The sequence below is a fragment of the Canis lupus genome, chromosome 15 (genome assembly GCF_003254725.2).
Source record: "Canis lupus dingo isolate Sandy chromosome 15, ASM325472v2, whole genome shotgun sequence".
NCBI classification, from domain to species: domain Eukaryota; kingdom Metazoa; phylum Chordata; class Mammalia; order Carnivora; family Canidae; genus Canis; species Canis lupus.
The window spans coordinates 17,949,996-18,082,810 of NC_064257.1; the positions used below are offsets into that span (position 1 = coordinate 17,949,996).

The 132,815-nt window shown below is 47.9% G+C and overlaps 3 protein-coding genes, 3 long non-coding RNA genes and 5 other non-coding genes across 31 annotated transcripts; 5 read left to right on the top strand and 6 right to left on the bottom strand.

Moving 5' to 3' along the window:
• Nucleotides 1-14,826: 14,826 nt before the first annotated feature.
• On the bottom strand, nucleotides 14,827-20,038 carry LOC125752569 (uncharacterized). The gene is made up of 3 exons (XR_007402434.1): nucleotides 19,957-20,038; nucleotides 19,583-19,738; nucleotides 14,827-15,063 (listed from the first exon to the last, which is right to left on the bottom strand). It is a non-coding gene; the product is annotated as an uncharacterized LOC125752569 (long non-coding RNA).
• Nucleotides 17,904-17,985, bottom strand: TRNAL-AAG (transfer RNA leucine (anticodon AAG)). The gene has a single exon. It is a non-coding gene; the product is annotated as a tRNA-Leu (tRNA).
• Nucleotides 20,039-22,862: 2,824 nt separating the features above from the next.
• TRNAL-UAG (transfer RNA leucine (anticodon UAG)) lies at nucleotides 22,863-22,944 on the bottom strand. The gene has a single exon. It is a non-coding gene; the product is annotated as a tRNA-Leu (tRNA).
• A 2,017-nt stretch (nucleotides 22,945-24,961) lies between these two features.
• On the bottom strand, nucleotides 24,962-29,742 carry LOC112654402 (uncharacterized). Its single transcript, XR_003132992.3, has 2 exons — nucleotides 28,790-29,742; nucleotides 24,962-25,851 (listed from the first exon to the last, which is right to left on the bottom strand). It is a non-coding gene; the product is annotated as an uncharacterized LOC112654402 (long non-coding RNA).
• A 1,908-nt stretch (nucleotides 29,743-31,650) lies between these two features.
• On the top strand, nucleotides 31,651-59,578 carry LOC112654400 (ribonuclease 4). Of its 10 annotated transcripts, XM_049094182.1 has the most exons (4): nucleotides 34,277-34,745; nucleotides 35,580-35,986; nucleotides 47,561-47,817; nucleotides 58,706-59,578. In XM_049094182.1, the coding sequence occupies exons 1-3, from the start codon at nucleotides 34,588-34,590 to the stop codon at nucleotides 47,791-47,793; spliced, it is 798 nt and encodes a 265-aa protein (XP_048950139.1). In that variant the 5' UTR covers nucleotides 34,277-34,587; the 3' UTR covers nucleotides 47,794-47,817; nucleotides 58,706-59,578. The 10 variants fall into 10 exon arrangements, with proteins under 10 accessions (XP_048950141.1, XP_048950139.1, XP_048950140.1 ...); XM_049094183.1 differs by lacking the exon at nucleotides 47,561-47,817 and having other exon boundaries at nucleotides 34,279-34,745; XM_049094181.1 differs by lacking the exons at nucleotides 47,561-47,817; nucleotides 58,706-59,578 and adding an exon at nucleotides 41,535-41,843 and having other exon boundaries at nucleotides 34,279-34,745.
• TRNAT-UGU (transfer RNA threonine (anticodon UGU)) lies at nucleotides 33,366-33,438 on the top strand. Its single transcript has one exon. It is a non-coding gene; the product is annotated as a tRNA-Thr (tRNA).
• Nucleotides 35,480-35,551, top strand: TRNAP-UGG (transfer RNA proline (anticodon UGG)). The gene has a single exon. It is a non-coding gene; the product is annotated as a tRNA-Pro (tRNA).
• Nucleotides 59,579-61,689: 2,111 nt separating the features above from the next.
• On the top strand, nucleotides 61,690-79,981 carry LOC112654735 (uncharacterized). 2 transcript variants are annotated; one of them, XR_007402334.1, is made up of 2 exons: nucleotides 61,690-61,966; nucleotides 79,188-79,981. It is a non-coding gene; the product is annotated as an uncharacterized LOC112654735 (transcript). The 2 variants fall into 2 exon arrangements; XR_004805452.2 differs by lacking the exon at nucleotides 61,690-61,966 and adding an exon at nucleotides 78,523-78,596.
• Nucleotides 67,324-69,897, top strand: LOC112654733 (uncharacterized). The gene is made up of 2 exons (XR_003133306.3): nucleotides 67,324-68,173; nucleotides 68,609-69,897. It is a non-coding gene; the product is annotated as an uncharacterized LOC112654733 (long non-coding RNA).
• Nucleotides 70,744-74,572, bottom strand: LOC112654732 (epididymal secretory protein E3-beta). 3 transcript variants are annotated; one of them, XM_025439336.3, is made up of 2 exons: nucleotides 74,422-74,572; nucleotides 70,744-72,210 (listed from the first exon to the last, which is right to left on the bottom strand). In XM_025439336.3, exon 2 carries the CDS (start codon nucleotides 72,183-72,185, stop codon nucleotides 71,748-71,750), a length of 438 nt encoding a protein of 145 aa, XP_025295121.1. In that variant the 5' UTR covers nucleotides 72,186-72,210; nucleotides 74,422-74,572; the 3' UTR covers nucleotides 70,744-71,747. The 3 variants fall into 3 exon arrangements, with proteins under 3 accessions (XP_025295121.1, XP_025295119.1, XP_025295120.1); XM_025439334.3 differs by having other exon boundaries at nucleotides 70,745-72,384; nucleotides 74,422-74,571; XM_025439335.3 differs by having other exon boundaries at nucleotides 70,747-72,203.
• An 11,440-nt stretch (nucleotides 79,982-91,421) lies between the features above and the next one.
• On the bottom strand, nucleotides 91,422-119,935 carry LOC112654654 (ribonuclease pancreatic). 9 transcript variants are annotated; one of them, XM_025439240.3, is made up of 3 exons: nucleotides 119,602-119,744; nucleotides 93,308-93,423; nucleotides 91,422-92,118 (listed from the first exon to the last, which is right to left on the bottom strand). In XM_025439240.3, exons 1-3 carry the CDS (start codon nucleotides 119,672-119,674, stop codon nucleotides 91,639-91,641), a joined length of 669 nt encoding a protein of 222 aa, XP_025295025.1. In that variant the 5' UTR covers nucleotides 119,675-119,744; the 3' UTR covers nucleotides 91,422-91,638. The 9 variants fall into 9 exon arrangements, 5 of the variants coding, with proteins under 5 accessions (XP_025295025.1, XP_035555319.1, XP_035555320.1 ...); XM_035699426.2 differs by lacking the exon at nucleotides 119,602-119,744 and adding an exon at nucleotides 109,641-109,773; XR_003133199.2 differs by lacking the exons at nucleotides 91,422-92,118; nucleotides 93,308-93,423; nucleotides 119,602-119,744 and adding exons at nucleotides 112,039-112,561; nucleotides 112,650-112,830; nucleotides 112,931-112,988.
• Between the last annotated feature and the right edge of the window lie 12,880 nt (nucleotides 119,936-132,815).

Genomic DNA, 132,815 nt, shown 5'->3' on the forward strand with positions numbered 1-132,815 from the left:
GCCTAATTAAAAGGATAGACATCCCATGTTCCTGGATTAAAAGGCTTAATACGGTTGATTCTTGAACAGTGTTGGGGTTAGGGGCATTGGCACTCCCACACAATCAAAAACTGAGTAAAACTTCTGACTCCATTTAAAGCTAACTACTAATAGCCTACTGTTAACCTGAAGCCTTAGCAATAACCTAGCCAATCAACACATATTTTGTATGTTATATATATAGTATACTGTATTCTTACAATAAAGTAAGCAAAAGAAAATGTTATTAAGAAAGTCATGGGCAGGAGGGTGCCTGGCTCGCTCAGTCAGTAGAGCACGTGACTATTGATCTCACAGTTGTGAGTTAGATCCCCAAGTTGAGTATAGAGATTACTTAAAAATAAAATCTTAAAATGTTTAAAAAGTCATAGGGAAGAAAAAATACACTTATACTACTGTACTGTATTTAAAAAAACAATCTGAATACAGGTGGACCTATATAATTCAAGGGCTGAAGGTAATCTTAAAATTGTATTACTAAATGAATACCATTGAATTACTGTAATCTACAGATTCAATTAAAAAAAAATCTGAGGAGGGGCAAGATGGCTGAAGAGTAGGGCCCCCAAATCACCTGTCCCCACCAAATTACCTAGATAACCTTCAAATCATCCTGAAAATCTACGAATTCGGCCTGAGATTTAAAGAGAGACCAGCTGGAACGCTACAGTGAGAAGAGTTCATGCTTCTATCAAGGTAGGAAGACGGGGAAAAAGGAATAAAGAAACAAAAGGCATCCAAGGGGGAGGGGCCCCGCGAGGAGCCGGGCTGAGGCCGGGGCGAGTGTCCCCAGGACAGGAAGTTAGAGCAGGACCCCAGGAGGGCGGGGATGCCCTCAGGATCCCTGGGACACTAACAGACACCTGTGCCCCGGGGAGAGTGCGCCCAGCTCCCTAAAGGGCTGCAGCGCACACAGCGGGACCTGGAGCAGCTCGGAGGGGCTTGGGCGGAGGAAGAGGCTCCGCGGAGGGGGCTGCGGGGCGGGAGCACGAATCCAACAGCGCAGACCGGGAGCACAGGGCGCCGGGACACAGCCCAGGATCCGGCCTCCCCCGGACAGGCAGAGGCCGGGAGGGCCCAGGACAGCAAGGACGCTCCTGCCCCGAGCTGAGCAGATCAGCGGCCCCACCCGGAGCCTCCAGGCCCTGCAGACGGAGAGCTCCGGAGTTACTGCGGGAGCTGAATCCAGGGCTCCAGAGCTGGCCCGGCCACTGGGGTTGTTCCTCCTGGGGCCTCACGGGGTAAACAATCCCCACTGAGCCCTGCACCAGGCAGAGGCCTGAGCAGCTCCCCAAAGTGCTAACACCTGAAAATCAGCACAACAGGCCCCTCCCCCAGAAGACCAGCTAGAGGGACAAGTTCCAGGGGAAGTCAAGGGACTTAAAGTATACAGAATAAGAAGATACTCCCCCGTGTTTTTTTTTTTTCTTTTTGATTTCTGATTGCTTCCCCCACCTTTTTTTCACCTTTCTTTCTTTTTCTTTCTCTTTTTCTTTTCTTTTTTCCTTTTTTTCTTCCTTCTTTTTATCTTTTCTTTCCTTCTCTCTCTCTTTCTCCTTTTCCCAATACAACTTGTTTTTGGCCACTCTGCACTGAGCAAAATGACTAGAAGGAAAACCTCACCTCAAAAGAAAGAATCAGAAACAGTCCTCGCTCCCACAGAGTTACAAAATCTGGATTACAACTCAATGTCAGAAAGCCAATTCAGAAGCACTATTATACAGCTACTGGTGGCTCTAGAAAAAAGCATAAAGGACTCAAGAGACTTCATGACTGCAGAATTTAGATCCAATCAGGCAGAAATTAAAAATCAATGGAATGAGATGCAATCCAAACTAGAAGTCCTAACGACAAGGGTTAAGGAGGTGGAAGAACAAGTGAGTGACATAGAAGACAAGTTGATGGCAAAGAGGGAAACTGAGGAAAAAAGAGACAGACAATTAAAAGACCATGAAGACAGATTAAGGGAAATAAACGACACCCTGAGGAAGAAAAACCTACGTTTAATTGGGGTTCCCAAGGGCGCCGAAAGGGACAGAGGGCTAGAATATGTATTTGAACAAAACCGAGCTGAAAACTTTCCTAATCTGGGAAGGGAAACAGGCATTCAGATCCAGGAAATAGAGAGACCCCCGCCCCTAAAATCAATAAAAACCGTTCAACACCTCAATATTTAATAGTTAAGCTCGCAAATTCCAAAGATAAAGAGAAGATCCTTAAAGCAGCAAGAGACAAGAAATCCCTGACTTTTATGGCGAGGAGTATTATGGTAACAGCAGACCTCTCCACAGAGACCTGGCAGTCCAGAAAGGGCTGGCAGGACATATTCAGGGTCCTAAATGAGAAGAACATGCAACCAAGAATACTTTATCCAGCAAGGCTCTTATTCAGAATGGAAGGAGAGATAAAGAGCTTCCAAGACAGGCAGGAACTGAAAGAATATGTGACCTCCAAACCAGCTCTGCAAGAAATTTTAAGGGGGACTCTTAAAATTCCCCTTTAAGAAGAAGTTCAGTGGAACAATCCACAAAAAACAAGGACTGAATAGATATCATGATGACACTAAACTCATATCTGTCAATAGTAACTCTGAACGTGAACGGACTTAATGACCCCATCAAAAGGCGCAGGGTTTCAGACTGGATAAAAAAGCAGGACCCATCTATTTGCTGTCTACAAGAGTCTCATTTTAGACAGAAGGACACCTACAACCTGAAAATAAAAGGCTGGAGAACCATTTACCATTCAAATGGTCCTCAAAAGAAAGCAGGGGTAGCCATCCTCATATCAGATAAACTAAAATTTACCCCGAAGACTGTAGTGAGAGATGAAGAGGGACACTATCTCATACTTAAAGGATCTATCCAACAAGAGGACTTAACAATCCTCAATATATATGCCCCGAATGTGGGAGCTCCCAAATAATTAAATCAATTAATACCAAAGTGAAGAAATAGTTAGATAATAATACACTTATACTTGGTGACTTCAATGTAGCTCTTTCTATACTCGATAGGTCTTCTAAGCACAACATCTCCAAAGAAACGAGAGCTTTAAATGATACCCTGGACCAGATGGATTTCACAGATATCTACAGAACTTTACATCCAAACTCAACTGAATACACATACTTCTCAAGTGCACATGGAACTTTCTCCAGAATAGACCACATACTGGGTCACAAATCGGGTCTGAACCGATACCAAAAATTGGGAACATCCCCTGCATATTCTCAGACCATAATGCCTTGAAATTAGAACTAAATCACAACAAGAAGTTTGGAAGGACCTCAAACACGTGGAGGTTAAGGACCATCCTGCTAAAAGATGAAAGGGTCAACCAGGAAATTCAGGAAGAATTAAAAAGATTCATGGAAACTAATGAGAATGAAGATACAACCGTTCAAAATCTTTGGGATGCAGCAAAAGCAGTCCTGAGGGGGAAATACATCGCAATACAAGCATCCATTCAAAAACTGGAAAGAACTCAAATACAAAAGCTAACCTTACACATAAAGGAGCTAGAGAAAAAACAGCAGATGGACCCTACGCCCAGCAGAAGAAGAGAGTTAATTAAAATTCGAACAGAAGTCAACGAAATCGAGACCAGAAGAACTGTGGAACAGATCAACAGAACCAGGAGTTGGTTCTTTGAAAGAATTAATAAGATAGATAAACCATTAGCCAACCTTATTAAAAAGAAGAGAGAGAAGACTCAAATTAATAAAATCATGAATGAGAAAGGAGAGATCACTACCAACACCAAGGAAATACAAACTATTTTAAAAACATATTATGAACAGCTATACGCCAATAAATTAGGCAATCTAGAAGAAATGGACACATTCCTGGAAAGCCACAAACTACCAAAACTGGAACAGGAAGAAATAGAAAACCTGAACAGGCCAATAACCAGGGAGGAAATTGAAGCAGTCATCAAAAACCTCCCAAGACACAAGAGTCCAGGGCCAGATGTCTTCCCAGGGGAATTCTATCAAACGTTTAAAGAAGAAATCATACCTATTCTGCTAACGCTGTTTGGAAAGATAGAAAGAGATGGAATACTTCCAAATTCGTTCTATGAGGCCAGCATCACCTTAATTCCAAAACCAGACAAAGACCCCACCAAAAAGGAGAATTACAGACCAATATCCCTGATGAACATGGATGCAAAAATTCTCAACAAGATACTAGCCAATAGGATCCAACAGTACATTAAGAAAATTATTCACCATGACCAAGTAGGATTTATCCCCGGGACACAAGGCTGGTTCAACACTCGTAAAACAATCAATGTGATTCATCATATCAGCAAGAGAAAAACCAAGAACCATATGATCCTCTCATTAGATGCAGAGAAAGCATTTGACATAATACAGCATCCATTCCTGATCAAAACTCTTCAGAGTGTAGGGATAGAGGGAACTTTCCTTGACATCTTAAAAGCCATCTACGAAAAGCCCACAGCAAATATCATTCTCAATGGGGAAGCACTGGGAGCCTTTCCCCTAAGATCAGGAACAAGACAGGGATGTCCACTCTCACCACTCCTATTCAACATGGTACTGGAAGTCCCAGCTTCAGCAATCAGACAAAAAAAGACATTAAAGGCATTCAAATTGGCAAAGAAGAAGTCAAACTCTCCCTCTTCGCTGATGACATGATACTCTACATAGAAAACCCGAAAGCCTCCACCCCAAGATTGCTAGAACTCATACAGCAATTTGGCAGTGTGGCAGGATACAAAATCAATGCCCAGAAATCAGTGGCATTTCTATACACTAACAATGAGACTGAAGAAAGAGAAATTAAGGAGTCAGTCCCATTTACAATTGCACCCAAAAGCATAAGATACCTAGGAATAACCCTAACCAAAGAGGTGAAGGACCAATACCCTAAAAACCATAGAACACTTCTGAAAGAAATTGAGGAAGACACAAAGAGATGGAAAAATATTCCATGCTCATGGATTGGAAGAATTAATATTGTGGGGGATCCCTGGGTGGCGCAGCGGTTAGCACCTGCCTTTGGCTCAGGGCACGATCCTGGAGACCCGGGATCGAATCCCACATCGGGCTCCCGGTGCATGGAGCCTGCTTCTCCCTCTGCCTGTGTCTCTGCCTCTCTTTCTCTCTCTGTGTGACTATCATAAATAAATAAATAAACACATATTTAAAAAAAAAAAAGAATTAATATTCTGAAAATGTCAATGTTACCCAGGGCAATTTACACATTTAATGCAATCCCTATCAAAATACCATGGACTTTCTTCATAGAGTTAGAACAAATTATTTTAAGATTTGTGTGGAATCAGAAAAGACCCCGAATAGCCAGGGGAATTTTAAAAAAGAAAACCATATCTGGGGGCATCACAATGCCAGATTTCAGGTTGTACTACAAAGCTGTGGTCATCAAGACAGTGTGGTACTGGCACAAAAACAGACACATAGATCAATGGAACAGAAAAGAGAACCCAGAAGTGGACCCTGAATTTATGGTCAACTAATATTCGATAAAGGAGGAAAGACTATCCATTGGAAGAAAGACAGTCTCTTCAATAAATGGTGCTGGGAAAATTGGACATGCACACGCAGAAGAAGGAAACTAGACCACTCTCTTGCACCATACACAAAGATAAATTCAAAATGGATGAAAGATCTAAGTGTGAGACAAGATTCCATCAAAATCCTAGAAGAGAACACAGGCAACACCCTTTTTGAACTCAGCCACAGTAACTTCTTGCAAGATACATCCACGAAGGCAAAAGAAACAAAAGCAAAAATGAACTATTGGGACTTCATCAAGATAAGAAGCTTTTGCACAGCAAAGGATACAGTCAACAAAACTCAAAGACAACCTACAGAATGGGAGAAGATATTTGCAAATGACGTATCAGATAAAGGGCTAGTTTCCAAGATCTATAAAGAACTTCTTAAACTCAACACCAAAGAAACAAACAATCCAATCATGAAATGGGCAAAAGACATGAACAGATGAAGACATAGACATGGCCAACATGCACATGAGAAAATGCTCTGCATCACTTGCCATCAGGGAAATAAAAATCAAAACCACAATGAGATCCCACCTCACACCAGTGAGAATGGTGGAAAATTAACAAGGCAGGAAACCACAAATGTTGGAGAGGATGCGCAGAAAAGGGAACCCTCTTACACTGTTGGTGGGACTGTGAACTGGTGCAGCCACTCTGGAAAACTGTGTGGAGGTTCCTCAAAGAGTTAAAAATAGACCTGCCCTACGACCCAGCAATTGCACTGTTGGGGATTTTCCCCAAAGATACAGATGCAATGAAACGCTGGGACACCTGCACCCCGATGTTTCTAGCAGCAATGTCCACAGTAGCCAAACTGTGGAAGGAGCCTTGGTGTCCATCGAAAGATGAATGGATAAAGAAGATGTAGTTTATGTATACAATGGAATATTCCTCAGCCATTAGAAACGACAAATATCCACCATTTGCTTCCATGTGGATGGAACTGGAGGGTATTATGCTGAGTGAGGTAAGTCAGTTGGAGAAGGACAAACATTATATGTTCTCATTCATTTGGGGAATATAAATAATAGTGAGAGGGAATATAAGGGAAGGGAGAAGAAATGTGTGGGAAATATCAGAAAGCGAGACAGAACATAAAGACTCCTAACTCTGGGAAACGAACTAGGGGTGGTGGAAGGGGAAGAGGGCGGGGGGTGGGGGTGAGTGGGTGACGGGCACTGAGGGGGACACTTGACGGGATGAGCACTGGGTGTTATTCTGTATGTTGGCAAATTGAACACCAATAAAAAATGAATTTATTATTTAAAAAAAGAAAAAACGTTATTTGCAAAAAAAAAAAAAAAAGAAAACACACACACAAAAAAAACCACAAAAAATCCCAACCAACCAAACAACAACAAAAAATAATGAAACATTATTTGCCCAGGTAGAAAAAATTAATATTGACCTGAAGAATATCCTTGAGTTATCTTTGCAGGACCTAAAACCCTTTGTGCACTCAAACACCAGACCAGCTGGAGCCTGAGAATTGATGATCCTGCCCGTGCCAGCCCTAGAGTTTTTGGCCTGGATCCAGTCACCTTGAGATGACTTTTTCCCCAATTCCATGTTGTGCTCCCCCATCGCACAAGCCCCTTCATGAATATGTATCTACCTTTAGCTTAAAGCTTCCCAATCTCATTGTCCAGGAGATGTTGCTTTGGGAAATATTCTTATTGTTCTTTTACTTGTTGCAAGCAAAACCCTTCCTTTTCTCATTTTTGGCTTGGTTCTGTCTTTCGGCTTGACCCTCACCAGAGGGGAGTCCTCTTTCAGGACACAGCACTCTTACCAATTTGAGCTCCATGATTCTTTAATTTAGGGAGCCGTGCTCCAGACTGTGGATTGTTCAGCAGCATCCCTGGCCTCTATCCACCAATTACCAGTAGCAACACCTCCTCCTCTGTCTCATCCCTTGCCGCACCCCCCACGTTGTCACAACCAAAAATGTCTCCAGACATTTCCAAACATCTCTGGAATGGGGTAGGAAGGCCACAAAATTGCCCCTGGTTGAGAACCACTGTAGGCAAAATTGACCTCCTTGGGTCTGGAATCAAACTGAAGGATGCCAGAGATTTGGAGATGGCACGCCAATTGACTGTCCGACTCATTTCTTCTCCTTCTTCTTTTGAAGATTTTACTTATTTATTCATTAGAAACAGAGAGAGAGAGGCAGAGATACAGGCAGAGGGAGAAGCAGGCTCCATGTGGGGAGCCCGACGTGGGACTCGATCCCAGGACCCCAGGATCATGCCCTGGGCCGAAGGCAGACGCTCAACCTCCTGAGCCACCCAGGTGTCCCAGGATCACTTTTTCTTAATGGAAATGTAAACACTAAGTAAGCCATTTTCTATTAGAAGAAGACTGAGTGGAGAAATCTGAGTTTGTGGAACTATCTGGGAAGGTGCTCCCCCCACATACACATACGCTTGCTGAAACACACGTTGCATATTGGAAATTTTGAAAAGCTTGAAGTCAGTGGAGTCCAACCTCAGCTTTAAAATCCCCTGGGAAATTAAATATAGAGAGATACACATAGAGACAGATAGGTATCTGTCCATACCACTCCGAGGTTCTGATTAAAAATGTCCCACTCATAGAAATAGAAATAAGTCAATCAGAGGACAATCATCATATGGTCTCACTCATACGGGGACTGTAAGAAATAGTGAAAGGGATTATAGGGAAAGGAGGGGAACTGAGTGGGAAAAATCAGAGAGGGAGACAAACCATGAGAGACTCCTAACTCTGGGTAGTGGAAGGGGATGCGGGCAGGGGGTATGGGTACTGAGGGAGGCACTGGATGGGATGAGCACTGGGTGTTATATGTTGAAAATTGAATTGAAGTAAGATTTTTTAGAAAGATATTCTCTTATGTTTTTTAAAATAAATTTTATTGTTTTACTTTTTGCAGTTAGGTTTATCATTCATCATTTTATATGTGGTATGTGCTTTAAATCAAGGTTCACTTCCTGCATTGTGTTAGCTAAATGTTCCATCACCACTTACTGAAAACAGTTCTCTCCCCCACTGCCCTAGTGTAAGCTTTGTCATAAATCAGTAGTCAACCATTCATCTGTTTTTTAATTTTTAAAAATTTTTTAGAGAGAGAAAGTGAGGCAAGTTTGGGAGGGACAGAGGGAAAGGGAGAGGAGGATCTCAAGCAGACTCCATGCCCAGGGTGGGGCCCAACAAAGGGCTGGACACGGGGCTCAATTTCAGGACCCTGAGATCATGACCTGAGCCACAATCACGAGCCTGACACTTAACCAACAGAGTCAGCCAGGTGCCCCAACCATCCATCTATTTCCAAGATTTTTTTTTATTATTCATTTGAGAGAGGGTGAGAGAGTACAAGCAAGAGGGGAGCAGACTCCCCACTGAGCAGGGAGCCTGACACGGGCTCCATCCCAGGACCCCAGGATCACCACCTGAGCTGAAGGCAGACGCTTAATCAATGGAGCCACCCAGGTGCCCCCATTCATCTATTTCTAAATTGTACTGTTCCATGGGGCTATTTGCCTATCCTGTGTCACTGCCATGCTGACTCCGTTATGTCTGCATAGTAATTCTGACTACTAGCCGACACAGCACGCTTCTCTATTTGTAGACTCTTGGAGAAGAATTAGTTCTGGCCCTAGCATAACCATACTTTAGAAGTGTCACCTTGCACTACCAACTGTGGGATTTTTATTGGATTTTAAGATCATAGGACACTTTGAGAGATTTGACATTTTTATACTATTGAGTTTTATAGTGTTGAGTTTTCCAGTCCATATACGTAGACTGTCTTTCCATGTATGTAGCTTTTCTTTCATTCTCCAATAATAGGTTTCTTTCTTTCTTTTTCTTTTTTTGTTTTTGTTTTTGTTTTTTTTTGTTTTTCCTTCTACAGTGAAGATTTCTTTCTCACTCATGTAGCCCACAAGTGCCTTGGAGATCCAGGCTCCTCAATGTGAGGCCTGCACAGTCAGCAGGGATGAGGAGGAGAGCACAGAGTTGGCACCGGGGACACTTGTATCACTTGTGCTCACACATCTCCGGCCAGCACTGGACACCCGGATCAGCTTAAAGCAAGCTGTGGGGTGGGGGAAGGTGTGCGTGAGCTCTCACACCTTACAATCTCACCAGAGAGATGAGAGGGGAGAAGACAAGGTGCTTGAGACTAACTATTGTCATCAAAAGCCACCCCACCTGCCAAGAGGGAGAAACACCTAGGCGTTCATTCATTATCAGTTGGTGGATCTTAAATCCTACAAACGGTGTCAACAGTATTGCTACTTTGTAGATTTCTCTAAATTTTCTTTTTGCACAATCATTCCTTCATTTTCATGTCTTCTAATGAAAACCTTCAGTATGATGTTGAATAGGAGATTGATTAGCGGGCATTCAAATCTTGTTTCAACTCAGACGGAAATCTAACACCATTTCACCATTAAATATGCTGTTAGATACAAGACACAAAGAGACTTTTTTTTTGTAGATACCCTTTATCAAACTAAGGAAATTATCTTTTTATTCCAAGTTATCATTTTTATCATGACAGATATTGAATTTTATCAAATGAATTTTCTGTATCTATTAAAATAGTCATTACTTTTCTTCCTTGATCTGTTAGTGTGGTGAAATAGATTTTTCTAATGTGAGATCAATCCTACTTTCATCCAATAGCTTAGTTCTGTCAGATATGTTATAATTTTTATATATAGCAGTATTTAGCTTGCTAATTTTTTGTTTAGAATTTTTGATGTGAATTTCGTAGAATTTTCATAGAATTCATAGAAATTTATAGAATTTCATAGAATTTTCCATGTCCATGAATGAAATTGGCTTATAGTAATTCTCTTATGTCCTCCTCTGCTTTTGATATACAATTTACACCAGCTTCATAATATGAATGATTTCCTTATATGTGGGGATTTTCTAGTTATTATCAGTCTGGATTTTTACATCTCCCATATTTTGGCTGTAACCCTTCTCATCCTTGTTACTACTCCAATGTCATCAAGCAGATATTTTCTTTTCTTTTTTTTCTAAGAGTTTATTCATTTATTTATTTGAGAGAGAGAGTGAGAGTGAGCAAGAGAGAGAGCATGAGCAGGGGAAGGGGCAGAGGGAGAAGCAGATGCCCACTGAGCAGGGCCCCCGACGCCGGGCTCCGTCCCAGGACCCTGATATCATGACCTGAGGTGAAGGCAGATGCTTAACCCGCTGAGCCACCCAGTGTCCCTCAAGCAGATTTTTTCATATACTTTTTCAACTTTCAGATCAGACTTCCTCAGCAGTGGAGTTAATTCCAATACATCACCGCATAACTCCCAGCACTTCCTCATTTGCTTCTCATCACGGAAAACCCCGGGCTCTTTACATGGGATCTGTGTCCTCTCTGGTTGTCATCTTAGAAGAAGTTGCGGGCTTTTTTCTTTTTTCCAATGCAGCAGGCCTCTTGCTGGACTCCCATCTTGCTTAAGCTGACGTTGAAATGCCCGAGGCCAGTTAAGGATTTCCTATTGTCAGCTGCAGAGGTGTCCTGTGCAGGGCACCCTGCAAGGTGTCGATGACACAGGGAAGAGCACAGCATCCCCCAGGTTTCCAGGAGCCCACTCCGCAAGAGGCTGCTAAAGTGTCTCGGTGTCACCCGCCAGGTGGAAGGGCAAAGGTAACCAGGAGCACCACAGGGCCCATGGGCAGGAGGGCCAAACCAAGACCCGGGCGGCTGGGAGAGGATTCAGGTAAAGGATGATCCTGGAAGGAGTCGGAGAGAATGGGAAGGAATTTGATAAAAGGAGGCAGAGGCATCAAGCGGAGTGAGAACCTCCTTGTCATCCTGTGGTCATAAACCAGGGACCAGGCCCACGGAGTCACAGAGGTGGGGCGCAGGGCCGCGAGGCAGGGGAACTGAAGCAGGCAGTTACTGGGGATGTGGCCCTCTGGGGCCTCCGGTATTGCCAGTAGGACATTGGGGTGAGAGGCAGGAAAGGCCATACAGCAAGGGCCATAGCTCTGATCTTCTGGGGCAGGGCCAGGGCAGGGCTGGGCCAGGCTCCAGGACACAGGCCCAAACTCACTTGCCCTTCCTGGGACTCCGAGTCCTGCCCTATTACGCGACATAATGGGGGCCGTGAAGCTGCAGGTTTGGGGAGGGCCTCGGGAAAACAAGCCCTGCTTGGGAAGAAGCCGCTCGTTTTCCAGGCTTTCAAGGCTTTCATTTCAGACACTGTCCCTTGGAAGAACGAGTGGGGGTGGGGGGGTGCCTCATGGTCTCGAGTCACAGCGACCAGCCCCCAAAACCTCATCCTCCCCTGTTTTAGAAAGTTTTATTTATTGGAAAGTGATGAGTGGTTTTAGGTGGAGCCACGGAACCTGGTTAGTCAGAGGCGATGATATGAAGAAAGACTCGGAGTCTCACTGAAGTTTAACTGGGGGACAAGGGGACTGGGAGCACTCCGACTTGGGCTCCGAGGCTTGGTCTCATTCAGCTTTTGTTAAGAGATCTAGCAGATTAGCTGTAGGAATGATTAACTTTGGGAAACAGAGGAAAACATGTTTACTTCAAAGGGTAAAGAGAATAGGCTATATCCCCAAGGAGGGGGCCTGAGGAGCTGTGCCTGGAGAATACGGGGTCAAGAGTCAGGACCTCACGTATCCCCAGCGTGCTGAGGACTATGACATCCAGTTCCTTGACAAACCCCACAGCTGTTTACCCACAAGGTGGAGCCGACTCTGACTTTATCAGATATCTGATTTTTTTTTTTTTTTTTTTTAAGTAGGCTCCTTGCCCAAGGTGGGGCTTGAACTCATGACCATGAGATCAAGAGTCTGACACTTCAGGGCATTTTACCAACTGAGCCAGCCAGGCACCCCAGGCTACATCCTTCCTGACTGCTATTAGCATTAGCTGGAGTCAAGAGAGGGAAGAGAGTAACAAAAGCTATGGCTTCTAATTAATCCCATTATCGATGGGTAAACCTTTTTAAAAATTATTTTATTTATTTATTCATGAGAATACACAGAGAAGAGAGAGAGAGGCAGAGGGAGAAGCAGGCTCCATGCGGGGAACCCAACGTAGGTCTTGATTCCGGGACTCCAGGATCACACCCTAAACCGCTGAGCCACCAGGGCTGCCGAAGGGTGAACCTTTTTATTTAGAACCTCTTTAGAACTATTGGGGATGGCCTGCATTAGATGAGTACATTGATCCAGGCATCTGAGACCCCGCTCAAGGCAGCACTCACTGAGAAATGCTCCCCACGTGGTAAAGAAATGCTGAAGTTTGAGAAAGAGAAGACAATTTCAAGAGATCTTGGTTTGGGGGGGCAGCGCCTGGGTGGCTCAGTTAGTTAAGCATCTGCCTTTGGCTCAGGTCATGATCCCGGGACCTTGGGATCCAGCCCTGCACTGGGCTCTGTGCTTAGCCAGGAGTCAGCTTCTCCCTCTTTGCCTCGTCCCTGGGCTCGGGGTTCGGCGGGGTGAGAACCGGGGGTGGGGGGAAGAACGGACTCCGGGGGGCGGGGCGGAGTCCGGGGGGCGGGGCGGGCGGCCACGCCCACAGCCACCCCCACAGTCGGGCCGCGGCGGGTGGGTGGGGGCGCCGGACTGGGCTCCCCTGCGCCCCCCGCGGTCCCCCTGGCACCGGCGGCTGCTTCTCGAAGCCGCTCCGGGTCCCGGGGCCTCCCGAGGCACCGAGGGTCAGGGTCGCCGGTGGGGTCCCGGGGACTCCTCTGCCCCCCCACGGGTTTCACGGATACTGCAGACTCGCCTGCTGGAGCTCGCCACCCCGACCCCCCCCTTCCCACCCCCGCGCGGAGGGTCCCCAGGGCGCGGGGTCGCTCCGGGCAGGTCGCCGGCTGCACCTGCAGGACGGTGTGGGGCGCGGGCGGGGCGCGGGCGGGGCGCGGGCTGGTTCCGGGCTCTGGTCCTCGGCTTCCCCGCAGCCCTCGCCTACTTACGTTTTGGGGAGCAAGCTTTTGTTTTGTGCACAGGCATTCTGACATAGTGAGAATGTGTCTCTGGGCTTTGATTATTGATAAACCGTCAAAACGGTCTCCTGGGTTGCAACAGAACAGGCACCAGTGCACGTTGTCCTTACGGGAGCACACAGTGGACCAGGACAGCTGGATTACATGGGAGCTATGTGCACTCTGCGCTTAATTTGACATAAGACTCCCCCAAATATAAAGAGTATTAGTTGAAAAAAATCAATAAATTCGTTTGGTGTGTGTGCATTTATTTATATCTCTATATACTGATTTACCAGTCTCTAAGAGAGCTATTCCCCCAAAACATTAAGAATACCAAGATACAGAATATAAAATGTAAATGTTAAAATAACGAGTGGTCAATCCTGAACATCTAACTGTAATCTCACAGGAGTTTTGGTAGGGCGTACAAAGACGACTTTGGTAAACGTAGTTAAAATAACAGTAATCTGAACTAATGGGAATTAATCCACAGAATGAAATAGTCCAATCATGGATAAACAAGATGAATATAAAAGAAATCATACCTACACATCCTGGATACATATCAGGACACTAAAATAAAATAATAAGTCTTAGTTGGTTCTAGAGAATGAGAAGGTTTTTAACCTACCTAAGTAGAAGTTCATGTTTCACATCAGGTTTTTGTAAATACTAAGTATAAAAATGTGACATTTTCAAAAGTCTAAGGACATTTCATTTTTATCTTCATTTTATCAATTTTCATATAAAGTGAATGGTGACACAATAATCATAATCATTATCCAAATTCAACAATCTTCAGGGTTTTACTAATTTCTTTATCCCTTTGTTTTCTATTTTATTTTTATTTATTTTATTTTTTATTTAAAAATTTTTTTTTTCTATTTTCTTTTTAAAAGTAGGCTCCATACCAGATGTTGGGCTTGAACCATGATCCTGAGATCAAGAGCAGCATGCTCTACCAACTGAGCCAGACAGGGTCCCTTCTGCTATTGTCTCTTAACTGAAGTATGATAAAGCAAATCCAGATGTTATGTGTCATCACTATTTATATTTCATCATAATTCTCTAATCATATGAACCTTTATTACATAACTACAAACTTATACCTAACAAAATTAACATTCATTTTTGGGTAACATTTAATTCATATTGCATAATGAAATTTCTCTGATTTTCTCAAAATGGCATTTAAACAAGTTTTAATCTAATCAAGAGTGAAACAAACTTTACACGTATATTTTTTTAAAGATTTTATTTATTTATTCATTAGAATACACAGAGAGGAGGAAGAGAGAGAGGCGGAGAGAGAAGCAGGCTCCATGCAGGGAGCCCGACGTGGGACTCAATCTCGGGTCTTCAGGATCACGCCCTGGGCTGAAGGCAGGCGCTGAACCGCTGAGCCACCCAGGCTGACCCTTTACACGTATATTTGATTGCTTTTTCTCCAAGTCTCCTCTGTTTCAGATCAATCTCTCTCTCCATGTCTTTCTCCTCTCTCTTCTCCTTGCTAGTGAGATAAAGGAAATTAATTTAAAGAAATTAAATGACGTGCTTTGGACAATGTTGTATCTTCTTTTTTAGTCTAATGTGTTCTTTTGTTGTAATTTATACTGCTCTTTTATTTCTTGAAAATATAACCTTAACTGTTAATGCTTGATTAAGCTCAGGTTAGAATTTTCACAAAAGTACTTCAGAAACAAGCCTATGTCCTTCATGCGCTGAATGTCACCTCAAGAGCACATAATCTTTCAATTTTGAATGTTGGTGTTAGCGGGTTCACGCATGGAGAGGCTGATCCCTCCATGGTAAATTCCTTCATCAACTTATGGTTCAATGTGAGCATCATCACAGCTACATCATGATTTCCAATGTTATATTTCGTCCATAATTACTGGTTGACTTTCCTCTTCGTAGAACTTTTATTCACCAACTAGGGCTACTTGGTTATCTTAAGCAGATTTTACATACAGTAGGCAGGGATAATGCTTGATTCTTATCCATTAATTGCCAAATTCTTATCCATTAATTGCCAGATTAAATTATTTTCTTCTGAGTTATCCCCACTGGTGATCAATGAGTCGTTTTTTTCTTTCTGTACTTAAGAGATCATTGTATGTTTTTATATTCAATATATTGCAGTAAGATTTCTTTTTGGTCATCAGTTTGTTCCGTCATTGGCCAGTGGAAACTTGATGGCTCCTGAGAACTTCTGATTTGGTCCAGTAGTTTGCTCAAATTCTTGCTTTTTTGCCAGCTCTTTGTGTATGTTTCCTGCCCCAAGTATGAAATCAGCCAGTCTTCTAAGAAGCCCTAGTTCTTCTTAATCAGAATGGTTTTTAGAGACCACACTATTGCAATTATTTCATGGAGCAGCGACACTCTTTTCTCTGTCGACTATAGAAAAGGCATATTTATGTGTCTTCTCAGTGGGGGGTCAGTGCCGCGTACACAGCAGGGTTCTGAGGCCCCACCAGTGAGGCGCCTGCTGTTGATCACATTTTTTGTACCAACTTTTTAGCATGTGAGAGAAATTTAAGCAGCTGGTTTTTTATTTAAAAAACATCAAAGCGTCGGCGGTGGTGGAATTCAGACTCTCAAATCCAAGAGACTGTAGCCCAAACCCTGCGGCGTGGACCTCTCCGCACGTTACTTCACACTTACCCTCTTTGCTTATTTTCACATTTTCTAGTCTAGATGGAGAGTGGTTGAGTTGAGCCTCACCTTTTTTGAGAAAACGGTTCTTGGCACTGTAGAAAGTGAAATCCCTGAAGACCAACCTGCCTCCTAGAGCCAAGCACAATCCCCGGCAAAAAGTAGGCGCCCACTAATTTGTGGAAGACACACATACCTTGATCTACGTCACCCCCTGGGAGCGTTGGAGGGGAGAAAGAGGGGGGAAGAGAAATGTCCCCTTCCACTCACCACCCTGCACCCAAATTTCAGCTCTTTACCCCACTTGTTAGCCTGATGCCAAGAGACCTAGAAAGAGCCGCGTGGAGGCTCCAAGTAGCGTTGAGTCGGGGCGCGCCTTGTGTGTGCCCCGTTGTTGCGGCCAGGACACGTTATTTTTATTTGATGAGGGGATCATAAGGGCTTGTGGAAACGGTAATGTTGTCATGCAGATGCGCCTGAGATCCCCGCAGGGAATTTAATCCCGGGCTCGGCCTCGCCGGTTCCCTGCCCTCCAGATAAGCTGGGGCAGCGCAGGCCCTGAACGCCCTCTTCAGACGGGACTTGTGGTTTTTGTGAAGTGAGAGTGCTTAAGCAGAAGAGGGAGCGCCGTACTCAAAGCCCTAGATCCACAAGTCCGCGGGGAAACGAGATTTCTCTTCATCACTCTTTTAAGGACACGGCACTTCTGCTTCTTGGGACGCCACCTTGAAATGAAGACTCCCCTCGGCCCAAAGGCGCTCTCTCCTTCACAAGGTCTCTGAAGAGACACTCTTAGGACAGGCAGCTCTTCGATGGAACTAGGGTTGCAGTAGACACCAAATTCCACCCACCCGCTCTCCGGAGCCCCCAGACCACACGCACAGGTCCAGAAGTTCTTATAGGTCAGGAGGTGAAAATGTCTAATAGGAGTTCAGATTCAGAACTGACACTTTCTCGGGCTCTTTGAGAGCACCCACGTAGGAGCAGTGAGCTCATGTCCAGATTGGTTGTCAAGGATCCCTGACTGCAGCCTCCAAGAATTGAAACACCGCCCTCCTGCCATAAGTACTGCCTCCTTGCTGACAGTCTCATTCAGGGCCTCTCCTCCCTTCTCCTTCCAGGTACAGAGGACCTGGGAGAAAGGAGAGATGCTGCATCCAGAGCAGAAATGGGGCTTGGGATTGTGGAGGCAGAAAGGGGAGCGGGGCGGCTAGAGCTATGGGGCCAATGGGGGCCGGAGGACCAAGGAGCCCCCTCGAAACTCTAATATTCACTGCAAAGGTACAGACCCAAGAGTCTGAGCCCTGTGCTCTTGCCAAAGGAGTTGTGTCTTGAAGTTCGCTCAGACTGGCTGCAAAGCTTCTGTGCTGTTCCATTTATGGGGGGGGGGGGGGGGGGGAGTAAAACCAAGGAAAAAGCACTTCCTGGCCCTTCCATCAATCCTCCTATCAATCTGCATGTGACAGATTCTTCTGGGAACACACATGCCACTGGCAAGTCTTTAAAATTTGTTTCTCCCTAACCTCCTGGTGAACCGTCTACCGGCCAGAAAACAGGTGCTCCCTGCACTTGAGCGTCTGATCTGAAAGCGTGTACTCCCCCACCCCAGACTCAGTCTAGTGCTGCCCTATCCAAGCACCGGAGTAATTTTCATCATCTTTTGACCTCAGTTTCTGAGCTGGCAAAACTCCCACTTGGCAGCGGTGGGATTCGAACCCACGCCCCCGAAGAGACTGGAGCCTTAATCCAGCGCCTTAGACCGCTCGGCCACGCTACCACATGCCTCGGCTGCTTCTGCTTATTTGCTCTGATGGTGACTTCTTTCCTTCGCGTCCCGGGTCTGCCGCACAGACTCCTGTTCTTAAGTCCTGACCCTAAAAGCAAGTGCAGGAAGCACTCGGAGGACAGCAGGGCCCATGGCCAAAGCAGGTGTTCTCCGTAGGCTCTGAATTGCTCATCTGGCACCCAGGCCCAGGCCTTAAAGGGGAGTGTTTCCCCAAGAGACTGAGGTTCGGAACGGGACTGGGCCTCTGTGAGGGTCGGCTCTGTTTTATCCCTGCTGGCCTTCCCTCGGTCTCACCACACATTGCTTAGGAAGCCACAGGAAGGTTCAAGCCGGCAAAGGCCACGACTCCCCAGGTTGGAGGTACCCTGACGTGTCGGATGGAGCTTGAGGACACCTGCAGGTGCTTGTCCCCTAGGGCAGGCTCTGACCCACTGACCCACCGCCCAAGGACGCCAGGGCACTCTGCAGTCCTTTTGCCAGCCGAGGCAGCGGGCAGCTCGCACGCCTGGCTCTGTGCAGTATTTCTCAAAGGAGGTGAAGCTCTTCTGTGGTTTCCCACCGCACCTGAATCACTGGAGGTGGCTTCCTGGTGCTGTCAGAGGGAGATGGACAGCGCTGGACTTTGGGCGTCTCCCAGGTGGCCCGGACCCCGACCCTGCCTCCCCCCAGCCGGCCCAGGGGACGGGGCCCAGCTCCTGGCGACAGACTCGGCCTGGCCAGCGAACCCCAAGGCCTTCCTCCAGGGCCCACAACACCTGTGCTCCTCGTCTGCAGGAAGACGTGTCAGCTGGAAGTGACAGGAGACCGTCCCGCGGTGCCCACTGGCTCCGGTCCCTGCAGCTGCCTCCCCGGGCAGGTCGCACAACTGCGGGACACTCTGCCCCCGTTTACGAGCCTCCCTCATTTGACAGCGGGCACCGTGTCTCAAGAGGCCCCCTGGTTCGGTCCGAGCTCTGGCTGGCGCATGGCGGGCCACAGAGGAGCCCTTGTTCCCCCAGAGCGGCCAGCGGTGCAAACGGGGCTGCTCTTGAGGTGAGCAGCTTGTCCGCCTGCCCGGGGTGTCTAAGCTCGGGCTTCTGTAGCTCCCCAAGTGCAGCCCGCCTAGAGGAGCAGCGCCGACGCTATTCCCACAGGCTGTTCCAGTCCTTGCGAGGACATCTCACTGTCCTGCGGGTCACATCCAGCCTGTTGTCCCCGGGCCCATGCTTCGAGGCCTCGGTGGCAGTCACCAAGTGCTGCTTGGTGGCCATCAGCAGACCACAACCACCACCCGTGATTGGAAGGGACCAGATCGCAGCGAGGAGCCGCGAACAGGAAGGGCTCTTCCCTCATCCCTGTAGGTTCCTCCGTTTGCCTTTCAGCCTCATGTTTCTCTGCGCCTCAAGGTGAACTAGGGCTCCCTGCTCCCTCCCCGCCTCCCGCACACCTGGGGCGAGCTCGGGATTGACCGTCTTAGTTTTAAGAGCAAATGCATCCCTAAAAGACAGCTGAAAATGGGCTTTCCAGGTCAAGATTGCACGGATCTTAAACGGTTCACTTACTCCCCGGAGGCTATCAATATATTTTAAAGTGTTGGTTTTTCCATGACCTTTTAGGCAGTTTATAGAAGAGCTGGGACAGAGAAGCCTCTCGCAACACCACAGCGCTCTTCCTAAAGCCTCGGCCCGGGAATCGGGAAGGCGGTCCCAGGCAGTCCTGGGGGGAGTCTGCAGCCACTCTCAAAGCCATCTGCACCGGCAATAACCTGCCGGGTTAGGAGAGACTAGAGGTCATAGAGGGTATCGGGAAGGATGAATCCGAGGCGGTGGGGAGGGGGCGAGGAGCGTTGTAGCCGGGCCTTCCGCCCAACTCAGACCCGCAGGTGCACTCTGGAAGATCTATGCGCGTCTGGGGTGGAGGGGTGGCAAAGCCGGGGGCTTCCTCTTCGAGTGTGAGGCCCTGGGGAGGGTGAGTCGCAGTTACCTGAGCCAAGGGGTAAGTATCTGTTCCTTCTTCCTCTTACCAGTTTTGTTGATTGTGGATCAACAAAATGAAGGTCTCTCCTACAAGAACCCAATAAGAAGCTGTAACTCGGGAGTTAGTGCACCAGGCAGGGTCTAAAACGTGAAATCCAGCCCCCCACCCCAGCTGAACAACTTTAGGGAGTTGAATCCACGATATAAAAAATGACAATGTATCTGAATCCAGGGGGATTTATCCCAGAAAAGCAAAGTTGGTTTAATATTCAAAATCAATGTGATTTATTATTTTAAAAGACTAAAAAGAAAAATCATACGATCTTACTGAAAAATGCAAAGCATTTGACAAAGTCCACATTCATTCCTGACACAAACTCTCAGCAACTTAGGAAAAGAAGGAAACTTCCACAGCTTGGTAAAGGGAAGCTACGAAAAACTTCACACTTAATAATACAAGACTGTTTTCCCTGCAAGATTAGGAGCAAACATGAACATCTGCTTTCATCAGTTTTGTTCAACATTGTACTGGGGATTCTTGCCCAGTCAATACATGAAAGGCTATGTAAAACTCCTACAGAATCTACTGAAAGCTATAATAAGTGAATCTAGCAAAGTTGTTGGACACAGATAAATATTAAAATTAATTGCATATATTACCGTTTATACTATATCTACATATGTATAATTGTACCTAGCAACGAACCATCAGAAATTAAAAATTTAAAAAGTAATTCAATTTACAACAGAATCATTAAATATGAAATACTTAGGGAAAAATATGTCCAAGATTTTTTATACACACACAAATGCTGAGATAGATGAAAGAAAACCAGAATATAAGTAAAATCATTTCACATTTGTGAATGAGAAGACTCAATAGTCTTAAGATAAAATTATCCCAAAATTGATTTATAAATTCAATATAATCTTATTCAAAATAACAAGGCTAGGTTTTTATTTCTTTTTTTAAGATGTGTTTTTTATTTTAAAGCTTATTTATTTTTAGTGATCTCTACAGCCAATGTGGGGCTTGAACTCACAATCTCAATGTCAAGAGTCACATGCCTTCCAACGGAGCCAGCCAGGCACCTCTGGCTTTGTTTTGTTTTTAGAAACAGACCAGCTGATTCCAAAATTCACATGAAAATTCAGACATAGCATGCTCAAAACAACTTTTAAAAGAATAATAAAGTTAGAGCAAACTCACTCTGCCTGACATCAAGATGTATAAAAGCTACTATAATCAAGACTGTAGTATCAAAAAAAAGGACTGCAGTATTGGCATTAAATATATAAAAAAACAGACCTATAGAACAGGAATACAGAGATAGAACCACACATATATTACCAATTGATGGTTGACAAAGTTTTAAAGGCAATTGAGTAGAGAAAGGTAGCCGTTTTAAATTTATTTTTATTAAGTTTTTAATTTTAATTCCAGTATAGTTAACATACAGCATTATATTAGTTTCAGGTGTACAATATAGTATTCAACAATTCTATACGTTACTGAGTGCTCATGATAAATGTACTTTAGAAATGTAGTCTTTTCAACAAAAAAAGTCAAAAAATAATTTTGATCCTTACTTCACGCCACATAAAAAAATTAACTCAAAATGGATCACAAACCAAAACTACAAAATATTTAGAATGAAATCTTTGTCACCTTGTATCAGGGAAAGATTTTTTTTTTAAGGTGCAACACCAAAAGCATGATCCATAAAAGAAAAACGTGATTAGTTGTACTTCATCAAAATTTGAAAACTTTGACCTTCAAAAGGCACTGTTGAGGAGACACACCACACAGTGGGACATATTAGTTGTACCCTGAGAACTTAAGGATGATTTTTGCCTCCTAGGGAACATTGAGAATGTCTGGAGATATTTTCAGTTGTCATAACTGGTACAGTATTACTGGTACCCAGTGGGTAAAGGCCAGTGATGCTAAAAACATCCCAAATACGCAGGGCCCTGGACTCCCACGGTTAAGAAGTATCCAGTTCAAAACTGTTGAGGTTGTTGTTGAGGTTGACTAGAGTAAGAAGCCACATTTAGGGCCCAGGCCAGTTAGGGCCCAACACCAGCCACTGACATGAGCCTGTAACTCCTTCCCGAAGCCTTGAGGAGCCCGGGTGCCTGGGTTCATATCTGTATGGAATATGCATAGGGATTTGGTGTCCATGTCTCCCAGTTACGCCCAGCGCACCCTCTGGGAACATTGCCTTAAAGCCAGAAGGCGCGAGCCCTCCTTAGGGAGTTGATCCTGGGATCCTGACCTCCAGCCCATCCAGAGACTCTGGGCGCCCGGTGGGTGGGAGTTGGGTGCTGTCCTTCGCTGGGCAGCCTGCTGCTGGAGGCCCGTCCCTGAGCTGCTGAGCAGCTACCTCCCTCAGTCTCCTGCTGGACACGTCTTGGCCGCCCCGGAGGACGGACTGACGACAGAGGGGGGAGGGTACCCCAAGAGTGCCCAGCCCAGGAGAAAGTGCAGGTACACCGTATGGGCAACCCCCTAGGGGCCGCGAGGCAGAGCCAGGGACTGCAGGGACACCTGGAGCTCAGCGTGCATCTGTCCAAGGTCGGTCCTGTGGCTCTGAGTGGGACCGCCAAGAACCGCGCCCAAGTCTCACTTCGAGGGGCCCCTCCAGGGCCTCACCTTGCCTTTTCCCTCTTCCAGGTCACGTCAAGCGTCCAAGACCCGCTCTTCTCTCCGGATTGCCCCGGGCTGCTCGCCTTCCCTTGGGAGCAGAGCAGGCATGGCGGAGCCGGAGGGAAACTGAGTCACTGGTTCAGAAGGCGCATCCCGTCAGTCTAGACGAGTGTTCGGAAAACTCAGATGCCGGGTTTTGAGATTTGGTCGAGTCCCTCCCTAGAGACGAAGGCTGTGACCACTTAGGATCAGAAGCAAAACCCTGGCAGCGGTGGGATTCGAACCCACGCCCCCGGAGGGACTGGAGCCTAAATCCAGCGCCTTAGACCGCTCGGCCACGCTACCGACGCGGCGTGGGTCCGCCTACACGAGTACATACCCGCCCTCGCCCCGGGGGGTCCCGCCCTGAACCCCTCCCCTCGCCCGCCCGCAGGCCGCAGGCAACAGTCTCGGCAGACCACCCGCTGCGGAGGCGGGGCCCTCAGGATCTGGAGGGACGAGCGCGGGGTCAGGGGTCGCCTCAGTTTCCCCGGGCGCCCAAGACGCGCTTAAAAACGGTTTACTGCGCGGAGGCAGGGGCCGCTTCGGACCCGGATGGCGCGGGGTGAAGAAGTCGTGGGGTCTTCAGCAAGCCTGGGACGGAGCCCACCCCCCGGCCCCCCTACCCCCCGCCCGCGCGGAGCCCCCTCCGCCCCCTCCCCCTCCCCCCGGAGCTCCAGCCCCGCCCCCTCCCCCTCTCCCGGAGTCCGCCCCTCCCCCCTCCCCCGGAGCTCCAGCCCCCCGCCCCCCTACCCCTACCCCCCAGCTCCAGCCCCCCCCACCCGCCCGCGCCGAGCCCCCTCTGCCTCCTCCCCCTCCCCCTCCCCGGAGTCCGCCCCCCTCCCCCTCCCGCGGAGCTCCAGCCCCCGCTCTCCTCCCCGGGAGTCCGCTCCTCCCCCGGAGCTCCAGCCCCGCCCCCCCCCGCCCCCGCCCCCGGAGTCCGCCCCTCCCCCTTCCCCCTCCCCCGGAGCTCCAGCCCCCCCTCCCCCGCCCGCGCCGTGCCCCTCTTGAGAGCCGCGCCCAGGGAAGCGGTGTGCTCAGCGTGGTAGCCGCGGGAATAGATGGGAAACCTTAATAATAAGTGAGGGAGCAAAGCCTGCCAAAATAGCGAAGCCTGATGTTAAGGACCTTCACCCCATACTGGAGAATGTAGTGGCCACTTTACTCCCCTTGGGACGCCCATAGCACTTCAACCTAAGGATGCCCACCTCTGGGGACCCTGGAAGTCTCAAATGAGCCACACAGAATGGATTCCGCTGGTGCTGTCTTCCGAGGTCTCTGGCCGTGTTTATCCGTCCTGCCAGACACGACAGAATGACCGGCAAAAATGCAGGAGAAACCAGGAGGTATGCCTGCCGCCTTGCCCTCTCCTGGATCATTCGGAAAGCTCTGTATGTGCCCCAAATAATCACCCGAGGCCCCCCAGGAACCTCGCTGCTAAGGATCTTTCCCATCTGTTCGGAGACTCGAAGCCTGGGAAGCCTGAGGTCCCAGAATAATGCACCTGCAAGATACCAGCCCAAGAATAGGGCATCCCATCCACCACTGTGTGGCTTCTTTCTTGTTCGACTTTCAAAAGTAGAATATTTTGTCTCCCAATTCAAAGACTTAACATAAATCTCTGTACGACTATGGGGGTAGAGATCGTGCAAGTGTGCTCAGTATTCAGGGAAAACAACCAACTTATAAATACGGTTTATATTTACTATCTATTTCACTTGATTTTCTAAGTCCAAGTGTTTTGTGTTTTTTGTTGTTGTTGTTGTTCTTTTTTTTTTTTTTTTTATCATGACTGCTGTATGGGCTTAGACACAGTGGAGACCACACCCTTGGCAGTAGTGTGCGGTACCTGTACTCTCCTTTGATCCTTCGTAAGAGACCCAAGGATGTCTACCAGGATGTACATCCTACTGTCCCCCACTCTGTCAACTGATCTACCCAAAGACGCACAGTAAAATTTATGCAAAATTTCTTTAGGAATCTATTCACTTACCTCACAACCAGGTATTGGTTACTTACTATGTTGATTAAATCTTTTATGTCCTTACTTATTTTTTTGTCTACTTGTTGAACACTACTGAGAGAAGATTGTTAAAATATCCAATGATGATTGTGGAAAAAAAAGAAAAAAGAAATATCCAATGAAAAAATGATGGTGTATTTTTCTATTTCTTCTCTTAGTTCTGCCAACTTTTGCCTCTTATGTATCTCTTCTTACAATACTTCTTCTATTTTGGTTTTTTTTTTATCTTCTAAAACATATCTTTTTATCCTTACATCTTATAACAAGCTGTGTTATTAGATACATAGAAGTTCAGGAATATTGTGGGATTTTTAAAAAATATCTTATTTATTTATTCATGAAAGACACAGAGAAGCAGAGACACAGGTGGAGGGAGAAGCAGGTTCCCTGCGGGGAGCCTGATGTGGGACTGGATCCCGGGTCTCCAGGATCGAACCTGAGCTGAAGGTAGACACTCAACCCCTGAGCCACCCAGGTGCCTCTATTGTGGGGGTTTTCAAGTAAAATTATTTGTTAGGGCAGTTTCAGGTTCATAGCAAAATTGAGTAGAAGGTACAAAGAGTTCCCGTATACCTCCTGCCCCTACACATGCACAGCTTCCTCCTCTATTAACATCCCACACCAGTATTTGTTATGAACCAACACTGACACATCATTCTCACCCCTAATTATGGTTTACATTAGGGACTCTTGTGGTTTCATGTGAATTTTAGGATTGTTTCTATCTGTGTAAAGAATGACATTGGGATTTTGATAGGGATTGCCTTGAGTCCGTAGATCACCTTGGGTAGTTTGGATATTTTAACAATTTGAATTCTTCTGATCCATGGACATCGAATGTCTATTTATCTGTGTCTTATTTAGTTTCCTTCATTAGTATAAGTCTTTCACTTCTTTATTTAGGTGTGTGCATATATAACATCTATAAATAACAATTTCCTGTAACTTGAAGAGTTGGTTCTCTTTTATCACAAAGAATACTTCTGTTTCCTCTTTCCTCGTGGCAGCACATCAAGTATTCGAGCATGGTGATGATGCCCCTCAAGTTTTCTCTTTTGCGTATCTAAGATCTTCAGTTTCATTAAACCCTCTCCCTCTAAGGAGCTAGCCAGCCCACGGGCCCATGGGTCTTCTGCATTCCTGGTGGTTCACCTCGGCATATGCCTGAGAGCAGAGCTTACAAAATGATCCTGATAGAAAAAAAAGGTGGACAGCCGTGAGCTGTGTAAGCAGGAAGAAATCAAAGTCAAGAGGACAATAGTGGAAGGTCTGAACAGAGGTAGCAGGAGACCAAAGTGATCTTTAGGTGACATTTAATGGGGCTATGGAAAGCAAAATAATTTAGCAATAATTCCTGGGCACTAGGCCCATGTTTGTAGGGTAGGGCTTGACTTTTCAATTCTTAAAAGATTTCCTTTAGGACACAAGCAGTCACCTTTCGCAGAAAGTCGGCTGAAACCCTTCCCCAGCCTGGTGATGGACCCAGTGGCTCAAGGATAAGCTATGCCATAAACACTGCTGTCCTCTTCTTCTGGCCGAGCTAAGGATATATGCCCCGTTTCCTTACTTTGTGTCTAGGATACTGCAAGGTTTGAATCTCCTAATAGATGGGACAGAGCAGTACTACAAAGATGTGGGATCCAAAATGGGGGTTGGGGAGCACTAATGAAATGCAGAAATGAGGTTTTCGGGAGTCACTATTGCTTTTAGTAAGTGTCACAAGGTTGGATCTTAAGGAGTTGAATCCTGGCCCTCTGGTTGCCCAAAGTGAGAATCATATGTGATGTGAATCATATCATGAGCCAAAGGCCTGATCCGATGGCTTAGCGGTTTAGCGCCGCCTTCAGCCCAGGGCCTGATCCTGGAGACCCGGAATCCAGTCCCATGTGGGGCTCCCTGCATGGAGCCTGCTTCTCCCTCTGCCTGGGTCTCTGCCTCTCTCTCTCTCTAGCTGTGTCTCTATGAATAAATACATAAAATCTTAAAAAACAAAAACAAAAACAAAAAAAACCCAACCAAACAAACAAAAAAAAACCAAAGGCCTGACCGGGCACATCCTTTAAAGGACATGCTTGCCACCCATCCCGGGCTGTTTCTGGGAAGTCTTGTGATGTTCTTTGCTACACTTTTATTACTCGGATCCTTTTATTACCCAGTTTTGGTTTCCTTGCCCTCTGTTGAAAACATGAAATCTCTTGCTCAAATCCCCCAATTAAGCTCAACCGGTTTGGGACTGAAGGTCATTCTGCCCAGGCCTTACAAAATCAGACTCTGTAGAAGCTGAATCCAAGAAATCTCCCCTTAGCATCCCCTTAGTCTACTACTTGCCAAGACCTGAAAGCACCCAGAGGCAGCTCCAGTCACATCCAGTGCTGCTCAGGTCTGCAAAAAAGCCCAAAGGTGGGCGGCACTGGCCACCCTTAGCAAGACTGAATGAGGCTTCTCTCAGCGGAAAGTCTGTTTCCTTGGGCATCTGAAACCCTGCACTGGCTCAAGAAAGGAGGTCTGACATTTTCCGGAAACCTGCCCCAGCAGGGCTGAATGCACGTGCCATGTCAAACTGATTCTCCCTGGGGTTTGGTGGAGAACATTGCCTTAGAGAGTCTCATGCTCAATAGGTAACCATATGTTTACGTTCCAGTAACTTCTTTCCTTTTCTGTAAGGATACTCTGTGGGCTGGTATCTGGTATACCATTTAGTGACCATATACCTATGAGAATTGGCACCAGTTGAATTCAGACTGGTTTCCTGGAATTTACACCTAAACTGGATGAGAGCTGGAGAGCTGTTGGAGATGTTTAGTGCTTCTTTTACCAAGAATTCCAGGAAGAGAAAATTAAAAGGTTCCATGGCATTCCAGACTTCTGTGGATTGTAATCTCCCTTTTCCCCCCTCTACACATACGTCTGTATTTGTTTGCTCTCCGTCTTGAGTACTTATTAATATCCTGATATGTCCTGATCACTTTGTTATATATTTGGAGACTCAGAAGTATGAATCATATAACCTTCCCCTCCGGGAGCTAAGAAATAAGCTGAGGACACTACACTAATGCATAGGATTTTTGAAACAAAATAAACTAGGTAGTCTATAGCTAAGTGCACTAGAATTTCCTTCCTTTTTTTCTTTGCCTTCTCATTTGTTCTTTGTGCCTTTTGTAGCATTTTAAAAAAGATGGATATAGATAGGGTACTAGGTTGGTGGGACATGTGACTCTTGATCTCAAGGCTGCAAGTTCAAGCCCCATATTTTTTTTTTAAAAGGTGGGCAAAATAAATAAATAAATAAAAATTAAAAAGGTAGGCATTTGAATAGATAGAAAACCACAATTCAGAAGAAATTCTAGAAGTTTAAAAAATAAAATTAAAATGTGCATTATCTTTTCACAATCTTTCATGTAAAATGGAGGGATATGGAAAGGAGAACAGAACAGTTTGACGTTTTCATAGACAATTGAATATATATTGAAGGGGTAGCGTCAGTTTGGATGCTTACTTCTTCTTTTTTTTTTTTAAGATTTATTTATTTATGATAGAGAGAGAGAGAGAGAGAGGCAGAGACACAGGAGGAGGGAGAAGCAGGCTCCATGCCGGGAGCCCGATGTGGGGCTCGATCCCGGGACTCGATCCCGGGACTCGATCCCGGGACTCCAGGATCTCACCCTGGGCCAAAGGCAGGTGCCAAACCGCTGAGCCACCCAGGGATCCCCCTGGATACTTACTTCTAGGTGCCACAGGTCACCTCCATTATATCTGTTCTGTTCGGTACCTTGAGAGTGGAAGTCAAGAGGAAGGATGGCAATGATAGAAATAAGTATCATGAATTTTGGAGGAGAGTAGCGGTGAAATCTACTTGGTAAGCAGCAAAGGCATTGTGAATGAGAAGAACATTGTGATGGTCTTTCCACGATAGATAGTGTTTGACAGGTATGGTGAAAAGGGAGATCATCCTAGGTGAAGAAATAATAAGCAAACGATCACAACTGGAAAAGGTGTGAGTTCTCTTTGGGGGGTTAAAAGTGGATCAAGTTGACTGGAAAAAGATCTGTTGGCAATATACAGCTGTCATTTGATAAATGTTAATCTAAATACTAGAAGATAAAAGCTGTAAGGTAGAGCGGCACATACCGAGAGTACTTCAGCATAGTTGAGAGTCTTTCCGTTGAAAACAATTGTTGCTAAAATAAAACAAGAGGATTTCTGTGGTAATCCAAGAAAACGTCATAGGTTCCAAGAGTAAAACACACTGAGGCCTCTGGAGTGAGCCGTAGCTAGGGACTTAGGTGTTCAGACTCCCTTTCTCGCTGTCACCTCTCCTTGTGTGTTGGCATGCTCTTTCTAGGGCAATGCTTTCTCCACTTTCGTGCAATGGAACATGATTGACGTTACAGCTCCTACAACTCCAACTTTCTTTCTAGTAATTGTGGGCTAATTGATTTGGACCAAACTCCTTGAAGAAAAATGATAAAAATGTTGGATAAGATCCTACCAAATCTCCTTAAAAGCATCAAAGTACTACAATGGCAGTAAGCCACTACTAGGCCAGAATCCAAGCAAAAGATGGAATCTGATAGAATCTGGTAAGGGAAGCACTGACCTTTGTAGCTCTGAAGACACTTGCTAATTACTTCAAAATTGGGCTATAGTTTTGGCAGCCTTTTCTGATGGGCGACATAAGAGAAAGATGTCAAGACCCAGCACCTACCCAAAATGTTAAATCTAGTAGGACAGTCTCCCAAAATATTAAGTCTAATATTAATTTGGTATTAATATTAAAGAGCCATTCCCATAGATAAAGATGATGAGGAAATAAATCTACCTCTATCCTCCCACTTCCAATAGTTGTTCTGGAGCTCAGCAGAAATCAGCTGAGCTTAGCAAGGAAAACTAGAAAGAATGAGCTTTCAACTTTTCCTGAGAGGCTGTAACCACAAGTTTCCATTCTCCCTGATTTGTAGCTTGGGTTTAACATCATCTTGAAGGCTCAGGAAATGTCTGGCCATTAAGTTTGTTAAGGATCCTTTTGGGTTGATAGTGCTCCAGATGCCTGAGAGAAACTAAAGCTATATATATATATATATATATATATATATATATATATATATATTTTTTTTTTTTAGGAAGTCACCTTCATCTTGGCCTCAAAAATTCACTGCATATAATTTTGCCAGGATATTGAGCAGTGCACATTCAAAGACGATCAATCACACAAGGAAACAAAGTGACATGAGTAAGAAGAATCAGCTAGAAGAGTAGACAGAATAATTTTGGGATTATCAGTTATACCTATTCAAATGAATATAATTACTGTATTTAAAGATATGGAAGACAAGCTGGTAAACATCTGCAAGGAATAGGAAATTCAAAAATTTGACTTAACTCTTAGTATTATAAACTAGTACAGCCACTATAGCACACAGAGTGGAGGATCCTCAAAAAGTTAAAAAAACAGAACTACCATATGATCCAGCAATTCCACTTCTGGGAATATATCAAAGGAAACAAAAACACTAACTTAAAAAGATACCTACACCCACATATCCATGGCCTCATTATTTACAATAGCCAAGATATGAAAACAACCTAAGTGTCCACTCATGAGTGGATCCAGAAGTTGTGGTGTGTGTGTGTGTGTGTGTATGTAACAGAATATTATTTAGCCACAAAAATAAGGAAATCTTGCCATGTGGGACAACATGGATGGAACCTGAGGGCATTATGCTACGTGAAACAAGTCAGACAGAGAAGGACAAACACTGTATGATCTCACTTATATGTGGAATCTAAAAACCAAAACCAAAAAGAAAAAAACGCCCAAATCATAGAAAAACAGATCAGATTTGCAGGTACCAGAGGCAGGGGTTGGGGAAAGGTACAAACTACTAATTACAAGATAAATAAGAACTTAAGAACATGTCATGGACAGCATGATGATGACGGTTAACACTGCTGTATAATATACATGAAAATTGTTCGAAGGCTAAATCCTAAGAGTTCTCATCACAAGGAAAAATGTTTTTCTTTTTTTCCTTTCTCTTTTTATTACATGTGACAGTGGATGCTTTAGTTAGCTATGACAGTGGTCATTTCACAATACACGGAAGTCAAACCATTATGCTATAGACCTTAAACTTATATAGTGATGTATGTCAGTTATATCTCAATAAAACTGAAAAAATGTTGGCTTCATGTTTTTGAAAAAGAATCAGATAGAACTTCTGGAACTGAAAATTACAGTTTACTCAAAATTACATTGACTCTGGGTGGATTTAACAGCTGATTAAACAGCGGTGGAGAGCACTAGTGGATTAAGAATATGTTATTCAGAACGCAGCATGGAGAGACAAAAAGAAAATATGGAAGGGAAGGTAAAATAAATGAAGGACAAGGTGTGAAAGTTTAACTCCAGTTTCATAAATGGAGAAAGAAAAACAGAGCAAAACAACATACGAAAAGCTGACCGGGAATTTTCCGGACCTGAAGAAAGATAACAATCTACAGACAAGAAATCCCATATCTTGCCATTGGAAAAACATGGGATTTCTACATGTATCCTTGACTCCTGTTTTGTACAGCTAAATTGAAATCTTCCCTGGATGAATCTGATTGCCGGAACCTAGGTCACATGTCCGCTGCCAGCTGCCAGCTGCGAAGCAAATTTTCTGGGACAGACTTACTTGTTATATGTGAAATTGCCAAATGTAAGGATAAAAAAAAAAAAAAAACCCAAACAAACCCTGGACATCCACTCTATAGGACCAATGCCTCCATCAGAGCTATTCAGCGCATGTTCAGGCCTCAGTTTCCCTCTTGTATTCCTTTATGAGCCTGTAACTCTTGGAGGCTCTAACTCAACGGATAATTCATGTAATTTGATCTAAGCGTGACCTACCAAGGTACAGACTTCCAGACCACGACCGTTCTGCTACTGAACAATTCTCACAAACAGCCCCAAGCTCACTTCAAATCCAGCCTGCCTGGATCCTTGCACTCCACCCGCTGCTCTTTCCAGGTACCCACCCCTCCCTCCGCCTGCTTTTTCCCCTGCAGGTCCCATCTTGCTTTTTCCAGGTATAATGTTTGAGAGTCTTCGCTGACTCTTTATCCCTCTCACTTACTCTTTATTCATATCTAGCTTCAGCATAATCTGCCTTCCCTCTGTGTCCCCTCTTCCCCCTTCCCTCCCCCTTCCTCCCTCTCTTCCCCTCCCTCCCCCCCCTCTCTCCCCCCTTGCCCCTCCCTCCTCCCTCCCCCGCTGCCCCTCCCCCTCTCTCCTTCCCCCTTCCTCCCTTCCCTTCCTCCCTCCTTCTCCTCCCCCTTCCCTCCCCCTCCCTCCCCTCCTCCCTCTCTTCCCTTCCCCCTTCCTCCCTCCTTCCCTCCCTCCTTCTTTACCCATTCCCCCTCCCCTCCTCCTCCCTCCCCCCTCCTTTTCCCATTCCCCCCTCCCTTCCCCATTCCCCCTCCCTCCCCCTCCTCCCTTTGTCCCCCTTCCCTCTTCCTCCCTCCTTCCTCCCCCTCCCTCCTCCCCCTCCTTTTCTCATCCTCCCTTCCCTCCCCCTCTCTCCCCCTCCCTCCCCCTCCTTTTCTCATCCTTCCTCCCCTCCCTCCCCCTCCTCCCTCTTTCCCCCCCCTCCCTCCCTCTTCCCTTCCTTCTCCCTTCCCTCCGTCCTCCTCCCCTCCGTCCCCCTCCCTTCCCTCCCCTCCCTCCTCCTCCCCTTCCTCTCCTCCCTCTCTCCCCCCTTTCCCATCCCCTCCCCCCTCCCCATCCCTCCCCTCTCCCCCCTCCCTCCCAGTTCCATAACTGCCACCTCCCGCAGTCCTGTGTCCCAGCGTGGGCGCCGCGGCCGGTCCCCGGTGCTCCTTCCGCTCCCCTTTCACTTCCCTTCAAGCCCCTCGGCGCATCCACGCCTGCTGAGTTTCCATTCTCAGTTTTCCGGAGGCTGTAACTTGGGCCCAGAAATCTCAGTGTCCTGCTGCCCTGACGTTTTACCTCCCCTTGGTTCCAGGAGGGCGGACATCTGGCCCAGCTGCGGTTTCCTTAAATGCCTCAGTTTCCCTTCCGGACTTGGCTCGGACATTTGCCCCCGCCCCCCCCCCCCCCCGCCCTCGAGGTCACTAAGCTCCCAGGCCCGGGTGTTAGAGTCCCCCCAGCGGCAGGACCGCTACCTGCAGGACCGCCTGTGCCCCGCCCGCTCCCGGCGAGGCTCGGCGCCTCCACCCTCACGCCGGCGCAGCTCAATCCCACTGTTGTGTTTCCTAAGGACCGACGTTCTTGCGCCGAGCTCCCATAGGGCCCCCGGGTTAAAGACGCCATCTGAGGCCTCGCTCTTGGTGCTCCGTGCCCGCTGCCTCCCGCACACCTGGGCGGAGCCGACCTGACCCGGGCTCGCTGGGCAGAGGCTCGAGAGGCCCCGAGCGGCTCCCGCAGGTCGGCGGCTGCGCGGCGTGGGGAGCCCGCGGGAGCCCCCGTGTCAGCTGGGCGCCCTGCGGGGCCGCGTCCTCCGCGCCAGGGTCCCCTGCGGCCCGGGCAGGCGGGGGCGCCGACCCCCTCCCCCCCCCCCCGGCCCCGTCCCGCAGGCGCTGCCTGTCCGGGCGGCCCTCCACCCTCGGCTCGGCTCTCGCCCTCCCCGACCCCAGGCGCCCCGCCGAGGCCCACCTCCCCGACTTGCCTTTTCTGAGAAAGAAGCGGCACCAGCGCCCGCGAGGCCCTATAGCTCAGGGGTTAGAGCACTGGTCTTGTAAACCAGGGGTCGCGAGTTCAAATCTCGCTGGGGCCTTCCCCGGGTTTCTTATTGTTTTGGCTCCCTCCTGGGCCCCCTCCCTCCAGCAGCTGGAGCGCCCCCGGAACGTGGGGGCAAACGTGCCCCGCGCGCCGCCCCGCAGCCCGGAGGCGGCTCGCCCGGCGGCTCCGCTTCCCCCGGCGCGGCTCTGCGCAGGCGCGGCTCTGCGCCCCGGGGCGGCGGGCGGCCTTCCCGCTGCGGGCCCCGGACCGGCGGTGCAGACCCCACGCCAGGGCCCTAAGTGAGCGCGGTGGGGGTGCCCCCGGAGCCCGCACAGGCGCCCCTCCCGGCGGGTAGGGGGGCCCGCGGGGCAGGGAGGGCGGGGGAGAGGGGGGGCGGCGCCCTCTCCATCCCCGCGGGAGACGGAGCCGGGACCGCGGTCGCTACGCTGGTTACGGACTCGGAGGAGCTGTGGCTTCGGCTCTGAAAGCGCTTTGTCCGGAAGCGCCAGGGCTCCCCTGCACCCTACTCCGCATCCTCCGCCCCGGGGCTGCGGCCGCGTGAACGCGCGTCGGGAGGCGCTCGCCGCTGCAGACGCGCCCGAGGCGGAGGCAGCCCGGGACCCGCCGCTCCGCACCCCCGGACGGCCCCGAGCTGCACGCGGCCTGGGGGCCCGACGGCGGCCCCTCCGCGAAGACGGCTGTCCGGGAGCTGCGGGGCTGCGCGCCCAGGGAGGGCCGCCCGGGCGGGGGCGTTTCTCGGGCACCCCGCGCGCGCCCTGCATCCCCGCGCCCCCTCGGCAGCTCAGCCGGGAGAGCGGGGCACCGTGGTGCGGTCGGCTACGAACCGCGGGCCGCCGGTTCGACCCCGGGGGGCACCCTCGTGCCGCCGGTTCGACTCCCGCTGGAAGGAGGAGCCGCGGCCTTGGGCTCTGCACGCCCGTTGCCTCCGCTCTGTGCCCGGAGTCCATTTCCCCAGACCTCACTCCCGCTGCAGAAAGTCTGAGCCTCCCGAAGCCGCACGCAAACCGCGGGCCGGGCGGACGCGGAGGTGCCCCGCAGCTGGTCCTTTCGGCCTCCAGCTGATCCGCGGACGTGCGAGCGGCCGAAGTCCGCGGGGCGGGGCGGGGCGGAGCGGGGCGGGGCCGCTGGCCCCCATGGAGCAGCACGTGTCCACGCGGTGCCCCGTCTGCGCCCTGCGGCCCCAATGAACCCCGTCCCCAGCGCCCGCCGCCACCCTCTGCCGCGCGTCCAGGCCGCGGAGGCCCCGACACGGCAGCTTTACTTTATTGGTCTTTTCATGCATTTCTGTAGTTCCACCAAAAGGATTTTGAGCCACAGCAGGAAAGAGAAACAGGAGTTGACGTGAGTTGGGCTGAGACTGGGAGAGAGAGAGAATTCCAGACCCAGGACGCACGTGGGGACAGGGACACGCGAGTCCCCGCCAGGGCCTGGGCGGTCCGACCGCGCGTGGGCTGGTGCAGCTCCCACGGACCCCGCTCGCGGGATCGGACGCCCAGCCCCTCCCAGCCCCCAGGATGTTCCCCTAGGACGTGGGCTCGCGCGACCTCACCTGACACGCTGCCCGCGAGTCCTGCGTGGGGCTCGGGACTCGCCAGCCTCACGGGCCAGCTCAGCTCCGGTCCTGGAACTCCAGCCCCCGCCCCCCCCCCCACCCGGCGCGGGCCCCCAGCCCCCGGCCAGGCCCCGCCCCCGCCGGGCCCTCAGCCCCAGGCCCCGCCCCCGGCCAGGCCCCGCCCCCGCCGGGCCCCCAGCCCCCGGCCAGGTTCCCCCCACTAGGCCCCGCCCCCTCCGGGCCCCCCGCGGCCCCCGCGCCCCCGCCGGTCTCGAGCGGGCGCCTGCAGCGGCCGGGGCTCCGCGGCTCACCCTCGCGGCCTGCAGTCGGGAAAGCTGCCCCTGCGCGCCCCGCGCGGCCTCGGGAGGGGTGCGGGCCTCGGGCCGAGCCGGGCTTCGGGAGAGCGGGCCGTCCGGGAGATGCGCGCGGGGCGCGGCGGGTCCACGGCACGGCGGGCCGGGCGGCGGGCGGCCGAGGGCGCGCGAGCGCTGTTCAGAGGAAACGCGGGCAGCCTGCCTGTCCCGGCTCGTTGGTCTAGGGGTATGATTCTCGCTTTGGGTGCGAGAGGTCCCGGGTTCAAATCCCGGACGAGCCCCAGGTTTTGCTTTTTCATCCTCCCTCAGAAACAACGCACAAGTGCGGTTCGCGGCAAACTTTCTCGCTCCCGAGTGTCCTGCCGCCCGCTCCCGGGCCCCGCGCTCCCAGGCCGTGCCCCTCGGCCTCGTCCCCCCGGCCGCCCCGCCTGCGCCTCGGTCTGCCGCCCGCCCCGCCCGGCCCGCGGCGCCCACCCCGGAGGCAGGTCCGGGCGGGAGGGCTCCCGGGGAGGAACAGGGCGCCGCCCTCCACGCCCCGCCGCACCCCGGCCCTTCGTGTACACGCACGCCCGCGACGCCACCCAGCGCCCAAAGCAAGATTTCAGGGGAAGTCTTTGCGTCTCTGGCAGCTCCTAGCATCACGCGAGGGGGATACGCCGCTGGGGAAAAGTTTCCCCCGTCCTGCGCGTCTCTGCAGCCTTGCGCCCCGGGCCCAGGTGGGTCTACATGCTGCTCTCCCCCTCCTCCTTTCCCTCTCCTCCCCTCCCCCTTCTCCCCTCTCCTCCCCCTCTTCTCCCCCTCCTCCTCCTCTCCCCCTTCTCTCCCCCTTCTTCCCCTCTTCTCCTCTCTCCCTCCCCTTCCTCTCCCCCTCCTCCCCTTCACCCTTCTCCCCATCGTCCCCCTCCCCCTCCTCTCTCCCCCTCCTCCCTCCCTCCTCCTCGTCAGTGGTTCTACCCCCAGCGTTTAGGCCCAGTTTAGGCGGAGGAGCCTCTTAGCAGAAGCGATGTGGAGCCCCTCGGGCAGGCGTCTTCGGAACAGGGTTGGAGCCCAGAGGAACGGGAACGCAGGTAAAGGCCTCGCTCTCCTTTGAGTTGCCGAGGCTGCACCCCCGCCCTGACACCTCCTTCCCTGGCGAAGGCCACGGAGGCCATGGAAGGCCTGGATTCTTCACTTGGTGCCCAGGATGATCGCCAGATTCACGAGCAGGCCTTGTACGGCCTTTGCCAGCATAACTGACATTTGGGGCTTGCATTTTTGTTTTCTGGTTCCTCACTTCTCTCCCCTCACCCTTAGCCCCCCCCCCCCCCCCCCCCAGCCTGTGTCCCGAAATTCTGGGAGACATGCAAAGCCTCTTAAGTTTCCTTGGGAGAATATTGGGATCCTTGGCCTTCTTGCACTGAGACCGCACGTCCTATGGTGACACCTGGTAGCACTAAGGCAAAACAGAGCATCTTTATTTAGGAAGGGCCCTACAGACAGTTTCAGCATCATCCTGGAGACCAGGGAAATCTCAAATGGGGCAAGACCCTCCCTCTGTGTCATTAAGAACCCTATGAGCAAGTCATAAATGAAATCACTAGAAGCCCAAGTGACACAATGATCTGAACAGCACTGGCCAACTTCCCAGAAGCAATCTCAGAGGTTCAAAGGACTAGGTAACTACACGTGAACTAACCAGTTGCTGCAGACGGAGAGGTTTCTTACATACCTTTTATTTTAAGCAACTCTTTTTACAGATAAGGGGAGAGTAAAATATTTGTTGAATTCATGGAAATACTCGATAGGTTTCCCTTAAATAGCAACTTCAGTGGCACCTGTTAAATGATCTTTCATTTTCTAGAAATTGCTAGCGTGGATTATGAAAGCTGTGTGGTACATTGGGAAGCTTCTAGTCCCTGGAACACCAGATGTTCCCTGGGCAGTGCATGTTTTCTTTCTCTGTTCCTCAGTTTCCTCATCTGTAAAATGGGGGCTTGATAGATAGTCCTTCAGGTCTCCCTTTTTCCTTTTTTAAGGTTTTATTTATTTATTCATGAGAGAGGCAGAGACATAGGCAGAGGGAGAAGCAGGCTCCCTGCAGGGAGCCCCAGGTAGGACTCGATCCCAGGACCCTGGGGTCATGCCCTGGGCCAAAGGCAGACAGCTCAATCACTGAGCCCCCTGGGTGCCCCTCCCTGTTTCTTATTCTATGACTTCAGGGGGGTGGTAGGGTGTTAGTAAGATGGCACTTATATAAAAGAAGGTGCTCTAGTAACGTGGACAAGAGCTATAGTTTGGGAGAAAGGATGGGAAAAACCATTCTAGGAAGAGAAGAGTGGCTCTGGCTCTTGTTGAAAGAGCCGATGTCAGGTTATAAGTAGGCAAAGGTAAGAGATTTGTCAAGTTATGTTTGGAAGCATTTGCTCGTGTGATTCAGAAATTAAAGTAGATGGCTAAGAAAATGGGCCAAAGCAGGCCAGTGAAACCCCTCATTAGGAGTTTTCATTTAATCCATATTTGAGCAAAGAGTGATCTGTGTTAACAGTTATTCTCAGAAGAATACCTTGTGATATCTGGGAAGGAGAATGGGCACAAGGCCCAGAGTTTGTCGAAAAGTAAATGTGTCAGTTTTGTCTTTGTTTGAAGGTACACAGGCATGTCAACAAGACTTTGGCCCCGAAACCCTCAGTCATAGCTTCCTCCATTCCTGGAGACGAGAGCCTTCTTTTCTTTGGAACTTCACCCTTTTTTAACCATTGTTTCTGTTAGTAAATAAGCTTCTTGCTTATAAACCTAAAAGAATGTTGGAGTTAGACCAAATTTAGAGATTAGTCACTTATCTCAATCACCTAATTTTATAATTAGTCTTAAGAACAGATTTAAAAAAAAAAAAAACAGAATTAAACGTATATACTCTGTATAAAGGGTATAGGACACCAGCACCTGGGTCCTTAGAAGGAGAACCCTGGCCTTCCTGTGTCTATGTGCAAGGAAACTACTAGTGTGAAGAAGAAACACAGGACAAATTTCAGGGAAAGGAGAATTACTTTCAAGTTCAAGGTGTCAGAACATTTAAAAAAAAATTATGATTGGGGGACGCCTGGGTGGCTCAGCAGTTGAGCATCTGCCTTCAGCCCAGGGCGTGATCCTGGGGTCCCGGGATCGAGTCCTGGGTTGGGCTCCCTGCAGGGCGCCTGCTTCTCCCTCTGCCTGTGTCTCTGCCTCTCTCTCTGGGTCCCCCATGAATAAATAAATAAAATCTTAAAAATAAAAAAAATTAAAAATTTTATGATTGGGTTTTTTCTTTTAAGACTTTATTTATTTATTCATTCATGAGAGACAGAGAGACACACGCAGAAGGAGAAACAGGCTCCACTACAGGGAGCCCGATGCAGGACTCGATCCCAGGTCTCCAGGATCACACCCTGGGCCGAAGGTGGCCCTAAACCTCTGAGCCACCCGGGCTGCCCCCCACACCCCCCATTAATTTTCAGTAGGTACCACTCAAGTGGTTTGCCCACCAAGGGCAGGTCAGCTGCGGTGCTCTGTTGGGGGGTGGAGGCCCCTCAGGGAGCCCTGCCTCGTTGGTTCTTTCTGTGCCTGAAGGACTTTAAACTTTGTTCTTTGATAGAACGTTGTGTGGGCAGACCACCTCTGCCTTCCCTTCCAGAGGCTTCAGTGACCCCGAGCAGCGGGCACCGAGGGGGAGGCAGACTGTGGCCACGTGCTGGGGCCAGACTCAGAGCCTGGGTGGGGATGCGGGACGCGGGCGGGAGGTCGGGGAAGCGAAGCCCAGGCAGGACCGTGGCTGCCGCAGCTGAAAGGCGGTGCTTGGTGCGCCCAGGCCCGCTCGTCTCGGCCTCCAACCCTCACTGTCCCAGGTACCGAAACTGTTCTTCAGGCAGGCTCTAAAGCACGGGCGTGAGTGGCTGGGAGCCACCGAGGGCTTAACCCCCCGAGGGGTTTTTGCACTGGGAGGGGGACCAATACCTAAGAAATCGAGGTCAGGATTTAGCAGTAAGGCCGGAAGCAGAGCTCTCCCCAGCCCTGGAAGCCTTCCCGCCCCGCCCGGGAATCAGGCTTCGCCTTGTTTGATAACTGCTGCCCAACCCAGTTGGGTCTCTACGTCTTGAGAGAAGGCAGGAGAGTCTGTGTGGCTGGGATTGCCACCGTGAGATCAGTTGGTACATTTCTAGAAGCCCCGAGGGATCCCAAGGCCTTGGGGCCCAGGAGCCACTCGCTCTCCTAGACACTAAGAATGCGAAGATGACTTGCACAATTATTCTTCTAAGGGTTCCACCTAATGGAGAGACAAGAAGGTGAATTAGTCGTCGGAGCGCGCCGACCCATGGCTTGTGTGCCCACCTACAGTAGGCCAGCTCCACGCGCGCCTTGTAGGAACTCCAGGGCAGCGCACAGTCTGCTCCGAGCTTTCCCCAAGTTCCCGGGGCGGGGGGGGGGGGGGGGGGGGGTGTACACGTGTCTGCAGGCTGGCCCCTTTAACCCAGACGATGGGGCTGCCTTTGACTTCTGTCTTGCTCCACCTCCTGGGTGAGGTCCATCCCGGCCCTACAGAGTGGCCCATGCTGCTGGAAATGTCTAAAGATGCCAACACACTGGGCGCCTGGGTGGCTCTGTCATTGTCTGCCTTCGGCTCAGGTCATGATCTCAGGGTCCTGGGATGGGGCCTCCGCATCCATCGGGCTCCCTGCTAAACGGGGAGCCTGCTTCTCCCTCTAGCCAACTCCCTACTCCCCTCCGTCCATGCTCTATCCCAAATAAATAAATAAATAAAATCTTAAAAAAGAAAAAAAATGCCAACATGCAGCATCCGCTTCCTTTTCGATAGAACAAATGGTCTGACCTGTTGCTCTAGCTCCTCTCCAGACTTGCCCCAAATCTGTCCCAACAGGATCCCCTCAGTGGGGAAGGGACTTTCCGTCCTGCCCCACCCCATACTACCTCCAGTCAACCATGGCATGCATTTCTTTACACTGACTGGCTGTGTGGTTTCTGAATCTTAGAGAAATTTAATGAAACAACCTTGATTTTTATGAAAGTTTTTATTGTCTTCGCTTTAGGCCCCAGGAGGCCAGGCGCTTGCCAACCCTGCTGTCATCCTTGCCCAACATGGCCCTAGCATCTTCCTCCCTCCTCTCATCATGTCCTTCTGTTAGGTGAACCCTTTCCCAGGGCATCCCAGACTCTTACACAAACAGGCTTCACTCTGGCTGACTCCCCAGCTTTATACACACACTGCGACACAGCCAAAGTCTAGAGCCCGTGCAGCTGCTCCATGCTTGCTTCAGCACGGTGTGCGCCACGTACAGAGAATTCCCAAAGGAAGCACTTCTCCTGGGATGCGGTGGGATCGAGGAGGGCCTGTCAGGACTTAGAGGAGGTGTTGGTCATGCCGAGCCTGGAAGGATGAGCAGGTCCTCTCCCTGAGGATGAGGGGTTTGCAGTCTGACTGCCCCATTCCTCTGCTGTTTGATCTGGGAGTTTCTTTCATAAGAAAACCTGACTCACATAACATCTACCTCACATAGTCCTGGTGACTGAAATATAATCATGTATGTGAGAGAGTCATAAAACGAAAGGCAAAAACAACAACAAAAACGAAAGGCAAAGACTAATTATTATGATCATAATTACGGTGATGATTTCAAGGACAGTTATTTTACTGGCAGGAAGCCTATCTTTATTGACACCTTCTCAAAGATAGGCAGACTGAAAACTGTAGATGGATGACAACAGCAGGTTGAGGATTTTTTAAAAACAGCACTGTTGGAGATTCAGCACCAGCTAAGGTGGTTGCTGGGGGTCTGTGACACAGTTGGCATCCTGCTGCTGCCTGATACTTGAAACTACAGAATCTTTAGAAAGTGATCTCAGTAACCTTTGACCCCATTGGCTTCTTTCTACTCAAGTGACAAACCCACATTGTGAGTAGAGGCAATATGGCTGTTGCACTGATGGTGGAGATGGTCAGTTTTACAAGGGACAGAAGGTTGAGTGCTGGGGTTAATCTCTTGTGAACAGGTAAGGATGAAAGGAGAAGCCCCGGAAATAGGGAAAGGAAACTTCTGAGGGTTGGTGGCTGGAAGGTTGAGGTTGAGGGTAGGGTACTAACAGCTCTCCCATAACCTTCTCTAGGAATGCTGTCCTCTTTCTGTGAAATCTTTGAAAGAGCCTACTTAGCATCTTTTCATGACACCAAATATGTGGGTAGAACAAAAGGCCATGGGGCAGCGTCCCACTGAGACGCCGTGTCTTACTCCGCAGGCTTCCTCCGAGATGGCTTTTGGAGATGGCCCATACGATCAGAAACACCCTATGGATCCAGACCACAGCATGTCGTGTCACGGGCAAGAGTGAGAAACACAGACATCAGAAAAAGGCAAATGAGGGACAAAAGGCCATGTTTATCGAACTTAAGCCTCACAGAACAAATCTCTGATTCATGTGGGTTAATGTTCGACTCAGTCATGCCCAGGGAAGAGGTGAATGACTCTCCTCCCTTGTCCAAGAGCAGTGCCCTTGGTTTTAATGTCTCTGCCAGCATGAGGGATCTTTAGATCTAGTCTTCCCTCCCCGTTCATGCGATCACTATATAATCAGAACCGAGAGGTACCTCCAGCTTCACACAGCTGGAACCCATCGCCAAGGAACAAACAGCTGGAACCCATCTTCAGTTGGAGGGAAACTTCCAGACTTTTTGTAAGACTCTTCCTCCCGGGTAATCCATTTTTCTATTTGTTTATATGTATACTATTTCTAGACATCCATCCATTTTAATGAAACCATTTTTTCCCTTTTAAAAACTCTTGGCCCAAGTTCATGAATGAAGAAGGAAATGAATTAGACTCTAAAGTTTAAAATGCAAACATATCTTCTGGGACGGCCTAAATGTGGATAAAGGGAAATTAGTAAGACTGGGAGCTAGTGGTGTGATTGGGGTGGGGTGTCCCTAAATTGTGATAAAGTGCCCAAAGATCTAGGAAAAGCATCTGCTGAAGGGCATCTGGAACCCCACCCCCACCCCCAACATTATTTAAGGCTTACAAGACCCAGAGAGTGTACTTTAGCTCTGTTTTCTTGTAAACTTTCCTGCAAATTTCTTGCCTAAGAAAGTTTCGGATGCTCTTTGAAAGCACAATGAAACAACATATGCCAAGATTAAAAAAAAAAAAAAAAAAAGGTATACTGGCAGGTTGAAGAGAAGGAAAAAGGGAAGGAGATAGAGGTATACGCTTTGGGAGTTTCACTTCCACCTTGGAGAACTCGCCCTAGGACACACAGAAGTGTGAGGCTGTATTTATGGAAGCCGGAGCCATAGTTATAATTGTAAACTGTCACGTTAACTCTCTGGTGCATAAAGTTCGATGGATCCCTTGAATACAAAACATTGCCTGTGGGGAGAGAAAGAGTATATTAATTTTTGTGAAGACCAAGAGATTGGTTTGAGACAGAAGGTGAAGTTAGTCTAAAAAACAAATTATGGGACAAATTCCACTGACAAAAATCTGACAGTTACAGGCTCAGGGGTCGAAGGGTACACGTGAATGAGTTTGACCAGCATCTGGGAGGCTCTACACACTTGGCCTAGGCAGGTTCACTTCTGCGCCCCATATAATCTCTTACTTGTCTTCTCCCGATTCCATTTTACCTCTCTTTTTGGGAAATTTAGTATGGAATTTATAAGTGAAGAAGTTATGAGTGGGAGAACAGCTGTTGATACTGGTGGCCCTAGTGTATACTTGCTGGAATTTGGTTTCTAGATGCCTTAGGGTTTAAGATTCCAAGCAGCCTGGGCAAACCTTGGCTGAGTTGTTGCAGAATGAATGTGCAAGTCCTGTAAACAAAGCTATTCCTTAACCTCTAAGACTGAGCCAGGAGGGCCTTCAAATCCCCACAAGCACATGCTTTCTTAGGACGTGAAGTGCCTATGTTGTGTCAGTCCAGTGCCTTAACTAGAGATGGCCTGTGGGCTTGGCTTACCTGCTGAGCCTTAAGGAGATGATGCATCTCAGTCGATCTATTGGGTATTTCTTCTGGCTGGTGCCTCTGTCAGCAACTAAATTTATGCACAAACCTGTCTCTGCAATTCCATTCTTTTTTTTTTTTCTTTAAGATCTTATTTATTTATTCATGAGAGACCTAGAGAGAGAGGCAGAGACACAGGCAGAGGGAGAAGCAGGCTCCATGCAGGGAGCCCGATGTGGGACTCAATCCCAGGACTCCAGGATCACGCCCTGGGCCAAAGGCGGACACTCAACCGCTGAGCCACCCAGGCGTCCCTCTGCAATTCCATTCTTGGGGAAGAAAAGGAGAGGAAAAGAAAAGGCTCTTTTATGCTTTAATGCGAACTGTGGTCAGGCCTTTACAGTTAGCGACTCTCTCTTTTTATAGATGGACAACTTTAGGCCTGGAGAGGAAAATGAAGTCAATCATTAAAAACATAACTATTGAGGTCTACCATGAGGCAGGCACTGTGACTCCGGGTGATCAATACAGGTTCTGCCCTCCTACAGATCACACCGTTAGGGAACACCGACAAGTAAACAGGTCCTTGTTTGCCCGAGATCACACAGATAATGGCTTGGAAATGGCACCCATGAAACCTGACAACAGGTAAATCTTTATTTGACGAGATCCTTGTGGACAGATCAGCTTTGTGACTTTTGCTCTGCCGCTTAGATCTAGTAAAGTGTCCTTGAACTTAATATCTAAAGCACAGGGTGTTTGGACAGAGACCCTAAGCAGGCCTCTGAGCAGCAGTATCCCCACCGCCTGTGTACACCTGTGCTCCCAGGAAGACCCCCTCTCTTCCACGGGGCCAATGTTGGGAACATTCCTATCCACCACTGCCACCTGATGACTCTTTTGGGTACTATCAGCCCTGGTTCTACTCGCTGATTTTTTTTTTTTTTTTGACTTTGGCATTCTGACCTCTGGCAGAGGTGTTGACCGTGCCACATGTGAGGCCCCTTCTCACTTGAGATCCTGTGATCCTACAATTATCTTTGACACTAGAAGGCAATATTTGTCCATTGTTGCGCGAGAAACTTAGTTGATTACAATGAAACGTTGATGAGGTCTTCCGGAAAAACTACAAGGAGTAAACACACCCAGGAGGCCGAAAAGCACAATATAGACATGAAGAGCTTGGCAGCCACGAAGGAATACTCGTCATTCCTTTAGAGGTGGCTCTCCCCTCTGCAGTTATGTGACACTTTTTTTTTGCTAAACTCCCAAGAAAGCAATTTCACTGATTTTATTACAAATGATACTATAAGTGCTTAATGGAAACCTTTCCAGCTGCTATTTGTACCAGTATCGTGGAGGGTCAAAAGGTGTCTTAGTGTCTGTCTGGCCTTCTTCTGCACCGTACCAAATTTGTTTGTAGTTATTATGAAACACAGGCAAGGTGGATCAATGCCAAATGTTGATGAGAAAGAGAGCTCACTTTGCTTACTCGGTCACATGTAACCGGCAAAACCACAGATTTCCTTGTTTTTCTAGATTCAGGGTCATACTCCCGGGCTGTTTGGCAACACTACAGGCTTAGTGCTAGGGCCTATGGCCTCTGTGAGGGCTACGAAAATTTTTGATAGGAAAATAATATGCATGACTTATACAGAAGAGAGCATAAAATAAAAATTAATCCTCTCGTGTCTATGAAAATATCATTTATTTTTGAATGTAGCATCCATAGGAATTATATTACACTTAAGAATCGTTTGAAGGTCAGATTTTTCTCCCCTTGCAAGAATTTCTCAGTATGTGTGATGCCAAAGGAACCCTAGCCAGTCATAAATTAAATGAATTACCCTCAAACAACTTGCAAAGCAAAACTATAAAAAAAAAAAAATCAGTTCTTTTCTGAGAGGGAGTGATGGGCAGGGGCAGAGGGAGAGGAAGAGAGAGAATCTTAAGCAGACATGGAGCCGAGGAGACATGGGGGCTCAATCATGACCTAAGCCAAAAGCAAGAGTCCCACGCTTAATTGACTGAGCCACCCACGTGCCCCATAAAATCAGTTTCGGATTTACAGTGAAATCCATTGTCTTTGTTGGATGTGGGTGTAGTCACATGTATTTGATATAATGTGTAGGATTATGGTGATTTTTTAAATCATTTCCAGTTTTAGCATACATGCTGCCAAAGTGAGCGTGGACTATGGTGGTTTTTAAAGGCCCTGGATAGTCTTTAAATTTTTGTCCAAAGAACTAAAAGGTCTAATCAGAAACTACCTGCTGCAAACGCCAAACTTTCAATCTCAAATCTTCAAATTTCATAAGAGATGAAATCTTAAAAGCTCATCAAAAAATCTGTTCTCGGTTTTGTTATGATCGATACTTATTTAATTCTGTTTTCAAATTATCTATCACTGAGTTAAAGTCATGCTCCAGGAAGAAGTACCGTGTTTCCTCTGTGGGCGTGTCTGTGTATGTGACACACCACCCCCAGGTTGTGTGGGATCTAGAGTTTGAGATCACAGCTCTGAGCGATAATAGTGGCATTCCTCTTTCTTTTTTTTTTTATGACAGTCACAGAGAGAGAGAGAGAGAGAGAGAGAGAGAGAGAGGCAGAGACACAGGCAGAGGGAGAAGCAGGCTCCATGCACCGGGAGCCCGACGTGGGATTCGATCCTGGGTCTCCAGGATCGCGCCCTGGGCCAAAGGCAGGCGCCAAACCGCTGCGCCACCCAGGGATCCCTCCTCTTTCTTCTTCTTTGGAGAAAGAGTTGAGAAAGCATCGCAGCAACTTGTAAAGCCTTTGACGTGATGAAAAGGCCTAAGGAGGGGAGCCAGGAGGGCTCAGAGAGTAGAGCAGGTGGTTCTTGATCTCAGGGTTGTGGGTTAGAGTCCCATGTGCGGCATACAGCTGACTTAAAAAAAAAAAAAATCAAAGGTGTTGTTTTGGGGTTTGTTTTTGGTTTTACTCCATGGTAACATCACTTGCCTGTGGTGTAAAGTCTATGTCCACACACGGGGGAAAATTAGGAAATATTCTTTGAGAATAATCCAAAGAGTTCCCAATGAAGCAGCGCCTAGAATAAGCTTTTCTTCGTCTTCCAGTCCTCCAAGGGAGTTGACACAGACCCACCTCCAAGCATTACATGGGTTCCTCCGTGTTCCTCCCTGTTCTTTCTAAATAGTTCCTCATAATTCCCCCTTAGCTATAAAACAACCTGCTTCTTGGGGGAATGAGGTGTGCCTCCGTTCACCTGAGGATAAAACTGCTCTCAACTGCTCTCCTCATAGCCAGCAGGGGTCCTCTGATTGGTCCTTCCCTGGGCCCAGGGTTCCCTAAAAGTCCCCTCATCCTTTTAAGGAAGATTTTATTCATTTAGTCAAGAGAGAACAAAGCAGGGGAGTGAGGCGGAGGGAGAAGCAGACTCTGGGCTGAGTGGGGAGCCCGATGTGGGGCTCCATCCCGGGACCCTGAGACCAAGACCTGAACTGAAGGCAGACACACTTAACCGAAATAATAAAAAAAAAAAATACGGAGCAATCCTAAAGGATAGGAAAGAATGATTGGGGCAGGAGGTTTTGTTCAGGAAACTTTAATTTTTATTTCTTCTTTAAAGATTTTATATGTTTATTCATGAGAGACCCAGAGAGAGAGGCAGAGACCCAGGCAGAGGGAGATGCAGGCTCCCCGTGGGGAGCCCAGTGCGGTACTCGATCCCGGGACCCCGGGGTCACGCCCTGGGCCTCCCAGGACCCCAGGATCACAGCCTGAGCCAGAGGCAGATGCTCATCCACTGAGCCGCCCAGGTGCCCCCATTCAGGAAACTGTTAAATAGACCTTCCAAAGGAATGGATTGACAAAAAGTTTGAGATTAATGAGGAAGGTATAAGAAAAGATGTGACTAGGGACCGAAGATACCTGATTGTCATGGAGAGGAAAGTCCACGGCCTCTTAGCCTGACTCGCCGGGTGTTCTGGGCCCCACGGCGCCACCTTTGCCCTTGGCAGGAGCCTGTGTCGGTAGGTGGTGATGGGCCTGGGCCCCTGCTGGTCTTCTTGCTGCTGGGGCGGCTGTGACCCCGGGGAGCCGGGCCCAGGAGGACTCCAGGTACTGACACGTCCTGCCCGGGCACCATGGTGCCAAGCCGCGGGCCGGGATGACAGGTAGCGTGAGAGCAGCGGGCGAGTTGAGGCTGGCCGCACCTGCCGGGACACCCCGCAAGGACACCAACACCTTTATTCACGGCAACAGGGCCGGCGTCAGGCCGCGTGCGGAAATAAGAATGGGACCCTTACGGACAAGCTTTAAGACTGAGCAAGTCTCCCTTCCAGGTCACCACTTGCAGGCACGTAGGCGGGTCCCCCGGCCCCCGGCGGGCACAGAGCGACCCGGACTCCGGCACGTCGTCGTCCGAGTCCCTTCTGCAGCGCAGCCAGAGGCCCCAGCGGCTCTGTTCTCCTCCCCCGGCTCCCTCCAGGCCCCGGCGTGGGGCCGCAACATGCACGGCCGGGCCCAGAGCATGAGCAACCTGCTTCGCCCGTTTTCCATCTTACAAGATGTTTAAGAAACAAAAATGTCTCTGAAATCGGTAAGAACCAAAGTCTTCTCGCTGATTATTGGCCCATTGTTACCCAGTTTCCTTTACTCAGCAACTCCTTGCGAGGACCTGGGAGGGTGGAAGTGCCCTGTCCCTTATCAGTCGGCAGGGAGGGGAAGTTAGCTTTCCGTAAAGGTAAGGCGGTGAAGTGCACCTTACAGAGAGGACTGGGAAAATCAAGGGCTTCTGGCAACTAGGAATTTTCAGAAGGGGCAAATAATAAGCCAGTGTTACGTTTACAAGTGTCAGACCTTGAGGAGAACAGTCCAGGACTACACACCAGCACGTGCACCCCACTTTCTCCTTTCACACAAGTGCACACGTGCCCCTGCAAGGATACCAAAGCGTAGCTCCCCCTCGCCTTAAGGAGGAGGCACTTTCCGCATGTTGCTTTGAAGGGAACATTCCTAGATATCCTCATGGCTATTTTATTATGTATTTATTTATTCATTATTACATTACTTTTCTCCTTAACCTCTTCCATTATCGACTATCTGGCAACTATGAGGCCTAGGGAAGCCGTAGAAGATTATCCCTTCTTCTTTATCTAGCTTTGGTCTTCAAGTAAACATACACTTAGGTTAATGATACTCTGTAAAATATACTAATCGATCCACAGGTTAAATGATTAACTTCCTGCTAACCTAATTTCTATCAACTGGTGCCTCAGTATTTTATTTGGAAAGCAGTTAATGAATTACAGTCAAAAGTTACAGTTTCGCTATCTTGTGAATATATAACTCTTGTTGTCACAGTATTGCCAACAGTGGCCTCCCCTACTGCCCTGAAATGGGCCCCAAACCTAGTTGCTCGATACTCGGGTTATAGACCAATGTCTCGGTGCCACCTGGGGGAGCCCAGCCTCACTGAAAAGATTCAGATTTTGGGAACAAGTGATGGAGAAGTAGGTTACCGGCGTACACTCATCCCATGAATCTGTCTACTTTATCTATTTCAAGACTGAAGACACTGTAGTTAGGGAGAAGTTTTCCAAACCAAAAATTTGCCTTATTTTAAAAATTTATTTAAAATTTTGCCTTATTATAAAATAAAAATAAATAAAATAAAATAAAAAATATAAAATATCAAAAAACTCTTTCAGGAGTAAGAAAATTCCAGGTTTTGGTAGAATATTTTGGACCCTTTCTCAGGTTCTCCAACCAGTACTGTCTCCCTGATATGGGGCAAAGTGACTTCCATACAGATCAGTGCCCCCCTCAAGCTCTTGATAGAGAAGGTCAAAGGCATGGGCCATTCACACCATATTTGTGAAAACTGGTGTCTTCTCCAAAAATCTGCTTAGAGCGTTACCATGGCACACTCTGCTCTATGTTGGGGCAAATGACTGTTTCCTGGGAGACGGCAAGGCAGGGGGATGCGGTGCTTCCCGTCCTGCTAGCAGCTGTGGAGCCAGTCCTAGGACTCTTTGCTCGGGTTTCTAGTTCTCTCACGGTCAAAAGCTGTTTAGTATGAAATACCGAGTCACAAGCAGGTCATTTTCCCTCGCGTGAATCACTTGAGGAATTAAAATGCTGGCCGGCTGTACTTTATGGACTTTGCAAGGAAAAGTGAAGAAAAGCCTCAAAAGTGTCAAGTCCTTCGAGGCATGGTGGCATTCAAGGAAGAAAATTCCATGCAATGTGGAGAGGACACATTTCTCTTAGAGACACAGCAGAAAATTCTAGTAGGTGAGATATTTCAGCTTAAGAAGAGCCTTGTAGTTCCTTGGGAATAGAAATACTCTAAAAAATAAAAGGGAAAGGATCCAAAATATATACAATTTGCTGCAGTCATTCATTATTTTTTATCAGATTGAAGGAAGCAGAGGAAACCAAGAAGAATGGAAATTGTGAAAAGATCACTGCCAACATTTACTAAACACTTATCATGGGCTAGGCATTGTGATAAGCACTTTACATGGATTTCATCACTTATTCTTTTTTTTTTCATCACTTATTCTTTATAACATCTGTAAGAGGCAGGGATTATGATGATGCTTGTTTTATTTTTGAGAAAATATTCTGGAAGGTTAAGTAATATCCCCAAGGTCATACAGTTAATGTGGCAAAGCTAGGTGTTTGGGGTCACAGTATCAGAATTAGTTCTTGGGATGCCCAGGTGGCTCAGTGGTTTAGCGTCTGCCTTCAGCTCAGGGCATGCCCCTGGGGTCCCAGGATCGAGTCCCGCATCGGGCTCCCTGCATGGAGCCTGCTTTTCCCTCTGCCTGTGTCTCTGCCTCTCTCTCTCTCTCTCTCTCTGTGTGTGTGTATGCGTCTCATGAATAAATAAATAGAATCTTTAAAAAAACCTAGTTCTTATTGAGAGTCAACCTGGTGCAGCAGCAAATCCTTTGGGGCAAGCTCTGACCACAAAGAATGTGTTGCAATGATTTGGGGTCATTCGGTTTTCTGCTATGCCTGGCTGTACCCATTAATGTTTGCACTGGACTTCTGCTTGCAAATATTTTGCTGTGTCTTGTTAAATTTGGTTGGTGTGGCCGACGCCGTGGGTTTGCTCTTGCGTGAGTGAAGTCTTCTCTGTAGCCAGTTATCTTGCTGAACTCCAAGCTCGGTCATAAAGGAGCAGGAGGGGAGAAAGTCGACTGCTCTGTGCAAGAGGAGAGGCCAGGCTTGGACCTGGGGAAGACGACCCAAAGCACAGCGCTGCAGTGAAGCCATTACCAGGGTGCCAGCTGTGCCCTCGAGTGCTGGCTGAGGAGCAGAGCGCCTTGGCTCGCTGCCCCTTGGCTTCCCCTTTTCCTGGCGCCATTGCACCCATCAGTGACGCCCCACAAGGGGCCTAGAGCTTCCAGCTTTCTGGGCTCCGCTGGAGGGCGGCTGTGGACACAGGAGGGGGCATGGAGCAGGGTCCATGGGCAAGCAGACGGTTCTGCCTCATCCTGGCCGTGGCCCTCACCAAAGTGCGGGTGCAGGCGGTGCCTCAGTCGGGCTCCAGGAGGCGGCACCCCAGAGGGACGGTGGCACGGCCGCAGCTGTCCGGGGAGCTCGGTGGAGGCTCGGCGGCGCGGCAGGCCTGGGCCTGCCTGCCTCCGGGAGCTGCCCCGGCCACTCTGGGTTGCTCTCTCCCTGTTGGATGGGCGACGATTTCTCCCTCCCTGTGACAGGCCTGGTCCCAGCCAGGGCCCTGTGGGTCAAGGTCACACTTCCTGCCAGTCCCAGTCCGACAGCCCGAGGCAGCACCAGCCCTGATCCAGTCCCGCTGCTAGGGGCCGCCTGGGGGGCTCCGTGGTTGAGGGTCTGCCTTTGGTTCTGGGAAGGATCCTGGGATCGAGTCCCACATTGGGCTCCTTGCAGGGAGCCTGCATCTCCCTCCGCCTCTCTCTGTGTCTGTCACGAATGTAAAATCTTTAAATAAAAGAATTCTGTTGCTAGAGAGAAGCAACTCTGAGCATAGACGTGGTTCATATCTTGAATATTTAGGAAGCGGGATGGGCGAGTCAGGATGGTGGTGAGAGTACAGATTTTAGAGCCGGGGGCCTGGGGTCCTTTCTTCAGTTAGTCAGAGCTCTGAAGTCTCTAGTGTGGTGCTTTCGTTGCTGCTGCTCCGGAGGCTTCTGTTTGTTTGCGTGCTTGACTCTGTAAAACAAATGTTTGTTCCCACCATCAAGAGGGGTCAACACAAAGTCCTGTAAGCAGAGAGGGGACCGAGTCGGGGCGAGGCCAGTCGGCCGCTCTCAGCACCCCTCCCCTGTTCCCGGGTTTCACCTTGCTTTCTCCCGCCTCTTGGATGTCCGTGTAGGCATCTCCGAGCTAGTGATGGCCCCGCCGAGGACCCGCGCTCTGCTCTTGCTCTTGCTGCTGACCCTGCTGGGGCTGGGGCTGGTGCAGCCCGCCGACGGCCAGGACCGCATGTATCAGCGATTCCTGCGGCAGCACGTGGACCCTGAGGGGAAGGGTGGCAACGACACCTACTGCAACGTCATGATGCAAAGGCGGAAGATGACCACGCGCCAGTGCAAGCGCTTCAACACCTTCGTCCATGAAGACATCTGGAACATTCGTAGTATCTGTAGCACCACCAACATCCAGTGTAAGAATGGCAAGATGAACTGCCATGAGGGCGTAGTGAAGGTCACGGACTGCAGGGAGACGGGCAGCTCCCGGGCCCCCAACTGCAGGTATCGGGCGTCGGCGAGCACTCGGCACGTGGTCATTGCCTGCGAGGGGGACCCGGAGCTCCCTGTGCACTTTGACAGATAGACACCTTGGCCTTTAGCCTACGTCTTGAATAGCAGCGAGGAGTGCACGGGAGCTGCCCCAAGCTCTGTCTCCTCTGCTTTTTACTTTTTTCTCTTTATAATCCATTCAGTTAAGTACAATTGTATCAAAGAGAAATGCAGACGTAAACTTGTAATGACTCTGGGCTTTTCTGTACTCAACTTTTTTGATTTCTTTTATAATACTAATCAGTCTAGCTCTCAGAGCCTGTCCTCTGGAATTCAGTCATTATATGGATTTAAACAGCATTTCAAAGTGCTTTCATCTAAATCATCTCCTTTTAATGGCCCCGCACTTGGGGGATGCTGTTGATGCTGTTGTATGTAGGAGCCCAAAGTTCAGGGATTTGCGGAAGACCGTGAAATCCGCGGAAAAGCTGAGACAGAAATCCAGTTGAACTGGCTACTAATCCAGGGCTTTTTCCACTTCACCACAGGGAGCATTTTGAAAGCAATTGCTTTTTGTTATTCCCAAAAGTCAGCTGTTGGGAGAAGCATTAGAAATTTGGAAATGCAGGCTGGCAAAATGAGAGCTCTATCTGCATAATCGGGCTCCTTGTTGTGCTGGGGTCTGACAAGACCGAGAAATGATACAAGAGTTTTCCTTTCTTTCTTTCCCATCTTTTAAATCACTCTTGCAAGTCAGAATATTAAGAATGTGCTAGATCATTTAAGACTCACTCATTCCTCCTGATTGAAACATCTTTCATGTTTTCCTTGTAATAAAGGACTTAGAGTACATTATCTGAGAAGCCTGTGCTGTGGTTCTTGTGGGGGCGATAATTTTCCCCCTACCCTCTTTTAATTCTTATGTTCATAAGCATGCACACACCTTAGTATCCTCATATACTCTGGTCAAAAACTAATGCCCACCAGATCCATGACCATGACACAGAAACCACTGTGTCTGTGTGTGGAGGGGAACGATCCCTCCCAATTCTCACACCCTTTCCTTCTCCCTTTGACTATTTTAAACAAATTGGGGAATGGAGATGTGGGAAGATGCTAGGAAAGTAAGTGTGTGTGTGTGTGTGTGTGTGTGTGTGTGTAAGGACTAAACTGGAATCATTTGAGTTATAGCAGATACAGAAAGAAATCTTTTTAAAATAGTGATTTGGTGTACATATACTTCCTGAAATAAACCCTACAATCGGGCTGATTAACAAATCTATCACCGTACATAGGCAGCATTTTCTGTGTGTGCTAAGAAACAGGACTTATCCTGTCGGTAAATTTCGAGCTTATAGTACTGTATTGCCACCTGTTTAAAAAAAAATGAAACTGAGTACATTTTTTCAAATGACTTTCGTTTTTTATTTATTTATTTTAAAGTTTTTAAAAATTTATTTATGCATAGAGACACAGAGAGAGAGAGAGAAAGGCAGAGACCCAGGCAGAGGGAGAAGCAGGCTCCATGCAGGGAGCCCGACGTGGGACTCCAGGATCCCGGGTCTCCAGGATCACACTCTGGGCTGCAGGCGGCGCTAAACCGCTGTGCCACCAGGGCTGCCCTGACTTTCTTTTTTTTAAGTTTATTTATTTATTTTTAGTAATCTCTACACCCAACGTGGGGCTCGAACCTACAAACCAGAGATCAAGAGGACCTGAACTAGCCAGGGACCCCTTAAGCCCAGTAAATTTTTAAGGTCTTATTGGCTTTATTCAGTGATCCATGGATCAAGCGGCATCCAATCTAGCAGAGAGAAAGGACCTGCAGGGCGCTGTACAAAATGAAAGATGTTTATAGGCAGGAGGAAGCAGGAACAAGGATGTTATACTTGGCAAAAAAGCAGATCAGTTGTTGCAAGATCACTTTCCTTCAGGGGATGGCAGGGATCTATCGGCAGATGATCTAACTAGTGCTGAACGAGCCAAAACTGTCGTGAAGTCTCAATTTGGTGATGTGGGGCTTAGCATAGCAACTCTATTTTGAGTTTCAACATACCTACAGTCACTATGCTACACCTCGGATCTCAGAATTTATTCAGTGGCACAGCTGAAATTTGGCCAACACCTCCCCGATTCCCTTACCTCCCAAGCCCCTAGTAACCACCACTGAACTCTGCTTCTATGATTCTGACTACTGTAGATTCCACATATGGTGAGATCAGGCAATATTTGTCTTTCTGTGTCTGGTTTATTTCGCTCAACATAATGTCCACCAGGTCCATCTATGATGTCCAAAATCACAGGATTTCCTTCCTTTTTGAGGCTGAATAACATTCCATTGTATGTTTATGCCATTCACCATCACTAGCCACCGGGGAAATGCAAGTCAAAACTGCAATGAGATATCACCACGCATCTATTATAGGATGACTCTCATTTAAGATAAAAAAACGAAACGACAGGTGTGAGTGTAAAGTGCCTGACAAGAAGCTTTTGATTGCCAAGGCAATCAAAATCTGTTTCAAAAACATCCATCTCAAATAAATATATTGCCAGCTGTACAACTAGATAAGGAGCCATGCCATCCCGCCCACGAAGTTCCCCTTTCAGCCTTGGGTGATCTAGATAGATACCTGACCGTTTGTGTGACCCTGCTTTTCCTTTCCCATGCTTTCATTCCTGCTTTTATGTTTTAAATTCACCAATAAAACATGAAACCTCAAAATCTTAGGCATCCCACCCTAGGCCCTAATAAAGGCAGAGCCCCAAGTCTGTGCCCTCTTTCTCTACACAAGAACTTATGTGGCTTTGGGCGTGCCATGTACCTTCCAGAATATATGAATAATAAGTCTTGTTTTTTCAAAGTTCCCTGATGGTTGTTGCTGAGGTATATCTTGCAATCATAATATGAGCCACAAGGGCCAGTCCAGCGACAGAATCAGCTCTGGTTGGGAAAATGTCTGTGGGGGGCAATGCACATGCCTTCAGGCATCCCTAGTGATGACATCACTATCCAATAGCTGAGACCAACGTTAAACATGAGGATATGCAGAAAAGAGAACCCTGGTACACTACTGATGGGGATGTAAATTAGGGCAGCCATTATGGAAAACCATATGGAGATTCCTCCAAAAATTAAAAATAGAACTACTGGGGTGCCTAGGTGGCTCAGTTGGTTGAGTCTGACTTTGATTTTGGCTCAGGTCATGATCTCAGGGTCAGGAGATCGAGCTCTATGTCAGGCTCCATGCTCAGCAGGGAGTCTGCTTTGGATTCTTTTTCTCTCTCTCTCTGTGTTGCACGTGTACATGTATGCTCTCTCTCTGCTCCTCTCCCCCCATCTCAAAATAAATAAGTCTTAAAAAAAATGGAACCACCTATAATCCAGCCATCCCACTTCTGAGGGTTTATACGAAGGAACTGAAACCAAGATATCAAAGAGATACCCGCACCCCTATGTTCATTGTTCGCAGTAGCAAGATATGGAAACAACCAAAAAGACCATCAACAGAAAGACATTTTTTTTTGTTTTATTTATTTAAGTCACCTCTACACCCCATGTGGGGCTTGAACTCATGACCCCAAGATCAAGAGTCACATACTCTTCCGACTAAGCCTGCCAGGTGCCCCCCAAAATGAAGGAATTGTTACATTTCAGTTGCAAGTTAGTGAAAATACAGATGTTAACATTATTTCCCTGTGAAAATTAATAAAAGGAAACCTAGTTTAGAAGGGCTGTGGAGGCCAGCAGGGGGCACTTTGATGCCCTACCACTCATACCAACTGCAGATCCAACAGGAAAAGACTACTTGGCAAGTCCTGCTGCTCTACTATCCCAGCAGGAAGGTGGGCTTCTCCACCTGGCTCCGCAACAGCCCAGCCTATTGAGCCGGTCACAACCCAGCCAACAGAAAAGCTACTATCCTTCCAACTCCCAGGGAACGCCAGCGGACTTTCAGTTTATAACAGCTTTCCGTACTTCTTCCTTTCCTCTAGAAAAGAAAAAGTTCCCCTCCTTTGTTCAGGGACTCGCCTATAGTTTTGCCATAGTAGCCTGCTTATCCCTGATTACAATTCTCTGCTATTCCCGAATAAGCTCATTTTTGCTGGTAAAATAACTGCTAGTTTTATTTTTTGAGGTTAACACCCCATGCCAGTTCATGGACCCTATAAATTCCATCCATGGAGTCCTTGGAAGCCCATGGAGTCCAGGGTAAGACACCCTAATATGTTATCATCATCTGCCTGAGGACATTTATCACTGTTACGGTTTGAGAAATGATTGTACCAAAACACTGAATAGTGGTTAACAAAGGGAAATCCTAAGGAATTAATAGGAAGAAGTTAAAGTCACGGAAAATGTTTAAATAAAGAATATAATCAACAAATGACTTTAAATTTGTATTTAAAAGATAATATCTCTTTAGGAACTCAAATTAGGAGCCACAACCCGAGCAGCTTCTGTTAGAGAAGTGAGGAGACAGAACTCTAGGAAGCAGACCAAACAAACGGCTCCAGGAACAATGGTTAACTCACTTTTCTGTGCTGCTTTGTACTTGCTTGATCTCTGCAGGTATAAAGGGATATGTTTCTATAGTTCAGTTTAAGGTGCTTCCTAATTAACTGGCTTTATTTCAGAGAAGCCGTAGAGCTTTTTGCTTAGCTCACAGTTGAAGGTATGGATGTATGGCTGGGGGTTCGCAGCAATTTGTCTTCCACATCAAAAGTAGACTATCACACTTATTCCAGAAACACTGGATTAACTAGTTCAAACTGAAATGACTGGGGTAGAACAAGCTTATGATGATATTACTGGCAATTTATATCGACATAACACTTTATTGTTTAAAAACATATTTTCACATGCATTGCTTCCTATAATTCTCAAAATTACCCACTCAAGTCCCAAAGTATAGTAAGATGTGATGCCTTGCAAAACCGTGGATCTCTTTCTGAGCTTGCCCCTCCACACGGGAGCCCCCATAGTTCTCCTCGTCTCCTCCCTCTACTTTCACAGAATCATTACCTGATTTAGGTCTTCCGTGGACCACATGAACTTGTTATGAAGGTCTGTATATATATATAAGGCCATCTTAATTTTTCTCAAAGCCATCTTTCAAGTCCTTCAAACCTAGGTGCCCAGAATTCCTGTCTTTTTATTCTTCTTCTTCACCCCAAAACACTAGAAAGTAGTTGGATTGATGGTGTGTAATCTGAGACAACCTGTAGAAGGCAAAATGGAGTCTCTCATGTCAAGTAGAAGCCTGTGTCAGGGAGGGGCCTGTGTCAAGCCATGACACGGTAGTTAAAAGTACTTCAGCCAGGAGAAATTCCCAGGACCATCATCACCTGAAAGCCCAGAATTGGTGACAAGCAGAACCAGAGGGGTCTACAGAAGCTCAAGGCCGATTCAATCCCTTTAGAAAGGGGAGGATTTGGGCAGCAAACTGTCAGACTCTTCAGACCTGACCCCTCTATGTCTTACCACTTAAAAAAGCAACTGTCCCCAAAGGCTCTGCCCTGTTGATCTCCAAACAGAACTGAGATAATCAGAAGCGGTTAAGTGCCCAGAGCTGACCTGGGCCTGACCGAGGCCTTATCTCAACCGTCTGGCCATAGACTCACTTCCCAAGTTTGGTTCGTTAACTTACTACACCCTTCTGTTATCTGCTTTGTTGTGTGGTTTGTCTTATGTCCTGCTCTGTTTGCTGTGTGAGAAGCCAAGTTTAACCACATGGTGAAATATCATTGCGTTTGGAATCCTCAACCTACCATATTTTTTTTAAAAAGATTTCATTTATTCACCCATGAGAGAGAGAGAGAGAGAGAGAGAGAGAGAGGCAGAGACACAGGCAGAGGGAGAAGCAGGCTCCATGCAGGGAGCCCAACGCGGGACTTGATCCTGAGACCCCAGGATCACGCCCTCGTCCGAAGGCAGGCATCAAACCGCGGAGCCACCCAGGGGGCTCCCTGAACCTACTTTGTAATTATGATTTAACTTTGCTTTATGATTGACTAAAGCTGACATTGTGGAAAGACACAACTCGTGTGTGCGCCTTCATGGTATGCCCATGACACAACCCCGGTCAGTTATCAGCCTATGGTTCCCTGTTATTTAAGGAATGCTTTACTTGAGCTGGATTTTACGGTGCACCAGATGGGACGCCTGGGTGGCTCAGCAGTTGAGTGTCCACCTTTGGCTCAGTGTGTGACCCTGGAGTCCTGGGATCGAGTCCCGCATCGGGTTCCCTGCATGGAGCCTGCTTCTCCCTCTGCCTGCATCTCTGCCTCTCTCTCTCTCTCTGTGTATATGTGGGAGATATCCAGAAAAACTGAGTAAAATTCCCCATAATGGCTCACGCCACCACCTTGAATACCATCTTCAGCTAAAGATCAATGAAAGACGTTGGAATGGGAGTGATGAGGCCAATTATGGGAGGTTACCAGGAAAATCAAGCAAACGATGGTGTGGTTTGGGGCACCTGGGTGGCTCAGTTGGTTAAACATCTGCCTTTGGCTCAGGTCTGGATCAAGCCCTGCATCAGGGTCCTTGCTCAGTGAGGAGTCTGCTTCTCCCTCTGACCTTACCCCCTCTTGTGTTCTTTCTCTCTCTCAAATTTTATTTATTTAAAATAAAATTTAAAAAACAACAATAAAGTTTGTTATGCATATTTAAGTCTATGCCTTCTCCATTGAAAATAGTTTTCTTTTCTTTTTTTCATTGATAAGAGTTTCTTGTGGATATTTTCCCAGAGAAAACATACAAATGGCCAACAGACACATGACAAAACCTCAACATCATCTGGCATCAGGGAGCTGCAAATCAAACCACAGTGAGGTACCACCTCACACCAGTGAGAATGGCTAAAATTAACAAGTCAAGTAACAACAAATGTTGGAGAGGATGTGGAGCAAGGGGAGCCCTCTTGCACTGTTGGTGGGAATGCAAGCTGGTGCAGCCACTCTGAAAAATAGTGTGAAGATTCCTCAAGAAGTTAAAAACAGAGCTACCCTATGACCCAGCAATTACATTACTAAGTATTCACCCCAAAGATACAAATGTAGTGATTCTAAAGGGGCACCTGCACCCCAATGTTCATAGCAGCAATGTCCACAATAGCCAAACTATGGAAAGAGCCCAGATGTCCATGGACAGGTGAATGGATAACGAAGATGTGGTCTAGGGACACCCGGGTGGCTCAGCAGTTTAGCACCGCCTCTGGCCCAGGGTGTGATCCTGGAGTCCCAGGATGGAGTGCCGCATCGGGCTCCCCACAGGGAGCCTGCTTCTCCCTCTGCCTGTGTCTCTGCCTCTCTCTGTGTCTCTCATGGATGAATAAATAAAATCTTAAAAAAAGAAAAAAAGAAGACGTGGTCTCTATATACAATGGAATATTACTCAGCCATCAGAAAGGATGAAATCTTACCATTTACATCGATGTGGATGGAACTGAAGGGTGTTATATTGAGCAAAATAAGTCAATCAGATAAAGGCAGTTATCACACGGTTTCACTCATATGTAAAATGTAAGAAACAGCACAGAAGATTATAGGAGAAGGGAGGGAAAATGGAATGGGAAGAAATCAGAGAGGGAGACAAACCATGAGAGACTCATGGGAAAGAAACTGAGGGTTGCTGGAGGGGAGGTGTTTGGGGGGATGGGGTAACGGGGTCCCGGCCATTAAGGAGAGCACGTGATGGGATGAGCACTGGGTGTGACATGCAACTAATGAATTACTGAACACTACATCTGAAACCAATGATGTACTACATGTTGGCTAATTGAATGTAAATTTTTAAAAAGAATTTCTTGTGATTTATAGTCATCTCTCTGTTTCTGCGTTAAAGAGGGAGATGCACTTACAATAAATGAACTTTTCCTAAGAATAGCTTTCCCTCTGAAGGTTCTGGAAATCTTGCCTCCAAATTCCTTAGAGATTTATGCATTCCTAACCTCCTGCCAACTTGGAAGTATATAATGGGTCACTCCTCAAGGCCCTAGTATATAAGGATGAAAAAGCTGGTGTCCATCCACCAAGGGGATCAAGTTTTCTAGAACAGTTGCTTCTAACCTGAGGACTTCAAGAAGTTCATGAACCCATGAACCCACTGAAAGTGTTTGAAGGCATCTTGTTCTGTTTCCATGTTTAGACAGCAGGTCAATAGCTTTTCTCAAATTTTCATGCACTTTTATGGCCTTTGGTCTAGGGGCTGAAATACAAACACCACACATATGCACGTAACTACCAAAAATACCATTAAAACTAGTCAGAACTTACCTACCAGCTAGGCCTGGTGATCTCAGAGTAATTTGTCTTCAAGTAGAGGTCGACTGGCAAAATTCCAGATGTTAGTGGCCCCATGGGATAGCCCATCACAGGAGTCTGCTTTATCCAGAACATAGATCTTAATCAAAGACAGATCTTTTCATAATATTTTAACAACAAAAATCATACTAATTCTATAAATATTCTTATGCATAGTTGCAAACCACTGCCACACTCTAGTTCATATCCATACTCCTGATGGCGAGTGGGTGTGAGGGGCCTGAGGAGGGAGAGCTGGCTCCACTATCTACGCTCTTGGTTCTGGGCTGAGACATTTCCTATCACATGTGCTATTGTGAACTTGCTGCATTTTAAAATCCTGAGAAGGTTTTTTTTTTTTTAATTTATTTATTTACTTATGATAGACATAGAGAGAGAGGCAGAGACACAGGCAGAGGGAGAAGCAGGCTCCATGCAGGGAGCCCGATGTGGGACCTGATCCCGGGTCTCCAGGATCACGCCCTGGGCTGAAGGCAGCGTTAAACCTCTGAGCCACCCGGGCTGCTCGAGGAGACACTGGTTTTTAATCAAAGAGAGCGTTTTTATCCGACGGGCGGCCCAACAGGCAGGCAGGGCATGATTCCCAAAGTGGCTTTGCCCTGTTGAGACTGGGAGCAGCTTCGGTATGTTTGGGGAAGGAGGTGAGCACAAGAGAGGAGGCTGAGGGCTTCCTTGAACCATGATGGGGGGTGTGGGTGCCTCGAGATAATTGGGGGGTGTGCAGTCCACCGGCGTGAGGTGGCCGTGGGGACTTGATGCATCGGGGAGGCTTTTTTTAAGGAAATACAGAAGAATAGTCATTAAAGCACGGTTCATAACCGCTACAGTTGGGAAAACGTAACCCTCTCAGGGCCTGGCTAAGTAAAGTGGGGACGACCATTCGTGACGTCACCAGGCTCCCCTGTATGATGCGCTCAAAGATTTCTATGGTTTGAGAAATCCTTAGAGGATATTAGTAAATGAAAATCTAGATTATAAAACACTATACGTGGATTTTAAATGGCTTCCACATCTGAGTGAAACCATATGAAAATAGTCCTCCTCCCGCTGACTTCTGTTCCCTTCACACAATCCCCTCCGGTTCCACCCGAGCCTTTGCAGGTGGTGCTGGCGTGAGGCTGCGGCCTAGTCCCCGGAGTCCGGAGATGGCACCTTCTCTCTCTGTGCCCAAGTCCACAGGCATCGGCACTCCCTGCTCGGTTGTCCCGGCCCTGCTGCCACGAAGTTGGAGAGCAGTGTCCCGTCACAGCTCTGGGTCATGTCCTTGCAGGGACACCCGGGAGTGCGATCACCCGGCCAGGGAGCTCTGGCCCTGTGCCCAGCGCTCCTCCCTGCGGCCCAGCTCAGCCATGACTCTGTGATGTGCCTGGGTCCCTGGCGCTCGGTCATGAGCTCCTGAGGCTGGACCCCGAGCAGGGGGGCAACCCGTGCCGGGGGCCCCCACCGCACCCCAGGTCCAGGGCCGTGGCCACCGTGGCATCAAGGTCCCACGGCGGGTCTGGTGCTGGAGCCTGAGGTCAAGGCCGCAGCCCTGCAGCAGCAGAAGGGGAAGGAAGGCCCGGCCCGCCCAGGAAGTGTGCAGGTCCCCGGGGTACTTAGGCCGCCCCAGGGTGGGGAGCAGGCTCGACCTTAGAGTCTGGGGCTGCGCGTGGCCTAGGCAACAGCCGGAGCCTCGCAGGACACCTGGTAGGAGGGCGGCCGCGGCCCAGGCGGGAGGGGACCCGGGACCCAGGGCGGCCGGTGGGAGGACAGGGCCTCGGGAGGGAGGCCAGGCCAGGGTCAGTCCCTTGGGGACAGGACAGGGAGGGGACCAGGGTCTGCAGGGGGCGCAGTACTCCTACCTCCTGTTCCTCCTCGCGCGGGGCTCAGGACCTCCGGGACCCAGACACTCAAGGCAGCAGGCAGGTGAGGTGACGACCACCAGCCGGTGACCCCCCGTGACCCCCGGGGAGCCCCGGGAGAGCGCCTGCCTCTGCGGGGGGGTGGGGCTGAGCCCGAGCCCGTCAGAGCCCCGCTGTGGGGTCCCGCTCGGAGGCGAGTGCGCCTCTCAGCCCCCCTCGGCCCCCATCCCTTGGGTGCTCTCTGACCCGCTGTCTTGCTCGCTCTGAAACCAAGAATAAAGGTATAAAAAAGAATGAAATAAAATGAAGATCAAGAAAGGAGCAAGGAAACCTTAAAGGCACAATAAGCACCTAATGGCTGGGAAGGATCATTTTGTTCCTATTGCTCTGACCACTGTGATTCCCTCATTTTCCTTCCTCCTCCTGCCCAGAGGGATGATGCTGTGTCCCCCCGGGGCCGTGGCCTCTGCTCCTGCTGCTGCTGGGATCATGGGGGCCGGTGCCTCCAGCTGCTGCTCGGCCTCCAGGCTTCACCGCCGTTCAGTGGTTTAACACCCAGCACTTAAGAGCGAATCAGGTGCAATGCAGAACTGAAATGCCTCGGATCAATAATCTGCTTCCCAGATACAAGGGGAAAAACACCTTTCTGGTTGAGTCCTCGAAAACGTGCTCGCTACCTGTCAACAGCCCAACATGAACTGTACCACCAGTGGGGAAAACTGCCACAAGAGCGCAGGGAGGGTGAACATGACCTACTGCCTTCTCACTGGGCGCCGGCCCCAGTGCACCTACCGTACTACGTACCAGAACCAGTTCTACATTGTTGCCTGTAACAACTCGCAGCCAGGCTACTCTCCCAATCTTCTGCTTCCCGTCCACTTAGACGACACCGTCCCGCTGGGTCCTACACACTTCGGTTAAGACCAAGGTGGCCATTGCGGTCCCTCCCCCTGGGCCAGGCTCTCTCATGATGTCTCTGCTTTCTCTTTCCTTTGTTGATTCCCATGGTTCCCATAGAAGAAATAAGTAAAGGGCCAAGATGTGAGACGAGAGTAAGGGACAGCAGACATTGGATGCTTTTCAGATTGGGAGCTCTGTGTGATTGGAAGCAAGACAATAGGGCAGAGGGCCAAGAACGGCCCAGGCCCCATGGTTTTCCTCTTGCACCTTCGGCCAAGCTTCCTTGCACCTGTTCACAGCAATAAAATCATTTTCTCCTGCATTCTAAGGACTGTGAGTATGTGTGTTCGGGGTCCCTTTCCCGTGATTGCCAGCTTGGAGCCACCTAGGTTGCCTTTGCCAACATCCTCAGGAGAACCATTTGGGCCTCAGTTCACCTTCGTTACTCAGGGACGCAGGGCCTCTGCCACTTGTCTCAGCCTGTGTCCCTGGGACTTTGGAGAAGACAGTTCTCCATCCCTCCCACTCTGCCCAGGGCTTTGACATATTTCCCTTGAACCCATGGCCTATGTTTACGGGAAGGTACCACAGGCACCTCCGTGGTACTTTCACACACAGGCTCTAACGCTGACAATGACACAACTTACATCCTTAGTATTGGCTTCCATATGTGATCAACTAATGTTTTAAATATAAATAAATAGGGGATCCCTGGGGGGTCAGCAGTGTAACACCTGCCTTTGGCCCAGGGCGCGATCCTGGAGTCCTGGGATAGAGTGCCGTGTTGGGCTCCCGGCATGGAGCCTCGTTCTCCCTTTGCCTTTATCTCTGCTTCTCTCTGTCTCTATGTCTATCAAGAACAAATAAATAAAATTTTAAAAATATATAAATATAAATAAATAGGAATAGGGTTAACAATGCACTGTAGCCCTAGATCATTTCTCCCATGATCTATTGGATTGCATGAAGAGAAAGCATAGATGAAGACAAGAGAAAGCATTGGGATCTAAGAACATTCTGGCCTCGCCCAAATACTGAAATATTACAGAGGTTACGGTGTTTTGGGACCAGGGAGTGAGTTTAGATATTGAAGGACTGGGGTGGAAAATTAGGCTGGGGGCACCTGGGTGGCTCAGTCAGTGAAGCGTCTGCCTTAAGCTCAGGTCATGATCTCAGGGTCCTGGGATCGAACCCCTCCTGGCTCCCTGATCGTGGGGCGTCTGCTCTTCCTTATGCTCCTCTCTCCTGCTCTCTCTCTCTCAAATAAATAAATAACATCATCCCCATGAGACAACAGCAAACACCTACTGCTCTCGGCCTCGGAGCCCCGGCAGCCGCCCGCAGGCCCGGGCGATCCCTAAGTGGTGAGAGCCCAGGAGCATCTTGGGTGGAAAGGCAGCAGCTCGGTGGGGGGGCGGGGGGGGCCGGGTGGCCCCTGCCTGGGCCGGGGCACCAGGGACGTGCAGCCCGGAGTGAAAGCTCGGCCACCTCGGCCTCAGCCTCAGCCTCCAGCGGGGCACAGGGGCTCCGTGGAGGCATTGGCTGAGCCTACACACGTGAGGAGACCCTACAGAAGCCCCGACGGTGGGCTCAGGGGCCTTGCAGGGGGCAGCCACATCGACGATGTGGGCCACGAAGGCAATAGAAAAGGAAACTTCCTCACTTGCTGCAGCCCGCGGCCGGGTCCTTGACACAGCAGAGTGACCTTCCTCCCGGGCCTCAGCTGACTCAATATTAATACCTTGCTGAGGGCAAAGGGCACGCTTGGCCTGACCTCCAGGATCTGGTGAAGCTTCTAGAACATATGAAAATTCCATTGGAGACTCTATCTCCAGCCCCCAGATACATGATGTGCTGTGTGACCCCCAGCACATGGCCCTGGAGAATCCATCTGCACCGTCTCATGACTCAGGTTTTACCAAATAGTAACCAATGACCTCTTCTTTTTTTTTTTTAATTTTAAGATTTTATTTATTTATGCATGAGAAACACACAGAGAGAGGCAGAGACCCAGGCAGAGGGAGAAGCAGGCTCCACGCAGGGAGCCCGACGTGGGACTCGATCCCCAGACCCCAGGATCCTGCCCTGAGTGGAAGGCAGGCACCCAACCGCTAAGCCACCCGGGCTGCCCCAATGACCCCTTTCTAAAACTAGCTTGGCCCTTCAAGGTTCTGGAAAACAAGATTCCAAAATTCCTTAGAGAATTCCTCTCTCCCCAGCCCCCCTTCCACCTTGAAAGTATCTGGTGGGTCTCCCATCAGGCCTCAGTGTGGCTCCGCCTGCCCACGGGGCCTGTGCCCGGGTGCTACTAAAACCAGCTTTTTTGCACCAAAGACTTCTCAAGAAATCTCTCCTGGCCGCCAACCTGGAGCCCTAAGACTGTCCCGCATCAGCCCCCCGGGGAGGGCATGTGCCCCAAGTGCCTGGACACAGCAGCTCCTGCACGAGGGGCCCTCGGACCTTACCCCACGGATCTCTTTCTCCGCCTCTTGATCTCTGTCCCCATCATATCCTCTCTTAAACTGCTAAACCCTCAGTGTTCCCTTGAGTTCTGGGAGCGGCTCCTGCAAGTCGACCCAACACACAAGGGGCTGGTGGGAAGGTCAGATCGATAGCCAGGCACAGGTGCCCGGAGTACAGGTGACAAGCTGGACTGGGATTGGCATCTGAATGGGGGAGTCTTGCAGGGCTGACCCGTCAGCCGGGGGAGCTGACCCCACATCCAGGGAGGGAGCCTCAGAGTTGAGTTAAACTGTAGGACCCAGCCACTGTCCCAAATTCCCTGTCTAGAACCCCCGAGTCTGCCGTCAGAGGGCAGTGAGTGTGCAGCAGTGTGACCCGGTAAAGGGGAGATGCAGGAGTTGCCCCAACTCAATCCCACTAGGGGAATTTTACGAAAGCGTGATGACCAACCAAAGGATGTCTGCGGGTGGGTCTGGGCTTTCCAGAATGCTTTCTCCAGCTCGCGGCGTGACTGGAAGGGGCCGTCTGGTCTCCAGCTGCCCAGCCTCAGGAGCTCATGACCAAGTGACAGGGACCATCACACAAACAGGCACATCGCAGGGTCAGGACTGAGCTGGGCCGCAGAGAGGAGCACTGGGCGCAGGGACAGAGGACAAAAACTGAGTGTGTGCTCGGCCAGCTCTCAAGTCTCCTCCTCTACAGCCACACGTGTTAGGGCAGGTGCCCCCTCCGCACGTCCACAGTCGCCAGGACCCCAAGCCCCCTGCAGAGGAGCACCCCATCAGCCCCCCCTGGGCCCGGTGGGACCCCCCAGTCCGGGCCTCCCATCAGAATTGCCTGGGAATCTGTCAAGGATGCCAGGAAACAGAGTCTGTAGGGAGCAGGCTGGGGCCTGCACAGGTGTGCTCAGCTCCGCGGGGGGCTGATCCCCATTCCCAGTGAAGAGCCCGCGTCCCCACCCTGGGTGTCCCCCAGCACCCACGTCCTCAGGACTGGGGTTTAGCCACTTGGCACTTTGTGCTCCTTCAGGTGGTGAATTCCTGTCTGGCTGCCCCAGGACAGCTCGGGACAGGGAGCACAAGACCCCAAGGGAGCGGCCCCCTCCCGTCCAGGTCTCTTCCATGATCTCAGGTCTCACAAGTGCAGGGGAGGGAAGGCCTCTGCCTCTTCCCTCCAGGCCGTCCCTGCGCCTCCATAGAGAAGCAAAGCCCAGACCAAGGAGAGGAAAACGGGCACATTCCCTTCTGGTCAGTGTGAGGGGACGCGGGAGCTCCTGGGGAAAAGGACCCAGGAAGAGGTTAGGGCTGAGTGTCCCCTGCTGGGCTGGGGAAGTGGGGGGGGGGGGAGGAACCCTGGGCCGCATCCAGGGGGGAGCTCAGTGTGCTCGACAGGGGGCAACACAGGAAGACCTGTGCTCAGAGGTGTCCCCGGCTTTGCAGAGAGGGAGACTGCTCTCCTCTGGGTTGGGACACCCTGGCCGGGAGGGGTTAGGACCTGCCCCCGGGGAGGTGAGCAAGCCCTCCCTGCAGCCGGCACTTCTCCGCGTTCTTCAGCCGCAGAGGTTCAGCACGCCAAGCTGCCGGATCCCCTCCACGTCGCTGGGCCTGCTGCCTGCAACAGCAACTGAGCCCAGGGCTGGTCCCTGAGATCCCACAGGGTCAGCGTCTCTAAGCAGGCCACAGTCCCTAGGTCCCTTCTGGGCACATTCAGGCCTCCGGGACGCTGCGTCCTCGGGTGGCTGTGGCCTCTGTGTGTCCCGCATCTGACACGAGAGTGATCCGAGCAGTGAGTCGGGGCCTGAGGCTCGGGGCACCCCTGCGTCCCGGGGTGCCGGTCACTTGGATGGCGTGTGAGGAGCTGCAGCCCGGGCTCCTGGGGCCGTGGAGGCTGGTGCCCGGGTTGTCCCGCGGGGGCTCGTGCTGGGTCCCACGACCTCCTTCTTTCCCCACAGGCGGAAGGCACCCTCCCCTGTTCTCAGGCCTGAATCCACCGCTTTGCACACCTGCTGAGGGGAAAAGTGTGCAAGACCCGCAATGCACAAGAGCGACCACATGTGGCCCCCCCATGGAGTGCCGGGAACTCCTGCCAGACGTGCCGGGGGGAGCAGACAGGACAGAGGGAACCCCTCGGCGGGTCCGGCATGTTCCAGACGCCACGGTCCACAGCAGGCAATGCTTCAGAGGTTTCCTGGTCACCGCCAGGCACGTGACCTTGGTCCACAGAGAGCACACGTGGGCATAAATCAAGATCACGTTGGAACTGCTTGTGGCATTTACTGATTTCCTCATTATTAATTAAAGAGCCAGACAAATGGGGTTCATTTATGTCATTGAATGACATGGGTTTAGTCTTTGCAGCTTTGTGGCAGCCACCCGGTTTACTTTTATGTTTAGAGTAGAAAATCATATTTTCCCCTTCGCACTTTGCCAGTGTTGTTTCCTCCCCCTGGATGCTCTTCCCACCTGTGTCCTGGTTCCTGACTCACCTGCTCAGCTGCGCTCAGCTCTCCTCTCCTCTGAGCTTGTCCCTCTGCAGGCGCAGCTGTACCGTGTCAGCCTGGATTGTCCTGCTCCCACCAGCACCCCCGCATCCCGGGTAATCATGGATTATATCACTGTGTATGGCAGTGACCTTGAAGGGTGAATCCAGTTAGACAACGTCAATCGGGAGCCCCCGGGGGCTCAGTCAGGTAGGCAACCAAGCAATTCTTTCTGTGGGCTCAGGCCCCGACTCAGGGTTGCGAGATCGAGTCCTGAGTGGGGCTCTGCGCTCAGTGCAGAGTCAGCGTGGACGTCCCTCTCCCTCTCCCTCTGCCCTCCTGTGCCTTCTCTCTCTCTCTCTCTGTCTCTAAAATAAAAATAAGGGATTCCTGGATGGCTCGGTGCTTGAGCTTCTGCCTGGGGCTCAGGGCGTGATCCCAGCATTCCCGGGTCAAGTCTCACATCAAGCTCCCCATTGGCAGCCTGCCTCTCCCTCTGCCTGTGTCTCTGCCTCTCTCTCTGTGTCTTTCATGAGTAAATAAATAAAATCTTTAATTGAATAAATAAATAAAATTAAAATAAACAGGTCTTAAAAAAACCCCACCCTACAGCAATGCTGTCCCCCTCTCCTGCTCTTACTGCAGGTCCTCAAGGCAGGTTGGCTTCCCTGACGTACATCTACACAGTGACTTTCTCTCCTGCTTCTCTTGGGTTCGAATTCCTCCAGTGAGCAACTTGCCGTCTAGCCCTGGACCCACACAGCTTCCCTGGAATAAGACCACGCGAGGGAAATAAGAGCATGTGTCTCTTGGGTCTGCGATGGACATTTAGGAAAGTGAAAAAGAGAAGCACAAGTGCGAGATAGAGTCATATTTGCCAGGAGAGCCCGCGCGCTGGGGTTTAACACCTCACCCCACTGTGCTTTCTCCAACCCCAGAAATGCAGGGTCAACCAGCGGTGGGGACGCGGCTGTCAGCACCAAGGAGTCATCTGCCACACGGGCTCTTTCCAGTCCCCGAGGAAGGGGAGCTCATTGGCACCACGAGCCCCTGACCTTCCCCTAAAGAAAGTGGCCTTGCCTCCAACAACCCTTCTTTCCTGTGGCTGAAATGTCCTTGCCCCACAGCCCCGCCCATACAAGCCTTCCCTCTGTGCAGCTCCCCAAGCTCCGTCCGACCTGGGAGATGGGCTGCCGCCCCAGTCACGGGACACTGAGTCAAGACAACCGGGTCCTGAAATTGCTTTATTGTACTTTTGCTTTTAAGTTTGAGTTTTGATGAGGAGCCCGGACACCTGGCTCCTGGACCCTTTGGAAAGCATGAGGAGCACGATACTCATATCAGGGACACTATGAGCGTCCCTTCACACTCTGTCCTGGTCTCTGCTTGGTTCTGTTTTATGCACCTCTTCAGCCCCGTGGGAGACTAATCATGGACTTTGCCCTTTTCTGTCTACCCCTTGTGTGCACTTTGATGATAAGAGTCTGATGGGGAACAGATGATAATATCTGTTTTAAAATTACATGATGCATATAGTCAAAAAGAGAAAAAAGAAGAAAAAAGAACATTTGGAACTTTCAAATTATATGTCATTTAAAATCCACTCTGCGTAAAGTTCACCACTGCCAATATATTGTTATGTATTATATACCTTTCCTATATTTCATATTTGTATTTTTGTGTAGATGGGATCACACTAGACAGTGTGACCACAAAGTTAGTAGGGACTATGGAGTTTTTCTCCCTTCATTGTTGTAGTCTAGCATGCTGGTTATTTTACTTTTTATTTATTTTAAAAAAATTTTACCTAATTTTAAAATAAGGTATTTGTGAAAACTTACTGTGAGAGGCCGGAATAGACCACTTTGAAATATAACTCTAGGAAACCAGAATATGCTACCACAAAATAGGCCATTATATTTTGTTTTCACCTGGTTTGTCTTTCTTTTCATGTTGAAGAGCGAGAGTGCGAGAGCAAGAGCCTGTGTGAGCAAGGGGAGGGGTAGTGGGAAGAGGGAGAGGGAGAGAAAGAATCCCAAACAGGTTCCAGGCTCAGCAGAGAGCTGGCTGTGGGGCTGGATCTCATGACCGTGACATTATGACGCGAGCTGAAATTTAGAGTCAGGCACGTCACCGACTGAGCCACCCAGGTGCCCCATGCCACTGCATTTGGAAGCAGCTTTTCTCAGCTGAGACGAACAGTCAGTATTCCTCATCCATAAACTGAGCATCGATAGGGAACAACTGGATTGACACTGATCTCTTGTGAGTCTGGCTAGTATAAGTCATCACCTCCCGGTCTCTGCTCAAGCCCAGGTGCAGTTCAAAATCGCAAAGCTGAAGAGCTGCTCGTGGAACGTGATGGCCAACCTGGATTCCTTGGCTACTCATTGAGGCCAGACATTCAGGACGAGGAACACGGCCACCTCCCTGGAAATGCTGTTACCTGGGTCTTTTCTCTACCTGTTTCAACACGGGAGTCATTCAATCATGCAGGAGGCTGAAGATACAAGGGACTCTAATGTTTAGTATTTCTCCTCCCCGTACCTGCTTGAGGCGTAATTATCTGAAGTGAAGATTTATCTTTCTCCGCATCTCTCTTGCCCATTTAGCAAACAGAATTCTCAGCAGTTACTTACTTGTGTCCTCAACATTTCCTTCTGCGATTTATTTCCTGTTTTTTTTACCCACGAAATGTAAATTATAAGATCCGTCCTTGAAGAAGCTTACAGTTTTTATTTTCTTAATTTAAATGCAATTAAACAACGTATAAAGTGTTACTAGTCTCAGATGTAGAGGTCGGTGAATCATCAGTCTCCTATAAGAGCCTGTGCTCATTGCATTGTGGGCCTCCTTAATGTCCATCATCCAGTTACCCCATCTTGCCCCCCACCTGCCCGCCGGCGACCCTCAGGAAGTTTATGTTCTAAAGTCCTTTATCCCACTCTACGTCTCTTCCTAGTGAAAATGATTATTATCAGATAAGCTCATTCCTGCTATAATCACCTACGTAATTTATAATTCCCAAGAAACATAAAGCCTTAACCTGCCTAAAATCCCTGCATTTTCTTAGAAACACATTTAACGACTGAGTCCATAACCATAACACATTCTGTGCAAATCATGTGCAAGTATAATCGATATCACGCAGCCTGTAACACCGACACTAATCACACACACCTAACGTAGATAAATGTCCTACACCTTGGAATGATCGAATTCATGGAGGGAAGGGAAGACCTTTCCGTTTGGGTGGAGTGAGGAGAGTCACTCTCAGGAAACTCCTCGGTTCAGTAAGGAGAGAAGCCAGGTGAGCTTAATCTTTTTTTTTTTTTTAATGTGTAAGTTTTTTTTTTAAGATTTTATTTATTTATTCATAGAGACACACACACACACAGAGGCAGAGACACAGGCAGAGGAGGAAGCAGGCTCCATGCAGGGAGCCTGACGGGGGACTCAACCCCAGGTCTCCAGGATCACACCCAGGCTGCAGGCGGCGCCAAACCACTGTGCCACAGGGGCTGCCCTGGGAGCTTAATCTTAACAAAAGGTAAGAGCAGACCAGGTAAAGGAGGGCAGAGGGTATTGGAGGCAGAGAAACCATGCAGACAGCTCCTACCAGAAGACGCCACGTGGTGCGCAACTCAGTAGTTGGAAGACATTGGCACATCAACGTAAGGGAACGGGGCGCGAGAGCTGTTGACATAGGCAGGCAGGGGCCACCACTTGGGAAGCACTGGTCACGCTCCTCCACCCTGGGGGTGTGGGAGAACTCGCTCTTTTCCTATTTTTTGATGTGTACCACCCGGATGTCCTCTATGCCATCAACATACCCGTTCCCGCCACAGTGGAATTCCACGTAGCTGTAGCTGCTGTGCTCTCTGTAGCCCTTTCTGTTCTTTTTGTGGTAGCACTGGAGTATTAGGAAGGGATGCTGGGCCCATATATATACGTTTCTGTAAGGATCTCTCCACTTCCTGAGGCAAATATGCTCGATTTTGTGCCACAAGGTATAGATGAAGATGTGATCTTTCCTGTCCTCTGGAGCTTCCCTTTCCCTCATGAGATTGTTGCATTTGTAGTCGCTGAACTTCCAGCTTGTGCTCAGGTAGTGCTGCTCCATGAACGCCCTCCAGGACAGGTTCTGGCTGTGGACCAGCAGCCCGCAGAGCGCAAACAGCAGGGCCACGAGAGGGCCGAGCATCGGTAGACAGGATGCCATCTCCGCCGCCAGAGCCACCTGCACGCTCACGGGGAGGAGACAAGAGAGCATGATCTCCACCCTGTCCTGAGAGCTGGCTCGCACCTGAGAATCACTTTGCTGCCAACGTGGGGCCCAGTGTCACCTTTTTCTTCCCAGGCTTGAGACCATAAATCTCATTGCGTGAGAAACTGTACAAAAGCTGAAAATACGCTAGAGCCTGAGTGAGACAAACACAAGACGGTCAACACTTGGTGGAGGTTATCGCGAGAAGTTCACACCTCTCCCATCGGCCTGCTCTTCCCCCCAAACCGAGGAGCCAGTCACCCTCTCGTGAACTCTGCTCTATAGTCCAGATCAACCCTCTAGGAGCATGGCTCTAAGGGAAATTGGTATTTCCAAGCTTCAGAGCTGTGAAGGGGAAAGCATTGTCACCGCTTAAGGGAATGCGGAAGACGGGTGGACACTTGGGTGATATTTCCCGAGCAAGAAGGCTTCGGGTCACTGAAATCCCAAGGCTACAGTTACACTGATTTTGCAAGACGGTGCTTATCGAATTCTGACTCCTTATCAACTTCCCCAAAGCTTGTGTGAATCCCACTGTCACTTCTGACTGTGCACATCCTTCTCAGAGGCCATTTCCCTCAGGGTCATGATTGTAAATCATCTGGATTGGTCGTTAAGAATTGGATCGTATAGGAAATTTGAAATCTTGTTCTAATCAATTAAGTGCCAAGCCTGAAATTGCCCTCACGGGAACTCCCCTGGTCACAATGAGGGCATAGGCTTGTGTGGGAAGGTCTCCCCTATGAGCCCGCTCTCTGTCCTCATTGACCATGAGGAGTACAGTGGGTCCTAGGGCATCTCTAATCGGGATCTCAGCTCTCTGAGCGCCGGGTCCTCCGATGGGCCTCGTAATAGCTGCCTCGCAGACCTGTGAGAGTCTAACGAGACGAGTACGTGAGAGCACTTCTGAGACTGCTGCAGGGACCCAGGGCCGGCTCCCCCACAAGGTGTCACAGTGCATTTGATTATTGGACCTGAAGCTACTTGGAAAACAGCCAGTGCGAGGACCCTCAGACCCTCTTCTGTCCCCGTAAAAGTAGAAAATGACCTCTCATATGAAAGGGACCCTTCCTGTCCTAAGAAATAAAAAGACGTTCTTATCACCAGAGAGAGGAATACTACTAATTTTCTTACATTAATTTTTAAGTAAGCTTTTTGCCCAAAGTGGGGCTTGAACTCACAACCCTGAGATCAAGAGGGGCATGCTGCACTAACTGAGCCAGCCAGGCACCCACCAGCCACAGGGATTCTAAAGCCAGGAAGGCTCTGTAAACAAACTTTCTTCCTTTTTACTAACCTACTAGGTCAGGTCAGATTCCGCTTTGGAGTCCTTACTGATTAAAACTCTCAGACATTTGTTTTCACTGTCCTGTTAATTCCTAGCAAATGTAACTTCTCATTGTTTAAAATGTCTAAAAACTGTCTGCCTCTGTCATCTCTTTGGGATCACACTGCCACTATTGGGGCTTTATGAGCATATAATAAAGCTTGGGTTTTTTCTCCTGTTAAATCTGTCTTGTGTCAACTTAATTCTTTGATTAATTTAATTTTAAAAAACATTTCATTTCTTTATTTGAGCGAAAGAGAGAGAGAGAGAGAGAGAGAGAGACCATGTGTCAGGGGAGGGGCAGAGGGCGAGGGAGAAGCAGAGTCCTCACTGAGGAAAGAGCCCCATGCATGCTTCCAACCAGGACCCTGGATCACGACCTGAGCTTAAAGCAGGTGCTGAGCCACCTGAGCCATCCAGACGTCCCTGTCAACGCAATTCTGAAACTGGCTGGAAGAACCTTGAAAGAGAAGGAAATTTTTGTCCTCTTCCAGCGTGTCAAGGGCTGTATGAGGCATAGACATCAAGTCGGCACATTCACATGGGTGGCTCGCTCTACCTTGTCTACAGGACCTCACCAGGATAGAAGACCAGGATTCAAGTTGCCTCAATGTATCGTCCTTGGGAAGATTGGGGAGGCAGCGGGCGTAGGGGAGAAGGGGGTGAGGGGACAGATCCAACCGGTGGGATTAATCCTGAGTTGACTTCAGGTCTTTGCATCTTAGAAATTGGGTCACTTTCCAGTCTGAACTCTACCGCCTGCAGGTTCAGTGAGGCCCCGTCCAGTGTCCCCGGCCCTTTCCTCTCAAGCCTCCTCGGCACCAACCCCAACTCTGACTCCCCCTGTTCAGATCCAACACTTACGTGTCACTGGGCGAGGAAATCAATCCGTGGATCTGAAGAGTAGAGAGCCAGGAAGTGTGCAGCAGTGAAGAAAGGGGCAGTCGTGAGAGGTGGGGCACTGGGACTGATGAGGAGTGTGGCGGGGGCGGGGGCCAGCCTTCCCTGTGAGCCTGCTCCGTGTCTTCTCATCCAGGGCACTTGGGTTCACTCTGAGCATAGCCTGGAGCACAGGTGTCCAATATCAAAGACTCACTTCTGGGCACAAAAGAGTGATAAGGCCCTGGGCAGGGGTAACCCTGGAGGAGGGTAATCTGGATGGAGTTCCCAGGAGACAAGCCCAGATCGGTCTCCTAGACTGGCTTCCTTAGAAACTTGTGGAGAAAATTCCTTGCATGACTAGGCTATGTTCTACGGGAACTTCGGGGAAGCTAGAAAAAAAAAACCTCTTGAGTTATGAAACGTAGAATCTTCATCCCGAGGGGCAAGAGCCAAAAGCCCGTAGAACAGCCAAAACAAATTGAAGAGAAGCACAATTGAGAGGTTGATGCCACTTAGGAATATGTTATGGATAAAATACAAAAGTAAAAACGGGGCTGCACACACTCCGTGGTTATGATGTCATCTGAGAAGAGCTAAGAGGAGTGAGAATGGCAAGGAGAATGGAGGGAACACCGATGGTTTTATATTTTATTTATTGAAATACGCCAGGCAGATGAAAAACGATATGATTTGTTTTGAGTACTCTATATTGGCTTGTATTTATCTACATTGTTGACTTTTTGAAAGGTAATTCCTCACCTTAGGAAATGAAATGAGCCCGTGAGAGCACAAGGGAAGGACTTCCTAGGACCTGCCAAGAGGGACAAAGAATTCCAGAAGATCCCCATCCTGGTGAACTTAGCTTCCCCTTTCCCAGGAGGCCCGCGGCCTCCTCCGTCCCCTCCCGCTGGGCCGTCCCCTGTAGGCCTCCATGTGGGCAACATCGCGTTCCCTGCTTCTCCTGGCACTGTTGGTGGCATTTTGAAAAATGAATTTACAAATGGAAAAGACGCCTCGAAAGAAAAACTACTCTTTGTCTCAAATCAGCCGATTGAGTCAGGCCTGGACGGCCTCCTGCGCCCCCTTCCCGCCCACCTAGGACAGCAGGGAAGGCCGCCCGAGGCCCAAGGGTCCTTCCTGCCCCGCATCTTGCTGTCTGCGCACATTGTCCTTCGGTCCTTAAAGGTTCAACGTCATCTGACCCGACACTCAAATTCTGTTGCCGCCGCGCGCAGAGGGGTGACACACTGTGACTCGTGCGGGAGCTGTGTCCTCCGGGAGCTGCGACATCCCACCCGGGGCTGAGCCTCCTGGCGCGGGCCTGGCCTTGGGACGCCCCTGGGGTCCGGGTCCACAAGCTGCCCAGAGCTCCCTGGCAGAGAGGAGAGGCGGGGCTGGGGAGCCTGGAGGGGGCAGCGTGGGGGCAGGGGTCATCGGGGCCTCGGCCAGGCTCTGGTGGCACCCGCCAGGTGCAGCCACCCCAGCAGACTTCTGAGAGCCCCCAGAAGGGGGAGGCTGGGTGGCTGGCGGTCCGGCCTGTGACCTCTCATCACGGGGTCAAGAGGTCGAGCCCCATGTTCAGTGCAGTGTCCTCGAGAAAGAAGAAAGTCAAATAAGGCTGAGAGGTGAGAGCTTCAGGAGTGTTGCCCAGGTGCGGGGGCCCTGAGCCGTGGCCTGGCCGAGCAGAGTGTCAGGGGGCAGGTCCCCGCGCCCCCTGTGTGGCCCACGTGGAGGGCCGCAGGAAACTCAGCGTCATCGGGGACCCGGGGACCCGCTGAGCCATCGGGGAGCGGCAAGCCGACCTCGTCGCCGGGACCCCGGTTACCAGGGAGGAAGAGCCCCGGGCGGCCACGTGCTGCGCAGCCCAGTGTGCCCAGCCTGAGCTCCCGGCCCGGGCCACCACCCCGCTCCCGAACTCCAGCCTGGCCGCAGGACAGGGCCCTGAAGAGCTCAGGTGACCAGACGGCCAGAATGTCCATAAAGGGCCAGGGTCTCACCTTCGGGGCTCAGGTGACCAGATGGCCAGAATGTCCATAAAGGGCCAGGGTCTCACCTTCGGGGCTCCATGCAGCGTCCCCACCCCCCTTCCTCCTCTTCCCTCTGGTTTTCCTCTGGGTGGCTCATTAATTAATAATGATTACATCAGTAAATGTCACAAGCAGTTCCAACGTGATCTTGATTTATGCCCACGTGTGCTCTCTGTGGACCAAGGTCACGTGCCTGGCGGTGACCAGGAAATCCCTAGCATCGCCTGCTGTGGACCGTGGCGTTTGGAACATGACGGACCCGCCGAGGGGTCCCCTCTGTCCCGTCTGCTCCCCCTGGTCCGTCTGGCAGGAGGTCTGGGCGCTCCATGGGGGACCACGTGTGGTCGCTCTCGTGCATTGCGGGTCTTGCACACTTTTTCCCCTCAGCAGGTGTGCAAAGCGGTGGATTCAGGCTTGAGAACAGGGGAGGGTGCCTTCCGCCTGTGGGGAAAGAAGAAGGAGGCTGTAGGACCCAGCACGAGCCCCCGCGGGACAACCCGGGCACCGGCCTCCATGGCCCCAGGAGCCCGGGCTGCAGCTCCTCACACGCCATCCAAGTGACCGGCACCCCGGGACGCGGGGGTGCCCCGAGCCTCAGGCCCCGACTCACTGCTCGGATCACTCTCGTGTCAGATGCGGGACACACAGAGGCCACAGCCACCCGAGGACGCAGCGTCCCGGAGGCCTGAATGTGCCCAGAAGGGACCTAGGGACTGTGGCCTGCTTAGAGACGCTGACCCTGTGGGATCTCGGGGACCAGCCCTGGGCTCAGTTGCTGTTGCAGGCAGCAGGCCCAGCGACGTGGAGGGGATCCGGCAGCTTGGCGTGCTGAACCTCTGCGGCTGAAGAACGCGGAGAAGTGCCGGCTGCAGGGAGGGCTTGCTCACCTCCCCGGGGGCAGGTCCTAACCCCTCCCGGCCAGGGTGTCCCAACCCAGAGGAGAGCAGTCTCCCTCTCTGCAAAGCCGGGGACACCTCTGAGCACAGGTCTTCCTGTGTTGCCCCCTGTCGAGCACACTGAGCTCCCCCCTGGATGCGGCCCAGGGTTCCTCGGGGCCCCCTGTCCCCGACCCAGCAGGGGACACTCAGCCCTAACCTCCTCCTGGGTCCTTGTCCCCAGGAGGCTCCCGCGTCCCCTCACACTGACCAGAAGGGAATGTGCCCGCTTTCCTCTCCTTGGTCTGGGCTTTTCTTCTCTATGGAGGCGCAGGGACGGCCTGGAGGGAAGAGGCAGAGGCCTTCCCTCCCCTGCACTTGTGAGACCTGAGATCATGGAAGAGACCTGGACAGGAGGGGGCCGCTCCCTTGGGGTCTTGCGCTCCCTGTCCCGAGCTGTCCTGGGGCAGCCAGACAGGAATTCACCACCTGAAGGAGCACAAAGTGCCAAGTGGCTAAACCTCCAGGACCTGAGCGTTGGGGGGAACCCAGGGTGGGGACGCGGGCTCTTCACTGGGAATGGGGATCAGCCCCCCGCGGAGCTGAGCACACCTGTGCAGGCCCCAGCCTGCTCCCTACAGACTCTGTTTCCTGGCATCCTTGACATATTCCCAGGCAATTCTGATGGGAGGCCCGGACTGGGGGGTCCCGCCCGGCCCGGGGGGGTCTGATGGGGTGCTCCTAGGCAGGGGGCTTGGGGTCCTGGCGACTGTGGACGTGTGGAGGTGGGCACCTGCCCTAACCCGGGTGGCTGTAGAGGAGGAGACTTGAGAGCCGGCCGAGCACACACTCAGTTTTTGTCCTCTGTCCCTGCGCCAAGCACTCCTCTCTGCGGCCCAGCTCAGCCCTGACCCTGCGATGTGCCTGTTTGTGTGATGGTCCCTGTCACTTGGTCATGAGCTCCTGAGGCTGGGCAGCCGGGGCTGTGGCCCAGGACACCGAGCAGGGGGGTAACCCGTGCCGGGGGCCCCCACCGCACCCCAGGTCCAGGGCCGTGGCCACCATAGCATCAAGGTCCCGCGGCGGGTCTGGTGCTGGAAACCGAGGTCAAGGCCGCGGCCCTGCAGCTGCAGAAGGGGAAGGAAGGCCCGGCCCGCCCAGGAAGTGCACGGGTTCCCGGGGTGGGGAGCAGGCTCGACCTCAGAGTCGGGCTGCGCGTGGCCTGGGTGACATCCGGAGCCTCGCAGGACACCTGGTAGGAGGGCGGCCGCGGCCCAGGCGGGAGGGGACCCAGGGCCCAGGGCGGCCGGTGGGAGGACAGGGCCTCGGGAGGGAGGCCGGGCCCAGGTCAGTCCCTCGGGGGGACAGGACAGGGAGGGGACCGGGGTCTGCAGCGGGTGCAGTACTCCTACCTCCTGTTCCTCCTGGTGGGACTCAGGCCCTCCGGGACTTGGATACTCAAGGTGCCAGGCAGGTGAGGTGACAACCACCAGCCGGTGACCCCCGGTGACCTCCGGGGAGCCCCGGGAGAGCGCCTGCCTCTGCGGAGGGAGGGGGGGGGGCTAAGCCCGAGCCCGTCAGAGCCCCGCTGTGGGGTCCTGCTCGGAGGCGAGTGCGCCTCTCAGCCCCCCTCGGCCCCCATCCCTTGGGTGCTCTCTGACCCGCTGTCTCGCTCGCTCTGAAACCAAGAATAAAAGCATAAAAAAGAATGAAATAAAATGAAGATCAAGAAAGGAGCAAGGAAACCTTAAAGGCACAATAAGCACCTAATGGCTGGGAAGGATCATTTTGTTCCTATCGCTCTGACCACTGTGATTCCCTCATTTTCTTCCCTCCTCCTGCCCAGAGGGATGATGCTGCATCTCCCAGGGCCGTGGCTGCTGCTGCTGCTGCTGCTGCTGGGATCATGGGGACCAGTGCCTCCAGCTGCTGCTCCGCCTCCAGGCGTCACTGCCGTTCAGTGGTTTATCACCGAGCACGTCAGAGCGGGTCCGGTGAGATGCAGCACTGAAATGCCTCAGATCAATTATCGCCCTAACACATGTAAGGGGCAAAACACCTTTCTGCAAGAGTCCTTCCAAAACGTGGTTGCTACCTGTCAACAGCCCAACAGGACCTGTAAGAATGGCCTGGGAAACTGCCACAAGAGCGCAGGGAGGGTGAACATGACCTACTGCCTTCTCACTGGGCGCCGGCCCCAGTGCACCTACCGTACTACGTACCAGAACCAGTTCTACATTGTTGCCTGTAACAACTCGCAGCCAGGCTACCCTCCCAATCTTCTGCTTCCCGTCCACTTAGACGACACCGTCCCGCTGGGTCCTACACACTTCGGTTAAGACCAAGGTGGCCATTGCGGTCCCTCCCCCTGGGCCAGGCTCTCTCATGATGTCTCTGCTTTCTCTTTCCTTTGTTGATTCCCATGGTTCCCATAGAAGAAATAAGTAAAGGGCCAAGATGTGAGACGAGAGTAAGGGACAGCAGACTTTGGATGCTTTTCAGATTGGGAGCTCTGTGTGATTGGAAGGAAGGCAATAGGGCAGAGGGCCAAGAACGGCCCAGGCCCCATGGTTTTCCTCTTGCACCTTCGGCCAAGCTTCCTTGCACCTGTTCACAGCAATAAAATCACTTTCTCCTGCATTCTAAGGACTGTGAGTATGTGTGTTCGGGGTCCCTTTCCCGTGATTGCCAGCTTGGAGCCACCTAGGTTGCCTTTGCCAACATCCTCAGGAGAACCATTTGGGCCTCAGTTCACCTTCGTTACTCAGGGACGCAGGACCTCTGCCACTTGTCTCAGCCTGTGTCCCTGGGACTTTGGAGAAGACAGTTCTCCATCCCTCCCACTCTGCCCAGGGCTTTGACATATTTCCCTTGAACCCATGGCCTATGTTTACGGGAAGGTACCACAGGCACCTCTGTGGTACTTTCACACACAGCCTCTAACGCTGACAATGACACATCTTACATCCTTAGTATTGACTTCCATATGGGATCAACTAATGTTTTAAATATAAATAAATAGGGGATCCCTGGGGCGGACGGGGAGGGGGCTTAGCAGTTTAGCACCTGTCTTTGGCCCAGGACGTGATCCTGGAGTCCCGGGATCGAGTCCCACGTCTGGCTCCCAGCATGGAGCCTGCTTCTCCCTCTGCCTCTCTCTCTCTCTTTGTGTCTCTCATGAATAAATAAATAAAACCTTTTTAAATAAATAAATAATGTCTTCAATAAATATAATGTTCCCATAAAAGTTCTAAGAAAAAAAAAGAAAGTTCTAATAAAAAGATACATAATATAAGAACTACCTTACAGAAAGGAAAATAACTCTTCTCTATTATGATAAATCCCCCTTCTTTGTAAATGGGAATTTATACTCTCCTTCAGAGCTGCTCTTTTGTCTTCAGTTTCTCAAAATAATCTTTGTGTCAGAGAGCCATCTTTTAGGGTGCTCCCTTCTGGTCTCCTACAGGAAAGAGGCTGGTTAGCCTGAATCTCATGAGCGTCACTTGGCCCGGGGAAGAGGATTCGAAACTTGGATGGATAACCCCACGGATATTGCACAGAAGAAAGAGAAAGACAGTTCCTGAAAGGAAATGAATGTGCAACTATCCACATGGGGGAAAGTAGATGTGGGAAAACCCAAGCAGCAACACCAAGCTATTATACTGATTGTGCTTAAATCCATTTTCTTCCTAAATGATTTTAAACACCATCTTTTAACATTTTACTAAAAGGAATTTTTATATATTGTTATATGTTCTATAATGGGGAGGGGGTTATTTTTACTTGAGATAGAGAAAGAGAGAGAAGGAGCAGGAGGGCAGAGGGAGAGGGAGAGGGAAGCCCAAGTTGACTCCCCACTGAGTGCAGAGCCCCACTTCAGGACTGGATCTTACAACCTGAGTCGGCGCCTGAGCCCACAGAAAGAATTGCTTGGTTGCTTAACTGACTGAACCCCCGGGGGCTGCCGATCTGAGGTTGTCTAACTGGATTCACCCTTCAAGTACACTTCAGTACACGGTAATATAATTTCATGATTATAGTGGAATGCAGGAGGTGCTGGTGGGAGCTGGACAATCCAGGCTGACACAGTACAGCTGTGCCTGCAGAGGGACAAGCTCAGAGGAGAGGAGAGCTGAACGCAGCTGAGCAGGTGAGTCAGGAACCAGGAGACAAGGTGGGAAGAGCATCTAGGGAGAGGAAACAACACCAGTAAAGTGTGAAGGGTTAAAATATAATTTTATCTAAAAGTAAAACAGGTGGCTGGCTGACTACAGGAAGGCAATAGGGCAGAGGGCCAAGAACGGCCCAGGCCCCATGGTTTTCCTCTTGCACCTTCGGCCAAGCGTCCTTGCACCTGTTCACAGCAATAAAATCATTTTCTCCTGCATTCTAAGGACTGTGAATATGTGTGTTTGGGGTCCCTTTCCCATAATTGCCAGCTTGGAGCCACCTAGGTTGCCTTTGCCAACATCCTCAGGAGAACCATTTGGGCCTCAGTTCACCTTCGTTACTCAGGGACGCAGGACCTCTGCCACTTGTCTCAGCCTGTGTCCCTGGGACTTTGGAGAAGACAGTTCTCCATCCCTCCCACTCTGCCCAGGGCTTTAACATATTTCCCTTGAACCCATGGCCTATGTTTACGGGAAGGTACCACAGGCACCTCCGTGGTACTTTCACACACAGGCTCTAACGCTGACAATGACACATCTTACATCTTTAGTATTGGCTTCCATATGGGATCAACTAATGTTTTAAATATAAATAAATAGTAATAGGGATAGCAATCCATTGTAGCCTTAGAGTCATTTCTCCCATGGTCTATTGGATTACATAAAGAGAAAGTATAGATGAAGAAAAGAAAAAGCATTGGGATCTAAGAACATTCTTGTTTTGGCCAAATACTGAAATATTACAGAAGTTATGGTGTTGGGACCAGGTAGTGAATTTAGATATTGAAGGACTGGGATGAAAATTAGGCTAGGGGCACCTGGGTGGCTCAGTCAGTTAAGCATCTGTTTTAAGCTCAGGTCATGATCTCAGGATCCTGGGATCGAACCCCTTCTGGCTCCCTGATCATGGGGAGTCTGTTCTTCCTTCTTCCCCTCTCTCCTGCTGTCGTTCTCTCTCAAATAAATAAATAACATCATTTTTTTAAAAAAAGAATTTGATTGGGATTAAGCATTTAGGTCCTAGGCACAGGAGAGGAAAAGTAATTTTTACGTGTACCATTCTAGGTTCTTTTTTTTTTCTTTTTTTTCTTTTTTTTTTTTAAGATTGCATTTATTAATTCATAGAGACAGAGAGAAAGAGAGAGAGAGAGAGGGAGGGAGAGAGAGGCAGAGACACAGGCAGAGGGAGAAGCAGGCTCCATGCTGGAGCTGATGTGGGACTCAATCCGGGACTCCAGGATCATGCCCGGGGCCGAAGGCGGACACTAAACTGCTGAGCCATCCAGGGATCCCCACCTTTCTAGGTTCTTGGCTAAGAGTCAGTCCCCGCATCATAAAAAGGCAGTTAATAGAACAAAAACTCTTTTAATATGCCATAAATACAGGAGCCCTACAAAAATATGAGACTAAGTAGCAGCTAGCCAACTGAGGCTTATGGACCATCCTGAGCTAAGGAAAGGCTAGGGATCTAGGGCTTTAAAAGGGGGAGACAATTCAGAAGAAGGTGAGAAGAGAAAAGGATTGGTAAACAAACTTTGCTTTGCCAGGCACATGAGTCTCTCAGATGAAACAGTGATCCATTGGGACACCTGGGTGGCTCAATGGTTGAGCATCTGCCTTTGACTCAGGGTGTGATCCCAAGGTCCTGGGATCGAGTCCTGCATCAAGCTCCCCACAGGGAGCCTGCTTCTCCCTCTGCCTGTGTTTCTGCCTCTATGTATTTTTCATGAAAAATAAAAAATAAAAACCTTAAAAAAAGTAAGTGTGTAATTACCATCAGTATTGAACAATTGGATATTTTGATTTCCTATTACTTAATTTTGAATTTTGAACTCAAAACGGATGAAAGATACATACAAATTCCTACAGGAGAACACAGGCAGCAACCTCTTTGACCTCCCCCGCAGCAAGGTCTTGCTAGAGCAGTCTTCAAAGGCAAGGGAAACAAAGGCAAAAATGAACTCTGGGACTTCATCAAGATAAAAAAGTTTTGCACAGCAGAGTACGCAGTCGACAAACCTAAGAGACAAAGGACAGAATGCAAAAAGATATTTGCAAATGACATATCAGATAAAGGGCTAGTACCAAGATCTATAAAGAACTCATCAAATTTAATACCCAAAGAACAAGTTATTTAGTCAAGAAATGGGCAAGAGACATGAACAGACATTTCTCCAAAGAAGACATAGAAATGACCGATAGTTACATGAAAAAATACTCAACATCACCCCATATCAGGGAAATACAAATCAAAACCACAACGATATACCACCTCACATGACAGGAAACAACACATTTTGGTGAGGATGGGGAGAAAGGGGAACCCTCTTACACTGCTAGTGGGAATGCAAGCTGGGGCAGCCACTCTAGAAAACAGTATGGAGATTCCCCAAAAAGTTAAAAATAGAGCTACCCTATGACTCAGCAATTGTACTACTAGGCATTTAACCCAAAGATACAAACGTGGTGATCCAAAGGGGGCACTCGCACCCTAATATTTATAGCAACAATGTCCACAAGAGCCACACACACACACACACACACACACACACACACACACACAGTGGAATACTACTCAGTCATTAAAAATGAAATCTTTGCTATTTGCAATGACTTGAATCAAACTAGAGAGTAAGAGGAAAGAAATGATGGTTTTACATCTCCCATTATCTAGGGTGACTAAAGAAATTTCAGGAATGCATGGATGCTCTAAAAACTACAAGTTTTGGACATCACACTATTGAACCTAAGCAAAATATCGAGGCTTGCCATAGAGTGGACATACCATTCCTAAAAGCCCAAGAGAGGAAAGCAGAAGTTTGGAAAAGTGTATATTTCCTGTGAGAAAAAATAAATTTTCCTCCTACTCCTGAGTGATTTAATCAGTGAACTTTCCAGAATAGGAAGTCAACAGAACCAAGGGAACTATGTATCCAATTATGTCATCCTTTTTTATCTTATTTTCTCATCACTTTTGACCTCTAAGTCTCTCTAGACCTACTACCTTGACGCCATATCCATAATTCCTTACTACCTTACTTTTTTTAAAGATTTATTTATTTATTTGAGATAGAGAAAGAACACCTGCGAGCAGGGGGAGGGACAGACGAGGAGAGAGATTCCCAAGTATGCTTCACGCTGAGCATGGATCCTGGAGCAGGCCTGGATCCCAGGACCCTGATATCATGACCTGAGCTGAAATCAAGAGTTGGATGCTTAACCGACTAAGCCACCCAGGCATGCCCCACCCCTACTTTCCTTCTTCTCACTTCCTTTGCTTTCACTGCCTGCCCTGTTCCAACCTCAAAGTTCCCACTTACTCTCTGGTTGAGAGCAAATCCAGCTGGTGGGTCCAGTACTAAGAAGCATATCATAGGTATCTCCACTGGTGCCGAGTTGCCTCTGTGATATCTCCACTGGTGCAGAGTTGCCTCTGTCAGGGGATCAAAAAGAATGAAATCTTGCCATTTGCAACATCGTGAACGGAACTAGAGAGTATTATGCTAAGTGAAATAAGTCAGTCAGAAAAGGCAAATACCATACGATTTCACCCATATGTGGAATTTAAGGAACAAAACAGATGAACATAGGGGAAGGGAAGGAAAAATAAAATAAGAGGAAAACAGGGAGGGAGGCAAACCATTAGAAACTCTTAACATAGGAAACAAACTGAGGGTTGATAGAGGGAGGGGGTGGGGAGATGGGATAACTGAGTGACGGGTATTAAGGAGGGCGCTTGATTTAATGAGCAGAAGGTGTTATATGCAACTGAAGAATCACTAAATTCTACAAGAAATAATAATACGCTCTATGTTAACTAAACTGAATTTAAATAAAATTTAAAAAGAGTGGGCAAGGGAAGAAAGATTTAAGATTTAGAAATTTGGGGAAGGGAGTTGCATGGGTTTTTTTGAACGTTCAGTCACCATTTGTTGGAAAAAAATATCTTTTCTGTCTAGAATCACTTTGCACCATTGTCAAAAAACATTTGATCAGGGACACCTGGGTGGCTCAGTCAGTTAAGTATCTGCCTTATGCTCAGGTCATGATCCCAAGGTCCTGGGATCAAGCCCCACATTGGGCTCGTTGCTCAGCAGGGAGCCTGCTTCTCCCTCCCTCTGCCACTCCCCCTGCTTGGGCTCTCTCTCTCTGACAAATAAATAAATAAAAACTTAAAAAAAAATATTTGATTATATTTGTCTGGGTCTGTTTCTGGGTTACTGAGGTTGTCCTATTGATCCCTGTGTCTATTCTTCTACCAATTCACACAAAAATATGTACACAGATGTTTCAAGCAGCTGTCTTCATAATCACCCTAAATGGAATCAACTCAAATGTCCTCCAGTGGGTGAATGGACAAAAAAGCTATGAAACATCCATGCACTTGAACACTACTGAGCAATAAAAAGGAATAATCCACACAACAACTTGGATGAATTTCAAAGGCATTATGTGAGTAAAAGAAGGCAGTCTTGGTGAATGGATAAAGAAGATGCGGTCTCTATATACAATGGAAGATTATTCAGCCATGAGAAAAGACAAACACCCACCATTTGCTTCCACATGGATGCAACTGGAGGGTATTATGCTGAGTGAAGTCAGTCAATCGGAGAAGGACAAACATTATATGGTCTCACTCATATGGGGAATATAAGAAATAGTGAAAGGGATTAAAGGGGAAAGAAGGGGAACTGAGTGGGAAATATCAGTGAAGGAGACTAAGCATGAGGGACTCTTAACTCTGGGAAACGAACAAGGGGTAGTGGAAGGGGAGGTGGGCGGGGGGTGGGGGTGACTGGGTGACGGGCACTGAGGGGGGCACTGGATGGGATGAGCACTGGGTGTTATATGTTGGCAAATCGAACTCCAATAAAAATATATACAAAAAAAAAGAAGGCAGTCTTGGTAAGTTACATACTGTGTAATTCTATTCGTATAATCTTTTGAAAAGACATAACAATAGTGACAGAGAATAGGCCAGTTGTTCTTAGGTGTGGAGGGAGTGGGGGAAAGTGTATGACTATATAAGATTATTAGCACAAGGGGAAATGGGGATGATAGAACTGTTCTGTGTCCTGGTTGGGATAATGCTTGTACAGTTCTGTCAGTGAGTCTCTTCCTCAACTATAGAACCCAACGGTTATTTCTTATTGCACTTTCTTGAGGCATTGATAATGACCAGGAACATTCCAACCTCCAGACCAGAAAAGCCCTGAAATCAACAGAATGACTAGAAAACCATCCCACATATCCCGTTCCTTCCCGAAGATCATGGGCTGAACACATGCCCATCCCACCCATGATCCTTGCCTGCTCTCTTGCAGGTACCATTCCCTGCCCTGAATCTCCTCCTATAAAACTCTAGGTGTCCATCTTGCAGGCAAAGAGATTGGTTGTTAAGGCCTGAGCTGGCCACCTCCCCCAGCTGCTGGCCCTGGAAATAAATTTCCCCCTTTCTTTTTCCCAAACTCATCTCTTGAGTTATTAGCGTCTCTTGTGATGAGTTTATCTGAGTTTGTTTGGCAACAGTGTTGGCAGATCCAGCCGAGAGCTATGCTGAAAATTTGTCCAGCCACCCCTTGAGGTTCCTGGGATGGAACAGTTGACCTCTGTAGGGCCAGGGCTCCCCGTGCATTTCCTGAGTTAAAGGCAGTGAGAAATCATCCAGTAACAATTCTACACCTGTGTTAAAATTCAGAGACTCGTATATGGAAAAGATAAGTTTTCCTGTCTGATCATTTTTAAAAATTAAAAAAAAAAAAGAACAAAAATTTGCAGGCAAAGCATAAAAACACACACTCGAGGAATGAAGACTTGGTTTTCTTCATTCTGTTCTTGGTTTTGTGCCTCAATTTCTCTACCTTGAAGGTGAAGGGCTTAGAGCCAGATCACAAATGGCCCTCCTTGCCCTGAAGCTCCTTAATTTCACAGGTCTATAAACATGACCACATGTGTGACTAGTCATGTCCACCTACAGATTTTGTCTCTATGTTACAACAGCCCAAGCCCCCATTATCGGACAGCCTTCCTCCTAAATAATTGTTCAGCAGTGTTTATGGAAAGGAAGGGAGAGCTTGAGGGAGGTAGGGAAGAGAAGCTGCCAAACAGGCTGGCCTAAAGCAGGGCCCAGCTCTCAACCTCTCTTTTTTATAAAGGCTTTATTTTTAAGTAATCTCTACACCCAATATGGGACTTGAACTTAGAATTCCCGAGATCAAGAGTCTCTTGCTCTATGAACTGAGCCAGCTAAGCACCCCTCAGGCTCTATTAGGCATGTTTCGAAGATACTCAGAAAATTCCAGGTCCTGTTCTTGTCTCCTGCCCTAATCTTGCCTCTGCATTAGTCTCTCCCCTCTGTGGCACCAGAGCCAGACTGAAATATCCAAGGGTTGTCAAGGCCCAGGACACCTAACAAGCCCTGGCAGAGGCTAGCTGCCAGCGTGGACACTCGGAGGTTGTCTAAAGCTGCCTGAGAGAGAAATCTGCACTAGGAGGTGCCGAAGTCAACTAGGCCTCTAAGGTGGCTTCGTGTTGAGAGAAGAGCTCTGAACTAAACCAGATCTCAATGAGGCGACCATTCTGGAGATGCCTACTCACACACATGCCAGCTCTGCTAGAAAGAGAATGGATGCTCGTCTAGAAAGTCATCAGCATAAGGGGACTTTGAACAAACCCATCCCTTTGGTTTTATAGATTAGAAAACTGTAGTCCCGAGAGAGCTATAGACCTGCCTCAGGGCACAGGGAGCTGATAGTGGGGCTGGGGCTAAATGAGGTGCCCTGGCCCAATCACCCACCCGGCTGTACTCTCATGGAGGGTGGAAAAGGAAGGAAACTGGTCCTGGGTATAGGCCCTGCCCAGACTTGTAGCTAGAAGAAAGTAGAGAACGACAGCAGTCATGAGCTTTAAAGTATTGTCACCAAACCCATTGGGCGAACACGCCCAGTGGTACCCTGTTCCTTCAGAGGAACAACTCCTTCTTTATTGTTAATTAAGACAGTAAGAGAGTGAGAAGGGAGATGAACTTGGAGGGAAGAGGCCAAGAGGGCATCTTGCCATCCACGTATGTATCGCATCCAGGAAGCAGCCCAAAGGACACGCGAATTTGCTGAATGATTTGCAGAGGGATTGTGCACCTTGTCCCCTAGTGACACTCGGCAGAGTTTGGAGATGCTTCCAGACGCGCCACGTCTGGCCTTGGGGAGGCGCGTTGTCACCGGCGCCCTCAGCGGGACCCTCCATCATGGATCGGGAGCCCTGCAAGGGCCGCTGTCCCCGGTGAGGGCTGAGTCAGGCGCTGGGAGCACCCTCTGGTCAGCCAGGAGCTCCGGGTGCACCTGTGGGTGAGCAGCGTTGGAAAGACAGAGCCTGGTGATTCGCAGGTCTGCGCCGTCGGGGGCTCCTCTGGGCCTGGAGGGCTGGTCCAGTTTGACGGGCGCAGCGCGGGCCGGGCGTTGGCCGCAGGAATGAAGGGAGGGTTCCAGCCGGGGAGGAAGGAGAGGAGCCGCCGGAGACGCTGTCACTCGAGGGAACGCTTGAAGCTGTGGGAGTGAGGAGAAGCCGGACCCGGAGATGTGCTTGCCTGGGCACGGGAACCCCGAGTTCCTGAAGCTTGTTTGGTCTGAAGAATTTTCTGGAAATGGGCACTATCCTTGAAAGAATCACTGACTACGGCCTTTTGTGCCTGCAAGCAGCTACTCCCCTCACTGCGCCAGCACCTTAAGTTTGAAATCAGTCGGCCAGATCGGCCTCCTGGAAGGGGTTAGTACTCCTTGGTTGGTGGGATGGCGAGTCTCCCCACTGAACGGAGCTCCATTGCCTCCCCACGCTATTTGAGATGTTTCTCTCCTTGATGGCGCCTGAGCCTCTCCAGGCAGGACTCTGGCTTTCCTTGCCCAGGGTCCTCGCAGTCAGAGCCTGCCCCCCTCGCCCGGGCTGCCTGGCTGGGCCAGTGTGGACCAGTCTTCACCTAGCGCTGTGTTCCCAGATGGACGCCCCAGCAGGCCCCGGCCCCAGCACCGGCGTGGGGGAGATTGGAAGCCAGAGCTGGCGGATGTGTGGATACAGAAGCAGCGAAACCCCAAATGGGTGTCCTTAAGAACGCCAGGAAAGCACCAGCAAGAGGGGAGTGAGGAGCACTGGGATGGGGAACAAGGCTGAGATGAACCTAAGACAAATTCTGGCTCAAGGAATCTATCTAGAAACCCTACATTTCCTTCTCCATCCTCACTGCCAGTAAGAGTGAGATCCCCCCACAGAAATGCAAGGGTGTCTGGTCCCTCTCACCCCCAGCCCTTCTCCTTCCCACAGAAGCAAAAGGGTTGCCTTACTTAGGGGAAACACCATCCCTTCCAACACTTATAGATGTTGTTCATAAAGACTGGTCAGATGAATGGAAATAGGGCCTCTCTCTGGTTCCATGAGCCACATGCAAGCGTGAACAAGGGGTCAAACGAAGTGGTTAAGTGGTGACACAAGCTGAGTCTCTAGCCTTTCCAATGGCTGCGCAGAAGCAGGCCCCAAGCCGAGCAAGTGCCCTGAAAGCCTGAGAGGGAGCCTCCGCCGGGGGGGGGGGGGGGGGGGGGGGGGGCCACAGCTCCATCCACAGCGTGCAGGGCTGTTTTGTTTGTTTTTGAATTTTTATTGCTGTTGTTTGAAGATTCTATTTATTTATTCACAAGAGACGCAGAGAGAGGCACAGAGAGGCAGAGACCCCAGGGGAGCCTGATGCGGGACTCAGTCCCGGGCCCCCGGCATCATGGTCTGAGCCGAAGGTGGATGCTCAGCCACGAAGCTACCCAGGTGCCCCCGCTGTCATTTTTAAGTGGGCTCCGTGGATCCTAACATAGGGCTTGAACTCATGACCGTGAGATCCTGAGATCGAGACCTGAGCTGAAATCAAGAGGCAGACCTCTGGCACCCCTGCTGTAACCCCCAGGAGAAGGGAGACTGCAGAATTTTCTCCCTGTCTCCACTCTGGTAGCAGAACAACGGCTGGAAGCCAGGAGCCCCGGGGTCTAGTCCCGGCTGTGCCCCTAAGCAGCAGGGCCCTGAGCAAGTCACTTAGCCTTTCTGAGACTCAGACTGTTGCTCTATAACAGTGAGCATTACATTAGGCCCACGATGGCAAAGGGCACACGTGTCTGTCTGTCCAAGGTGCCTTCCGGAGATGCACATTGCTTATTAGGGGCACCTGGTGGGGGGTTCAGGGGTTAAGTGTTCACCCTGGGGTGCGACCCCGGGGTCCCGGGATTGAGTCCTGCCTCGGGCTCCCCGCAGGGAGCCTACTTCTCCCTCCGCCTGGGTCTCTGCCTCTCTCTCTGTGTCTCTCAGGAATAAACAAATAAATAAAATCTTTATTTAAAAAAAAAAAGAATTTTTCCTACAGCATTCTAGGCGGACCCTTTCGAATGGAGTTGATACAAAAGCCAAAATCTACTTTTTCTCCTTCAACGGAATTATCTCTACAGTCCCCTGTGGCTCCTAAATTGAAGGTTTTGACTTTCCAGCTAAGACATGGCCATTCTTCTGATTAGTAATAGCTCACCCCAAAAAAGGAAAATGACAATTTAGGATCTTGGTTTCCCACATCCCTCCCCGCACCCAGGGGCGGCGCAGGGTCTTCCTGAGGCTACCCTCCTTCCGGGCAGAGGTTCTTGTCTCTGCATTCGGCTGCCGGGCCGCTCACCCAGCACCCACTCCCAGGCTATAGCCCCCTTTTATCCCCAGTAGCCTTCGCTTAGCAGCCTGGCGGTTTACAAGGGATGATCTCGGGTGACCAAAGCCAAGCGTCAGAAGAGAAGGCTTCGGATGAGCTGATGATGCCTCCCAAAGCTACAGCCAGGTTTGCAGCTCCTGCAGGAGCAATCACACAGGCAGTACCGGGAGGGCGACAGCGTGGGAAACCCAGGTGAGCACAGCTGTGCTTTATTGAAAGAAGCGGTGAGGTGGCTAACATGGGGCCCCCGCCCCCCGACCAAGCGGAGCAGCCCTGGGCAGGGCAGCCCGGGTTTGGGAGCAAGCCGGAGGAGCCCTGGCTGCAGGGATTCCCCAGAGCAGGAAGGCAGGGGAGGGGTAGCAGGTGCCAACTGCGACAGGGCGCCCGCTTCTCTGGCCTCAGGCCGAGAGCTACAGACACGCATCAAAGTGCACTGGCACGTGGGGGTTCCCCTCACAGGCCACGACGATGTACTGCTCCTTCTGCGTGGTCGTGTACACGCACTTGGGGAACTTGGAGCCGTTCTTCAGGCGGCAGTCGGTGATGTTCATCTGGGAGCGGCTCTGGTGACAGTTGGACTGCCCGTTCTTGCAGAGCACATCCTTCTGGGAGCAGACGGCCTGGACGTCTGCCAGAGGCTCGTGCACGAAGGTGTTCACGGGCTTGCACCACCCATCCGTCATGTTGCGGCGCTTCATCATCAGGTTGCAGTAGCTGGCGCTGATGGCGGCGGGGTGCGAGTCCATGTGCTGCCGTTGGAACTTCATGGCCTTCGACTCCCTGGCCAGAGAAGGCTGCACGCAGGCCAGCCCCAGCAGCGCCAGGACCACTAGTGGCAACAGCACCAAGAACTTCTCCTGAGCCATGGCGGGCTCGCCTTCTGGAAGAGCCTAGCTGGGAAGGGGAGAGAAGGACAAGCGCCGCCTCAGGGGGAGAACCCCAGCTCCCGCCTGTGGCTGCCCCACTCTCAGCCTCCCCCTGGGGCAGCTGGAGAGACACCTCCTCCTGTGCAATTCTCCCGGCAAGGACACAGCCACGCGCACCACTCTCCAGGGCGTTGAACTCCCGCTAGCTAAGGAGAGGCGGTCCTCCCCTCTGGGGGTGACCTCCAGAGTGAACTAAAATCCCACAATCCTGTGTCTGAATACTAGAGATTTTTAAATTTAAAATATGTTTGAAAGATAAATACACTTATACCCAGTGCTCAAGTAGCTCATTAGAAAATCCTTTTGAATAAACCATGAGCTACATTGCATCCCTGAAATGCAATCACGTGTCCAGGATCATGACTGACAGAGGCCTGTTGTCCTTCGCCACAAGGGAAACAGCCCCGTGCCTGACACGGGCATCACAAAGGGATGCCACTGTAGCCCCAAGACAGATGCTTGGCTCCCCCAGTGCCCTTGGTTCCCTGCCGCCTGCGTGCTCAACCCTATATTTGCCTACCCCAGGCTCTCTCAGGCTCTATCCTCCCCAACCCTGGTCCCTCCAATCCAACGCAGAAGCAGAAAGAGCCCCTGAGACCACGTCTTTGGCCACTGACCTGGGTCTCTAGCGTGGTCTCTAGGAGAGAGCAGAAGGCCAGTCTCTGCAATCCCTTGATCCCTGGAGAGGGAATCTTATACAGATTACAAAGGGGCTTGGCTTCCAAGAAAAGATGGGTGGGAGGAGCGTCCTGGTTTCAGTGTAGAGGGAAACAAGGACATTGTGAGGAGGGGACGTTGTAGGGAACCATCCACACCACTCTTTTCAGGACTGCTGGGAAGGGTGAGGCTTGGCCACAGGAACTTTATATGAACCTCATCTGTTTGCTGGTTCCAAGGAGCAGTGGAGAAAGCCACTAGGGTACTGATGCCTGAACCCCAGCAAGGCCCTTGTAATCTCAGGGGGCGATTTTCACCAAATAGTGCTTGGTGGTTAGCAAAGGACTCATAAACATGTGACCACCAGAGCAGCGGGGGAGAAAGGAGGTCCTCTTTCTCCCCAGGAGCCCTGGCATGGCTAGCATTCCAACAGCACCTCTTCCGGGGAGAAGGGAGTGAGGCGTTTAGCTACCCCCACCTGGAAGCCTGCGCAGACCTGGGGCTGTGCCCTGGCGGGGAGGAGAAGACCTGTGGCTCGCCCGGTGCTGGCCACTTGAGCACTCCTGGGGTGGCAGGTGAACGTGCGGCAGTTCTCGGCCACAGCAACCACTCCTGTAAGGTCAGAGTTGAGGAGAGAGATGAAAGCCAAACCAAACCCCCAACGGATGTCTAGCTGGCTCAGTCGGTAGAGCGTGGGACTCTCAATCTCAGGGTCTCAAGTCTGAGCCCCATGGTGGGTGTGGAAACTACTTAAGAAAAAAAAATCCCTTTTGTTTTTTTTTTTAAGATTTTATTTATTTATTTATGAGAAACACAGAAAGAGAGAGAGAGAGAGAGAGAGGCAGAGACACAGGCAGAGGGAGAAGCAGGCTCCATGTAGGGAGCCCGACGTGGGACTCGATCCCAGGACTCCAGTATCACGCTCTGAGCCAAAGGCAGACGCTCAGCCGCTGAGCCACCCAGGTGTCCCCCCAAAAAATCCCTTTTGGAGGAAAAATAGAGAACGTCATATTTCTTAGCAGCAGAATTCCCTCTGTAGACCGAGAAAAGGAGGCAAAATTGAAAAAGAACAAAAGTCCTTATTGGGGGATCTCAGAATTGCATTTTCTGGAGCACAGATTCCAGAGTACTCAGAGAAGCGCCCTGCCTCACAGGAAGAGCAGGGGTCCCAGGAGGAAGAGGGCGAGGGGGGGCCAACACCTGACCTGAATAAGAGAGGAGAAGGAGAAAACACCGTGATTGGCACTAGCAGATTGAGCCGTGCTTATTTACACTGTGATCGACTAACCGGTTGGTGTTATCAAACCTCACTCTTCGTGATATGCGTTGATTAATTACTCGGTCACCCGAAAGCCCACACTGACAGTTTTATGATCCAGATGCCAGGTGTCCCGTTGACTTTATAAGAAACTGCTTGTAAAACAATCACCGGGCCTGGCCCAGTTCAAAAGTTCATTAGAAGGGAAAATGGAGCTTCAAGATGGAGTCGGTCATGGCCAGAAATTTTATGCAATTTCACACCTCCTAGAAAGACTTGTTTTTGCTGGGTGACAATTGCAATTACTCTGGAGTCAGGATGATCAAAATACCTGCCGTGCTCTGGATTTAGATTGTCTCAGTCCAAATTCTGATTTTGCATCTTAAGAGCTGGGCAAGTTACAGAATTGAATTTGTCTCCCTGTTCCTCAGCTACCTCATCCCTGAAATGAGGATGATGATATGCATGTCTTAGATTTATTACGAGGACGAAATAAGGTAAGATGTGCAGAGGGCTTGGAGGGTCCTTAGCCCGATAAGTGATTGCTCACATCGGGTGGTGTTGAGATCCTCCATGAAGAGTGTCTCGTTCACACTGACCCATCTCCGACTCCCTTTTTATTAGAGGTTAAGTAAAGGGCTTTTGTTTTGCTAAAACCCTGAACTGAGAAAAGTAGGCAGTTTTGAAGCCCTGAGGAGAGGAAGAAAGGGGAAGAGGAGAGAAGAGAGGGACCTTAGTGGAAAGAAGAGAATTGTTTAAAGGGAAGTGTTTTTGTTATGTTGCCATGTTATATCCAAGAAATCCTGAGTAAAGTCAGCATTATTTGCTAACCTGTATGGTTTTGAAAGTAGAAGAGGGGCTAAGGAAGCTGTGGTATGGTGTGAGCTTCTAGTCCCACGTTCCCGTGGTTTGTCCAACACCCTACAGTACACCCAGGCTTTGTCTCTCAGTCCTTTCATAGCACTCACATCATCTGGATTGCGGTTGGGAGGAAAACTTTTCTTGACGACTTAGGTTCACATCAGAGACCCAGCAAATTCACTGACAAAAGACAGGTTAACAGGAAAATAGACCATGTCCGTGCATGTGCCTATGTAGGAGCACAGAAGAAGTGGCTCCTTGAACAGCTACGGATAAAGGTTTATATATTAACTTAATAGGGGAAAGAAGGGAGGGAAAGGACTCTATAGGAAATAAATGTGGTCTTGTTTATGTTTTCTTAGGAGAGATAAATGAGTTTTAGGGGAACAAATGGGGAGTAAGATAGTTTGTGCGAATGTTTGCTTTTGCAGGTGTGAGTTGTGGGTCTTCTTCCAGGCTGTAAAACTCCCCAGTGGGGACCCAGGGCAGCTTCACTCTCAGAAGGCTCGCCTTTATTCAGATAAGAGAATCTCTGAGGGGCCTGGGTGGCTCTTGATATCAGCTCAAGTCATGATCTCGGGTCGTGAGATCGAGCCCCGTGTTGGGCTCCATGCTGAGCGTGGAGCCTGCTTGGAATTCTCTCTCTCCTTCTCCCTCTCTCTTCTACCCACTAACTATAAATAAATAAATAAATAAATAAATAAATAAATAAATAAATAAATAAAATATTTTAAAAACTTTTTAAAAGACGATATAGCACCCCACAGAACAGCTCTTAACCCTTCTGCTGGAAGGGACACATGCCACTTCTATTCCCACTTCACTGACCAGAGAAAACCTCATGGTCACACTTAAGTACAAGGGACAGAGAAATAGGATCCTTCTAGTTGCCTGGAACAAGAGAATTATTTGTGAACAGCTTTAATGGCTGCCATAGAATGACAAACACACAACTAATCTAGAAAGAAGGGAAGAAAAGAGAGGAAATAGAAATGCCAGACAAATGAGACAAATAGAAAAGGCAAAATAAGATAGTAGATACAAATGAATAATTATACTCTGTAAATGGGCTAAATGGGCCCATTAAAAGACAAGATTGGCAGGGGGGAACATCTAACACTCTTCCTTTCTTTCTCTGTATGTGTATGTGTACAGAGAACATACACACACACACTATGTGTATGTTCATATATACATAACATATCATATATATATATACATACGCCATATACATACCTTACAATCTTTAAAGATGTTTGAGAAGGAAATACTTTATTAGATGATGAGATTTTATCATTGAGAGAGCAATGGAGTGTTTGCTGGAGTAGTTTCAGTAAGTTGAAGAGGAAGAGACAAGGAAATGGAGTTAACAAGGAGGCTGACCATGAAGAGAAGGAGCGGGTTTGTGCACTCGTGAGATGGAGGTGGCTGGGGAGAAGATGACGTGAGGGTGACATGACATGACATGAGGGTGTGCACATCTTGAGGAAAGACCCAGTACAGGAGAAGACACTGAAAATACAGCGCAGAGATAGAGCGTAGCCCAGGAATGGGGCAGAGGTGGGTAAAGGTACATACAGGAGACTGTCTTGCCCGCAAGGACGGCGGGAAGGGAGAGGTGGGTACCGGACAGGGAAGAGGATGCCGCTGAGAAGCAGCAAAGTTGACTAAGAATATGAGCAGCAGAAGAACGTCCTTTCCAACAATGGAATTTTCTCCTCTGAGTGGGCCTTGTTTGCCTCAAACCTCTGTTTTAAAACAGGATTCTGGGGGCCCCCGGGTGGCTCAGCGGTTGAGGGTCTGCCTTCGGCTCAGGGCGTGACCCCGGGGTCCCTGGATCGAGTCCTGCATTGGGCTCCCTGCATGGAGCCTGCCTCTCTGTGTGTGTGTGTGTCTCATGAATAAATAAATAAAATCATTTTTAAAAAGTCTGCATCATCTCTGTTGTCTTCTAGGTCATGGGGACAGTTATCTAGTATAGAAGGAGTCTGCGACCCATTACTGAGACGCCTCATTTCATATACATAAAATATGATACACATTAAGTCACGGTTGCCGTATTTATCTTCATTATACAGATTAAAATATGATATCAATCTCTCAAGAGTTTTCTCAAGTACTTGACATACATCACAACTGTCGCTTCTTTATGCACATACGATATAATATTCATTTCCATAAACTGCTCTTGAGTATTTGAATAGAGCCAGTAGAGTGGAGAGACTGTACGTATGAGTTGCAGCTTCATGACTGGTTGCTATGTTCAGGAGAATCATTTCACCTCTCTGGACCTCGATTTCATCATCTATAAAACACACAGGCTGGATGACTTGGCAAAGCAATAATAAAAGAGAATCTCAATGCATACGTATTGGAGTGTATTTGGACAGGGGTGTGGAATCAGTTTACCCTTTAAATCATTCCTGCAACATTGACTGGCATTTTTCCGGGTGAGTGCAGATTAATACACAAAAGTCCTGCATTACTAATTTAAAAATCAGTAATATGTCAACTTCCGTAATTTGTTTCCTTGTCTGTAAATGAGGAATAATTAAAGTACCTACTCTAAGATGCTATACACTGAATGTTTGTTTCCCTACCGCCACCCAATTCATATATTAAAACCTGACTCTCAATGTGATGATATTTGGAGGGGGGACCTTTGGGGAGTGACTGGGTCATGAGGGTGGAGCACACGTGAATGGGACGAGTGCCCTTATAAGAGACACCATAGAGAGCTCCCCTTACCCCTCTGTCATGTGACGTAATAGCAAGAAACTGGTTCATGGCTCCGAAACCATATGCCCCTGGTTGCCCAAGACCATCCCTATTCATGCCTGTTCTCTTGGCATAATAAGTAATAATGTCCCTTTTCACTCTCAAAAGTGTCCCAATTCAGAGGGTAAATTATATGGTCACCCTATTCAAGGCATATAGTAAGCCCTAATAGAATTTTATTATTATTATTATTATTATTATTATTATTATTATTATTACCAGTACTGATATTGTTTCTTCAAGAGACAAAATTAAAAGTTCAGTTTTCATTCTGAATTAGTAGAGGTGACAGTGATTGAAATTTTTGATTGGGAGGAGGGATAGACCAACAAGTCTCTAAATCCTATCTTTATTTTTTTTAAGATTTTATTTATTTATTTGACACAGAGACAAAAGGAGCACAAGCAGGAGGAGCAGCAGGCAGAGGGAGAGGGAGAAGCAGGCTCCCGCTGAGCAGGGAGTGCAACATGGGGCTTGATCCCAGGACCCTGAGGTCTCCTCATGACCTGAGCTGAAGTCAGACACGTAACCGACTGAGCCACCCAGGCGCCCTACATTTTATCTTTATAGACTTGGGCAGCAGTGCAAATAGAATGGGTGTGTCAGGAAAATGCAGGCAGATCTGGGCTTGGGCATCACTGTAGACGCGCTGAGATTTACTTTGGGGTGACTTGCAGTAGGCACGGAGATGGTCAAAGCGGTGCCCCTGTGAGAGCCCTGGGATTCCATGTACAGACTGAGCACAATTCCACAGGGGTGATAGTGGGAGCCCTGGCTGTGCCTGAGTCTCCCAGGGGAAAAAATACGACAGATAAGTTTGTAAATAGGAAGCAAGGGGAGTGAAAGAAGGCTGGAGAAAGAGATGTCTAAACAGCGCAGCTCATCTTGCACCTAGAGGTTGCCTTTGGCTACTACCTTCTGTTTGGTAGGCAGAAGGTGTCCAGAAAGGTGAAGGGAGCCGATCCACAGCCGGGGCTATCTTATCTGCAGTCCCCCATCTTGCCCCATCTCCTGCACTCCCTCTCAAGAGCCCTGGATTCCTGCAAGGCTCCTGGGGGAAGCTGCCTCGAGACAGCTTCAAATCTCCCAGGTATACCCAGGCCGCAGAAAAAAGCACCATTGCAGATAACATCACAGAGCTGGAGCTTGGTCAGCCAGCTCAGATGACTGGAGTTACAGCTGAATAATGAAATCATTATTGACTTAAGTTCTCAGTGAACAATGTAGTATTTGTTTAACATTTCTGAGCTCTTGGTGATTCTTCAAGTTTCAGAAAATACTCTCTTCCAGAACAAAGTATTTGAAGTTAGACTGGTGTGGGGAGTAAGGCAGGGAGGTCTGGGATTTGTCCTGAACTTTCACTGACCTTCCAGCCCCTTCCAGGCATGCCCTTTGTAATCAGTTCATCATGTCCGTTGACTAGTCTAAAGGAAAGAAAAGAGACCTCCCTCTGGGGTGGCCAGATATATATGCCTGCTTATCTGCATATTACCATCTCAGTCTCAAAACCACTTTCTGCTCCTGATTCTATGCCCACTTAACTTCACATCTGACTTTGAGGAACATAATGTAGTGAAAAAAAGCACAGGCTTGAATTTGAGCCCCAAGGCAACAGCAGTACAACCGAAGGCTAACGACATCGTGTTGGTTATGCATCGCTGTACCGCACACTTACTAAACAACTTTTATTATCTCTGAGTTTATGGTTTAGGTATAAAACTGCAAACACATCCTAAACTTTTTTGGGTAGTCTTGTTCATTACAGTGGTGTGGGCAGAGCAATTCTCAAACTACGTTAGATGTATTACAAGAGTGAACAAATGAGCACAAGGGTTGATGATGTGAAGAGCCAGGGCTCACCCTGGACATGTGATTACAGAATGGGTGGAGGAAACAGAGGTGAGGAGGAAACTTTTTCCTCTACTCTCTTGGGTTCAGTGCCTGGGGACCTACAAATTAAACTGACAAAAGATAGGCTAACAAAAGGGGGGGAAAAGTAGTCATGTACATATATACAGCACCAAGAGTGAACCTTAATGTATTCTATGGACCTTGGTTGATTATGAGGTGTCGATGTGGTCCGTCAGTCATAACAAATGTGCCACTCTAGTATAGGATGTTGGTAGTGAGGGAGGTTGTGCATGTGAAGCATGGGGGCCAGAGGGCATATGAGAACTCTGTACTTTCTGCTCATTTTTTCTGTGACTCTAAAACTGTTCTAAAAAATTATATTTAGAAGTAAAAATTAAAAAGAGATGCTGATTTCTTCATAAGTTTCAAGGATCTAAAAGACAAAGACTGTGGAAATGTTACAGATTAAAAATGGCTAAAGAGATGTGGCAACTAAATGTGACACCTGACTCTAGGAACCTGTACTGGGAGAAAGCACACAGATGAGAGAGCGTATGTGATGCAGGAGAGGCTTCTGCGTAACCTCCAAGTCTGTACTTTCAGGCCCTCTGTGTGACAGCCGCAACCCATATCCCACACCAACCCTACAGCTCAAGTGCATAGGGATGACCCAGGAGATTAAAGCCATTGCTATACACAGGATGACCTAGAGTGGGGCAGGTGCAGTTTCAGGATTTGTCATCAGCAGAGAAATGAGAAGGCAGCCTTCATCTTAATCTAGAATGTGTGGACAGACCACATGGTGAGTAGAGTTCAATGACCTCATCCTGAGAACAAGCTGTCTAGCAGCTTCACATGGCGACCATGCACCCAAAGAGGATAGGCTGTTGCTCTCTGTGTGGTCAGACTGATCAGACCACGATAAATGAGGCTGATAAAGGAGAAGGCCACTCTCAGGAGGCCTCTGAGAAAGGAGGGGACGATCAAAGAGAAGATCTTTATTCCATCAGTAGCCTTTCATGATCACTCATGGGGAACGCTGATTCTTTCAAACACCAGTCCAAGTATTACACTTTTTTGGCAGAAAGAAAACCATATAGAGAGAGAACCAATGGAGAGAGAGCCCCTGTGTATCTTCCGTAATCCAGTGGGGGCATCTCACAGCCTTCTCTGTCACTCTCTAATGATGGTTCTAAATCTCTGCGTTAGTGTTTTGAATGCAATTACTTTTTATCTATTCTCAGTATTTACAGTAAGTTAACATCTGTACAAAATCTGTCATTACTTAGCATAGTTTATTGTTGCCACCACTACCATCATTCCAATGCCTACTGCTCCTACTTACTGCTGCCAATGGCAGAACGCTTAGCATGACTCCTCAAGGGAAAGCATCACTCATTTCCTCTCTGTCTAGTACCAAGGCTCATTACATCCTTCTGTCCTCTGAAGGGAACCTCAGAACCCCACAGGCATGCCACCTCGCTCTCAGAGTCACAGTGGAGAGAGTGGTTGACCTGGGATTTGACTGCTGGTACTCAGGTTGGATCTCATAAACTCCTTGTAGTGAATTGATCCAAATTTCACTCAAATGAGAGTCTACAGTCAACATGGTCTCCCCTTTGAGAAATCTAGGCTTTCCTGGGGCAGTGAGTGGCTCAGTCGGTGAAGCCATCGACTCTTGATTTCAGCTCAGGTCATGATCTCAGGGTCATAGGATCAAGCCCCATGTCAGGCTCCAGGCTCAGCATGGAACCTCCTTGAGCTTCTCTCTCCTCCCTCTGCTGGTCCCTTGTTCCCTGCTCCCACTCACTCTCTCTCAAATAAATAAGTAACAGAGGGTCTTTTTGTTGTTGCTGTTTTGTCTGTTTGTTTGTTTGTTTGTTTGTTTTTTCAATTCCTCATGGGCTGCTTTAAGGATGGTGGCCTTAGAAGTCTTTCTCTCTTTTCCTTATATTTTCATGATCTCCCCCCACCCACTATCACCACCACACATGCATGCTTTAATGTACTGATTCAATCCTTATCCTAACAGAAGTTAGGTCAGCATCCATTTCCTAGAGGGAATATCCTTATCTTTTATTTGTTCGAAAGGAAAGGAAGACACAGAAACTCCAATAGGAAAAATGAGGATTATACACCACGCAAATAGGAATGAATATCTGTTGGGGGTTCCCTTTTTTTTAATGAAAAGAGGAACCCCGGGGTCAGTGCCTAACAAGTTGCCTTTTCCACCAAGTGGCCCAATTGCAGTGACCTCAGAATGCATGGGCTATACCATATGGCATTGTTACTACCTTGGTATTTGATAAGTTTCATTTAGGTCTTTGTTTTTCCTTTGTTAGTACAGATAGTTCCCAAAATGCCAAACGGATTTTCCATGCACATTGAGCTCTGTGGGGGTTAATGTGAGAGAGAAAAGATGAGACAAGGGCAGAGTTCACAGGTCTCAAACTTGATCTGATTAAACCTGAAAGAATTTTTCAAGGACATAATTCTTCTACATCTCTAACAATAAATATATTAAAGATTTTACTAAATTAGAATTATGTTTCAAATTGTTAGGTTCTAAGTAACTGATCAACATTCTAAAAATCTTATTTGTTTTGCAATTCTTAGGAATCAAGCTCTGTTATTCAGAGAAAGCCCTCCCTTCGTCCTCCCTGCAAATAGAGACCCATAAAGCTATGGAAACTTAAGAAGAGGCTTTCTGGACTTGGAAGGCTCACTGGCATCAGAGAATGGATGTACATCGAGGGAGAAAGGTTTCACAAAATTTCCCATGGGCTAACTTCATTCTGCAGCCTCATTCACAAACCCCTCCCCGTTCAGACTGTTCTCATGTCAACAACCCACCTCTCAGAAGAATAGAGGAGAGTGGGAATATGATTTCATGGTTATCTTGGAGGAGGAGTAGAGGAATTTCTTCATGTTACTCTTGTAGGTCTTGTGCCATCAAGGTCAATGACATGACCTTTCCATCAGCAATTGACAGCTTCTATCTGACAAGGCTGTAGTAACTGACTGGCATCATAAATTCCATTCAGAACTGTGTGCTCTTCCTATTGTCCCAGTTCACTGGCTAGTGTGACACCAAGATTACACTGAAACTGAAGAGCAAACGGGGGAAGATAAAGAATCCTAGGATCCAATGGGGATCATGAAATAAATCAAGAGCATTTTCCAGTTTATCAGGAATTACAGGGAAATGGGGTTCCAGGGCCTAAATGGCTGGAGACAAAGAACAAAATAAAGTTAAATTGAATTTATAACAGAGCTTTTCATGTTCTAGCATGCATTGCAAATATCTTAGAACCAATGACAATAAACAGATTTTTGTAAACTTTTCCGTAACACATAGGAACTCCTCTTTCTCAAGAGAGCATCCAGTGCTACTAAAGCTCCTGCAATACCCCTCCTCTAAGATCTAAGAGGATTAAGATCATTGACTAATCTGCATTAGTAAAATTACTTGGTCTTTATCTCTCCTCTCCCCACCCCAGTGGAGCACCTGTGGAATCTTCTGTTCCCACAATACTAATCTTCTAAGATAAGAGGGCATTAAAGACCTTTGAAACTCACTTTGTAGGAGAAGGAAAGAAAGGCAAACCACACGGCGCTGTGGCTCCATTTTAAACCCCCCCCATGGCTCGACGGATGGTCCGACTGGTGGTTTCGAGAGCCTTCCGTAAAGCCTTCTTAACCAGGGCAGCGCTGCATTCGTGTGCAGTAGGATCAAGTTCCCCTCCACACCACTACTTTTCAGAGGATTCATTAGGATACCTAAGATACTCACACATGCATTTTCCAACTTCCCCTTAATCATGACCTCCACTTTGGGCTCTTGGTCACACAGAAACCCCTAAGACCGGCTACCGAATAAAAGAAGCTGCTTCTTATCATGATATACTGAACTGTCTAAAGAGCTGGCTCCCAAGGAGAATGACCAGAGTCCAAGGCCAAATGTTTAGTTGATTCAGGCTGATGTCAGAATTCTAGAAGAACCAGCCCTGTGGGAGGAGAGACACCGCTGGAGGTTTCAAGCACTGCCTGGCACTCTCGGTCAGGTGGGAACCATGGTGTTTGCAGTGAATCGCCCGTTGAAGGGAGGCTCCTGCCAGCAGCAGGGAGGATCTGGACAAACCGGAGCCAGCCTTCAACAGGAGAGCACTAGTAAGAGATTTGAAGCTCTAGGATTCTCACCATGGCACTGGTCCTAAAGAACAACTAGAGTTCAAAGCAGGAAACCCAGACAAATGATCACTGAGATATAGAGCAGAGAGTAGTACCACATACAATCAGTAGAATATTCTGATTTATATACTTACTGATGTTTGGCAAACTTGGGTCAGATGTAAACATGTCCCCCACTCATCAATCAAACAGCATGAACCAGGTCATGTACCAGGTCATAGGGATTCAAAGACACACCCCAGTCCCAGGGAGCCTCCAGTCCTGTGGACTCAGTGGAAAGGGGCTCCATGCAAGGCAAGACCAGACCGCAGGCATTAGGGAAGGAAGAGTGCCTGTCACACTGGGAGCTGTATCTTTTCATGGAGTCTTCCTTCTTGTCTCCTTATATCCTTCCTTCCTCCTTCTTTCCTCTTGTTGTCTCCTTTTGTCTCCTTTTCTTCCTTTCAGATGTCTCATATCCCCTGGCCTATTCCATTACATGGCTCACTCACATTTTACTATAGCACACGTGTGTCCCTGTTCTTAACACTATGTGCTGACCCGGAACACCCTAGAGACAATCAGCTGGGCATAACCTGGCTTGGGTATTATTAGTGGACCTTCACACATTTTTGTACTTTTACTTAATAAACTTTTAGACTATTTGAGAATGTTCATGTAGGAGATCCTGATTTATGTTAGAGTCTCTAGACTTCTATGTCAGAGAAATCCAGGAGCATCTGAATTCATGACAGTGCACAAGTAGTGAGAGCAAAGAGATGCATTCTAAGGGTGTTCACTTTCAAAATGATTCCATGTTTTCACTGAATTATCTTCCCAACTGTTAAGACCTGTAGCGCAGTAACTTCTAATTTCGGGCAATACAGTGGCTCTCAGGAATGTTGCCACTCAGTAGAAACTTCCTGATCCCCACTTTTTTGAGACTAAGGAAAGGATGCTGAAACATCAAGCAAATCACCTCCCTTCCCTGGCTCACCTCTCCTGTAAGACACACACCCACGCACACACACACACACACACACACACCTCAAAAGGTCTCTTTAAGTTAGGCCAGGAGAGAACAGCTGAGGGGCACAATGCATGGACACCTCTACCTTTGCAGAAACTGCCACAGGTTCCTGCAACTGGATCTCACACTGCGACTTGAGGTAAATTGGATATTGTAGGCTTAAGGTCCGATCATTTCCTGTTCCTCCTATTCTGAGTCCTGAGTCCTAAGAGCTCAGAGACAGTGCTCAGAAATTTTTCAGTAAGAAAATTAAAAATTCAGTAAGATATATGCAAAGCAGGATATTTTGCTGAGATCTTACTTTTTCTTTCTTCTCTTGTATTTTCCTCATTCCAGACTCTTCGTGTTCCCTTGGCTAAGGGATGTCTGCAGTCTTTGAAACTGGACATATTTGAAGTCAAACTTAATTTTATTATGTTTTGAGAAGCCTGACCCACCTTCCAAGCCCAGGAGATATAAAAAAAATCAGAAGAATAAAGAGGAAGTGGTTTCCACACTCTTAGAAATTGTCTGCAAAGAGTAAGTTCTCTAGAAATTCCCTGGGTCTGTCCATTTTATGTTCAGTCCATCTCTTCTCTTGTCTAAAATGAAGGTCTCTTGATCTAAATGCTATGCTCTCCCAGTCTAACCCTCTCAGTCCAAAAGATTTATTCCTGTTCATTATAACACATTCCACAATCAGAACTGTGGGCAGAAGGGAAAGTACAATTTATTTTTTTTTCCTGCTCTATTGAGGTATAATTGACATTTAAAAACCTGCACATAGGGATCCCTGGGTGGCGCAGTGGTTTAGTGCCTGCCTTTGGCCCAGGGCGCGATCCTGGAGACCTGGGATCGAATCCCACGTCGGGCTCCCGGTGCATGGAGCCTGCTTCTCCCTCTGCCTATGTCTCTGCCTCTCTCTCTCTCTGTGTGTGACTATCATAAATAAATAAAAATTAAAAAAAAATAAAAACCTGCACATAATTAATGCATATAATAAGTTTGAACACATCTACACACTCATGTTACCATCACTTCCAAAAGTTTCTTTGGGTCTCTTTGTTGTTGTTGTTGTTGTTGTTTTGTGGTAAAACTTAACCTGAGATCTAGCCTCCTAACAAAATTTTAAATACCCAAATACCTTGTTGTTTGCTACAGGCACTACATTGTACAGCAAACTTACTTAGCTTGTATAACTAACTAGATATACATTGAACAACTCTCCATGTCGCCCTCCCCCTATCTACAACTCTCCTGTGTCTATACATCTATTTTAGATACCTCTTTTATGAGGAATCATGCAGAGTTCATCCTTCTGTGACTGACCTATTTCACTTATAATGTTTTAAAGTTCCATCCACAGTGTTGCAAATGGTAGGATTTCCTTTTCAAGGTTGAAAAATAGTCTATTACATGTATATACCAATTTTTCTTTATTCATTCATCTGTTGATGGACGTTTGGGTTGTTTCCATATCTTGGCTATTGTGAGTAATGCTGCAACGAGCATGAGGGTGCAGATCTCTGTTCAGGATCTTTTTTTTTTTTTTCCTATTATGGGTCTATTTTTTAATTCACAAAACTTCTGGCACTATATGTGGTTTTGCTGTGGTTTTCCACAGCAAGCAATTTTCCAGTTCGCTGCAGGCACCAATGGGGTGTCCTGTAGTTTAATTTAATTCTCACAGTAACTACCTAGAGTTAGTACATATCTCACAGATTAAGGGTTCAGTTGCACAAGACTGTCCTCCACTTCAGACTCTGTCTGTCCAGGATCTTGACTTGAATTCTTTTGGATATATATCTAGAAGTGGAATTGCTGAATCAAATGGCAATTCCATTTTTTTAAATTTTGTTTGTTTGTTTTTTAAAGATTTTATTTATTTATTCATGAGAGACACAGAGAGAAAGAGGCAGAGACACAGGCAGAGGAAGAAGCAGGCCCCCCACAGGGAGCCTGACATGGGCCTCGATCCCCAAACCAGGATCATGCCCTGAGCCAAAGCAGATGCCCAACCACTGAGCCACCCAGGCATTCCATTTTTTATTTTTGAAGAAGAACCTCAGTAGTGTTTTTCACAGTGGCTGTAGCAATGTGCACTCCTATCGCTAGTGCAGAAGAGTTGTCTTTTCTCCATACCCACCACTGGTTATCTCTTATCTTTTTGATAAGAGCCATTCTAACAAGTGTGAAAGTTTTATCTCAGTATCTTTTAACAAGTATGAAGTGGTTTTGTTTGCATTTCCTGATGGTTAATAATGTTAAGCATATTTTCATATACTTGTTGGCCATCTGTATGTCTTCTTTGAAGAGATGTCTATTCAAGTTTTTGCCCATTTTAAAATTGGATTAATTATTCTTTTTGCTATTGAGTTATATAGTTCCTAATATATTTAGAAATTAACCTCTAAAAAAAAGAAAGAAATTAACCTCTTATCAGATATATGAAAAATAAAAATAAAATTATCTCTGCAGATGACATGACCTTTTATGCAGAAAATCCTAAAGGCCACACACACACACATACACACACACACACACAACTGATACAACTAATAAACATTCATTGAAATTACAGGATACAAAATCAGTTGCATTTCTATACACCAACAGCAAACCATCTGAAAATGAAGTTAAGAAAACAATCCCACTGCAACAGCACTAAAAAGAATAAAATGCTTAGGAATAAACCTAATCAAAGAGGTAGAAGACGTATATCCTGAAAACTATAAAACACTGATGATAGAAATTAAAGCAGACACAAATAAATGGAAAGACATCCTATGTTCATGGATTGGAAGAATTAATATTGTTAAGATGTTCATACTACTCAAATCAATCTACAGTTCCAATGCAATTTTTATCAAAATCCCAAAGACAATTTTTACAATTTTTAAAAAATTGCAATTAGGGCCCCTGGGTGGTGTAGTTGGTTAAATGATCAAATCTTGGTTTGGGCTTAGGTCTAGATCTCAGGGTCTTGAGAACAAGCTGCACATTAGGTTCCACATCCAGCAAGGAGTCTGCTTAAGTTTCTCTCTCCCTCTCCCTCTGCCCCTCCTGGCACTCACTTGCTTACTCTCTCTCTTTCTCTCTCTCTCTCTCCCTCTAAAAGAAACAAATAAATAATTTTTTAAAAATATAGTTATCTAGAGGGTGAAGCATTTTCCTTGAAGTCTCCTTGGGGAGAAAGAAGTGAACTAGCCCCACAAAAATCAGCCAAGAATTCTCTGAGCAACCCAGGGATTCCAAACATTGCTCTATCATTATCACCCACCTGGAGGAGGAGTCTAAAATTTTAGGCAAATGTGTGATTCTCATTACAGCAAGAAGAGGATTTGGTGAGGCTGTAAAGGACCTCAGAACATCTGATTTAAGGAGCCAATATCCTAAATAATATTTTTTTAAAAATTCTAATTAGAGAAGTGACACATATGCAACATAGAAATGTTAGGAAATTTGGAAAAATCACAAATCTTAAAAAAACAAAACAAAACAAAACAGGAGTACCTGGGTGCTCAGTCAGTTAAGTGGCAGGCTTCAGCTCAGAGTCCTCGTGAAGGGGCAGAGGTAAAGTCTGCTTCACCTCTGCCCCTACCCACCTCATATGTTCATGCGCTCTCTCTCTCAAATATGTAAATAAAATATTTGAAACAAAACAAAACAACCCCCCCAAATCTAGTCAGCTGTAATCTCAACAAACAAAGAGGCTCCCTGCATGGAGCCTGACGTAGGACTCGGTCCCAGGTCTCCAGAATCACACCCTAGGCTGAAGGCAGCACTAAACCACTGAGCCACCCAGGCTGCCCAAGATTTTTTCTTTTTAATTTGAAGACAAGTTTACTGCATTTGACATTTATTGGAAGGCTAAATAAAATGACATTATCAGAGCTTTTGGTTTAGAAAATAAGCATACTCCCTCATGGAGAACAAAATCCAGTATTTTAGGATTATAACTCAAAACTTCCAAAACTATTTCTATGCACTATTCCCAGCAATTACTCATATTGTCATGTAGTTACAATTTCCAATGTCCTCCATTCCTTGTCTACACAATTCATTCCTATTTCTACTTGTTGTCTTTTTTTTTCCTGTCTGAAGGACTTCCTTCAGGCAATGAACTCATTTAGTTTCTGCATATCTAAAAAAGTATTTGCTTAATAAGCCTAATAAGAGAGACACATCTGTAAGTTTTATCAACAAAAAGGTACAAATAAAATGTCAGAACAGAAATCAGATGTTGGGGCAGCCCTGGTGGCTTAGCGATTTAGCACCACCTTTAGCCCAGGGCATGATCCTGGGGTCCCGGGATGGAGTTCCATGTCCGGCTCTCTGCATGGAGCCTGCTTCTCCCTCTGCCTGTCTCTCTCTCTCTCTCTAATAAATAAATCAAATCTTAAAAAAAAAGAAATCAGATGTTGTTCCAAATATTAAACAGATTATGAATAGCTTCATGCTGATATATTTATTTTTTTAAGTTTTAATTTAAATTCCAGTTAGTTAACATACACTGTAACATTAGTTTCAAAGGTACAATGTGGTGATTCAACAGTTCCATACAACACCTGGTTGTGCTAATACATCTAAATACTTTAGATGAAATGGATAAACTCCTAGATTAAAATGCACCCTGCTAAAGCTATCTCAAGAAGAAATAGAAAACTCATTATCTCCATAACCATTAAAAAAAATTGTAACAGAAATTGAAAATAGTCACAAAGAAAATGTTAGGGCCAGACACCACTACAGATGAGTTCTGTAAATAATAAAATAATACACAATTCCAATTATAGGAAATAGAAAAAGAAGGAATACTCTTCAAGTCATTTCTGAAGGCTAACTTATAACTTGGATACCAAAATCAGACAAGATGATACAAAAAATAATAATAATACATACCAATTTCACTCATGAACGCAAATGCAAAATAATATCCTTAAATATTAGCAAAGTCAACTCAGTTATATACAAAAAAATAATAATTTAGCATAACTAAAAAGGATTTAAGCCAACGTTCGTTTAGTACTCTAAAATCAATTAATGTAATTCACTCCATTGTTAACCAGGAAAAGAAAGTGAAACTTAAAAGGAACAAAGACTTTTATTTGGGGTCTCAGAGTTACAATTCGGGGAGCACAGATTCCAGAATAACCAGAAAAGTGCCACTTCATGTGGGGGGAGAGCTAGGGTTTTTTATGAAAAAGAAGGAAGAGGTAATTACATGATTTAGATAAAGAGAAGCAAAAAAAAAAAACAAAAAACAAAAAAAAAACTTCTTAATTTGGTGCTAATCAGTTGAGCTGCTTCTGATTATTCTATCTTATTGATTACTTTATTGGTGCTCTCAAATGAAATTGTCCCTGGTATGTATTAACTAATTTTACTGTCCTCACATGATCCTAATGCCAGTTGCCCGGTTGAAATTTTATGAGCAATTGCCTGTAAATTGCCGCTTCTGGCCCAGATCAAGGTTTCATTCGTTGAAAAGGAAAATGGAGTTGCTTACGTCCAGAAATTTTATACCATTCCACACCACTGACTGATTGGGAGTTACTATATGACCGTTTCATTAGATGCAGAAAAAGTATTCAATAAATTTCACAATCTGTTCAAGGATGGAGACCTGAAAATGGCAGTCAACAAAAAACTCTTAGCACCAATGGGACTTACCACGATGGCCCCTTAAAGATTTAGAGAAAGCACTTTTTTTAAAAAAGATTTTATTTTATTTATGAGAGAGAGAGAGAGAGAGAGAGAGAGAGAGGAAGGGGGAGGGGTAAAGGGAGAGGGAGAAGCAGACTCCCCGCTGAGCAGGAGGCCAACGTGGGCTCGATCCCAGGGCCCCGGATCCTGACCCGAGCACAAGGCAGACACTCAACCACTGAGCCACCCAGGCGCCCCTATCTCTCACATTCTGTAAATAGACTATTAAGGAAACATTACTACTTAGAAACAAGACCCTGGCAAGGCTGGTGTCTGCGAGTGGATGAGAACCCGAGGCGCCTGATGGATGGAACTTAGGTTAGTTAACCCTCCCGCACAGGCGGCCTCCCCCAGCACAGGCCGCAGCCAAGGACACTCAAGCTTTGGGGTAGACGCTTGTCCCTGGGCTTCTACCTGCTATCACATTCCTGTCGGGGCCTCAGACAGCCTCGGAGTTGGGGACACTCAACCCTGCCTTACAGTCTATTGTGAGGCTTAAATGAGGTAATTTAGGTAAATTCTTTTACAAATGGGAACTTTACAATTTGCTCCAGAATACGCTCATAATGAATGTAAAAATAAGTTAGCTGGCCATCCTAGCATCTCTGTTCGTCCACCATATATATTTTTTTAATTTTTTAAAAGATTTTATTTATATATATGACAGATGACAGAGCATGAGCACAGGAGAGGGGCAGAAGAGGAGGGAGAAGCAGACTCCCCACTGAGCAGGGAGCCTGACACAGGGCTCGGTCACAGCACCCTGGGATCGTGACCTGAGCCGAAGGCAGATGCCTAACTGACTGAGCCACCCATGTATCCCTTGTCCACTATATATTAAAATGACTATTACTGTAACTCTCCCCAGTATTAAAAGACCAGAGTTTAATCCAATTGATACTGACTTCTCCGACACCCATTACTACTACTACTAATATGTTGTGCCAAAAATGTTCACTTTTCCTAGGCTTCATTAGGTCCAGTAGCAGCAAGTGCATCTGGAAGGGTTTTCTGTTGTCAACCCACAGCACCCTGTCCCCTCTCCCATGCAGGAACTTCAGAACTTACCTCCAAGGAAGACAGCATGTGCACTACGGATAAGTATGTGGGACTTGATGTTACTGTTTTGTTCCAGGGTTCTAGCTTGTTTATACAAGTAAAAGTTTGGAAACAAACAGAATTTTCTGAATATGGGACTGGTTAAAATATAATGATACATCCTTAAACAGAAAACCAAACCAAACCAAACCAAACCAAACCAAACAAAAAACCCAGAAAACCATACAAATAGAAGGAAGTAGGCTTTTGCTACTGCATGAAGGATGCCAGTATGCCAAGATACATTCTTAGTGGGAAATAAGTAATGGTGCAATAAACTGCCTGTGAAATGTATTTGTAAGGGAAAAAGAGGAGAGAAACACGTGCACATATATATGTTAACAAGCTTTAAAAGGTGTGTAACATATGTGACTGTGTAAAGACTGAAAGGATAAAAACAAACAAACAAACAAACAAACAAACCCTGAACTGTGTCTGGATAAGAAAATTGGAATCTAACAAACAAGGACCAAAGGAAAACATCCTTTTTACTAGATTTGCTTTTTTGATGTTTAATTTACATTTCCATTTGCACAGGTAATGCATTCATACAGACTTAAAGGGCCGCCTCTCCATAGCGGTGGGAAGGACCCGGCAATGCAAAGGCCCAACAAAGGCGGGAGGTCAAGCCACCAGGGCAGCGGCCCAGTTGACCTGACGGCGCGAGGCCTCCTCCGCGAGGTGGGGGGGACCTCGGGGCGCACAGCGAGCGCGCGTCCTCTGAAGCCCAGCACTGCTCCGCCGTTTCCGAGCGCGCCGCCGAGGCAGCTCCGGGAGCCACCTGCTGGCGAGCCGAGGTCATGCGCATGACCTGAGTTCTAGTGGGAAAGGATTGCTCGGGCTGCTGTGATGAAGTTTAGGGTAGAAGCAGGGAGTCCAGGTTCCAGACTTTTATCATGATCCTGGTGGGAAGACATGGTCTCTCGGACTAAGTGGTAACAGTGGAGGAGGTTAGAGACGGCTGGATGCTAGACGCTGCATGAGTTTTGAAGGTGAAAACAACTGACTTTACTGACAGGCTGGAAGGGGGACAAAAAAAAAAAAAAAAAAAAGGAATCAAGAACAGCCCTGGAACTGCTGGCCTCAAAATGGAAAGGATGACATTACCTTTGACCAAGGAGGGGAATGTTACTGGAGAAGCAGTTGTAGGAGAGGAAGAGAAGAGAAGGTCAGTCTTCCCGTCTGGGACATAGTAAGTTTGACGTGACAGGTCTATTAAACTGAATTGACAGAGATGTCCAGCAGACACTTGGAAATATGAGTCTGAAGTCCAGAGGAGAGAGCTGGCCTAAAGGTATGAATTTGGGAACTGTTGAAATCTCAATGGCATTTAAAGCCTTGAGACTGGGTAAGATCAGTGTGTGTAGATGGAGAAAGGACATACTGACCCTGGGTCTCCCCCAAATCCAAGTACCGGGAAGAAGAGAAGGAACTTTTGGAAGGGGCTGAAAACAAATGCTCTGTGAGGTCACAGAAGAGCCACAGTGGCGTTCGAGAAACCAGCCTGCGGCTTGACTGTCTGCCTTGGGGGCGCCAGGACTGATCTCAGGGTGCTTTTCATCCTGGCTTCTGTCATAAGAAGCCTCACCAAGGAGGAGGAGTGGTCACCTGTGCCAAGTGCTGCTGAGCGTGGAGAACCCACCCTGCCATAGAGGGGAGGGCTTCTCATTCGTATCCCCAGTGGTAGAGCTGAGGAGTCTGGGGGGTTGATCACACCGTTCTTGGCCTAGAAGAAGACAGTCTGGTCCAGAAGAGAGTAGGAAGAGGACCCACATCTGAGTCATGTTTTCTGTCCCCGAAGAGGAAATGAAGAGGCAGAGAGTAGGGCACCTGTGTCTCAATCCCCCTGGTTTCAGTCCCTCCTTCCCCAGACCCCAGGCCCTCAGCCCTTCCCAGTCTCTCCCATTCTCTTCTCTCCTCACTCTACTCCCCTGAGGAGTTCACCAAGTCATATCCTCCTTCCTCTTGCACACCCAGTCCCAGCTCCTGCCTCCTTCCTTCCCTCCATCCCTCTACCTGGAGACCTCTACAGGTTGCACGTAGACCCACTGCATTTGTCTAATTGCCACACAGCCCCAGTGGAATCCTCATATCAAGGAGCCATGTATTTAATTCCCAGTTCTGTCAGCTAGACAAATGTCCTGTGTCAGCTAGACAAACGACACCCCCATTCTGGTCCTCAGCTCCTAAATGAAAGACTTAGAGAGAAAGACCTGACAAATTCCTTCCAGCTCAGACTCTCTGTAGTTCTCTGAATCCCTGATAAAAGAAATGAGTAGGTATGTGTGTGTGAAGAGTGTCTATGAAAAATGCAACTCGTGTTTCTGAATTTTTCTACTAATGTAAATCTGATTTTCTTAAAAGATTATACCTAAATCCAGAAGAAATAGCCTGGCTACCTGAAACAAAATTTATTATATATACACATATGTTTGTATGTATACTTATGTGATAGTTAATTTTATGTGTCAGCTTGATTAGGCCACAGGGTGCCTGGATATTTGATCAAACATTATTCTGGATATTTCTGTGAGGATGGTTTGGGGTAAGATTAATACATTTTTTAAAGTTTATTTATTTAAGTAACCTTTACACCCAATGTGGGGCTCGAACTCACAACCCCAAGATCAAGAGCCACATGCTTTCCTGACTGAGCCAGCCAAACACCCACCCTCTTTGTTTTTGTTTTTTTTTTTTTCTTAAAGTTTGAGTACAGCAGAGTGCTCTCCCTAATGTGGGTGAGCCTCATCCAATCACTTGAAGGTCTGAATAGAATAAAAAGGTAGACCCTTCCCCCAAATGAAACAGAATTCTCCTCCTTGATGGGCTTCAACTGGACATGGGCTGCTTTCTGCCTCCTAACTTACCCTGGAGCATCAGCTGTCCCGGGGTCTCAAGCCTGCCTGCCTTCAGACTGGAACTACACCACCAACTCTCCTGCATCTCCAGGCCGCCGAATCACCTGTGAGGTCTTAGAACCTGCCAGCCTTCATCATTGCGTGAACCAGTTCCTTATAATGAATCTCTTATGTGTATCCTCTTGGCTCTGTTTCTCTGGAGAAACCTGACTAATGCAACATGTCTATTTATTATTGTTGCTTTGTTATTGTTGCTTTAAGATGATCAAGAAATCATGTAACTATTACATGGAAGGCAACATGCAAATCCGTATCCCTCAGAGCTGTTTTTCAATTGAGCAAGAGAAAGGTTCAGCACAGGAGACTACAGGGTGATCTTACGCCCCTGAGCCTGTCCAGGTGTGAAGAGTGGTGGTTGGCTAACGCCCTGGAGTCAACAAACATCCGTGGGGTAGTTTCCCTCCTTGCCTAACTCCAGTAGGGTTCAACCTCTGGTCTAATAGGAAAACAAGAGGCCTAAAACTCATTAAACCTAAAAGGAAGCTTTGATGGATGGGTTCAGTGCAGCCTAAAATATCTCAGCATCACTCACAATTTGTATGCTTTGTGGAGTATTGGAAATGAACCAGGAGACGCGGCCTCTTCGGCGTACCTGTTTCACACCGGGCAATTGGGGTTAAGCCCCCCGATGATGCTGTTGAGTAGGTTACACTCTCTGCACGTCCTGGTGTTTTTACCTGTGCTTAGGATCTAGAGTAACCCACTGTCAGACTTAGGTCTGTGTATCTGGAAAGAATTTTACTGTTTTCCGGGCAGAAAAGACACACCTTGTCTGAGGTCATGACGTAGTAGGTGAATAGTAGGGCTGTGAGTCAAGCCCTTCTTAAAAAGCTCACGCACTTTAGCAGACAATGCAGCTTGTCCCTCTTGACGGAAGGATATGAGGCAAGTAGGAGAGAGGAGGGCATGATGCTCCATGCAGGAAAATACCCTGGCTTTGGGGGATGAACATATCTTAACAGTTAAGGGACCAACAATTTCTCAGAAAAGGCATCAAAGGGAAAGACCCAACTACTAAATATATCATTGGTAATGACTATTCTTGAAAAACAGCATTGTTGGCAAACAGGTTCAAATTGAGAAGCCAGACAATTACGGCATAGACCAGGTAAGCCTGTTTATCTTAGAGTCTCCCAGACGTCAGGAAACTGGCACCATGGCTCCCATCCCATCTGTATTATTAATTAACATTTCCTATTTTTATCAACACACTTTTTCACGCAGTTTAGTTCTAAGCAATGAAACATGTGAAACTGGAGATTTAGCGTATTGATTATTCATTTGCATTAAAATAAACACACAACAGTTCATGCTTTAAATATTTTTGTGCCCCACTTTACATCAATCATCTCACTTCCTACTCGTCATTCAGATTTCATATTTACAGAGTTTTATCTCAAGCTTTAAACTCAAACGTTACCTGGAAAACGTTTTCACAGAAGAAGAAAAGACCCAAAGACATTATGGAAAAAATGGAAGCCCAAGGTCAAAGATTTGGTCAGATTTATCCAATTCTGCTCAAAACCAAGCAGGCTCCATATTTTCATCATTATGGAAGTGTTTCGAATCGCTCACTAGAGATGTTCCTCATATTTTTCATAGAGTTAATAAAGAAGTAATTCTTGCAACAATTTATTTCATTTACTCTGATTCCACCAGGAGAGTAGTATGTTAGAAGCTGATTCAGTCTCAGTTTTAGCAAGACTCCCTAGCTGATAGTTACATTGAGGTAGTGGTGACCGTACATTTGGCTACTTTTAAGGAAGCCAGAATGCAAATTTTCTATGTGAAAATTCCCATTTGGATAAGTTACCACTAACTTCAAAACTCCTATTAAAAAATAAAAAAAAACAAGCAACAACAAAACCTACTGAATAAGCAAATCAGAGAGGCTCTTGAGCTGGCTATACCCCCTCTGACTACAGTGTGTGGGCTTTGCCTCTCAAACACTCAAGTTCAGCTCTTTACCGGTTGAGACTAGAACCATTACTACTAGCATTACAGAGACTACAAGCATGACAGCATTACACTGTTCCTAATTCACTTTTACATCCTTATCACCTATCAAAATGCTTCACATACCACGTACGTGAATAAACTCGCTTAATAATCAAAGGAATTGAGGAATTTGACAAAACAAGATGACAAAGCAGATGACTAGCTCTGCATTCAGTCCTGTCCAGGTCAAAGTTTATGTCCATATTTAATATTTAAGGACGTCAATAACATGATTGCATTTTCAGATAATAAGAATATAGAAAGATAGTAAAAAAAATGATATGGGTTAGTTCTGTTGGAAGATGATATTATACTAGTTCAAGATTCTAATTCCAATTTTTCTCACTTAGGAGCTGGATCAGTGATTTAACATGTATATCTTAGCAGTTAGACCTTCCTCCCCTTTGTGCCTTTTTCCGTATCAATCCATTTATCAAGGTTGCCCATTTTTCCCTATTGCCCAGCAAACCCCTGCTCATCCTCATTGCCTTGCTCAGATGGAGCTTCCTCCTGGAAGCATTCCTGGATACAATAGGGAAAATAACTTCCTCCATCCCTTAAACTCCCATAAAACCACGTTCATACAAATGTTATTACTTCTACCATGCATCTGGTTTCTCTAATTTCCCATAAGCTACTTGGGGATCTTAATATACCCTATGAGTCACAGTTTCAGAAATAGAATGCTCAGTCCACAAACAGCTGGTTTATAAATAAAGATAAAATTCCCATTTTACATAGTGAAATAACAACCACTGGGAATATAAATAACAGGTGTGTGGAAAACAGCATACATGTGAACTAACACAAGATTCTAGAAACTTAGTGTCCCTTACACAACACTCATTCTTTTTGAGATCTCACAGGATGACCTCTGTGTTTTTTCAGGTTGTTAGCTGACATAGAGTAGAGGCAGCAATCAGGTAAGACTAAAAATGAGAGAAAGTCAATCCAGTGCAAGTGAAGCAGAGGGGAAAAAAAAACAGAAAGAACTTAACGAAATACTTTAACAATCTGCAAATTTTTGAACAGTAAGAAATTCAAAGACTCAAGTTTCCAGCAGTGGAAGGTGATGAGATGGAGAATGTCTGTTTGAAGAAAAAAAGGGGATATGACTAAAAACAAAAAGGAATATGGGTTCCTCTTTGCAAATGGTCCCTCCTTATTCTATTTTTTCGATGTTAGGCCTCTGTGTAATGTATTTTTTCTATGTTAGGCTGGTAGCCTCCTTTGGTAGGCTGGAGTAGGATTAAAAAGAAGGAGAGTCAGGGAACTGACCCGGCCTGTAGAATCTCAGGAGGTTTGATTGATGGCTGATGCCCATAGTACCTTTAGAGCTAGGGTAAAGGCATCTTCACAAGTTCAAAGTGTAAATTTGGAACAAGAATTGTACAAGAAAAATAGGATAGCACCTCCCATAATACATTCTCCTCCTTTCCTGATTTTAGGCCCTAACACAGAGTTTGGCACATCTAATGCAGTTAGTAAAGAACTCCACTAATTCAGAAATGAAAAATAATTTCCATTTTACAGATACCTTTTCCTACTATACACCTTTTTCTCTTCCTTCTTTTCTCTCTCTTTCTCCATCCTTTTCTTCTCATATTTCTTCTTCATTTTTTTTTTAAGTAGGCTCCACACCCAGCACGGAGCCCAACTCAGGGCTTGAACTCATGACCCTGACATCAAGACCTGAGCTGAGATCAAAAGTCAGATGCTTAACCGGTGGAGCCACTCAGGCACCCCTCTCTTCTTTATTTTCTAGACAACTTCCAGGATGGGAGGGGCCATTCCCAGTGATTCTCAAAAATACTGACATATCCTTCCAGAAAGTTGTCTCCTGAATGGGTCCCTATTGTAAGATAATATATTAGAATTAGAAACAGTATTTCTAGAACATGTGGAGAAGTTAATGAGTTAATGACAAATATAAGTTTCCTTCTTGGGACTCCTTTCCTGAGTCTAGACTGGAAACTACTAAGTTAGTTGTTGGACAATGGGATACCCTGACCCAGATGGTTGCAACAGGATAATTTTAAGATTTTCTTCAGTCACAAACTGAGCAAGAAGATGTCTACATCTTCTCCCTGCTATGCCATTGTGGCCCTCATGTCAAAGTCCCAGTCCATTAAGAGAGATATGAGAGACTCCCAGTTGGAGCCCAATGTTTGGCTTTTCTTCTAAGGCTTATCATGAACTAAAATCCATGCTGCACCTCTAAAGAAGCTTCTACATGAACATGACTCATATTCTGAAGATGTCAGGGTTCTGTTCATGCCATCCCACGCAGAGACTAGCACTGTTCTGTGATGCCATGTGGACTGGTGCTCTGGTGCTCCTTTGTCCTATATCCGTAGAGAGCCCTGGCTGGGCCGACCCCAGCCAGAGTTTTAAAAATCTATGATCCTAGGGTATCTGACTGGCTCAGTCAGTAGAGCATGTGACTCTTGATCTCAGGGTTGTGGGTTTGAGCCCCATGTTGGGCATGAAGATTACTTAAAGAAGAATAAAAATTAAAAATAAGTTGTCAACAACAGCAAGAAACTATGATCCCTCTGGAACCAGCGTGCCCAGCAAAGGTTTTTGCCGAAGGAGCCAGATCCATTGGGCAAACCTCTGTCCTGCAGCAGGGTGCTCTGTGATTGAACTAGTTTCACTAGCAGCACGACAACGTTGCCCTTAAGCATGAGTTCATCAGCCATATCACAAAACAAGGAAAGCCATTGCACTGAAAGACCATGTACCAATCCACGGGATTTCTTCCTAGTTGGGACTGAGAGGCATCAGGATGCAGATGGACTTGTGCCTGTCCCTGCCTTAGGCTAAGAGGCTGAGGCCTCCTCCCCTGGTATCTGCCATCCAAGAGACAAATAAGCCCCAGGGAGTCAGAAGGGAAAAAATGTGATCAGTTTTGTCTGATTTGCCAGTCAGTCTTCTTTACAAAATTAATCATAAAATTTACATTTAAGATATCTTGTATTGTAAAAAAGAAAGTGGAGGTGGGCAGGGAGAGAGGGAGAAAAAGAAAACAATAAAATAGAAAGAAATAAATCAGTAAGAGACACGAGACCAAGAACAAAAAAGGAAAATTTCAACAGCATCTGTCCTCCTAGTGGCCCAAGCGGAGGGAAGGGAGTACTCACCGAGCCTCACAGACAGGTGTCGATCAGATAGATGTCCTTGCCTCAGGAAACTTTGAGCGCCTACCACAACCATGTACAGTGGGAAACACCGGGAATAAGAGGATAGGTCAGGCTGGCTCCCACTGCTGCAGGAGAGCCAACAATGACTAAGAAGCCAGACAGGTCACACTGAAGGGCCACTCCCCTGGTTGTAATCTCTCCCAGCCTACGTGAAACCCAAGCCTCCGCGCTCGTCTCCTATCCTGAGCACAGATGTTGGGCAAAGCCTCTGCATAGGCCTTTGGATGGTTGGCCCTGATGACAGCAAGTGAGATCTGGGGACTTCCTTGGACAAAGTATGCACCAGCACCCCTTTCACAGAGCACAGTGCGTGCTGCCTCTTTGGACAGAGGCATCTGGGGCCATGACACGGTCTCAGCTATGTGAGTAGAAGGCTGAGGGCAAGAAGTGTGGGATTTAGTCCAGATCTTCTTCAATTAGCTGACTGTAGACTCTTGGGAGATGCTCACCTCTTTTCTTCACCTTCAAAACAGCCTGTGAATGTGTGTAAATTTGGTTCACATTATGATTAAATGAAATAAAATCATTGTATTTGCATGGTGCATTATAAACATAAGTCTCCACATGTAAAAATTTAAATATATAATATTATATTGTGTGTGTGTATATATATATATATATATATATATATATATATATATATAATAGTCAAAACAACTTTTGCATTTGAGCAAGATGAAAGATTAGCACAGAAGAGCGAGGGGTGATTTCAGGAGTAAGAACCTCTGAGACCATCAGGTTAGTGGACTTGCTAATAGCCTGAAGAGGTCAATCCCTCAGCAAGTATTAATTTAGTGGTTTCATTTCTCAGATATCTCTAAAGCAGGAAGCTTTTCTCTTCTTGCTCTCAGCTACCTCTAGCCCAATAGAAAGCAAGAGGGCAAAATATCTTTAACTTTAGGAAGATGTCCTGGGTGGTGAATTGTTGTGATACATAGCTTAGGTCCCCTCAGCGTCCTTCTCCCTTTACCTGCTATGTGGCTATCTAAGAAGGCATAGAAATAAAGAAAGAAACCACTAACACTTCTAAACACTTATTTTGCATCAGGCATACACACACACACACACACACACACACAAATATCCTATATACATATAGAGATTTACTATACATTTCTTACATATTTATAAATATATGCTGCATGTATTTGCTGCATAGCAAATGATCTGAGTGACTTAAAGCAGCAATTTTTAAAATTAATTTTCATTATTATGTAAATTGGCTGAACTCAGGTTAGCTCAACCCTGAACAGCCCTGGTGTCAGCTGGACTGGATCTTGCGGTTATCATTTAAGATGACTTCACTCACATACTGAGTCCCCTAGATGGGATGATGGACACTGGGCCTTTCTCTCCTGGTGTTCACTCACCTGCCAGGATCCTTCTTCCCAAATAGTTCTCTAGAAAGATAGCTGAATTTCTTTATGTGGTGCTCGGAGCTCCAAGAGAGTGAACACAAGTCACAACACCCAAACCCACTTTCCATTAGTCAAAGCAGCCTAGAGTTAGTGTCAGAGAGGATTACACAAGGTCATATATGTAGTGTGATATATTGGGGGCTATTCTAGAATAACCTACAACAGAGGAAAAGAATATCCTACCACAGCCCCAACCATTCGTATCTCACCAGGACCTCCCCATTCAGGTGGCATTAGGGGTTCTGTTATCACTGCAGCCTCCATCCCCAAATGGAGCAGATTTACAAGGTCTTTTTGGCAGCCATTCTGGACCTTCTGATATGCTAGTCAAAACAGGCCTTATGCAGAAGCAGAAGAAATGCTGAATGCTAGATTAGTCTCCTCACTAGAATGGTGGACAGCGGAGCTCTTCTCCTCATGATCTTTCAACCCCCAGAGCCTCTCCCTCCCTACGAGATCTCCAGTAACGAGGGGCTTTATAAAGACAGTTGGTTTTCATCTTTGTTGAGAGGAGAGCGGGGCAACAAAAATACTTCCAATGCCTTCAAATTCTGCGATTTCCCAAATACAATAGAAGAAAAAATCACCAAATATGAGATTCTTTATGAATCAGGGGAACACAAGGATTATATATTAGTGATCACCACATACGTTTAAAGTCTTCATGGAGGGCCTGGGTGGCTCAGGCGGTTAAGCGTGGGACTTGGTTTTGGCTCAGGTCATGATCTCATGGGTGGTGGGATGGGGCCCACAGCAGGTTTCTGGCTCAGCCGAGTTGGCCTGGAGATTCTCTTCCTCTCCCCTCCCCTCGCTTGTGTGCATGCACACTATCTCTCTCTAAAATAAAGAAATCTTTAAATTACATAAAGTCTTCTTAGGCATCTTAGTACAGACTAAAAAAAAAAAAAAAATTCCTCCCGGAATCCTACCTTCTTTCACTCCTTAATGCAATAGTTGGCCTTCTGCATCTCTAGGAAAAGTCATTAATTGAGTGACCAAACCTATATGTTTGGGTTGACAGCTCAGCTACAATTAATCTCCTCCTCCCATTGCCATGGCTAATAGCCTGGTAATGGATAACCATGTTTGCATCCTTAGCCTCAAAGAGTGGTGGGGCAGAGAAGCAGCTGTAGGGAAGGTCTGAATTCAGGTGCCAGTGTAGACAACTCCTTCCCCTCTAAGTATGCTACACTTGATAAAACTAGTATACTAGTAATAATCCAAAACTTTAATGAAAACCCATTTACTCACATTACAAATGAATAGGATGAGATAAGGAAGCATTTGAATGCAGAGGGTTGTTGTAGAGATAATACCATTTTAAAAGATTGTATTTATTTAATTGAGATAGAGAGAGAGAAAGTGTGTGTGTGTGTGTGTGTGTGTGTGTGTGTGTGTGTGTGTGAGCAGAGGGCTGGGGGAAAGGGGCAGAGGGAGAGACAGAAGCAGGCTCTCCACTGAGCAGAAGCTCTCCACTCTCCACTGAGCAGGCTCTCCACTCCAATGCAAGGCTTGATGAGAGACCCCATGTAGGGCTCAATCCCAGAACCCTGGGGTCATGACCTGAATTGAAGGTACATGCTTAACCAACTGGGCCATCCAGGGGCCCCAAGATAATTCCATTTAAATCAGGTAATGAGAAGTGCTGCTTGACAACTATATTTGTATGTATGTGGTCAATAACAATGGCCCAAAATAAACATACCAGTTTACTTAGAATGTTCTAAAAACATGTATTTCACAGACAGGGATAATGACAGGAGTCCTTGGGGATACAAAGAGTGAGATGAGAACCACCAGAGTGGAGACCCCTTCCATCTCTCACATTCTAGAACGCGTAATTTATTATGAAAACAACATCATTACTTAGAAAATACACCAGGTAATACAGATAAGTTATCCTGGATGATTGTTCCTATTTTAGAGATGAAGAAATAGAGGCGAAAGGAAAGAAAAGATTTACCCTAAAGATAATGTGCATCCCAGTTCCCTCTATGGGGCAGCCCAGAATATATGGGAAAACTCTGGCTTTTGAGGGAAACTCTTCCTTCTGTCACTACTATTAACTATGTGGGCCTCTGCAACCTCATCTTTAAATGAGGATAATAGGGGTACCTGGGTGCTGCAGTCGTTCGGGCAGCCAACTCTTGGTTTCAACTCAGGTGGTGATCTCAGGGTCATGATCTCAGGGTTGTGAGATGGAGGTGCACATTGGGCTCTGAGCTCAGCGGGGAGTCTGCTTGAGGTTCTCTCTCTCCCTCTACTCCTCCCCCAGCCTCTACTGACTCTTGCATGTGCTCTCTCTCTCTCTCTCTCTCTCAAATAAATAAATAAATAAATAAATAAATAAATAAATAAAATCTTAAATTGAAGATAGTAGTACCTATCTTGCAAGCTGTTTTGAGGATGAAATGAGTCAGTCAATTTAAATAAGTGCTTACCCCAGAGAAGTCGCTTGGAAATGAGAGCTTGCAATTTGGTCTAAAATCTTCTATATTTAGAAACTAAATTAGTTGCCTTTGCTTGCATCCAAGTTTATCTAACACATAAAAACAGGGATTCCTTTCACTGCCTTCAGTATTAAAAATACCAGGACTCTGAAATGATAATGGTGACTTCAATGGGCAAAGATGTCACCAGGCTCTCATTTCAAGCAAAACATTTCTCTAGTCATGTTGTTATATTCTAAAAAATAATACTTTCCCAGGATTTCATGGGGCCAGTGACACACACGTGATTGATATTGCCAACTCACAGCTTCCTCTGACCCACACTGTGCAAAAAACTAGACCAGGTCCCAGGAACACTGACAGTGCATAAAAGTGAGTTTGTCAATAGCTAAACACACAGCGCTTGTTGTTATTTTGTCCCGGGATACCTATTCCAGCCGGTCTGTAGTAGTAAAAGATTAGAACAAAGTGTTCACCCCAATAACAAATTGATGTAAAGAAATGATGAAATAGCCCTAGACCAGACTAGAAGGTCATACCGCCATTTACTACTGTGAGGTACATCCTGTGCTGAAATATGTTGTTAGTGACCAGAAAAACAAGGTGCAGAACACTGTGCATAGGACGCTGCTATGCGGGGGATAAGATGGAGTGGACACACACACACACACACACACACGATACACATGGAGGAGCTGGTGCGCGTGTACCCGCTTATATACTACGGACGGACGGATGGACTGTGATAGACACAAGAACCTGAATACTTGCTGGTTTTAGAAAAGAAACCTGGGCCTTGGACAGAAAAGCCAAGAGCTCTGGGGGCTCCTGGGTTAGAGCACCGCCTACTTTGAGGTCTTTAAGTCCTGCGTGTCTGTTTCTCCATCGCTCCGCGGGGCTCAAAGAGCCTTTAGAAGACAAAGCTGGTCTCAGGCTTTGCTAAGCAAAACCGAGAAGGGGCGGCGCGGGGCGGGGAGCGGGGAGCGGGAGCAGGATGCGGGGCGCGGGATGCGGGGCGCGGGGTGCGGGATGCGGGGAGCGGGATGCGGGGCGCCGGATGCGGGGCGCGGGGAGCGGGGCGCCCCCTGCGGGCCGGTGCGGGTAGAGGCGCGAGAGGCTGCGGGCGCCCTAAGGGAGAGGCTGCGGGCTGCGGGGCTCCCTTAGAGCAGCTCGAGAACAAATTGGCCCCAAGAGTCAGAGAGCATCACCTTAGGGGGCATCAAGGCTTCGGAAAAAGGTGCTTCCCCCTGTTCCTCCTCAGCCCCCCACCCACGCACTGCGCACCCAGCGAAGATTCCCCGGGTGAAGGGGGGGCTAAGGAGACTTGGGAAAGCAGCAGGTGCCAGCCTAGGATGTCGCACCCCGGGCAGAGGGCAGTTACCCCGGAGGAGACAGCGGCCCTTCCCTGGTTGTCCACCCAGGTCGCCCCACTGTCTCCATCCCCCCACCCCACCCCCACCCCCACCCCCGCTCCTGAGGAGCCCAGAGAGAGGCGGGCCACGGTCAGCGAGGGTGCGGCTTCAGGAAGGAAGAGGGCAGCACGGAAGGCGGAGCCGACATCCCCGACCGCGTCCACAGGAGCCGCCTAGCTCCGCACACAAGCCCCCGGGTGCGAGGATGCGCGTGCACCGGATCCTAAACGTGCGGGGACACTAGGGTCCAGGCCTGGAGCCCACGCACTTGGTGAGCCGGTATTTTCGGCGGCTGAGGCGACAGCTGCCCATTACGGGATTCCGGCTACGGCGCCGCAGAAGCTCCTGTGAGCGAAGGTACTGATGGACTTGCAGGGCCTGGAGACGGTTCCCCTGCGCTGCCCCTTCACCGCGCCCTCGACACTGGCCGCACGGGGTGTCCCGGACCTTCTGTAGCCCTGATGCCACCGTAGAAGTGCTGGGCCTGGGGGCACCTGGCTGGCTCAGGCAGTGGAGCCTGTGACTCTTGATTGAGCCCTGCGTTGGGCTCCTGCTCAGCCAGGAGTCTGCTTCTCCCTCGCCCTGTCTCTCTGCTCCTTCCCCAAGTTGTGTGCATGTGCGTCCAGCTCTCTCTCTCAAATAAATAAATAAAATCATTTAATAAAAACAAATGAATGAGTGAATTACTTTTTAATAAGAAAGAAGAAGAAGAAGAAGAAGGAGGAGGAGGAGGAGGAGGAGGAGGAGGAGGAGGAGGAGGAGGGGAGGAGGAGGAGAAGAGGAGGAGGAGAAGAAGAAGAGGAGGAGGAGGAGGAAGAGAAGGACGAGGAAAAGAAGAGGAGGAGGAGGAGAGAAAGAAGAAGAGGAGGAGGAGCCAGGCCCCAGAAAATAGTCTGATGTAGCAGCAGAAGCAGGAGAGTCCACCTCAGAACCCTGTTTTCTATGAAGGATAGGAAGTGGGATCAGACCCTGCCTGAGACACAGCATCTTCCCCCTTTCCTAGTGAAGAAATCTGTTGCAAATTCCCTCCACTTTTTCTACACTGCCTTTTCTCCACATCTCAGAAACACTTGGTCACACCTTCTTCTACTCGACCCTCCTCAGAAGGAGCCCTTCAAAGCCAGCTGGAAAGAAGGGATGATAGCTGTGCTCCCCCCCCCCATCCCCCTGCAGAATGTTAGTTCCTGAAGTGAACGATCTACAACATCGATCTCCAATGTCTCTGCCTGAAACGTTATCTGTCATATGGAAGAGACCCTGTAAGTGTTTACAGTAAAACAAAATTGGGATCAATGGATCAAAGGACATCCTTTCGGCTCTTAACATACTCCAAATTGCCCTCCAAGACATTTGTACCTATTCACAATGCCATCTGCTAGGCATAGAGTATAGGTTTCACTGCAACCTGCCATTTTATTAGGAGAAATTGTGTCCCAATGTTTTGATATGTCTTTCTTCACTAGTGAGGGTAGATACCTTCCCCAAGGCGCATTTCACTAACCATAATCCTCTACTGTGAATTGTCCCTTTATATCCCAGTTACCCTTTTCTGAGAGTTTGCCAAGGCTGTAGCCAAATTTCTTTCTCCCCCTAAAGCAAGAAGCCACAGGCCCAAACTTGCAGTTAAATGAAGGACTTTTCCTAAGCTAGGTAGATCCCTAGGACTGGGCCCCAGAAGGCAGCTTACAACCTCAGTTTGCTACAAGGCCCAAAGCAGTTAAGATTCGCCGCATCACAGACTCTTTTCTTAAGAAGAGCTATACGTGAGAAATATAGTCTGACAGCTGTCAGCAGGTCCCTAAAATTTCTGGAAAAGTGCAAGTCTGTGAAAATGGCCCTTCCTTTTTATACTTTAAACCTTGCTGAGCCCGTTCTCTAAAACTTCTCCCCCTAACCCTCTAGACCGAGAGGGAAAGCAGAGGTTGGCGGCAAATGGTGTTGACTCAGCGTAGCTCAAGGACAGGTCCACACCGAGACCTTCTTAGCCAGCTGGGCAGTCAGTTGGCTGAGTTGTTCTGATACACCCTTGAGTGACAAAGTCGTTTTCTTCAAGAAGTGTAGCCTGAGATTCTATTCTATCCCTATGCCTCCCTGGTTTGGACCTCCTCCTGTTTCTTCTGATTGACAGTTATGTGAAGAGCAAATATTATTTTTCCACGGTAACAATGACTTTTTTCACAGTCAATATTTCCCTAGATAGCATTAGAGAAGATTTATAGATCCTGTCTCACACCCACAATTTGGCTTGGCACGATCGCACTTACTATGGAGGCTTTGAAGCCTGCCCCAGGTTGTTTCAAAGTTGCGCATTGCCAGTCCCCATTTTAGGCCAGAGCCATTTATGCCTTCCTCTCTGAAGCAGCAGCATTCTTTCAGTCTGAACTCTGGGCCCAGCCCTCATGGCTCAAATAGAAACTACTCTCCTAATGTCCATACAAAGCCAATTCAAGAGTTTATCTGTATTTGTACTTTGCCTGGAGAACATTTCTAAACTAATCTCTTTTTGGCCAACAATTCTAAACTTTTCCTGCCCTGGAGCCTTTCTCCCTCTTATCTGTACTCTAAAGAAACTCTTCTTTGCTTAAAATTCACTAACTATAGGGCATCCAGAAAGCCACCAACACATCTCTATTAGGCCTGCATCACTTTCACTCAAAAAATATTTGATCAGATATTATTAGGAATCACCTATTACTGTGTACTTGACTTTGCCTCAGTGTTGAAGACACAATAGAAACTAGCCTTAGACCAAGGCCCTTCCCAGGGCCTCACATTTGAAAAAGGCTGACAGGTAACTGACACAAACATACAAAATAATAAATGTATTAAGGAACACAGGTGCCTCTGTGACTTGACGTCCAGGGCGACCAATATTCCTAAACCTCTGCTTTCATGACTGACATGGCTCTGATCCAAGGGAAATACTTCTCCACACCTCTTGCCCAACATCCTTAAAAGGGAACTATGTCTGAGTGACAAGACTGTGTATAGATTGTGCCTTTTTTTTTGTTTTTGTTTTATTACCCAGGTTCCCCAGATGGTGTGTATTATCATTCATGTTGTATAAATTTAAGATATACAATGTGCTAACTGGACATATTTATATATTGTATTATGATTGCTTTTGCAGCTATATTTAGTACCTTTACCACATTACATAATTATCCATTCCTTTCAGTCTTCGGGATAATTACATTTTAGTCTTCTGGTACGTTTGGTAATTATAGTACAGTATTCATTACACTGTACATTAGAGCTCTATGATTTATTTTCTACTCATTGCAAGTCTGTACCTTAAACAACATCAGTCTTATCCCCTCACCCCTACCCCCTAGCAACCACCATTCTAGCCTCTGGTTTTTATAACTCTGTGTGGATTGTTATTATTTTTTAATCCACTCACCCATATATGGGTATTTAGGCTACTTCTATACCTTAAAGCCCTGATATTTTAAGGAAAAGGTAAATAACTCCAACCAGCATCAGCCTTGACTGACAGGAGGCACCGTTGTGAGGGGTGCTTGGCTGGTTGAGTCCATACAGCAAGCATGACTGCAGTGCATTTTTATGTTTTATTACCCAGGTAATGTATCATGGTGCCAAGCATCTCTTTCCTTCTTTTCTTTCACATTCTAATACACAGTTCTGAGGGTACTCACGAATTAGCACGATGACAGCTGAGGCATGTTTTGCAATATTCACTTTATTTACCCTTAAATTAGTACCTATGTAGTGTGAACCTTCATACTAATTCTTTACAAGACTCTATATATCTAGATATTGCTTGAAGAAGTGGTAAAAATCACAAAAGAAGTCACAGAACTTTATGTAATAAGACAAAAATATCTGTAACACTGTGATAATCTTAATGTAACACATGCAACCCCATTTCAATGTTACAACATGATATGTAAAACTCACAACTCATTTTCAAATCTAAATATTGCTTTATTTTCTTTTAAATATTTTATTTATTTATTTGAGAGAGACAGAAAGCACATGCCCAGAAGCAGGGGGAGGGGCAAAGGGAGAGAGAATCTCAAGCAGACTCCCTGCTAAGTGAGGAACCCAGGTTAGGGCTCGAGGGCAATGTGGGGCTCACTGCAGAGCTCAATCCCACAACCCTGAGGTCACCATCTGAGGTGAAATCAAGTTGAGTACTTAACCCATTGAGCGACCCAGGCTCCCCCAAATATTGCATTAAGAACAGTATTGATGGGACACCTGGGGGGCTCAGCGGATGAGCATCAGCCTTTGGCTCAGGGCATGATCCTGGGGTCCTGGGATCAAGTCCCGCATGGGGCTCCCTGCCTGGAGCCTGCTTCTCCCTCTGCCTCTCTCTGTGTGTCTGTCATGAATAAATAAATAAAATCTTAAAAAAAAAAGAACAGTATTGATAATAAACACTACCACAACCTTTTAACAGAGCAAAATATTATCAAATGGAAATTAATTTTTAAAAACTAATAACTTACAATGATCTGAGAAAGATCAGCTAATTTGACATTCATAAGAAAAACATACATTGTGTAAAAATTAGAACAGCTAGACTGTAACAACACAGTGATTTTGCTGAAATAAAGGCAACGCCTGAATTTTCATCTGTGTCTTTAGAAGGCCAATGTGTCTGCCTGCCTTCCTTCACACCGAAGACACGCAGCATGCCCTCCACCCGCGGCCTTCACCTGCGGGGGCCCTGCCTGGACCTGGGGGGTGGAGGGGTGACTGGGAGGGGCCAGCTGCACAGACAGCAGCGGCGGGGCACAGGGCTTTGCGGGGCTACAGGCCCGAGACCTGAGGAGGAGCACACTGGGCGCCGGGGCCCTGCCGGTGCTTCTGGGCCGCCGCGGCCGCAGGTGCCAGGACGTGTGGCTGCGGCCCCCTTGCGGCCTCCTCCGGCCTGCGGCCCTCGTGGCACCTTCAGCCCCGGTGCTCTCCCCTTCCGTCCACCACTCCCCTCCCTTCCCTGGGACCCGAGGGCCCCGTGGAGCCTTCTTCAGGCCCAACCGGGTCATGGCCCAGAAGCTACAGAGCGGCTCCTACACCCAAACGGCAGGATCCAGCGTTTTCCCAAGCTCTGCAGAGGCCGCGGGGCCGGGGAGGCGAGCCGGGGGCTGGGATGGGGGAGACTGAGGCAGCGGGGCCCGAGTCACTAGGGAGGGATGTGGGCGGTGGGGAAGGAGGCGAGGAAGAGCCATGCCAAGCACGGGAGGGCCCTGCGCCCCCACCCCTCACCCCCACCCCCTGCCGCGGGTTGGCCCGGAAGGTGGGGGCCAGCGGAGCCAGGAGGTCAGCTGAGGGTGACGGCCCCTCCCTGTCCCCCGCAGAGGGCAGCTCTCCCTCTACTGGGGGGGGGGGGGACTCGCGGCCACACAGCTGCAGGAGAAGGTGCTCTCAGCCCACACAGCTGTAGGACGGAGGGTGCTCGGTCCCACACAGCCTCAGGACGGTGGGTGCTCGCGGCCCACACAGCTGTAGGAGGAGGGTGCTCGCGGCCACACAGCTGCAGGAGAAGGTGCTCACGGCCCACACAGCTGCAGGACCCACATGCCCTGGCACATGTACACCTGAGCATTGAGGCCCCCTCCTCGGAAGGCGGCCTCGCCCACGGTGTCGTCTGTGTGGGCACCCGCCCTCCCCTCCATCGCGCACCACAGCACCCCTCTCGGGTTTTGTTCTAAGTGGGCTCCACGCCCAGCACGGGGCTCGAACTCACACCCCCTAGGGGGAAGGCGGCTCGCTATGTGGACTGAGCCAGCCTCCTGTCAGTCAAAGCTGAGGCCGCTGAGTTCGTTGCCTTTTCCTCATCGTAAAGCCCTTAAGGTAGCCTAAACGCCCATATACCGGTTAGTGGATTAAAAAAAATAATAATAATCCACACAATGGATTATTCATCCATGAGAAACGAAGATATCCTGACATTTATAACAACACCAATGGACTTCATGCACATTACGCTGAGATAGCTCAGACAGAAAAAGACGAGTTTATCATGGTATCACTTATAAACGGAATCTAAAACAAACTTCTAAAAACCAGAGATTAGAATGGTGGTTGCCAGGGGGTAACGGTGAGGGGATAAGACTGATGTTGTTTAAGGTACAGACTTGCAATGAGTAGTAAATAAATCATAGAGCTCTGATGCGCAGTGTAATGAATACCGTACCATAATTACCAAACTTACCAGGAGACTAAAGTGTAATTATCCCAAAGACTAAAAGGAATGGATAATTATGTAATGAGGTAAAGATACTAAATATAGCTGCAAAAGCAATCATAGTATGATATATAAATATGTCAAGTTAGCACATTGTATATCTTAAATTTACACAATATTCTGTGTCAAATATATTCAATTTGTAAAAATCAAGGCTTTTGATGATATCCTATCTGTCCTCATCCTAAGTTCATATGTTCTTCCTGACACCAACTTTGCCTTCATAAGAAAAAAACAGCAAGAGGTCAAGGGAGAAGTCAATGGTGATTCATCTTGGAGAAAAATATTCTCGTAACAAAGTATAGGTTCCCTGGATGGTGTGTACTAGCATTCAACCTTCTGCAAAACAACAGAGAGAAAATTGCAGTTATCCAGAGGATGAAGCATTTTTCTTGAAGTGTTCTTGGGGAGAAAGAAGTGGATTGACCTCAAAAAATCAGTTAAGAACTCTCTGAGTAACCCTTGGATTCCAAACATTCCTCTATCAGTTTCACCCACCTGGAGGAGGAGTCCAAAAGTCTAGGTGAGCCTGTGGTCCCCCCCGCAGCAAGAAGAGGGTTTGATGAGGCTGGAAAGGACCTCAGAACGTCTGAATTAAAAAGCCAATATTATAAATACATCTTTATTTTTTTTCTTATTAGAGAAGTAACACATATTCAATACAGAAATGTTAGGAAATCTGGAAAAAATCACAAATCTTAAAGAAAACCAAAAAAATGAAGACAAGTCAGCTGTAATCTCACCAACCAAAGATAAACACTCTTTATATTCACAAATTTCCAACCAGCATTTTTTTATTATATTTAAAATACAATGTGTGATGGGATACATAGTATTTTAGATTCTGCTCCTCCTTCCCCACTCCCCTGCCATAACAAAATAAAGAGAATGTCTTCCCGTTCCCATAAGCTTTCTCCCGGGGTGTATTTTATACTGGCAGCATAGTTTTCCATCCTAGATTTCCATCATTTACTTATCCTTTCTCTTATTGTTGAGTGTTTCAGTTATTCTCTCCACTCAGGACAACAGCCTGACAGCTGATAATCATGTCTGAAATTTTTCCTCAGCAATGGTGGCCTTTCCCTTCCAGCTGTTATAGGGCCTGTGATTACCAGGGTGGGGACCTGTTCTCCTTGAAGCTCTTGTTCTGTTCCAATTTAGACTGCTATTCTTAGACAAAATTCAATGAAGTAACTCTGAATATCTAATTGGCTTTATTAATCAATGCATGAATCAGAAAGCATCCCATCTAGCAAGTAAAAGGGAGCTTCTAGGAATCAAACAAAATGGGAGGTTTTCAGGGCACCTGGGTGGCTCAGCGGTTGACTGTCTGCCTTCGGCTCAGGTTGTGATCCCGAGATCCTGGGATGAGTCTCTCATTGGACTCCCCGCAGGGAGACACACTGCCTGGGTCTCTGCCTCTCTGTGTGTGTCTCTCATGAATAAATAAATAAAATCTTTAAAAAAATAATAAAAACATGGAAGGTTTTCATAGGAAAAGAGAGTAGGACAAAAAGTTATTAGCAAAAGGAAAGAAAGGATTGTATCAGGCCAGGACATCTTGGGGTGGGGAGTGGGAGCTGCAGGGTTTTTATCATGTATATTACTTACTGCAGGAGCCCAGATCAGAAAATTTCAGACTATTAAAAGGTCAAAT

What these genes read in the sequence shown, in the direction of transcription:
- LOC112654732 (XM_025439334.3), bottom strand. Translation starts at nt 72,236, where the DNA reads ATGCTCTCTTGTCTCCTCCCCGTGAGCGTGCAGGTGGCTCTGGCGGCG.
- LOC112654654 (XM_025439240.3), bottom strand. Translation starts at nt 119,674, where the DNA reads ATGGTTGTGGTAGGCGCTCAAAGTTTCCTGAGGCAAGGACATCTATCT. An exon ending in ACACCTGTCTGTGAGGCTCG is followed by an intron (nt 93,424 to 119,601) that starts GTGAGTACTCCC and finishes CTGACCTTACAG; the next exon opens with GAGTGGTTGCTGTGGCCGAG. An exon ending in CCGCCAGGGCACAGCCCCAG is followed by an intron (nt 92,119 to 93,307) that starts GTCTGCGCAGGC and finishes CTTCCCAGCTAG; the next exon opens with GCTCTTCCAGAAGGCGAGCC.
- LOC112654400 (XM_049094181.1), top strand. Translation starts at nt 34,588, where the DNA reads ATGAACCCCGTCCCCAGCGCCCGCCGCCACCCTCTGCCGCGCGTCCAG. An exon ending in AAAGAGAAACAGGAGTTGAC is followed by an intron (nt 34,746 to 35,579) that starts GTGAGTTGGGCT and finishes ATCCTCCCTCAG; the next exon opens with AAACAACGCACAAGTGCGGT. An exon ending in GCCTTGCGCCCCGGGCCCAG is followed by an intron (nt 35,987 to 41,534) that starts GTGGGTCTACAT and finishes CTTACTCCGCAG; the next exon opens with GCTTCCTCCGAGATGGCTTT.